Source organism: Sorex araneus, chromosome 7 (genome assembly GCF_027595985.1).
Source record: "Sorex araneus isolate mSorAra2 chromosome 7, mSorAra2.pri, whole genome shotgun sequence".
NCBI lineage: Eukaryota > Metazoa > Chordata > Mammalia > Eulipotyphla > Soricidae > Sorex > Sorex araneus.
In genome coordinates this window covers 11,701,122-11,839,375 of record NC_073308.1, presented here as the reverse complement: position 1 = coordinate 11,839,375, position 138,254 = coordinate 11,701,122, and the positions used below count along the sequence as shown (strand labels likewise).

The 138,254-nt window shown below is 54.7% G+C and overlaps 5 protein-coding genes and 1 pseudogene across 10 annotated transcripts; 1 reads left to right on the top strand and 5 right to left on the bottom strand.

Moving 5' to 3' along the window:
- Window positions 1–19,689: 19,689 nt before the first annotated feature.
- Window positions 19,690–34,560, bottom strand: MYO1G (myosin IG). Its single transcript, XM_055144659.1, has 22 exons — window positions 34,445–34,560; window positions 32,835–33,043; window positions 32,656–32,749; window positions 31,121–31,286; window positions 30,898–30,951; window positions 30,185–30,280; window positions 29,286–29,405; window positions 28,622–28,846; window positions 28,374–28,519; window positions 27,845–27,959; window positions 27,597–27,767; window positions 27,449–27,519; window positions 25,818–25,892; window positions 25,537–25,669; window positions 24,820–24,986; window positions 24,414–24,621; window positions 21,785–22,008; window positions 21,295–21,439; window positions 20,736–20,840; window positions 20,350–20,463; window positions 20,007–20,161; window positions 19,690–19,846 (listed from the first exon to the last, which is right to left on the bottom strand). The coding sequence occupies exons 1-22, from the start codon at window positions 34,537–34,539 to the stop codon at window positions 19,690–19,692; spliced, it is 3,045 nt and encodes a 1,014-aa protein (XP_055000634.1). The 5' UTR covers window positions 34,540–34,560.
- A 9,841-nt stretch (window positions 34,561–44,401) lies between these two features.
- On the top strand, window positions 44,402–85,456 carry CCM2 (CCM2 scaffold protein). 5 transcript variants are annotated; one of them, XM_012935479.2, is made up of 11 exons: window positions 44,444–44,565; window positions 67,153–67,226; window positions 72,180–72,353; window positions 78,799–78,882; window positions 79,188–79,371; window positions 81,116–81,252; window positions 81,471–81,606; window positions 82,737–82,794; window positions 82,938–83,070; window positions 83,331–83,469; window positions 84,182–85,456. In XM_012935479.2, the coding sequence occupies exons 2-11, from the start codon at window positions 67,215–67,217 to the stop codon at window positions 84,454–84,456; spliced, it is 1,332 nt and encodes a 443-aa protein (XP_012790933.1). In that variant the 5' UTR covers window positions 44,444–44,565; window positions 67,153–67,214; the 3' UTR covers window positions 84,457–85,456. The 5 variants fall into 5 exon arrangements, with proteins under 5 accessions (XP_055000797.1, XP_055000796.1, XP_055000798.1 ...); XM_055144822.1 differs by lacking the exon at window positions 67,153–67,226 and having other exon boundaries at window positions 44,402–44,565; window positions 82,983–83,070; XM_055144821.1 differs by lacking the exon at window positions 67,153–67,226 and having other exon boundaries at window positions 44,402–44,565.
- Window positions 85,457–85,869: 413 nt separating this feature from the next.
- On the bottom strand, window positions 85,870–91,872 carry NACAD (NAC alpha domain containing). Its single transcript, XM_055144819.1, has 8 exons — window positions 91,172–91,872; window positions 87,485–89,791; window positions 87,294–87,394; window positions 86,985–87,062; window positions 86,515–86,661; window positions 86,218–86,355; window positions 86,024–86,146; window positions 85,870–85,951 (listed from the first exon to the last, which is right to left on the bottom strand). The coding sequence occupies exons 1-8, from the start codon at window positions 91,236–91,238 to the stop codon at window positions 85,937–85,939; spliced, it is 2,976 nt and encodes a 991-aa protein (XP_055000794.1). The 5' UTR covers window positions 91,239–91,872; the 3' UTR covers window positions 85,870–85,936.
- An 8,112-nt stretch (window positions 91,873–99,984) lies between these two features.
- Window positions 99,985–106,996, bottom strand: TBRG4 (transforming growth factor beta regulator 4). Of its 2 annotated transcripts, none has more exons than XM_055144820.1 (11): window positions 106,836–106,996; window positions 105,231–105,747; window positions 102,992–103,315; window positions 102,330–102,501; window positions 102,004–102,161; window positions 101,744–101,854; window positions 101,314–101,458; window positions 100,957–101,202; window positions 100,678–100,789; window positions 100,483–100,597; window positions 99,985–100,214 (listed from the first exon to the last, which is right to left on the bottom strand). In XM_055144820.1, exons 2-11 carry the CDS (start codon window positions 105,642–105,644, stop codon window positions 100,113–100,115), a joined length of 1,899 nt encoding a protein of 632 aa, XP_055000795.1. In that variant the 5' UTR covers window positions 105,645–105,747; window positions 106,836–106,996; the 3' UTR covers window positions 99,985–100,112. The 2 variants fall into 2 exon arrangements, with proteins under 2 accessions (XP_055000795.1, XP_004620620.1); XM_004620563.2 differs by having other exon boundaries at window positions 105,231–105,695.
- On the bottom strand, window positions 102,239–102,337 carry LOC129406658 (small nucleolar RNA SNORA5; annotated as a pseudogene).
- Window positions 106,997–107,073: 77 nt separating the features above from the next.
- On the bottom strand, window positions 107,074–112,887 carry LOC129406576 (whey acidic protein-like). Its single transcript, XM_055144744.1, has 6 exons — window positions 112,766–112,887; window positions 111,648–111,809; window positions 111,091–111,249; window positions 110,740–110,795; window positions 109,653–109,748; window positions 107,074–107,166 (listed from the first exon to the last, which is right to left on the bottom strand). Exons 1-6 carry the CDS (start codon window positions 112,845–112,847, stop codon window positions 107,074–107,076), a joined length of 648 nt encoding a protein of 215 aa, XP_055000719.1. The 5' UTR covers window positions 112,848–112,887.
- Between the last annotated feature and the right edge of the window lie 25,367 nt (window positions 112,888–138,254).

The following is a 138,254-nucleotide window of genomic DNA, read 5'->3' as shown; positions in this document are numbered from 1 at the left end:
GTTACTTCACCAGACCTACAGGGCACTTTCTTAAATCTACAAAAACTTGTGTCCAGTCATCAACTTTAACTGATGATTTTATAAACATTTGAAAAACTTATTTTCAGCATATTAAATAAGATGGATTTCTCTTTTCAGTGCTTCTTGGTGCATTTTGTAGGTGTTTCACTCATACAGATGTAGAGTAAAATATCCTGGTTTATCACTAGTAATTTAAAAGAAACAATGAAGTAATGATCATTCATTTTGTGTTTTTTCATTGTTAGACACTCCTGCCATGATAGAATACTTTTTAATTCTGTTTTTAATAGCAATTTGGTCAGGCTCAATGGAATGCTTTATACATGGATCACTGTTATCACTGTTATACCATTGCTCATCGATTTGTTCAAGCGGGCACCAGTAACGTCTCTCATTGAGAGACTTATTGTTACTGTTTTTGGCATATCCAATATCCAATAAGCATGGGTAGCTTGCCAGCTCTGCCGTGAAGGCTGGATACTCTCAGTAGCTTGCCGGGCTCTCCGAGAGGGGCAGAGGAATCGAACTTGGGTCGGCCGCGTGAAAGGCCCAACTGCTGTGCTATCACTCCAGCATGTACATGGATGTCCCAAGTTTATTTTACATTACCAGTAATTGATACCTGAGCACTACAAGTGGAACCAGAACAGAGACAGGAAGTAAATGAGTATTTCTAGGTGTGTTCTCCAAATCAAAGAAAAACATACATTGTCCATATTTGGATAATATCATTTTAACATAATGATGAGATAGCCATCAATTTTATTCTAATTTATTCATTTGCCCTCTTGGCTGAAGGTGCTATTTCTAATAAGAAACATATATTCAGTATTTGTCTTTTGTTGACATTGAACTTTAAAACTCTGTTTCCTAAGCAAAGACCTAATTGATGATGCTTACGAGGTGGCTTTGGAAGGACACCAAAACAGGAGTGCTGCTTCAACGGGGTCACCATGCGACAGAGGGAGGAATCTAGATTCTAATTCCCAAATTTCACTGTCTCAGGAGGGGAGACTGAAGAGTGAGTTTGACCCACAGATGAATACAGTAAAATTCACACCTGCAGTGTGTCCTGAGAATTCAGGATACGAGGTTCAGTGGGCTCTGAGTTGATGACAGTGAGGAAATGAACATTAGAAGGGGTGTTCAGAACATTCCCTCAGTACGCAGAAATGTAGTTTGTGTGTGGTGTGTTAGAGTGTGTATGTGTATGTATATGTGAATGTATGTGACTGTGTGTGTATAGTGTGTGTAGGTGTGTGTGTGCAGGTTATGGACCCGGGCAATAGTTCTTGAGGGATAATAAAACCAAGATGGGACTTGCATCCCTTTCTCATGGCTGTGGTATGGACAAGGGTCCGTGTGTGAGGTGAGGGGAGCACATGGCTGCAGACAATTCCATGCCCCTCCACCCTCATGGGCTCCACTCCAAGTTCCACCTGTCAGGTATGGGGTTGAGGTGAGAAGCCTTGGGAAGCAGAGAAAGTCTTTTAAAGCTCTGTCACCTCTGCAGGTGCTATAAGGGCCCAAGACAAGATAAACAACTTAGGGACAAAGACCCCCAGGGGAGAGAGGTGGGCTTCAGGGCAGCTTTGGACCAGGAGAAGCGTTCTCCATAACAGGCACTAGCGTCCCTGCCTGTGAAGAGAGAAGTTTGGAGCAACTCGGCGTAGACCTGCACAGCTACAGGCCGTGCATCTAGAAAGAGACTTGTGGCGGTGGGCAGCTTTGGACCCAGGAGAATCATTCTCCTCTGCAGGCACCAGTGAGCAGCCCCGTGGAGAGAGGGACAGTCCGCTTCACTCCATGGTTGTGCACTTCTTTACCACTCCACAATTCATCTTACGTAGACAAAAACATAATATCATAGGCTCCTAATCACACAAAAATATGCAAGAAACAGCTCCATACTGTTAAGGATGCATTAGGAGTTCAAAGGCGCAGTGAAGATTCTCCCAGTGTCTGTGACTCTCTGTGACTCTGAGAGGCATAAAGCCACCTATGAGCACAGTCTACAGAGAACTGAGCAGTCTGAGGTTGACCCCTGGGCTGTGAGTGACTGCTGGAGACACAGTGTAAGGAACCCAGTCTGGAGACTGTCAGACTCACTGAGGAGAGGCAGCTCAAGCATATCTCTCTGTGGGTGCTGGAAACCCATGTTGGGGCTTGGTCAATAGCTGTTGGGGTAGCCACAAGATTCACCGAGGTGAATCTTCACATTTGCTAGCATGGGGTCACATGGGTCTTGCCTCTTGTCTAATTGTGAAGGGTCAGAGCACGAACCACCAGAGGGAGTAGGAGATATTAAATGTTCATCTCAAGAGTGGATGAGGTGTGGGAGGTCAACACCTCCCAGAGGGCAGAACTCCCAGGTATAGTGTGACCAGGTAGAGGCTACCTGGGTGCAGGTCAGAGGGGAGGGTAAATGGGGCAGAGTGTGTATGTCTGAGAGCAGAAGGAAGGAAACCAGCACACAGCTGAATGGACGCCAGGACTTCTCTTTGTGAAGTGAGTCCTCCCAGGGGGACGATGAAAATCCTTACAAGGTCATTTTAACTTCTACAAAAGGAGAATGTGGCCCTCTGGCCCCAGGGAAGTCACGGTCCTGTCACTGAAACTTCCATCAGGTGGCAGAGTGTGTGACACACTCTTGTCGGCCCACAGCGGGGATAGAGGACTTGAAAGCCACAAGCCACAGGACAAGGTGCCCATAGGGTCATCTGAGAGCTGAGGGGCAGGTCAGTCCCTCACCACCACAGAAAGATGATTCCTCTGGTCATGAGCAACGTTTCCTCAGGGACGAGTCCTCAGAGCCTCCTGGGGGCCTGCACCCCTGAAGTTCAGCCTGCTTCCTCCTGCAGGTGGTCTGTGTCTGGGCCCACAGGGGTTTCCCCTCACTGTGTCCCTCGCACAGCAGTAAAGGGCCGGGTCCTCCCTCCGGTTGCTCATTTGCAGAGAGAGCGTGGCCCTGCTCTTGTCTCTGGAGACCGTGAATCAGCCCTTCTCAGAGTCGGCGTGATAAATAACACCACTGCTAGTTATGCGTGACTCCCACTCTGGGCCCTTCCCTGGAGCCTGCAGGACCAAGGCCAGCCCAGACTTGCTAAAGGTAAACCAGAGGCTGCACAAGAGAGTCTCAGGGACTCCCGGCTGCACCAAATCTCCCCCAGACTCCACCAGCTCACTGGACCCCTGCAAACACAAAGACATCCTGATAAGGAAACTTCTCACACCAGCATCTGCCTCTCCCATCTCTCCCACACTCTGTGTCTCTGTCACCCATGAGTTACCTCCTAACACAGCCACTAGGAGAAGCCAGCTCAGCCCACACGCTATGCTGGTTCCGTCTGAGTAAGGATGGAGCCCCCGGGAACCCCTGCACTGACTCCTCTCCCAGAGCTGAGGCTGGGCGGGGCTGTTTTCATCACAGCAGGGAGAGGCTTATTTGCATATTCTCCTTCTGTATAAAAAGTTCTAGTTTGAACTTCCACCATGAAATTATTTGGAGATTATTTAAATGATATTCTTTCATGTTTATATTTTGAGATAAATCATGCAATTTATTTAATATCATGTGTATTAAGCAGATGAACTGTAGAATAACATAGCCTGAGGTAGTTTAGATTTATTGGGTTATTCCCATCACAGTGCTTCCTTTCCTCTGTGCTTATTTGTAATTCTTTCTTTGTGCTCAGTTGACTTATAAATATCATTTTTCTCTTCTTCCTTAAGTTGTTTGTATAGTATATTCAGAGCAATGTCCTTTTGGTATGGGCACAGGAAGACAGTAACAAATGCTATGCTTTTGTAACCTGGGAGTCATTTGACTAAATGATACTTTCCTCCTGGGCATGTTTTCTTAACCTAAGCCTCAGCTGCCCTTACTTCCTAGGACCCCCAAAAGCAGGGTCTTGATGAGGGACTGGATGGACCCAGGGCAATGGTGAGTTATGTGCTACCCTGGCATCGAGATGGGCCTGGCCAAAGTTCCTAATGCTTAACTATAAGTTAAGAACTTGGTCATGGACAAATGCTGTCATGATCCAAACAGGTGCTGAACGTGTGTGCTGCAGGTCCTGATCACTTGGGCTGCATCTGCTGATCATTTGGATGCATGTGCGAACACGTGGGCCAAAGGTGTTGATCTGGTGGGCTGCTATTTTTTTCTCTTTTTTCCCCTTTTTCTTTCTTTTTTTCTTTCCTTTTTCTATTTTTCTTTTTCTTTTTTCTTTTTTTATGTATTTTTCTTTATTTCTTTTTCTTTCCTTTTTCCTTTCTCCCATTTTTTCTTTTTTTAGTTCTTTTTTCTTTCCTTTTCTGTTTTTTCTTGTTTTTTGTTTTGTGTTCCTTTTTCTTTATTTTTTTCTATTTTTTCTTTTTCTTTGCATTTTATTTTTTCTTTTTTACTTGCTGAACACGTAATCTGCAGGTGCTGATCATGTGGGCTAAACGTGCTGATCACATGGATTTCAGGTGCTAATCACTTGGCTGTACTTGCTGAATATGGGGTTGTAGGTGTTGATCCCTTGGACTGCTTTCTTTTCCTTTTTTCTTCTTCTTTTTCCCATTTTTTCTTTTAAAAAAATATTCTTTTTTCTTTTTTTGTATTTTTCTTTTTTTGTATTTTTTCTTATTGTTCTTTTATATACTTGCTGATCACATGGGCTGCACCTGCTGATCACTTGGCTGTAGGTGCTGATCCTGTGGGCTATTTTTTTCTATTTTTCTTTTTCCCTTTTTTATTTTCTTTTTTCCTCTTTTTTCTTTTTCTTTTTTCATCTTTTTCTTTTATATATATTTTTTCTTGTTTTTTTGTTTTTTCCCTTTTTTTCCTCTTTTGGGTGGTGTCACACCCAGCAATGATCAGGAGTTACTCTTGGCTCTACGCTCAGGAATTACGCCTGGCAGTGCTTGGGGACCCATATGGGATGCTGGTGATTGAACCTGGGTCTGCCGCATATAAGGCAAATGCCCTACTCACTGTACTATTGCTCCAGCCCCCTGTTTTCTCTTTTATCCTTTTCTCTTTTTCTCTTCCCTTTTTTTCTCTTTTTTCCTTTTTTGATAGTAAACAATGATATATTTATTACCTACATGAAATAATTGACATGTAGGTATAAAATTATGGTTTTGTTTTAAGGTCAATTCAAAATTACATTAAAATTATATTAGATCTTACCAGATATTTTGATCTGAATAATACAAGTCTGAATTTCTCACAAAGTGTATTTATCTATAAGTTATAGATAAAATGATCAGGAGAAGGACTGTCCAGGATTTCTCCGCTGCCATCTCCCATGTCTCTCCTCAAAAACAGAATTCTTTTTTCTTTCAGGTTTTTAAAATTTTTTTTTGGAAGTTAACATGTGACTGGGAAATGGGAAAAAGAAGCAAAAAACAGTCACACACAATTACACATGGTTATGTCTGACATGTCTGTTGGTGTACAACATCTCACAATCTCAGGCCTAACTAGGCTTGGACGAAAAAATTGTTTTTCTGTTACTGTTACTTTAACTGACTATGCTTCCAATTATGTAACTGACTTTGATACTGTTTCCGTTGACTATGTTAATTTGCATATTCTGCCTATGTGACTGAATATCACTGGTTAGAACATCAAGCTAGTTAATAAAAAGGGCCTGAACAGGCTGCTCTGGGCACGGTACAACACAACACCAGAGACAGTTTGTGATCCTCCATAAGTATTTCACATGCATATCTCAATGTCTCAGACTGTCTAATCAAACCTTACTGCAACACATGTCCTTCTTGGTCCTGTTTTCCTACACAACTAAACATCCATTATGTTATTAAGATCATATGTTTATGTATCATGCTTCTTTATGTACTATGAATGTTTACCATTTCAAAGTCCCAAAGCTATAGAGTATTTGGTAAACAAAAATACACAACACCACTGGAAGAAAAAAAATTAATCCAGCCTTTCTTGGCAATGAAAATTTCTAAAAAGACAAAAATGGCAGCAAGCTCTCTAGATAAAGATATTGGCATAGTTACAGTTAAAATACTGCATTCCTGTAATGTTCAAGTGAAAATGAGAGAATGCAACCCAGTAACAAAGTATAAGCTTCTAAGAGAATTATCCACTCATTCTAGTAAAATGTTAGTAAGGAACCTAGTGCTAATGAAGTACCGAGACTGTGTTCCTAAACACAGCCAGAGACTCATCAAACCAACCAGCAACCTCCAATGTGACCAGAACAGCCCTTCCCCTGCAAGTCACTCTCCCCCGTGCTGCCACCCACAGAAACAAGACTTGGTGTTTTATTACCCAGAAATGGTTTAACAAGATTATGTCCCAGAAGTACCCTTTCTATCAGTTACAACAAAGATACATGCAAATAGGGTTAATTCACTAAGTTCTACTTTTTATCGTACATTGTCACCTCAGGACATCCAAAAGCTTAGATGTTGCAAAGCAATCAATGAACCTTGTCCACAATAAACACAGGTATACAAAAGTACACATCTAGACCTACAGTTATAATCTAGACTATCTTCTAGCTGAGCTATCAGAGCCCTTCACTTCACCCTTCCTCTTATTTCTTCACCATTTCAGTGACCAAGTATCACTGTCATCCCGTTGTTCATCGATTTACTCAAGCAGGCACCAGTAACGTCTCTATTCCTCCCAGCCCTGAGATTTTAGCAGCCTCTCCTTACTCATCTTTCCCAGCGATTGGAGGCTCTTTCAGGGTCAGGGGAATGAGACCTATCATTACTGTTATTGGCATATCAAATACACCATGGGTAGCTTGCCAGGCTCTGCCCACATGGACAGGATACTCTCGGTAGCTTGACAGGCTCTCTAAGAGATATATACATGTGTGTGTGCAACTACATATACATATTACTTCCTATGATTTGTTGCCTACTGTCTGAACTCCATCAAATATGGTGTGGTAATTATGGAAAATGGGTAGGAAGTGTCTTATAATGTGTCGTGCGGCCGCAAAGTGGCCTGGAGCGTGGAGGTGGTTGGGTAGTGGAGGTCGGCTGCTGGGACTGGGTCCCTTGGGGCAGGGAAGGTTCTCACCCGCCTCCCTCCTGGGCGTCCCGAGTGAAAACAGCCTGGCATGGAGTCGGTGGCATGGCTGTGGGGGCCTCATTTATACTCTTGTCTGGGAGGAGCAGCCGTTGAGATCTGGAGGGTGGTGGATGAGATTATTTGGTGAAAGCAGGGTGTGGCAGGGTGTGGCTAATGGGTGTGATCCCTGAGTCACCAGAGATTGGGGCATAGCAGGCAGAGGATCTCTGCTCCAGGTCCTGTTGAGTCCAGAGTTCAAGGTCACAAAGTTTCGCATTATCTGGGTTCCGTGGGACTTCATTCATGAGTGAGGCTCTGCTGGAGCGTCCGGAAAATGGCCTGGAGCTTGGCGGCGGTTGAGTAGTGGAGGTGGGCTGGGGAGGGGAGGGTTCTCACCCACCCCCCTCTAGGGCACCCCGAGTGAAAACAGCCTGGCGTGATTTTATATACATATATGCAATATATTACATATATTTATATATATTATATATATTACTCTAATGGAAAACCTTGCACAAAGAAGACCCTTTTATAGCCCAAATGAGACAACCTCCTAAGAGCTGCTGTGCAAATATGTGTAGCTGCTTGGCATGGAAACAGTGTGCATCCTTTCACTTTATATGGCCACATTAGTCTCATATCCTTCATTAAGCCTCAGAAGAGAAAACTTGCTTAACCCAGTTTTGCATTTGGAATCACTGACCTCCAAAGTATAGTGACCCAGACTCTATCTCTTTTCTATATGCCTTCAGAGGCAGCAGTCTTAGGGTATGTTTCTTCCAACCTGGTAGTTTAGCAGGAACAGCCTTTTTTGTTTTAATGTAGGAGTACTGCTATTTATTCAGACATTGATTAAACTGATTGAATTGAGCATGAACTCCATATTATTATTTTTTAATTTTGTAATTGAATATCCGTGAGACAGACCATTACAAAGCTGTTCATAATTGGGTTTCAGTCATACAATGATCCAGCACCCATCGCTACATCAGAGTACATTTCCCACCACCAATGTCCCTGTTTCCCTACCACCATCCCCCAACACCCCTACCCCTACCCCAGCCTCCCTATATGGGAGGCACTTAGCAGAAACAGTCTTGATCCACTGGTGCAGTAGACGTTGTTCCAAACAATGCACCTATGTGCCATCTTTATGTTTGTCCTCTAAGATGCCCTAATGCTACTGGAAATAATCCAGTGTCTCAAAATTCCTCCTGAATATTTTGGACATAGCCGAGCTTAGTTAGGGAAAGGGGAACATTTGGAAAGATGGAAAGCTTTTCTTCAAACCTCACCCGCAGTGATAAAATAAAGAGATGATAATGTGTGACAATCCTGGGTTATCAATTAGACTTGGTAATGTGACTTTCAATTACAGTTTAGTCTTAACCTGAAGGAAGATGATGGCTCTTGAATAAACAGATAAAACTATTTTGTGAGATTGAACATATTCTCAAGTAATTAAAAATTTTATGAAAGACTTAATTATTCTCAAAGGTTTAAAGAGTATTAAATATGAGCTATTCAGCCTAAAGTAAAAATGACAATTAAAATAAGTGTTGCTTGACACCAGAACCCAAAACAAAGGTGTTTATTTGGAAGCACTTGTTTATGCTATCACTTTATATTGTTTCACTCTTGCTGGAACTGATAAATGCCATGTTTGTTAACAGAATGAGTGCTAGTAATTAGCAGAGTTCTAACCACCGTTGGGTAAATAGCATTGTTTGGTATTAAAATTACCAATTAAAAGCTACCCAGTACTGCTCTTACCAGATATAAAAAGAGTCCCAATGAATTCTCTTGGGGGGCTGGCAGGGAGGGAGGTTGATTGCCTCAAAATGTAAGAACTATGAAATTATCTAAGAAAGAGTTAGAGTCCCCATTCTGTGACTACAACCTCAGTCGAATTTCAGGTAGTATATCTATAAAGCAGGATTAGTTGTAATGGCCTCATAGAATTATTGTAAGGGGTAAAGTATCATATGAAAATAATATACAGTAAAATGCCCAGTGTGATAGAGTTTTGTGTACTGTAAGCAAAAAACAACATAGTGAAAGCAGGTCCTTAACTAACATCATTTCATTTACTAACGACCATTTTCAACATTAAGCAAAATGAGGAACAGCTGTACATAGAGAAAGAAAGCTCCTACTGTTTTATGAGGGTTAATCCCTTTTATTTCCTCAATCTCTCAAGACTATCACCTGAGATTACAATTCTATTAATTTTGCAAGAGACATGTAAATCAAATGTATTGCTTATCTCTCTTTGTCTCAGACCTGTGTAGAACTGTCAAAGCTATATAAGGAAATGATTGCATTGGAAATTGCATGGTCTTTTATTCCATGGTCATTGATAAATGAGATATCTAGGGGGAAATGTTCCCAGTTGTATTAAGTACTAGATACATATTGCTCAAAGAGGTGGATTAATAGGCTCCCAAAAGACAGTCCTTCCTAAAAAAAATAAAAATAAAAAAACACCCCAGAAGTCTGCTGTTGAAATAATTAAGTCCTAAAGCACCTTTTTGGGGCTGGAGTGATAGCACAGTGGGTAAGGCGTTGGCGTTGCACTTGGCCCACCCAGGTTCAATTTCCAGCATCCCATTTTGTCCCCTGAACACTGCCAAGAGTAATCCCTGTGCATCACCAGTGTGATGCGAAAATTTTTAAAATAAAGCACTTTCTTACTTATAACTCAATGTGTGGTGGAAGTCTTTTCCAATTCTTTGCTATGTTCTCTCTCTGAATTTCTTAAAAGCATCTCCAGAAATTACCTACCCAAACCAGATCCCTCATCTGAGTTACATGTCTGTCTCTTTTTCCTTTTTTGTCTTTTTCTTTTTTTCTTTCTGTTTTTTCTTTTTCTTTGTTTTTACTTTTTTCTTTTAACTTTTTCATTTTTTAAACTTTTTTCTTTTATTCTTTATTTTCTCTTCTTTCTTTTTCATGTTTTTACTTGCTGAGCATGTGGATTGCATACTGATCAGGTGGGATGCACCTGCTGTTCCCACAAATGCTTTTTTTCCCTTATTGTCTTTATTCTTTTTTGCTTTTTGTCTTTTTTACTTTTTTCTTTTAACTCTTTTTTCTTTTTCTTTTTCTACTTTTTTCTTTTATTCTTTATTTTCTCTCTATCTCTTTTTCTTTTTTTTACTTGCTGAGGGACTGGAGTGATAGCACAGCGGGTAGGGCATTTGCCTTGCACGTGGTTGACCCAGGTTCAATTCCTCTGCCCCTCTTGGAGAGCCCGGCAAACTATCAAGAGTATCCCACCCACACGGCAGAGCCTGGCAATCTACTTGTGGCATATTTGATATGCCAAAAACAGTAACAACAGATCCTGCAGCTGCCCCGCCCAGTGTCCTGCGCGTCCCGTCTCCCAATCCGGCTGTCTAACTGCGGCCTGCCCACCCAGGTACCGTCACTGACTCTCGGCCACGCCCTCCCGTCCCCCGCTTCCCGCCAAACGGGGTCCCCAACATCCTGCAGCTGCCCCGCCCCGTGTCCTGCGTGTCCCGCCTGGCTCTCTAACAGGAAGACACTGGGGGCGTGGCCTGCATCTTAGGGGGCGTGGTCTCAAAGTGGGCGTGGCCTCCTGTTGGCCGCAGTTATTCTTTGTTACCTCAGCATAATAGTTACTGTCTATTTCTTTGAAAATCACTTTAGCCATCTCAAACACTCATGCAAAATATCCATTAGCTTAGTTTGACACTCTAAAAACTGTCAGTGAATAAGGGAAGTTTAGCATAAGCAGAGCCCCTCCTTTCCTCAGCAAGAGGGAACAAGAATAGATAACTACAAAGTTCCAACTCTATACTTCCGTAACAATATGAAGAAGCAGCGAAAATCCCCTCCACGAAGAGAGGGAGAAGAAAAGATTCCAGAAACATCAACGGGGGCTACTCACATCTACGACCTCTCAGATAAACAATTCAGAGAGGAGATCTGGAGGAGAGTCGACCTACTCCAAGCAACCATGGAACAGACATCCAATAAATTAAGGGAGGAGATGAATGAAGCACTGGAACGGTCTACCAAGAAAATCCAGGAAGAAATGAGAGCAGAAATCTCAAACCTACGAACGGAAGTCACACAAATAAAGGAATCGGTAGATGAATTAAAAATCTCACTAGATGCCCTCAACAGTAGAATGACTACAGCCAAAGACAGAATCAGTGACCTGGAAGATGAGCTGCAGAAAGCTTATAGACAACAACAAATCATGGCCAAAGACCTCAAAATGGCTATAGAGCTAAACAGAGCCCTGGGGGATGACTTCAAGAGGAACAACATAAGAATCATTGGAGAGGCAGTCTGGTGAGCAACGCGGCCGGAGAAATGCTCCGGACCGGAATCCGGGCCAACAACACCAGGGATCCAGACGGAGGAGGTACAGCTGGGACACCTTCTCCAAAAGGAGCCCTGGCGACACTGAGCAGCAACTAACACGGCTCCGGGTTGCGGGACTGGAACACATCCGAACCGCGCGGCCGACCTTTTCTAAAAACTGAAAATATACAATCTTTTAATGGAAAACCAATTATCAAATGCTTCCTTAGTAAGGCTGTCTTTCTTGGGGGGAAACTCGAACAACAATAGTGAGTTTTGTTTTGCAATATGGAACGTAATCAAGGTAAAGAGAAAATGAAGTGAAATTCATCAGTTATACAGTGGGGGGGCGGGGGGTATACTGGGGATTCTGGTGGTGGAATATGGGCACTGGTAAAGGGATGGTGTTTGAATATTGTATAACTGAGACATAAACCTGAAAACTGTGTATCTTTCCACATGGTGATATAATAAAAAAAAAAAGAATCATTGGAGTACCAGAACCACAGGGAAGTAACCCCAATGAAAAAAACAGTCAAAGACATTATTGCTAAGAAATTCCCAAAGCTGGAGAAGGCCGGCATCCAGATACAAGGAGTCCGAAGAGTACCAGCAAAAAGAGACCCGAATAAAAAGACTCCAAGGCATATCATAGTCAGAATGATGGATGCTATGGATAGAGACACAATTCTGCAAGCAGCAAGGTCAAAGAAGGAAATCACATACAAAGGAGCACCCCTCAGATTTACAGCAGACCTGTCAGAGGAAACCCTCCGAGCCCGAAGACAATGGTGGGGCATAGTGAAAAAACTCAACGAAATGAATGCCTCATCAAGAATACTTTATCCAGCTAAACTCTCACTCAAACTCTGAAGGAATCATACACTATTTCTCGGATAAACAACAGCTCAGGAACTTCATAGACTCAAAACCAAACCTGAAAGAAGGTCTAAAGGGGCTACTGTAAGACAAGGAGGAGCCCCACAAAAACAACAAATACCACAGAAATATGACACAAAATCCTATCACAATAATCTCTCTCAATGTCAACGGCCTAAATGCACCCATCAAGAGACACAGAGTGGCAAAATGGATCCGGAAATTAAACCCAACATTCTGCTGCCTGCAAGAAACACACCTGAACAAACAGAGTAAACATAGACTCAAAGTCAAAGGATGGAAAACAATCCTGCAAGCAAACAACTCCCTTAAAAAAGCTGGAGTGGCCATCCTGGTATCCGACAACATAGACTTCAGGTTGAAAAAGATTAAAAGGGACAGCTAAGGTCATTTTCTATTTATCAAGGGATATGTACAACAGGAAGAAATCACACTCTTAAACATATACGCTCCTAATGAACGACCGGCTAAATATTTAAAACAACTCCTAACAGACTTCAAAGAGGACATCACTAACAGTACAATTGTAGTCCGAGACTTCAATACGGCCTTATCGCCTCTAGATAGATCGACAAGAACAAAACTCAACAAGGAAACACTGACTCTGAAAGAAGAAATTGAAGAGAGAGGCCTAATGGGCTTATACAGGGCCTTACACCCCAAAAAGAAAGAATACACATTCTTTTCCAGTGCACATGGACCATTTTTTAAAGTAGACTATGTACTGGGCCCCAGAACATACCTCAATAGAATAGGAAAAATAGAAATTGTATCAACCATCTTTTCAGACCACGATGCGCTGAAGATAGAAGCTAACCACTTACCGACACGGAGAACCAAATCAAACACCTGGAAATTAAACAATTCAATGTTGAATAATGAGTGGGTCAGGAAGGAAATCAAGGAAGAAATCAAAAGATACTTAGAAACAAATGAGAATGAAGACACGAGCTACCAAATCCTATGGGACGCAACTAAAGCCGTGTTAAGGGGAAAATTTATAGCTCTCCAAGCATTCCTCAGGAAGGAAGAAAGGGCCCACATAGATAGCTTGACTTCATGACTCAAGACCTTAGAAAAGGACCAGAAAAAGGAACCCAAACCAGACCGAAGGAAAGAAATAATAAAAATTAGAGCATAAATTAACGACATCAAAACCAAAAAAAACAATCCGAAAGATCAATGAAACAAAGAGCTGGTTCTTCGAGAAAATAAATAAGATTGATAAACCACTAACAAGACTCACAAAGAAAGAAAGAGAGCCCTAATAAATCGAATCAGAAATGAAAAGGGGGACATCATGACAGAAACCAGTGAGATACAAAAGATCATTAGAGACTACTTTGAAGGCCTATATGCCACAAAACAGGAGAACCTAAAATAAATGGATGAATTCCTTGACTCCTACAATCTCCCAAGACTGAACAAAGAAGACTTGGAATACCTGAATAGACCATCAATGTTAAGGAAATTGAAACTGTAATCAAAAATCTCCCCAAAAACAAAAGCCCAGGCCCAGATGGTTTCACCGGTGAATTCTTCCAAACATTTCAAGAAGACCTGTTGCCAGTTCTCCTCAAACTTTTCCAGGAAATTGAAAAAAAAGGAACTCTCCCAAGCAGTTTCTATGAAGCATACATCTCCCTAATACCAAAAGCAAACAAAGACACCACTAAGAAAGAAAATTACAGACCAATATCCCTGATGAACACCGATGCGAAGATTCTCAACAAAATATTAGCAAATAGGATCCAACAACTCATCAAAAAGATCATACATCATGATCAAGTGGGATTCATTCCGGGGATGCAAGGATGGTTTAACATTCGGAAATCAATCAACATAATTCATCATATCAACAAAAGTAAAGATAAAAACCATATGATCATATCAATAGATGCAGAGAAAGCATTTGACAAGATCCAACATCCTTTCATGATGAAAACCCTCACCAAAATGGGGTTTGGAGGAACTTTCCTCAAGATAGTCGAAGCCATCTACCACAAGCCTACGGTAAGCATTATCCTCAATGGGGAAAAACTAAGGGCCTTTCCTCTAAGATCAGGTACAAGACAAGGATGCCCGCTCTCACCACTTCTCTTCAATATAGTACTGGAAGTACTTGTGATAGCTATTAGACAAGAAAAAGAGATTAAGGACATCCAGATAGGAAAGGAAGAAATCAAACTCTCACTATTTGCAGACAATATGATACTATATCTAGAGAAGCCTAAAGCCTCTACTAAGAAACTCTTAGAAACAATAGACTTATACAGTAAAGTTGCAGGCTACAAAATCAATACCCAAAAATCCATGGCCTTCCTATACACAAACAATGAGGCAGAGGAAAGGGACATGAAAAAAGCAATCCCATTCACAATCGTGCCCCAGAAAATCAAGTACCTCGGAATCAGCTTAACCAAGGAAGTAAAAGACCTCTCAAGAAAACTATAAAACGCTACTCCTTGAAATAAAAGAGGACATGAGGAAATGGAAACATATACTCTGCTCGTGGATAGGGAGAATCAATGTCGTCAAAATGGCAATACTCCCCAAAGCATTATACAGATTCAACTCGATCCCTATAAGTATACCCATGACATTTTTCAAAGAAATGGATTGAGCAATCCTAAAATTCATATGGAACAACAAATGCCCACGGATAGCTAAAACAATTCTTGGGAAAAAGACGATGGGAGGCATCACCCTCCCCAACCTCAAACTTTACTACAAAGCAGTAACAATTAAAACAGCATGGTACTGGAACAAAGGCAGAGCCATAGACCAATGGAACAGGGTGGAATATCCCTACACACAACCCCAAATGTATGATCATCTAATCTTTGATAAGGGAGCAAGAGATGTGAAGTGGAGCAAGGAAAGCCTCTTTAACAAATGGTGCTGGCACAACTGGACAACCACATGCAAAAAAACGGGCTTAGACCTTGACCTGACAACATGCACAAAAGTCAGATCAAAATGGATTAAAGACCTCAACATTAGACCACAAACCATAAGGTACATTGAAGACAAGGTCGGCAAAACCTTCCACGATATTGAAGATAAAGTTATCTTCAAAGGTGACACGGAACTAAGCAATCTAGTAAAAACAGAGATCAACAAATGGGACTACATTAAACTAAAAAGCTTCTGCACCGCAAAAGATACAGTGACCAGAATATAAAGACTATCCACAGAATGGGAAAGGATAGTTACACAATACCCATCAGATAAGGGGTTGATATCAATGGTATATAAAGCACTGGTTGAACTCTACAAGAAGAAAACATCCAACCCCATCAAAAAATGGGGCGAAGAAATGAACAGAAACTTTACCAAGGAAGAAATACGAATGGCCAAAAGGCACATGAAAAAGTGCTCTACATCACTAATCATCAGAGAGTTGCAGATCAAAACAACCACGAGATACCACCTCACACCACAGAGACTAGCAGACATCCAAAAGAACAAAAGCAACTGCTGTTGGACAGGATGTGGAGAGAAAGGGACCCTTCTACACTGCTGGTGGGAATTCCGACTGGTTCAGCCCTTCTGGAAAACAATATGGACGATTCTCAAAAAATTAGATATTGAGCTCCCATTTGACCCAGCAATACCACTGCTGGGAATATATCCCAGAGAGGCAAAAAAGTATAATCGAAATGATATCTGTACATGTATGTTCATTGCAGCACTGTTTACAATAGCCAGAATCTGGAAAAAACCCGAATGCCCTAGAACGGATGACTGGTTGAGGAAACTTTGGTACATCTATACAATGGAATACTATGCAGCTGTTAGAAAAAAGGAGGTCATGAATTTTGTATTTAAGTGGATCGGCATGAAAAGTTTCATGCTAAGTGAAATGAGTCAGAAAGAGAGAGAGACAGACATAGAAAGATTGCACTCATCTATGGCATATAGAATAACAGAGTGGGAGACTAACACCCAAGAATTGTAGAAATAAGTACCAGGAGGTTGACTCCATGGCTTGGAGGCTGACCTCACATTCTGGGGAAAGGGCAACTCAGAGAAGGGATCACCAACTATAATGTAGTCGAAGGCCATGTGGGGGAAGGGAGTTGCAGGCTGAATGAGGGCTAGAGACTGAGCACAGTGGCCACTCAACACCTTTATTGCAAACCTCAACAGCTAATTAGAGAGAGAGAGAACCGAAGGGAATGCCCTGCCACAGTGGCAGGGTGGGGTGGGGGGAGATGGGATTGGGGAGGGTGGGAGGGATGCTGGGTTTACTGGTGGTGGAGAATGGGCACTGGTGAAGGGATGGGTTCCCAAACTTTGTATGAGGGAAGCATAAGCACAAAAGTGTATAAATCTGTAACTGTACCCTCACGGTGATTCACTAATTAAAAATAAATAAAAAATAAATTTAAAAATTAAAAAAAAGAATATGCTTGCTGTGGGCTTGTGGTAGATGGTTTTGACTATATTGAGGAAAGTTCCTTTGACTCACATTTTGCTGAGAGTTTTTATCATAAATGGGTGCTGGATCTTGTCAAATGCTTTCTCTGCATCTATTGATATGGTCATATGTTTTTTATCTTTTCTTTTATTGATATGGTGTATTATGTTGATTGACTTGAAAATGTTAAATCATCCTTGCATTCCTGGGAATAATCCTTCTTGGTCATGGTGTATGATCTTTTTTATGAGTCGTTGGATTCTATTTGCTAGGATTTTGTTGAGGATCTTTGCATCTGTATTCATCAGGGATATTGACCTGTAATTCTCTTTTTTTGTGAGGTCCCTGTTTTCCATCCTTTTACTTTGAGTCTGTGTTTGCTCGACTGGTCAGATGTGTTCCTTGCAGGCAGAGGCAGGAGTAGTCCCTGAGCACTGCCAGGTATCGTTCTGTCCCCTGTCTCCCCCAGTGGTGCATTTTGTGGTATGTGAATTTTATCCAATAAATGGATAAAATTCAATATCCAACCAGGAAGGCATGCAAAGAGAATTAAGTCTAAGCTATTTTTTTTTTTGCGGGGGGTTGGGGGGAGGAGGGCACCAGCATAATGTTAAAAAAAAAAATAGGGTGGCCACAACCAGCGATGCTCAGGAATCACTCCTGGTGGCACTCAGGGGACCATACGAGGTGCCAGGGATCAATCCTGGATGTGTGTACTGCAAGCGCCCTCCCTACTGTGCTATCTCCGCAGCCCATAACAGAATTTGGAAACAAAAGATCCCTTTCTGGTTCTCTCTGCTCACCCAGCCCTTCCCACTTCCGGCTGTGGGGGTGGAGGGGCACTAGTGAGGGAGTGTTTCCTCCTCCGCCCCTTTGCCACCTCCTCTGGGTTCCACCAGCTTCCCCTATCCCATGAGTCCTGCAACAAAATTTGAGGAAGGTTCTAGCTAACTGGTGGAAGATGAGGGGTGTCTCCATGTTGGGGTCCCACGGCTCTCCTGGGGGGACCTGGAAGCTGCATAGCGGCTTCGGGCTGTGTCTGGGCCCACACCGGACCCCTGGTGGCAGCTGACCCTGTGCCACGGGACCCAGCAGGTTTGCTCTGTGACTTCAGGAGATGCTATTTCTGGGGACTTTAGGCATCAAAGCTCATTTTCTTTGACCGCTTGCCTCACAGCAAGACATCAGCAAGCCAAACCTGGTTGCAAATTGCCTCCCCCTGACCAATACCCCACGTGTAATGGCCCTTCTCCACCCTAAGCCTGTTTGTTTTCAATTTTTTCCGAGTCAGGGATTTTCCCCACCAAACCACCCCTCAGTAAACCTCCCCTCCAGCCGATGTCAGTAACAGGGTCACAAGCGAGGACCCAAAACCACAGGACCCAGCAAGTGAGGGCCACCTCTGAGGGTCTCTGTGCTCCACCAGCCCCTGCCAAGGGGGCTGAAGGCCTGGTGGGTGCCCAGGGACTGGACAGGAGAGAACCCCAGCTGGTGAGGAACACTGAGAACAGGATGGAAGGAAAAACTGTCCAGCTGTTTGGTCTGGGCCCCATCATCCTGGAACAGCTGCCCAGAGCTGCTGAGGGCAGTGAGTGGGGACGGCTCCTGGGGACATGTCCTCCACAGGGACCTCGGTGATCGTGAGGGAAGGCAGAGTCTGCCAGGGCTGCTGAGGAGGCCTGTGGGCTCCCGAATTCCTTCAAGAGAGGAAGGCACATGGCATAGTCCCTGCAAGGTCCCCTCATCACCTGGCACCACAACGATTGCCCCCACGCCTTGGGAAGTGACCTCTGCAAATGGCGGGCACCGCTCTGAGGATACGCTTGAGTAGAGCTACAGTTCTGTGACAGGGAGGGAGCAGGGCCCTCGGCCACCACTGGTGATGCTGAGACTGCAGGTGCAGGCTGTTGCCTCAGGTTGACTCGAGGCTCCGAGGCTCCGGGGCTACCCCTGCAGTGTGTGGATGGCCATGCAGAACTGGGATGAACTGGGGAGCTGAGAGACCCAGCTCTGCCCCTGAGCCCTCCCCCTGGCCCTGTTGCCTGTGAACCCCATGCCCTGGACTCCACCTGACTGCCATGACCTTTCTTCCCCAAGGCCTCTGGGCTGTGGGTGATGAGCCCAAACGGAGCAAGAATCTCTGGGACCATTCCCGAGACTCTGCCCAGCTCCGCCCTGGGTGAGAGATCTGGAGAAGCTAGGCCAAGAAGCAGGCACCACCTCAGGCCCGGCTCCCACGGGAGCTGGGGACCCTGGTCTGCTAAGCACAGGGCAGGGGCTGGGGGAGGAGTTCTCTGGGCTGGTCTTGGAGGCAGGCTTTCCCCCAACAGCTGAGGAGGCCCTGCAAGGCCAGAGTGGGCCTGCCATTCTCACAAGAGAAAAACGATTAGTCATGAGGGCTGGCGAGTCTCAGTGCCTGAGCACTGCAGAGAGGAGCCCCAGGGTGCACAGAGCTGGGTGTGGCCCCAAAGACAGAGGGGCAATAACAAACAGGAACCAGGGGAGCCCCAGGACCAACCCCCAGGCCCCACACAGCCAAGCAGGCGGGCGCTCACCTCCTCCACACCAATGGGTGATAAAGAAGGGGGAGCTGGCCAGGTGGGCTTTGCTGCCCATGGACAGGGCCCACCAGCTGTCTGCTTCCAGGGAAGCCCCGCATAGACGCCCTTCCAGGGCAGCTGGTCAGCGCCCACCACACCTGTGCCCGCTCAGCGCCTCCATGGGCCTCTGCCAGGGTGGGACCAAGTGAGGGGCGCTGTGCAGTAGGGGACAGGCCGCGGCTGCTGGGGCACGGCCACAAGCTGTGTGGACAGGCAGGCCCTAGAGAGGCCGCCCTGGCCCCTGCACGCACGGACTCCCGCGGCAGGCGCGCTGCGATACGCTGGGGAACTCTTGGGGCCGCAGGAGGCACACACCCAGCCGGGCAGAAAACCAGCGTTCTTTATTGAGCTGGGGCCGCTCAGGGGCCCGGCCAGAGCAGGGTGAAGGCCCCGCGGCCGCAGCGGAAATCAGGCTGGGCCTGCTCTGGGCCGCGCTCCACCGAGACCAGGCGCCGCGTCCCGCGCTGGCTCAGGGGGATGCAGTCGGACACGCGCACGGCCAGCGGGCGGCCCTGCCTGGGAAGAGGGCGGCGGGTCAGAATGCCGGCAGGCCAGGACAACTCGCCCCTGGGGACACGCGGGGCAGAAGGACAGCTCGCCCCTGGGGACGCGGGGACGCAGGGCAGCTTGCCCCTGGGGACGCCGGGGCACAGGGAGGGCAGGCGGGACAGCTCACCCCTGGCAGTGTGCGGCCAGCACGCCCACCAGCTCTCCCACGCGGTTGTCCTGCGGGGGCTGCGCCCGGTGCAGACACACCACCAGGTCGTCGTGGCCCCGTGTGTGCAGCACCACCAGCTGGTCCCGCCCGCTGGTTACGCTCAGTCCGGTCACCTGGGGCGAGGGAAGGGTCAGGGTGCGGGGGAAGGCTTTACAAAGGTCATCGATGCGACGCGTTTAAAGCCTCCATGTTCTTCCTTCTTTTGAGGCCCCAGGGCACCACCCTGCGTGGGGGAGGGGCTTCCTGGTGTGGGCAGGGGTCTGCGCGGGGAGCAGAGGGTAGGGGGCCGCAGGGTGCTCACCTCATCCAGGGGCAGTGCCCGCATCACTCGGTACTGCCGGCCGGGCTCCAGCTTGTACAGGTGCCGGTCGGTGAGCAGCAGCGCCCGGTCCCGGCGCTTGTTGAAGCGGTTCACCTGCAGGGAGGCCATTGGGGGCTCACTTGTCCACACTCTGTGGGAGTGGCCGGCTGTTCCCTCCCTTATCTCTGATTACAGGTGTTTCAGGAGCAGTGGACAGCCCTGAGCTGGGGCTGCCCTGTTGTCCACCGCCTGACCCTGCCAACCGTCCCTATACACCCTGTACCCCACCACCCAGCCCTGGCCTTCCTGGCCCTGACCACTGCTCACCCCTGGCACCCCGCCCTGGCCCTGCACCCCTGTTCCCTGGCCCCTCCAGCCCTCCTCACCTTCCGGACGTGGCAGGAGAAGAGAACCATGCTGAAGCCATCCTTCTCCCTCAGGCTCCGCAGCTGCTGAGCAAACAGATCTGAGGCCGCAGGATTGTCTGTGGCCTGTGGGCAGAGGGGCCAGCTGGCACAGGGTCCCCAGCACCCCTTGTGAACAAGCACAGTCACCCTCCCCTCGGGCTGACCCTGGCCAGCCTGCTGCTCCCCAGGCCTCAGATGCATGCCCACGGCCCTCCCAACCCCGGGGTCTCTGGGGGTCTTTGTTCCTGGGAGGCCCAGGCCAAGTGATCAGACATATCTCCACACAGGGCCTGGGCCTCCTCCTGCCCAGTAGGACTCCTCCTGGGAATGGGGGCTCTGCTGAGAGCAGGGTCCAGGCTAGATGAGGAACATCTGGAGTGCAGCTGTGGGTGCAGCAAGGTGAGTCAAGACCCGGAGACTTCAAAGGAAATAGCAGAACAGGGCAGGGTCCACGGACAGACAGACAGACAGATGGGGCAGAACATAGCTGGGCTGGGCAGGGCCGCGGCCCCCTGGCTCTGTAGCTGCTGACACTCACTGAAGACAAGTAGTCCTGGCTCCAGGCCCGCAGGCAGCCCCAGTCCGGCCGCAGCCCCTGCAGGGCGCCCATGGCCGCAACCTTGGCTTTGATCTGGGCCACATCAGAAGGGGGGATGTTCTTTATCAGCTGCCACGCCCGCCACCTGAGGGGTCAAAGGGTGTCACGCATCCCAGTACAGGCCCCGTGTATCCCATACAGGCATTGCTGCCCACCTGCAGGGCCTCTCAGGGCCTCTCTGCCAGAGAACTACCCAGCCCTCCAGACCCACTCCGAGGCAGTGTCCCCATTCCCGCCTGCTCCCACTCCCCTCCGCAGGCCCCTCGCCAGGAAGCCTGCACCTGAGCCCCCTGCACGCAGGGGCATCACAGGTTCAGGCACCGCTGCTTCTCCCACGAGAGTCCCTGTGTCCCAGAGGGGCGCCAGTCCTGCTCCCCTTCATCCAGCAGACGCTGGCGGGGCAGGGCAAGGCAGCCGGTCTGAGTGGTACCTGCAGAAGAGCACCTGGCAGGAGTCCTGGAAAGGCTGCAGCACGGTGGGGGGCTGGGGCCAGACCATGTCCCGCCCATACAATGGGGGCTGCCGCACGGCCTGGAACTGCTGCTGTAGCCTGGCCAGGTGGGCGCGCACCTTGTGCCTCCGGAAGCAGCGCATGATGGTGTAGATGGCCCTGAGCCGCCGGCAGCGCCACCGCGCCAGGGTGCCCCGCCATGCCTGGGGAGAGGGCAGAGGAGAGCCCTGGGTCAGGTCTCGCTGGGCTGCCCCACCACGCCCCTTCTCCGGGAAGCACCTGCTTCACCCATGCCTGAGTCTCTGGCTGCATCTGTGGCGCTGTCATAACCAGCTCCTGGAAAGAGCTGTTCTCACCACCTGCCCTTAAACTGCCCTTCCAGGGCCAGAGAGAGTGCAGTGGGGAGGGCGTTTGCCTTGCACACAGCTGACCTGGGTTCAATCCTCAGCACCCCTCATGGTCTTCTGAGTCCTCCCAGAGTTCAGAGCCAGGAGGAAGCCCTGAGCACTGCCGGTTGTGGCCCCCCCCCAAAAGAAGCTGTGATTCCCACAGCTGAGCACCCCAGTGTCCCCTGTGAGAGTGAGGGAGGGGGCATGCTTCTTCTTGCAAATGCAACTGACCTGCTTTAGGTTGACTTCTGGCTCAGAGGAGAGCTAAGACAGAAGGCCACCCCAGGGCGACCCAGAAATATACCCCTCCCAGGGACAGCAGCTCTAGCTGGAAAGTGACAGGGCATGGACAATGCAGGGTGGCCCAGCAATGAAGCACAAACTTTCGAGAAACCCTGTGTTTGAGATCATGATATTGTGACATTCAAAATGAGCCCCTGGTTGTTGGTTTGGGGGCCACACCCAGTGGTGTTTAGGGGTCACTCTAGGCTTGGAGGTTGGGGATTGCTCCCTGCAGTGCTGGGAGACCGTGTGGTGCCAGGGATAAAACCCAGGCCTCCCGCATGTAAAGACATGCATCAGCCCTTGGAGCATCTCTGCTGCCCCAAGTCACCCCTATGTGTTAAAGGAGATAAATGCAACATTTTGTCACTAATGGGTTTGGTACTTTGGGGGGTGGGGGTTTGGGCTGTATCTGTCAGTTCTGGGAGACCCTGTCACAACCCAAGATTGAACTGGGGTCAAGTCAAGAGCTTCCCTCCAACCCTCTGGACTCCAGTTTCTAAATTGTTGTTTGTGGGCTACCCTGGCAGTGCTCAGGGCTTACTCCTGGCTCTGTGCTTGAGTCACCCCCAGGGGGTTCAGGGGACCCTCTTGTTGTGGTGGTGGTAGTAGGACTCATGCAAGGCAAATGCCTTAAGCCCTGCAGTGTATCTGGTGAGGGAGGGGCCAGGGGCAGGGCTTTAGTGATAGCACTCAGGAGACCTGGTCTAATTCCTGGCCCTGAAAAAAAAAAAGAAAAATGGTAAGAAGCTGTCATGTTTGGGGCTGGAGAGCGTTTAAAGGACTGGGCACATGCCTTGTGCAAAGCAGGAGGCCTGGGTTCCCAAGCACCATCAGGAGTGAACCCTGAGCACTGCTGGTTGTGACCAAAACCAAAACAAAAAATAATAAAGTAAAAAAAAGGTGCTATGGTAACAATAGGGTACTGACCTACATATTTGATACTCAGATGTATGTTTTCTTTTATCAGTGTTAGAGTTCTTAAACTGCTGATGTGAATTTGGTTCTAAAGAATAAAACACTTGTTTTTAGTATATGCTTCCTGAAATAGGGTCCTATGATGTGATTCCCCCCACACACAAACACACACTCCTTTATGTGAATGTGGAGAGAAAGTGAGGGACAAGGTGAGGAGTACACAATCGTCACAGTATAAAATTTTCAGCATTTCTGCTAAAGTGATAAAAAAAAGTTTTGGGGAGAGGTGGATAACAGCATGATAATTTTTTGAGCACAAGTTAAGGGATTTCAGCTCCAAAATGACCAGTTCCCAGGCTGGAGCGATAGTACAGCGACCTGCCCGGGTTCCATCCTCGGCATCCCACATACTTCCCTGACGCAGAGCCCGGTGTGACCCCCAAACCAAACCAGACTAAGTGGCCATTTTCAGGAGCAGCCGCCAGGCGGCGCAGCGGGCGCGGGCAGCAGGCGGGTTCTCACCGCGCCGGCAGCCTCTCCTCTAGCCCCGCTACTGCCGAGTGGCAGGACAAAGGAAGGAAGCCAGGTGCTCCCAAGTTCTCACGCCTCCAAATCTTGTTTGGAGTCCCTCGATTCGCCGAAGCCTGAAGCTGAGCGCCGCGGAACTAAGGTGACCTGGAAGGCACCCACACTTGTTGCCTGAGTAGCGCTGGGGGGGTCCCAGGGTCCCTGTCCGCGGGGATGCTGGGTGCACAGATCTCACACCCCTCCCACCCGTTAGAGGAGCCGCCCGCCCCGCCCATGAACCACGCCCACACACCACGCCACGCCCACACGACCGCATACGTCGCTTGAACCCTCTAGGCCCCGCCCATAAAGCCCCGCCCACACGCCCGTCCCTTCTGGCACCGCCCACATGGTTCACTCCGTTGCTTGCACCGCCCTTCCGGGCCACACCCACACAAGTTACGCCCACGACATGCTCCGCCCAGGCCCCGCCCCGGCCCGCCCCCTCTCACCTTCTGCAGCAGCAGCACGATGATGGGGATGAGGCGGGCTCTGCTCTGCTCCAGCGTGACCAATGTTCGGGGCGAGCGGATGAACAGCTTGCTGTGGCCGAAGGCCACGTCGTCCTGCAGCCCGTGCTGCTCCAGGAGGGCGCTCACGGCTGCCCGGTCAGAACCCAGCAGGTGATTGGGCCACGTGTACTCACAAGTCATCTTGTACCTGTCACCGCAGGACCCGCAGAGGACGTGAGCCCCGGGGTGAGCTCCCTCCTCGCGCGCCCTCCGGACCATCCCCGGCAGCACCTGCCCTACCTGCCCCTGCCGCCCGGCCTGGCCCAACCCTGCCTCTGTGCTCTGCCTCCATGCCCTTGGCTCACTGGCCTCTGCGGCACGCAGGGACAGGAGAGGGGGTCTGTACCTGAGCAGAAAGCGGGAGTAGGGCTGGCGGGAGGCAAAGCCAGCCCTGCGGACCCTCACATTCTCCAACAGCCCCAGGTACGTGACCTGGTGGCAGCAGTGACTCTCATCCAGCCTCCGGGCCACCTTGTCTTCGTTGGGCTTGATACAGCGAACATAGAAGGGCTCCTGCCAGGGATAGGACAGTGCGGAGTGGGGCACTGGGACAGGAGAGCTGTGTGCAGTGGGGAGGCGGGGAGCAAAGGGTGGTGGTGGAGCAGGAGCCTGAGGCTGGGGGATGCTGGGCCAGCAGAAGAGGCCCCCAAGGCCAGTCGGTCTGGGCAGCTGTGCCCACCCACTCCATCTCTCACATAGGCTCCCAGACTGTCCTGGGTATTGTCCAGCCACGCTAGCTCCCTGTGGCACCATGCTTCCTAAGAAAGACAGTGCTCCTATCCCAATGCTCCCACCCAGTGCTCCTTGCTCAGTGCTCCTGCCCCAGTGTTCCTGTCCACATGCTCCTGCACCACCACAACTTATGGCTTCCCCTGTCCTCCTATGGCCCCAGGGCCATGACCCTCAAGCTCAGAGTAGGAATCCCAGACCTCACCAGAAATCCCACACCCAGATTCTGCTGTTCCCATCGTGAGAGGTGTGAGTGCAGCAGGCTGGGCGGCCACACCCTTCCTCAGGACATGCAGTTGCAGGTCAGGCAGAGACAGTGGCTCGGAGGCCTTACCTTGGAGGCCAAGTTCTCCACCAGAGCCACCATGGAGTTCTTGAAGAGCGTGCCTGCTGTCAGGGGCCTCCTGGTCACCTCAGTGATGTCCTGTTGCCCGTCCGGCCACATGGCCCGCATGATGGGGTCCGTGCTGTGGACACAGGCTGCATGCCCAGCTGCCCTGCCTTAGCCCTTGAGGCCCCATGGCCTTTGTGCAGGGCTGGGAGGTGGGCTCAGAAACTGAGCGGCCCGGACCTTCAGCCTCAAGCCACCCAGGAGTGCAGTAGGTGTCCCATTACCTGTTGTATAGGAGCCGCTTGAAGTCCTGAAAGAGGGAATCTCTGTTCTTGTCGATGAAGCCCTCCACTGAGTACCTGCAGGCACAGGCCTGTGAGGGTGTCTGCGAGCCTCTTGCCCCCACCTGCCCGGCTCTCTCCCCCATGTTTCCCTGAGTCACTCTCCACCAAGCAGCCCCCTGCTCCCAAAGGCGCACTCACGACCAGTTACTCAAGCTCTCTATGCCTGCTGCCAGGCCAGGCTCAGCAGTTTCCATGAGTCTCCATGATGGTCATCAGGCTGTACCTCCTGAGCACTGAGAACTCAGACTCCACTGCCTGTTCCTTGCTAGAAAGCTCAGTGCCAGAGTCTAGGTTCTACTTCTGGCAGGCTCAGGCCAGCTGCCTGGACACGGCTCCACTGAGCTCCCACCTCTACCCCATATGATCTGGGCAGCAACACTGGTGGTCCCCGTGCGTCCAGTGATTTCTGCATGTGCATGTGCTCAGACTATGGACTGGTGAGCAAGTGTGTGAGCACGACCACAGTGGGAATGTGACATGAGCCTGCAAGAGCACTGCAGTGAGAGCACTGTGATCCCTGAAGTACTGTGACAAGCATGGGAGCACCACAGCTCAAAAGTACAGACATCCAGGGGTGAGCCCCGCCACCGGCCACCAGGACAGCAGCAGAGGACAAGCTTAAGGGCTTGCATGTGGGTTTGGTCAACAGATCTGATCAACATCCTGCTGTTCCATTCATCCCATTCTATTCTCCCGTTCTGTTTCCCTGTTACTGCGCCACACGTGGTGGTGCTCAGGGCTCTATGCTCAGGCTCTGTGCTTAGGGCTCACTCTGGTCTCTGTGTTCAAGGAACACTGCTGGCAATATTTAGGGAACCATATGCAGTGCCAGGGATTGAAGCGGGTTGGTCATATGCAAGGCAAACCTCTTATCCACTATACTATCTCTCTAGCCCAGATAAGCATTTTTATATGTTTACTTTGGTGTATTGTTTTTTAACCATTTCTGAAGCTGCCCGGGATCAAGGCAGGCTGGCAGCATGGATACATCCACCTTATCTGCACTAGCACTCTGGTTCCAGGGGAACATTTTTATCTTATTGATCTATTTTTTATTTTTGGGTCATGCCCAGCAGTGCTCAGGGGTTCCTCCTGTCTCTGTGATGAGGAGTCACACCTGGTAATGTCATGACTATATGTGATGCCAGGGATCAAATTGGGGTTGACTGCATAAAACAGTACCTACGCGTTGTCTCTACGGGCCTGGACAGGCATTGTGTAAAGTTATCCCAAAGATACACTGGTACTGAGAACGACTGTTTTAAGGTCACTCCCTGATTTTTCACATATAAGTCCGGTGAAGGGTTTGATTTCAGTGCTTTAAGAAGGGGGGTAGAGGGGGCGGCTGTGGCCCGAGAGATAGTACAGTGGGCAGGGAGGGCACTTGCCTTACACTGGGCTCAGGCCGACTGGGGCTGGAGCCCAGACCCCCGCATTGAGCGGCCAGGCGTAATTCCTGGGGTAGAGCCAGGGCAGAAGTAAGCCTGAGCACAGCCGGGTGTGGCCCCTCAGAAAAAAGGGGGAGGCAAAGGGGCAGCCCGTCAGCCTGCCCGCCCCGCACCCGGCCTTACGTGACGTCCCCCGCGTAGTGCTTGATGCGGAAATCCCGGCCGAACTCCATGGTCTTGTCGGTGGGGCACAGCTGTGGGGCGGCACACGTGAGTGGGGGGCGGGGGGGCGGCCCGGGCACGCCCCCGTGGGGCGCACGGCGCAGCGCACCTGGCGGCTGGTGTAGTGCGGGTGGTGGCGGTGGTGCGTGTCCAGCGTCTGCAGGAAGAGGCGATCGGTGACAGTGCCCGCCGTGCAGCAGGCCTCCTCCAGAACGGCCAGGATGCCGCGGTGCGGCCGCTCCACCAGCTCCACGATGGCCGCGTTGTTGAAGTACTCCACCTGGACACAGAGCCGCCAGCGCCTCCTCGCGTGCCCGGCCCGCGCTCCGCCCCCTCCCCCCTCCCCGCCGCACTCACCGCCTGCCAGGCGATGCCCTCCCGCTCATACTCCTCCTGCTCCTGCTTCAGGATGAGCTGGATGAAAAGCTGCTGCAGCTTCTCGTTGCAGTAGTTGATGCAGAGCTGCTCGAAGCTGCCGGCAGGCCGCACTGTCACCTAGCGCTCGCCCAGCAACACTGCACTGCACTGGCTGTTGCTCTGGGCCCCTGGTCTCCCTACCCCCACCTCCGGCTCACACTCTTCAAAGCAGAGTTTTTGGGTTGGGTTAGGTGTTGGGACCACACTGACGGTGCTCAGGGCTTACTCCTGGCTTTGCACTCAGGGACAACTCCTGGCGGGGCTCAGGGGACCCTGGAGGAAGCCAGGCATCCCTCACTTAAGGGGAAGTAACCCAAGATTTTGTCTTCCTTGTCACTGCCAGGTGGACAACACAGCATGAGGCATGAGGCAGGGACCAGAGGGGACAGTCCCCAAGGAGCCTGCTCCCTTCCCAGCTGTGTTCCTGGGCCCTAATCGGGAGCGGGTGGGGGTGTGCTTGGCCACCCACCTGTTGACTGGGAGCACCTCGAAGCCGTAGATGTCCAGCACACCAATAACCGTGTCCTTCCCGTGGCGCCTGGGGTCCCGGTCCCGTGTCTCCATGACACTGTTGATGCGAGCCACAACCCACTCAAAGAGCCTCTGGTAGACGGCCTGTGAGGACGCCAGGAGCCTGCTACCAGAGCTGCGTCTGGCCCTCACCTCTTCGGGAAGGCTGCTTGGGCCCACCAACCCCACCTCCTTCTCCCAGAGAACCTTGGCACAGGCATCGCGGGCGTAGCTGGCCTCTGCCGACGTGTGGCCCTTCTCAATGAGCTCCCGGCCTCCCGAGGCCACAGTGCGGGACAGCAGACAGCGCAACAGCATGTCCCGGGGCGTGGCGGTCAGCTCAGCCACGTGATCCACCAGCTCCTCTGCCACCACCGCCACATGCCCCTGCTCTGACTCATCCTCTGCCGTCTCCACAAACTCGATGTTTCCCTGGTGAAGGGAAGTGTAAAGGGGCCAGACTTTCTGCTCCCTGCTGAGCGGGGAGGAAGGGAAGGCAGTGCGGGCGAGCAGAGCTGCCTCAGGCGGCTGAGATGGGCCCCAGAGCCTTCCCCAAGGCACCCGGACTCTTGAAGGATCCCGCTGCATGGCCCAAGCTCTGCCCCACCTGCTTCTCCAGATCCCGCAGAGAAGAGGCTCAGAAGCAGCGAGTGACCAGCCAAAGCCACACAGCTCCAGAATGACAGAAGACGCTGGCACACCAAGCACTGCCTCATCGCGGGGCCTGACATGCCTCGTCCTGAGCAGGAACGAGGCTCAGGACGGAGCCTCAGCCAAAGCCACTGCATTTTCGGCAGAGAGGAGTTGACCAAAGGCCTCCCGAGGCAGCTGTCAGTGCAGTGGGAAAGCCCCAGCCCCCTGGGCAGCTCACCAGGTGCAGTATGGCGGCCAGGACCCGGCGTACAGAGCACACCTCCTCTGTACTGAACCCAATGACCCGCATGGCCTCTTCAACCGCCTGTTGGTGGTTCCTCTCATCCGTGTCCAAGACCTGGGGGAGAAGGGACTCAGCACACCAGAGCCAGACTGAATCCCAAGCCCTCTGTCCCTGCACTGATTTCCCCCCAAGACCACCGAGCAGGGCCCCGAAAGCCCCAGTGAACAGCTGCCACTTGCCTGTGCCAAGACTGCGGGACAAGGAATGGATCAGCCAGACTCACAGAGAGCTCAGCCCCCACCTACACTGAGTCCCGCCACACTCACACTGAGCCCCGCCCCCCAAAACTGAGCCACACCTCCACGTACACTGAGCCCCGCCCCCACACTGAACCAAACCCCATCTACACTGAGCCCTGCCCCACATACACTGAGCCACACCCCCATCTACACAGAGCTCCGCCACACCTACACTGAGCCACAACCCCACCTACACTGAGCCTTGCCCCACTCACACTGAGTCCCGCCCCCACACTGAGCCACACCCCCACCTGCACTGAGCCCTGCCCCGCCCACAGTGAGCCATACCCCCACCTACACTGAGCCCTGCCCCACTCACACTGAGTCCCGCCCCCACACTGAGCCACACCCCCACGTACACTGAGCCCCGCCCCACTCATACTGAGCCACACCCCCACCTACACTGAGCCCCGCCCCTCCCACAGTGAGCCACACTTCACTTACACTGAGCCCCGCCCTGCTCATGCTGAGCCACACCCCCACCTACACTGAGCCCCGCCCTGCTCATGCTGAGCCACACCCCCACCTACACTGAGCCCCGCCCTGCTCACACTGAGCCACACCCCCACCTACACTGAGCCCTGCCCCACTCACACTGAGCCCTGCTCCCTGGCGGGTGAAGTTGTACAGCGCAGGGTTTCTCTGCAGGTGAAGCGTTCGCAGCTCCTCGTCCTCACACCCTCTCAGCATCTGTGGGATCATGGCACCCTCAGTTAGGGTCCCCGTGTGCCAGGCTGTTCCTCTACCTCTGTGACTCTCCCCTCCCAGGCATTCACAGAAGGTGTGAACACTGCCAGCGAGCTGCCGCTTCCACTTAAGCGGTCAGAGTCCACGGGAGTGAAGGGCTGGTCTGACACCCAGTGGTTCTGACCCATATTTGGCTGGTTTTGATCCGTCTCCAGGAGAAACAGGCTAAATGTCTCTCGGGAATAAACAGAAAGAGCCCCCAGTTGTACCCAGAGCTACCATCCTCCTCCGCCCCCCACATGGTCTTAGCACCCTCAAGGGGCTGGGGGTGCCCACACTGGGGAACACTGGTACTGAACCCAGTCAATAAGAACCCACATCAGGGGTGATGCAGTGCAGACACTGTCCAAGACCAGGTAGAAGCAACTTTAGCGACTGACACAGCTTCAAACAGGGGATTGGTCTCAGTGGATCTGCTAGTGTAGACTTCCAGCATCCAGAGAGCACCCACTAAGTGAGTCAGACCTGATTTAGAAACAGGTCAGTCATGGCATAGACACAGCCTCAGTGAAGCTGGGCAGGGAGGGTGGTGGACCGGCCCTGCCCCCCATGTAGCCTACCTGGTAGAAGGCGTGGAAGTTCCTCTCCCCCACGTGCTGCTTGAGGACCCGGGACTGTGAGGAGAGGGGGCGGCTGAGTGAGGCTCCCCTCTGGCCCCAAGCACAGCAGGAGGTGCGGGCTTGCTGGGGAGTCCTGGGGCCCTGAGGATGGACTGGGTGCGGCTGCCCTGCCGGTACACTTGCCAGGGACCTGGGCATGGAGGGGGCTATGCGTCGTGCCCACCTTCTCCAGCAGGTAGCTGTGAATGTGCCCGCCGATGGGGTCCCCTTTGAAGTCGAAGTTGATGTCCATGTACTTGCCGAAGCGGCTGGAGTTGTGGTTGCGGTTGGTGCGTGCATTGCCGAAGGCCTCCAGCACGCAGGTAGACTTGAGCAGCACCTCCTTGACCCTGAACAGTGGGGGCAGGGGGCCATCATAATGCAGGCCCCTTGCTGTGAGGTGCAGCCTACTCCAGCACTCTCCATGTGAGGACCTGCCGTCTGTGGTGGCCTTCACTCAGCTGCCCATGCGCACCAGGGACAAGGGGTGGGCAGATGCTTGGAAAGGTTGCTGCACACAGCTGTGTGAGGCATGAGCTGGTGTGAGCTGGTGGGAGGTGGGAGGTGGGAGCTGGTGGGAGGTGGGAGCTGGTTGAAATGTGAGCTGGTGAGAGGTATAAGGTGTGAGCTGGGGGAGGTGTGAGCTGGTGGGAGGTGTGAGCTGGTGAGAGGTGGGAGCTGGTGGGAGGTGAGAGCTGGTGGGAGGTGGGAGCTGGTGGGAGGTGGGAGCTGGTGGGAGGTGAGAGCTGGTGGGAGGTGGGAGCTGGTTGAAATGTGAGCTGGTGAGAGGTATAAGGTATGAGCTGGGGGAGGTGTGAGCTGGTGAGAGGTGTGAGCTGGTGGGAGGTGGGAGCTGGTGGGAGGTGGGAGCTGGTGTGAATGTGAGCTGGTGAGAGGTATAAGGTGTGAGCTGGGGGAGGTGTGAGCTGGTGGGAGGTGTGAACTGGTGGGAGGTGGGAGCTGGTGTGAAATGTGAGCTGGTGAGAGGTATAAGGTGTGAACTGGGGGAGGTGTGATCTGGTGGGAGGTGTGAGCTGGTAAGAGGTGGGAGCTGGTGGGAGGTGGGAGCTGGTGGGAGGTGGGAGCTGGTGAGAGGTGGGAGCTGGTGGGTGGTGGGAGCTGGTGTGAATGTGAGCTGGTGAGAGGTATAAGGTGTGATCTGGTGGGAGGTGTGATCTGGTGAGAGGTGGGAGCTGGTGGGAGGTGGGAGCTGGTGGAGGTGCTGATCCTAGGAAAGCCTCTGCTTCCCAGTACCTAGGTGCCTCATTCTTCCCTGAAGGAGACTGCCATCAACTTGCATTCCTCTCCCCGGAACCCCATCTCATCCCATCTCCACAGGAAGCACTATGTCCCCACGAGTCCCCATGTGTAGGACAGAGGGCTCCGATTTCCAGATTTGTACTCTCCACCCTAACCTCCCACCTCCTGTCCGGGGCCTTTGTAACCACTGGCCAGCGCTCCCTTCTGTCGGGCCCCCTGGGGGCTGCTGCACTGCCCTCCCCTTCAGCCTGGCAGCTCCTTGGCAGGGAGGTTTGCAGAGTCCTCGGGGGCTGCTCTGGGCTTGGAGCTCAAGGCAGTGACCAGGGAACTGTGTCGTGTGGGTCGCATGCCCCGACACGCGGGCGCTGGGCTGTGGACGCTATCCCCAGCCGAGCGGCCTGTCCTGAGCATGTGGTGCGTCCCCTGGAGCCTGTGGGCAGAGGGCGCCCTGAGCCTCACCTCTCCACCTCGTCCCTCTGGCTGGGGTTGGTGACGGCAGCGATGTACTGCATGATGTGCTTGCTGGCCTCGGTCTTCCCTGCCCCGCTCTCCCCTGGGGGAGGAAAAGCTAGATCAGCGCCCCTGCCTTGCCCACGCCTGCTCCGGTCCCCTCCCTGACACCAGGTGAGGAGGCGTACCTGAGATGACGATGCAGGTGTCCCTGGCCCGCTGCTTCATGGCACGGTAAGCAGCATTGGCCACCGCGTAGAGGTGGGGCGGCCGCTCGTACAGCTCGCGGCCCTGGTACCGGGCGATGGCTTCAGCTCCGTACAGGGGCAGCTCCTCATAGGGGTTCACGGACACCAGCACCTCACCGATGTAGGTGTAGATGTGGCCCTTCTCAAACCTGCCGGGGAGGGCCGGGCCTCAGCACTCGGGCCACAGATCAGTCAAGCCCCATGACCTGGACATAAGGATCCCCCCAGTGATGAGAGCAGAGAAGGGGCAGGGCTGACCCTAGTCTCCCAGGTGTCCACTGAGGTGTGAGCTGGTGGGAGTCTGCTGGACTATTGGGTGCCCACAGGACACCTGAGCCCTCACTCTGTGAAGGGTGCCCTGACATTACGGGACCCCTCGCTCCATGAAGAGGTGCTGAGAGCACAGGACTAAGCCCCTCACTCTGTGAAGGGTGCCCCAATCACAGGACCCCTGCTGCTCATTCCAAAGGGGGCCAATGTTACTGGACCCCTCAGTCCGTGGACCCAGACCCCTCTTCGTATGAAGGGGGCCTTGGCCTGAGGCCACGATAGGTGAGTCCGAGCCTGCAGGTGGGAGCTGATGTGAGGGGCTAAGACAAAGAGTTGGCAGGGATGTGGGGGAGAGAGAGTTGGCAGGGGTGCAGGGAGCTGAGAGGGCTGGCAGGTACGGGAGGGCTGTCACTTGTTTCCGGTGTGACTCAGGCGGGGACCCAGAGGCAGATCCACCCAGCCACACCCAAGTGCCCACGGGGTGTGGCAGCCACTGCCCCACCCCACCCCTGGCCCGCATGAGGTGACAGCGGGGGCCCTGGGTTGGTCCTCAATTGCTCTGCCTGGGTGGACATCGCCGGAAGTCCCTTCTTGTGCCCTTGTGGGCTGACTGTCAGGGGTTCCTCTTCCTGTGCCCGCCTCTGATGAGGGAAACCAGGGCTCTCTCTCCCCACACCCTGGACACTGTCATTGGGTCCTGCTCTCCCATGTTGGCTGAGCAGCCACGAGCCCCACGAAACAGGATGGTCCTGTCGTAGCTCCTTTGACAAGTGCAACGTAAAACCATGCGTCACTCCGTTACATTGCAGAAGCTTGGTTCCGGTCCGAACCTGCCCTGCACCCCACAACGTCAGTCCTGCTCGGGGAGTCCCAACCCCAAAGCCTACATGTCCCCCCGGGTTTCCCCTGGCTGTCCGGGATGGAGCCAGCTGCCCATGGCCACCCTGGTTGCTCTCCATTCAGCCCTGCCTGCTGCAACCTCAGTGGTGAGTCTGGCCCATTGTCACTTCTGCCAGTTGTAACCCCCAGAGCATCACCCCAGCTTGCCCACCCAAAGCCCTGGGGAGACTTGCCAGCTTCCTCAGACTCAGCCCCACACCTGACAGACACTCGCCCTGTCCGAGATCCTGGCACCCTCCCGGTCCTGAGGAGGAGGCAGCAGGGGCCCTGCGGGGCAGGAGGGAAAGGCTAGGGAGCCCATCCCACCCACCATGCGCTCATCTCTCAGAAAGGGTGTGCATGGTGCTGGTGACGGCCACAGGGAGGCCATGCCCCACTACCTGGCTCGGAGGTTCTTCATGAAGTCTTCCAGTGTCACCTGCTCCAGAAGCACGAAGTCTGGCTGGCCACACTCGGGCCCCTCCTCGGCCTCCATGGCGCTGGCGGGCTGCGGGCGGCAGAGCTTCTCTGCACTCACTCAGCCTCCCTGCACCTCCCTGTGCTGGGGTGAAGCAGGAAGTGGGTTCTGGCGGGAGAACCCGCCCTCCCCTTTAACCACACTCCCTCCCTGGGGGCTCTGACCCCAGCTTCCTGGGCCTGCAACCGCCCGAACACTACGGGATGCTCCAAGGCTGCTGTGTACCCAAGGGCCCCCTGCACTCCAGTCCACTGATAGCCAAGCTACCCAGCCTTGTCAGAAATCTGTGTGATCAGAAGGAAAGAGTGCCAGGGCCAGAACCATACTGCAGGGGGCGCGGCGCTGGTTTAGCTTGTGGCCGACCCTGGTTTGATCCCCGGCACCACAGAGGGTCCCTGAACCTCGCCAGGAACAATCCCTGAGCCAGGAGCTGGCTCCAATCGGGTGTGGGCATGCCACCCCACCAAAAAGCTTCCACTGCCTAGCAGCCCTCTACACGGGGCTCGGGGGGCGGTACTCTGTGCCCTGATAGAGAGCTAGAAGATGCCAGAACTGAAGCGAAGGCCTTCCTGCTAAAGTGCCTGAGAGTGGGCCTGGGGTGCCTTACACACGGCCCACTACGCATGCTTCCCAGAACCCACCAGCTGTGATCCTGAGTACCTGTGATCCTGTGGCCCCAAATCTCCCTCAACCCCCCAATAAAATAAACTCCTGAGGATGGCTCCATACCTTGAGTGGAAAGGGTGTGGTTGTCCAGTGAAGCCAGACCAGGCACTAGCACCTTGAGGGGTCACTGGACAAAAACTCCCACCAGGAGCCGGGGCTGCCACCTCCTGGGGTTCTGGGCCCAATCTGAGTCATTTCATCCACCCAGGCCTGGTGACTTCCTCTGAACCTCCAGGTTTTGGATTGGTGATTTTTTTAGGGGCCACACTAGTGATGCTCAGAAACCATATAGGGTGCCAGGGGTCAAACCCAGGTCAGCTGCATGAAAGGCAAACACAGCACCTGCTGTCCTATTGCTCCAGCTGGAACCGCCACTCTTCCTTTACGAAGAATTCTCCATACTGTTTTCCTTAGCTACTGAGCCAGACGACAGCTGTTGATTCCTTTCTCAGCACCTCCCAGCAGCGGATGGGATTCATTTTCTCACTGCAACCTGCCAACTCGCCCCAGTTTTTTTGGTATACACCATTCCCCTGATGTGAGATGCTCTCACTAGTTTTTAGGTGATCTTTGCTGGGAACAGATCGAGGGGCCCCAAAGTGAGGGGGCCCTGTGGTGCCCAGCAGCTGGCAGTGAGTGCTGTGCTCTCTCGGGCCACTCATTGTCACTTTGATTTGGATCTCCCTGACGAGGGGATCATCATATGCCTACTGGCCGTCCTCTAGGGGAAGTGTCTGTTCACCTATCTGTTGGACTGATGATTTTTGTTTTTGAAGGGATTTCCGAATCTACACAGAAAGTGGGGGAGCCCTCCCCACCCTCTCACTTCCTTCTCTAGAGGGTTCTGTCCTGCGTGTATTAAAGCAGCCCTTAATGAAACAGACTTGGAGAGGTCCCAACACCGAAAGTTGAAGCTAGAAATAATCAGATGTGTATCAGTCAGATTCTTTGGAGGGGCAGGGGGTTTCCACCTGAAATGTCAGGACCTTTCTCCTGAGGGCAGTGGGTGCAGGGAGCTGCCCCATGTCTTTGCACCTAAATGCAACTGAGACTGTGGTTTTCCCGCTCTGACGGCTTGCACAAGATTTACTGCCCACATCAGTGGCAGCGATGATGTCACACCAAGAAGTCCCATGGGCAGGACCTTGGCTTCATCTGCGCCCCCAAGTGGTTGGGCAAACAGGGCAGTAGGGGACCCCCACAGTTCTGAGACCTCCCTGGGCACCCATGTGGGCAGCTACAACCCTTGATTTGGATTTCCCTGATGATCTGTGAAAAGAAGAAAGAAAAATGAGAACACTGGAAACCTTCGAGGGCTGTTGTTAGTAGCCAGACATGATAAATTTTGTCACAGACGCTGAGCATCCCTAGGGACGCTGAGGCCTGAGATGGACGGTGGGCTATGTGACGCTGCTGGCAGGAGAGACTCCCCAGGCAAGAGGCAGTGGACCAAATCCCAAACCAAAGGCTGTGTCAAAGAACAGGGTCCCACCTGTCAGATATCAGCCAACATGCTAAGGTGCTTTTAGCTATAAAAGCCTTATGAGCTCAAAGGCCGTTAACTTTTCTGGGACCTGGTCATCTTGCTGAAGTCAGTGTTTTGAAGAACTGGGGAGATGGCACAAAGGCCTGGAAGGAACCAGGCTTTGCATGCGGGGCCCCAGGCTTGTCCCCCAGCTCCAATGGGGAGTCAGGGACAGGGACAGTGTTGGTATTGGTGACCACCTTCTTGGGTAGACTCAGCAGCTGCTGAGTGGCCAGAGCAGACCTTTTGGACACTCACTCCTGCCCAGGGTCCACAGGACTGTCTCAGCCCTCTAGCCCTGGCATCCTGGATCCTGGGATGAATGACGGCACTCTCTGCATCACGTGCAGTGGCAGGGACATGGCAGAGCCATCAGGGAGTGTCTTGAAACCTAGGAGATTGTGTGACCTGGTCAGCAGCTTTCTGGCTGGTAGAGCACATGGCCACATGCGTCTGAGAGGCAGTCCTTCCTGGCTGCTGACAGCAGCAGCCTCCAGCTCCCCCTCACGAAGGGACACACAAGGAGAAGACAGAGCTGCAGTGTGCCCAGGAAGGAGCCAGCACGCCTGCTCCTGCTCAGGGTCACTGCATGGAATGTACACCTCACCCTCACCAGACAGGCTGTGCGGACAGCATCAGGCTGGTCCAGCCTATTGGAGGCCGTGGCGTTTGCAGGATCTGCCAGGACTGCTGGTCCCACAGCTGGACGCGAAGGCCTTTCCTGGGGGCCCTGCCACTCTGGAGCAGCTGCAGGCGGGAGGAGCTGAGTGTCTAACCCGGAGCCACCAGCTCTCGCTGGGCAATCCTGAGCTCTTCAGGTCTCAGGCCTCCCATTTTCCTGGAACCTAAGATCACCGCAGGGTGCCCCTCCCCAGATTTAAAGTGAGTGAAAGGTCAAGACAGCCTGGCACTCAGTATGGCCAACCACCGCCCTCTTCCCTGTGGGAGGAACGTGCTGATCCACAGCACCGGGGGCTTTCACCCAAGTGGGATTTAATCAGGAGAAGCTCAGCACGACACAGGACATGCTTACCTTACCCTAACTCGGGCCTCGGGGCAAGTCCTGCTGTGGGATTCGGCCTGCTGTGCGAGCCTTTAAAAAAAATTGTTTTTGGGTTGCACCTGATTGTGCTCTGGGGTCACTCCTGATGGGACCTGGGGGATGAGCCAGGGTTGCTGTACTGTGCCTTCCTGCTGCACTCCTGCTCTGGCCTGTGTCAGCCTCCTAGCTGCTAGCCAAGCTGGGCTTAAGGCAGGCCTTGCTCATCCCTGCCGACGCCTGACTCCCTTCCTCCGTTCCCATGGCTGCCTCTCCGAGCTTTCCCTTCAACATTACTTAGATTTCCTATAGCCTAAAGTATATCACCCCAAATCCAAAACAACTTCCAGGAAGCCTTAAATATTATACTATATATGGACCCAAATAAGGCCACCACCCCCCAAAATGTATGAAACACGAATTTTAAGATCCAGTTCTGGGAAGACAGCATTCAGGATGAAAGCACATCATGTGCTGTGGGAGCCTAGGCACATTCTCCAGTGCCACACAGTGCCTATGCTGCAGTTTAACCTAAAGTCAGCCATATGTGGGAAACAGTTCTTGTCACCAGACAACTACAGAAGAGAGTGAGCAATTGTATGAAACTTCTAACCTTGCTCTGGAAGAAGCAGGGCAGGCTTAGATGCTCCATCTTGTTCTCACCAGCACTGTGGGAATGCACAGGGTCACTTTGGCTTGTACATGCCCCAAGCTGGAGGGAAAGGATGTCCCATCTGGGCTTCACTTCCAGGGCCCGAGAGATTCAGTGCAGGGCTCTTGTCTTCAGCTGACCTGACTCCATCCCCAGAACCACCAGGAGTGATCCCTGAGCCACCTGGGGTCACTGCAGGTGCTGTTCAAGGAACCCATAGACCCAGGGCAAGCCCCAGCCCAGCCGCCGTGTTCTCAGTCTGACGTCTCAGAAAGCACGTGCCATCCCGAAGGATAACTGTGAACAGATCTTGATTAATAGTGGTGGGAATGTAGGGCCCAGCTTGGTGAGCATCACTTACTGGACGCACATGCGCACTCCGTGGCAGGGGAGAGCCCAGATGGCCAGGCCAGCCAGCACGGAAGGCAGCCCCCAGAAGGATAGGAAGAGGGCATCAGGGGCGGCAGTGCAGCTGGCAGGGCTCTGCAGAGCACGGGAGACCATTCACCCCTCATACTTCCAGATGCCATTCTTCCCTTTTAATTTTAGTATTATGATTTTTGTGTTTTAGGCCACATCGGGCCACATCAAACTTGGGTTGGAGCATAAGGCAGGAGTCCTGCCTGCTGCACTATATTTCTGGTCCCTCCCTGCCCATTAAGAACAACAAAAAAAAATTTTATTTTTATTTTGGGGTCAGCAGTGCTCAGGGCTTATTCCTGGCTCTCTGCCCAGGAATCACACCTGTCAGGGCTTGGGGAATCGATGCTCAAATGGGACCAAGGAAAGTGTCTTCTTGGCCTTTCGGCTGCTGCACGAGCATGATCCCGGAGGCCAACTGAACTACTTTGGACTCTAGCAGCTCCCAGAGAGGCCTCTGGACTGTGAGCTGAGCCGCTGCCCCATGCGGCACCAGGCGGGTAAGGTTTCTCTCTCCAGGCTTTTCCATCTTATGAGCACCACAAAAGGGAAGTAAAAGCTTGCAGGGATGCAATTTCTGGCAGAATTTTCCCTGGGCTTTATATAGAAATCCAAAACCTTGACTTAACATCTCTTAATTGTCAGCAATGTGAAACGGTTCCTTTTTAGCAGGTCTGACTTTGGGGGGAAACTCCAAACAATAACTGAGTTTTTTGTTGAAATATTGAAGATAATCAAAGTAGCAGCCATTTCTCTAGACTGTGAACTAAGCCATAGCCCCACACCGGCCGAGGAGAGAAAATCTCCCTCTTTCCCGGTTGTTTCCCATTTTCGAGGAGAAACGCGACATGGCGTCCACCATATTATGAGGTCTATCAAGCAGATACGAATTGGGCAGCGCGGGAAGGGAGAAGAGAAAAAAAAAAGAAAAGAAAAAAAAGAGTTATGTATCTCCTCACACTTGCGTACAAAGTTCTCTGATGGTCCGAGCTAGGTCCTTAGCCTTCGTGGGGCTAAGGAGGGGACGCAACCAAACGAAGAGACGCAGAGCCAGAAGGAGGAGGAGAGAGAGAGAGTTTATTCACAGCAGTTACAATACTTATACCTCTTGGTGGGAGGGGGGTGGTATGCATGCTTGGACCCCCATAGGAACAGTAGTAGAATGTTGATCAGGCATGGCCTTTGGCTAGTGAGACAAATGGTGAAATGATAAGATCACAGGAATTCCAAGCAGCCTCCGCTTGACTAGACGATAAGAGCCAAACTCTGTAAGATGGCTCCCTACATATGTATTTGGAGCAGTGAGACTTCATATCTCTTAATTCTAAGCAATGGAAAACTAATTATCAAATGCTTCCTTGGTAGTAGGACGGTCTTTTTTGGGGGGAAACTCCAACAACAATAGTGAGTTATGTGTTGAAATATGGAATGTAATCAAGGTAAAGAGAAAATGAAGTGAAATTCATCAGTTATGCAGGTGGGGGTGGGGAGATGGGGTGGGAGGTATACTGGGGTTTTTGGTTGTGGAATATGGGCACTGATGAAGGGATGGGTGTTTGAGTATTGTATAACTGAGACATAAGCCTGAGAACTTTGAAACTTTCCACATGGTGATTCAATAAAATAAAACACACACACACACACGCACATACACACACACACACACACAAAGAAAGTGTCTTCTTGCCCACTGTATCTCCCAGGCCTCTTCCTTTTCATGTGTATGTAGACCTGGGATGGATGTGTACCCTACAGCCAGGCTCACTGCCCTGGAATATACTCCTTGGGAGCACTCACTGTGAAATGTCATTACCAAGGGGAAAAGCCTGTCTCCTGGTTCCTTAGTAGGTCAAGGCCCCAGCTGCCCACTGAGTCCCAAGTTGCCCAGCCTAATTAGTATAATGGCTTGCAATACAAGCCATTACTCTGTTTACTAAGAGTGGAGGGTTTTCTGGTTAAGGGGAAATTTTGGGAAGGAGAGATAGTACATTGAACACAGCCAACCTGGGTTCAGAATCTCATCTGGACCCCTGAGACCCTCCTGGAGTGACCCCTGAGGACAGCTAGGTGTGGCCACCTCCCAAAAAATAAAGAAAAATTAGAAAATAAGAAGGGACTGAAGTGGCAGTATAGTGGATAGAGTGTTTGCCTTGCAGGTGGCCAACCAGGGTCCAATCCCTGTCATCCCATATGGCCTCCCTGACCATCCCCAGGAGTAAGTCCTGAGTGCAGAGCCAGAAGTAACCCCTGAACATCATCAGGTGTGGCCCAAAAACAAAAAAGAAAAAAAGAAAGAAAGAAAGAAAGAAAGAAAGAAAGAAAGAAAGAAAGAAAGAAAGAAAGAAAGGGAAAAAAAGAAAAGAAAAATTTTGCTTTTGATTATATTTACTTCATACAAGTCAGGGAAAGCATGTTGTAAGGGCACCTGAGTGATAGTACAGTGGGTAGGGCAGTTTTCTGGCATGCGGCTGACCCAGGTTTGAGCCCTGGCATCCTATATGTCCCACTGAGCACTGCTAGTAGTAATTCCTGAGTGCAGAGCCAGGACTAAACCCTGAGCATCACTGGATATGACCCAAAAAGAAAAAAAAAGCAAAAAAAAAAAGCACGATGTAAGGCATTGGGACTGGAATGGGATTGGGGATATTCTTGGGGATACAACCAAGAATTCCAGGGTTCTGAGTGTTCTTGACCTCCACAAAGACTACAGACTCAAGGACCAGGAATATCAGTCTGGGAAGGCAGGATATTGATTTTATTAAGTGCAAAGCTGTTGGAGAACAGTTTTTCCCCCAATGTGCCTGGACATGTTGTGCGTGGAGCGAAGGAGAATGGTGGGCGGAGAAACACCCTTCGGGAGCAGTGATGGCTGTTCACTTTAGTGCCAAATACACACATAACTTATAGCGGTCTCGGCTTGAGGATGGTCTAAGTACAGAAAGTTTAGCATTATTGGCCTATCACCTCTCCAACTCTGCTTTGCCCCGCTCCAATCCCAATCAAGGCAGATGCTGCATAAGCATGACTTGCTAAGCACACCTGACAGTTTCTGTGTCTAAGTCTCATGTGACCAGGAGGTCGAGTGAGGCTCAAGTCCAAACACCCAGTGCTGGCTGAAATCCTATTCTTGCCAACTTGGCCCAGATACTCTCTCTTGTGAGGCTTTGCTTCTGAGCCGCTTTGCAAGGTCAGGTCTTATCTGCACCACTGTCTGTCACCCTGTTCCACACAAAGCGGTACCTGAAACTGAAGTGTAGCCCCAAGTAAATACTTGCAAGCACTTTACAGTATACACACCCCATCACTTCATTAAATTTTATGAGATGGAGCAGGATTATTGCTTCCAGATTGCTATCATGGAAACTCACATTCATTCAGAGGTTACCTTACTCGCCATCTCAAGGAATTCTCTAGCAGGTGCATGTATTCGAGGTTCACTGTCCATCCCATTCTCTCTGTTGTAAGAGAAAGAGAACTAGAATGGAAATCGTTATGTTGTAGAAGTGTATCTGTGTGACAGAGAAAGGTGGGTTCTCCCAAGATGGAGGCAGAGGCCTAAAATTTTCTTTCTAAAATTCTGTCTCCCCTACCTCCGCCTAAATTCTCTAAAGAGGGTAGATACTTCATGGAAACTTATGAAAGTAATATTAAAGAAAGGTTGCCAAGATGTTCCAAGATGTTGGAATATTGTAGGACTGAAACCCCATCAGGAACTTTGTAACCGTGTATCTCATGGTGATTCAATTAAAAAAAAAGAGAGAGAACGCCAAGATTAGAAATGAAAGTCCTCAGCACTGCCTTGCATTGTGCTCAGGTCCCCCCACACAAACACAAAAGAGAAAAATAGAGGATTACTAGGTTAAATTGGTACCAGATTACATGCTAGGTCTGCCACAAGGTTCTCACTGGCAGCTTGATTTCGTGGCAAAACACTGGGCCAACTTCTCTCGGGAGGAGGGGCGGGGGTCCTAAGTGGCGCTCCTGGCTGGCTTCTGAGCTTTTAGGGTGCTTCTCCGCAAACTGTCCGTTGGTTTTGGGCCACACCCAGTGGTGTTCACGACTTCCTCCTCGCTCTGTTCAGTGGTCACCCCATGCAGGGCTTGGGGACTGACCTAAGTCACTCTTCTGTTCAACCTCTGATTAAACTTTAGTTTTCGGTTTTGGGTAATACGCGGTGGAGCGCGGGGGTTACTCCTGGAGGGGCTTGGGGGACGGGAAGGCAGAGGAGCGCCCCACCCACTGTACTACTGCTCCGGCTCTCACCTCCTTACTTTTTAAACAGAGCCGTACTCTCTCCAACCCCCATGTACTTTTTAATTCTTTTCTCCAACTCCTATATTACACTTTTAAAATAAACATGCACGAATAGGGAGCAGCAGCAGCCTCAGGGCCTGGGCTCAGTGCGGTCACGAAGCGGAGACAGCTGCTCTCGGTAGGTGCGGCCGGTCTGACGGTGTTTCCCGAGGTGTCGAGGGACCAGAACAGAGTACGCCTTAGAAACCTCAGAGCAACAAAGTGGCTAAACGAGAGAAAAAAGGAGACACGCCGCGCCCTCCCTTCCGGCCCCGCTCCGCAGCCCCGGGGCTCGCCCCAGCCCAAGCCAACCAGGGCCCGCCAGCCCTTTGCGCAGGACGCAGGCCCCGCCCCTTCCCGGGCCCGCCAGCCCTCCGCGAACAGGCCCCGCCCCTTCCCGGGCCCGCCAGCCCTCCGCGAACAGGCCCCGCCCCTTCCCGGGCCCGCCAGCCCTCCGCGAACAGGCCCCGCCCCTTCCCGGGCCCGCCAGCCCTCCGCGAACAGGCCCCGCCCCGACGCAGGCCCCGGCGCACTCTGATCCCCGCCCCTTCCCGCCGCCCCGCGCTATGGCTCGTCTCGTCGGCCGGAACTTAGTTTCAGTAGCCTTGTGTAGGCGGGGAAGTTGGCAGCCCTAAAAATGGCGGCAAAATTGAAAATCTGGGTCCCCTTTCGAGGCCGGGAGGGGTGAAGGAGTGGGTCGTGGGCGGGGCGAGAGATGCCGCGCTCCCTAGAAGGCAAGGCGGGGCCCAGCAAGCGCTCTCCCGGCCTAGGGCGCTCTGTGTGGGCGAGGTAGGGGACGGGGCGATAGAGGCTCCGCCGTGCGGCGGGGCCCAGCCGCGTTGGGCCGAGGGCGCTCTGTAAGGGCGGGGCCAGGGCGGGGCCGGGGCGTGGGGAGAGGGACTCCGCCCCCAGGAGTGAAGCGGGGCGGGGCCAGCAGGCTCCGGGCCGGGGACGTTCTGTGAGGGCGGGACCGGGGCGGGGCCGCGGCGTGGGGAGCGGGACTCCGCCCCCAGGAGTAAAGTGGGGCGGGGCCCGCAGGCTGCGGAGCAGAGGGCGCTCCGTGCGGGCAGGGGCGGAGGCGGGGCCGGGACGGGAATCCCAGCGGGGCACCGCCCTCGGGATGGAGCGGGGCGGGGCCCGCAGGCTTCAGGCGCGAGCACTCCCTGCGGGCCGGGTTGGAGACGGGGCCGGGGCGGGGAGAGCAGGGCTCCGCCCTCGGGATGGAGCGGGGCGGGGCCAGCAGGCTTTGGGCCGCGGGCGGGGCTCCCGGCCCGGAAGTGCGGGGTGCGGGGCGCGCGCCGGCCGGGGGCGGAGACTGCGCCGGCGGGCGGTACTGGAGCGCGGCTGTGGCCGGCCGCTGGGTCCGGACGGCGAGCATGTAGCTGCCGGGGCTGGCCGGGCCGGGCCGCTCGCGGCGACATGGACGAGGAGGGCAAGAAGGGCAAGAAGGTGAGCGCGTGGGTGCGGCGTCGCGGGGAGCGGGCTTCGGGCGTACCGGGTCGGTCCGCGGGGCGGGAGTGGGCGTGGGCAGGGGCGCCCGGACAATGGGGCTCGGTGGTCCCCACAGCCGGCCGGGAGGAAGCAGCCACGCCTTTCCGCGCCTTCCGCCCGGCGGCGGCCCCCGAGACCAGGCCCGCACATGGCCTTCCTGCTGGCCCGGGGCGTCGGTGCCGGCGGAGGGGCTGCAGCCCGGGAAGGCGCCTGTAGGCGTGAGCGGTGGGCGCGCGCCCCGCATCCCTCCCGCAGCCGCGCCGCGTCCCGCAGCGGGCCCTCGGAAGAGGCCTGTTGGAATGGCAGGGTGGCTAGGTGGTCTTTGGGGATCTGTGGTGCGCTCTCACTTTTGGGGGCGCCCTCTCTCAGCGGTGCCCAGGGCTGCTCTGGCCCTGCGCCCAGGAAGCACTCCTGCCAGAGCTGGGTGACGGGAATCGAGCCCCCCGCCGCGGTGCTGTCGCTGGGACCCCTCCTCTCCTGTCCTCGCTCTGCCTTGCTTTGGACACACATGTCTAGCCGAGGACGCTGTCATCACTGTGGCCGCAGCGGAGGCTGCAGAGATGCTGCGTGGTCCAAGCAGGAGAGGGAGCTCGGGGTCGCTGCCCGAGTTGGGGGAAGGCCGAGAGAGTGAAGTCCACCCCGCCCTTTCCCGCCCTGCAGCAGCTCCGGTGGTCAGTTCCAGCGTGTGCTCAGGAGGGGACACCCGCGAGGGTCTAACTTGTCTGTGCCAAGAGGGATGGATGGACAAGTAGGGACAGTGCAGGCCCTGCTGTGGCTTCCCGAGGAGAGTAAGAGTCTGGGCTTAAGAGACTTCAATGTTGGGAAGGTTAGTGGCTGATTCCATGTCTCTGTTAGACTGTTCAGTTGTGAATAGTTGCCAAAGTTAGGAGTTTTGTGATTCAGTTCAGCCACCGCTCTCACTCATTTTCTAATCCAGGTAGAGAGGAACCAATTTTTGTTGTTGTTTTTTGTTTTCTTTTGTGCCACACTCAGTGAGGCTCAGTGGGCACTCCTGTCTCTGCACTCAGGAATTGCCTCTGGTGGTGCTCTGGGCTAGATTAAACTTGGGTGGGCACGCGCCCTGCCACTGTACCAGCTCCATAGAGGGATGAATTTTTGTGCCCAGGGATCACTCCTTGTGGGACTCAGAGGACCATAGGAGGTGCCAGGCTGGAGCCTGGGTCTGTATGAGACAAGCGCCGTAGTTGCTGTACTATCACCCTGGCCCCGAGAGGGACTGGTTTCTCTCCATGCCAGACTCAGAGCTCACCTGACTTCCTGGTCCTGCCATGGCAGGTTGGCAGAACCTTTCTGTCCTCCTTCTCTGTTCAACATACGGTCACCTCTAAATCTTCAGCTCACAAAATTTGGGGCCTAAATTGTTCTCGCTGTGGTTGATTATGAGAGAGGCCTATTTACTGACGTGGTTTTATTTTTTAGAGCAATACCTGGCAGTGCTCAGGAGCTACTCCAGGCTACTCGGTGCTGGGGCAGGGAACTGTGGTGTGCTGCTGCTGGACCCTGGGGCTCCGGCTTTTGGAGCCGTTTCCCCAGACTAGTTAGTGTTTGGGTCACAGCCATGCTGCTCAAGGCCTGCTGCTGGCTTGTAGCTTAGTGGGCTGTACTTGTCATACCCTGGGCACCATGAGGTTCTGGAGATCAGATCTGGAGCTCCTACATGCAAAGGTTGTTTCAGTCCAGCCCTTTGAGCCATCTTCCCAGCTGGAGACCTATTTTTTCCCTTTGGTTTTGGGCCACACCTAGCAGTGCTCAGGGCTTACTCCTGGCTGTGCACTCAGGTTTCACTCCGTTTGGGCAAATCATATGTGGTGTTGGGTTAGCCTGAGTTAGCCTGAGTTAGCCACATGCAATGCAAACTCCCTCCTCCATGTCCTGTCGCTCTGGCCCGTCTAGCCGGAGACCTATCTAAAAACCTCTGGTAACTTAGATGTTTTATGAAAGTACAGTTTGGACATTGACTTATTTTTGGTTTTGGGTCACTGTGTCAGTGCGTGGCTCAGGACTTCCTCTAGGCTCTGCACTCAGGCGTCACTCCTGGTGGGGCTTGAGGGACCATATGGGATCACCAGGATGGACCCTGGCACGGCTGTGTGCAGGACAAGTGCCCGCCTTCTATACTGTTGCTCTGGCCCCAATTTGGACATTTAAATCTTGAAGTTCCTTGAAAAAATGAAAATCCAAGCCTTAGAAGAAGTGAAAGGCAGGCTCTTCATAGGTCCCCCACACGAGCGTTTGGCCGAGCAGTTATTCGGCTGTTCTTGGATGGCCTATTTCCTTAGGAAGCGATCAGCAGGCCAGAGAGCCGGGCGACCAGAGGGAGTTTATGGAAGGTGGCCGAAGCACAGCCTGCCCCCTCGTCTGTCTGCCTTGGCACCTACTCAGCGGTGACTTGAAGTCTTGTCACATCCCTGAAGACCCTGTGTGATGGCACTGTCAGGAACTGAGCTGGTGGGGAGGTGGGGGATTGGTGCATCTTGGGAACCAGCATGTGGATGAAGTCATTGGCTGATAGGGGTGTGGGGTTCTGGGAGTAGAACTGGCATCCAGGGACCCCCTCCTGCCTCCATGTCTCCTGAGTCCTGATTTGGGATTTGGAGAACAAGATCACCTCCTAGGAGAATGCTCTCAGTTTCACGTGCTTTGACATATTCTGTAAAGATACAGTGGTAAGAAATGCAGGTGGGGACCAGAGTGACAGTACAGCAGGCAGGGCATTTGCCTTGTATGTGTCTGACCCGGGTTCAATCCCAAGCACCGCATATGGTCCCCCTGACCTTCCAGGTGTGCGCCCTGAGCACAGAACCAGAGTAAATTCTGAGCATGGCTGGGCATGCTCGGAAAAAAGAAAAGGAACAATAGTACAACGGGTAGATCCCTGGCACCCCATATATTCTCCGAGCACCGCCAGGAATGATTCTGGGGTTCAGAGCCAGGAGTAACCCTTGAGCATCACTGCGTGTGGACCCCCCAAAAAAAATCAGGTGTATATTTTAATAGGGCTGTATGATTTTTCTATTTGGGGTCTGCACCAGAGTGCTCAGGGCTTACTCCTGGCTCTGTGCTCACAGCTCACTCCTGGTGGAGTTTCAGGGACTCTCCTGTGAACCTGGGGTGTGCCTTTCCCACTGTGCTATCTCTCTGGGCCCTTGTGTGCATTTTGATGAGAACACTCCAGAAAGCCCGTGGGAAGGAGCCATTGCACTTCAGCCCTTTGGGGCCTGGGCTCTGCCCCACTGCTGTCAGTCTTGTTTGTTAGTTCTTGGACCAGGTTTGGTGGTATTAAGGGATCCTCCTGACCCTGCACTCGGGTCTCTCCTGGCGGTGCTCAGGGATCCTCCTGACCCTGCACTCGGGTCTCTCCTGGCGGTGCTCAGGGATCCTCCTGACCCTGCACTCGGGTCTCTCCTGGCGGTGCTCAGGGATCCTCCTGACCCTGCACTCGGGGTCTCTCCTGGCGGTGTTCAGGGATCCTCCTGACCCTGCACTCGGGTCTCTCCTGGCGGTTCTCAGGGATCCTCCTGACCCTGCACTCGGGTCTCTCCTGGCGGTTCTCAGGGATCCTCCTGACCCTGCACTCGGGGTCTCTCCTGGCGGTCCTCAGGGATCCTCCTGACCCTGCACTCGGGGTCTCTCCTGGCGGTGCTCAGGGATCCTCCTGACCCTGCACTTGGGGTCTCTCCTGGCGGTGCTCAGGGATCCTCCTGACCCTGCACTCGGGGTCTCTCCTGGCGGTGCTCAGGGATCCTCCTGACCCTGCACTCGGGTCTCTCCTGGCGGTGCTCAGGGATCCTCCTGACCCTGCACTCGGGGTCTCTCCTGGCGGTGTTCAGGGATCCTCCTGACCCTGCACTCGGGTCTCTCCTGGCGGTTCTCAGGGATCCTCCTGACCCTGCACTCGGGGTCTCTCCTGGCGGTGCTCAGGGATCCTCCTGACCCTGCACTCGGGGTCTCTCCTGGCGGTTCTCAGGGCATCCTTCTGGCGTTGCTCAGGGGATCATATGGGGTCAGTTGCATGCAAGGCAAGCACCCTCCCCGCTGTACTGTATGGCCCTCACTGCTAGTAGGTTTTAAGTCACATTGCTTATAGGGCTGTGATTTTACTCTGAACAAAGTTATTCTTTTAGGTTTCGGGTCACACCCAGTGGTTGCAGGACTTACTCCTTACTCTGTGCTCAGGAGAGATCACCTCTGGTGGGACTTGAGGGACCATATGGAGTGCCATGGGCAAAACAAGTGCCCTGCCCACTGTACTATCGCTCTGGCCCCACAAAGATATTTTTTATTAGAGAGGGCCCTACCTGGGTCCCCCTGACTGAGATCCAGAGGTGTAGGTTCACACAGGTGTGGTGCTACGTGCCCCGGGGGCACTGGGGGCTACCAGAGCTGTGTCTGGAGGTGCTGGAGAGTCACATGGTGTGTGTCAAAGCCAGTGTCTTGTGCAGGTGGGCTGCGCGTGCCCCTCTAACTGCTTCTCCTGCCCCCAGAGTTAGTGTTTCTGTGTCAGTGTGTGCCATTTCATTCCTTAAATGAAAGCAAAGATTATTTGGCCTGGATATTAAAGGAAATGAGGAATTACTATTTTTATGGGTCTTACATTTTATATTTTGTCACATTCCCATAACTGAAAGGAAAGATTAAATAAATGCTCTTTGCTGCATGGCCCTCTAATTTTAAAAATAAAATTATCATCCTTTTATTTTCTGTTAAAAAGAACCAATGGTTGTGCTGCTAAACTGTTTCTGTAACTAAGTTTCATGGCTGTAGGGGGGAAGAGAGCACAGCAGATAGGGTGTTTGTTTCTGTAACTAAGTTTCATGTTGTGGGGGGAGAGCACAGCGGGTAGGGTGCTTGTTTCTGTAACTAAGTTTCATGGCTGTAGCAGGGGAGAGAGCACAGCGGGTAGGGTGCTTGTTTCTGTAACTAAGTTTCATGGCTGTAGCAGGGGAGAGAGCACAGCGGGTAGGGTGCTTGTTTCTGTAACTAAGTTTCATGGCTGTAGCAGGGGAGAGAGCACAGCGGGTAGGGTGCTTGTTTTGACCGTCCTGGCTCATTTCGGTCTCTGGCATCCCTGGGTTCCCTGAGCACCGCCAGGAGTGATCTCTGAGTGCAGAGCATTGCCAGGTGTGGCACAAAACCAAAATAAGTTTCGTAGCTGCCACTGCCATAGCATGGTCAGCAAAGTGAATTTGGGCCCCTGTTCCCGTTTCCACTTTCCTCTCGGAGACTCCTCGCGTTGTGCCGTGTTGTGGGCGGCACGTGGCTCACAGAACAAGGAGCCAGAGAACCGGGGTAAGATGGGCAGGGCCGAGACTGCCAGTGCCACAGAGCCTGGAGTGATCGGCAGGTGTGAGACTCATGGCGCTTCCGGTTTGGGTAGGTCCATTTCCACAGTATCCTACATTCCACAGGGCTATTTTTGTTGCTGTTGGTATCCTGCATGTCATAGGACTTGTACTGCCATTGTGCTTGGGCCCTTGTCTTTGTACATAGAGATTGCTCCTGGTGGTGCTCAGGTGACCCCTGGGTGCTGGCACTGACCCTGGGAGTCCATGTGTCATTAGTTTTCAGCATCAGAAACTTTAATATTGATGATCCACCAATTGTAACGATCCAGATTCAGAAAGCACATGAGGATCTTAGAGTATTTCTCTTGGAATGCAGGACATGAGTGCCGAAGGCAGTGTGAAGTGGATGCTGCTCTCAGCAGCCGTCCCATGTGGGACCGCTCAGTATAGGCTGACTCATTCTGCCTCCTGAGGTGACAGACAGGCATCTGCTTTGTCCTCGGTGACTTCATGTAAGTCACCGTAATAATCCAACTGCCCTGTCCTCCTGGGTCGGCTACCAAAAAAGACCGGGTGTTTTGTTTGTTTGCTTGTTTTGTGTTTTGTTTTGGACCATACCCAGTGATGCCCAGGGCTTACTCCTGGCCGGGCTGAGGGGGCCCTGTGGGGTTCTGGGGACTGGACCCTGGTCAGCCACGTGCAAGGCACATACCCTGCCCGCTGGACTATCTCTCCAGCCTGAATCTGCGCAGTTTGACTGACTAGGTGGACCTCTCCTGCTACCCCTCGAGATGCCCAATGCTCTTAGAGATGGGCTCAGTGTGCTTTGTTTAGAAGTAACTACTCACACATCCGATGAAGAGAGAGGCCGGTGATGGTGTGCCGGGGCGGGGGGTGTCAGTGAGTCCGTCTGTGCGGGCATGTGGAAGCCTGGAAGCAGAGGCGGAGGGGTGCCGCTGAAGCCCCTGGACTTTTCATCTGCCCTCTAATAAGTACGGGAGTGCTGGGCCCATCATGGGGAATGAGGTGTGCTTGGCGGCAGGAGGCCCACCTGGCTCTGAGCTGTTGGGTGTGGTCTTAGAAGAGCAGCCCCCTCGCTCAGCTGAGCTCCAGGTGAGCTGTGGGCTGTCGGAGAGCAGCTTGTGATGACCTCAGGACACGCGCGGGGCTGGGTTCTGGGGCCCATAGCGATTTGCTAGCCTTTTTTTCACCCTGCTCCTGCCATGGCTGGAGCTGCCTCTACCCCGCCTGTGTCTCAGCCCTCGGCTGTATGGGAAGAGCCTTCAGACACCCCATCAGTGGCCCTCACGCCGTGTGCTGGGCCAGGGAGCTGGTGGGGGAGGGGCTTGCCCTGCATCCCGCCAACCCCAGTCAGACCCCAGGCATCACTGAGAACTGCCAGGGGTCACTGCTGAGCGAGAGCCAGAAATGCCCCCTGAGCACTGAAGGGTGAGCCCCCCGAAAGAGAGCAGCCAGACTCACAGGACTGGTGTTCTTCTAAGGAGAGAGTTTGGACACGAAACTGCCACTCAGGATGAGCATTAAAGGATAGCACCGGGGTGAGGGTCGATTTGCAGGCTGAGGGCCGCAGCACTGGAGCCTGGGTGGGCCTGGCCTGCCGCCCCTCGGTGGAGACGAGAGCGGCCGTGTGGGGTTGGCTTGGGGCCACACCCTGCGGTGCTCAGAGCTTATTCCTGGCCCTTGCACTCGGGTCACTCCTGGCGGACTTGGGGCACCCAGGGCTGGGGGTGCCCGGTCTGGCTGTGTACAAGGCCAGATTCCTGGAGGAGGTTTTGCCGCCAGCCCGGGTCGAGGACAGGGCCGGATGATTCTGCTGCAGAGGGCCACACCCCCCGCAGGGCGCCCTCGGGGCAAGGAAGGCCTGCGGCTCTGGGTCTCCGGGGACCACCCTCCCCCCTCAGTGCAGGGACAGCAGCTCTGTCAGGTGCAGGGCTCGGTTTTGGGTTTTGGGGGTGTGTATGGGTATGTGGGTGGGGAGGTGGGTGTGGGTGTGGGTGTATGTGGGTGTGTGTATATGTGTGGGGTGTGTGTGTGTGTGTGTGTGTGTGTTGGGGATTGAGATGGAGGACTTCAGACCCGCCTTTCAGAGTCATGAAAGGAGGGGGTTTCTCAGTGTTAGGTCAGCGCCTCAGGGCCAGGGTTTCTGAGTGCCTGAGCAGTGGGTCTTCCTCCGGCTGTGTGGAGAATTGGGCATTATCAGGGCATCAGGGCGCAGTGCTCAGTGCCTTTGGGGAATGACTCTCTTTATTCCTGGATTCCCAGTGTGGGGGGAGCCTGCCGTCCAGGCTTCTGTCTGCCGAGAGGTGAGCCACCACTGGACGCCAGGAAGCAGAGTTCTGAGGGTTTTTTTTTGCTTTTTTGCTTTTTGGGTCATACCCGGCGATACTCAGGGGTTACTCCTGACTCTGCACTCAGAAATTACTCCTGCTGGTGCTCGGGGAACCATATGGGATGCTGGGAATCGAACCTGGGTCGGCCGCATGCAAGGCAAACGCCCTCCCCGCTGTGCTATAGCTCCAGCCCCAGGAAGCAGAGTTCTGAAAGCAGGAGGGGGAGGCTTCGCTGGAAGTGCTCAGACTGAGCTTGGAAGTTCCCTGCTGCACTCGCCCAAAGGCTGGCTCGGGCCTGTGCTGTCCAGGTCTCAGTCCTGGCCCCCTTGGGCCTCTCCGTGCTGCTCCTGCTGTGTGCGAGGTTGCGGCGGCCCGAGTGAGTCTGCCGGAGCCTTCCCTGTGTATCTGTCCCATAGTCAAGGTTGTCCGGAGCTGTTTTTTCAGGCTTAGCACTGTCAGACTCACTGCTCCCTGCCCTCAGCCGCGGCGTCCCATGGTGTCAGTGTCCAGTGCCACCATAGTTGGGAGAGTGTCTCCAACAGTTCTCACCCACCTGCCATCGGGACTGCCATCGAGTCCTGCCCTTTTGCTTTTCTCCAGAGTCATTCCTCTACCCTCTTATTTTTCTGCTACATTTCAGAGTAAATGGCAGGGACCGAGGGACAGTGGCAGAGTCGCCTGGCTTGCAAGGGCACCTGCAAGCCTGAGTATGATCCCAGGGGCTGTTTGGTGCCCCCTCCCAAAACGGGGTGTGATCATTGTAGCCAGAGTGTGCGATGACAGCAAAAGAAGGGAAGTGCGGCCGGCCGAGATGGAGCAGGGCGGAGAGATGGGTCAGGGTGTAGGTGTAGTCTCGCTTTGGCCAGTCTATGATTGGTCTCTTGCGCATGGCCAGGAATGGCTCCTGCATATGGATCTGTATGGCCTGACACCCCCACTCATTCCCCACCCCCAAAAAAAATTAAAACAAAAATCTAGAGGACAGGGGCTGGAGAGATAGTACAGTGGGTAGGGCAGGCACTTGCCTTGCACGTGGCTCACCTTGGTCATCCCTGCCATCCCACATGGTTCCCTGAGTGTAGGATAACACTGGTTTATCCCTCCTCCCTTGCCACAAGGCGTTTAGGTTTAAGTACTCTGGAGACACTTCCATTCCTTTGTCTTATCTGTAAACTCTTCTCTGCATCCTCCTTCCCAACCAGCTAATCACCTTTTCCTAATCAGATTCTGTAAGATTAGATTCTTCTCAGGATCCTGAACTTGTATTGTAAGTTAGTACCTTTTGCATAGTTTACCTTAAAGCAATGTCCTTTCTGTATGGACACAGGAAAACAGTATTGTGCTTGTAATTTGGGAGTTGATTGACTCCAATAATATTTACTCCTGGGCATCTGCTTTCTTAACTCAGTTGCCCTCAGTTCCTAACACCCCAAAAGCAGGATCCTGACAGGGACAGGATGGATCCAGGGCAAGTGGTGAGTTATGTGCTACCCTGGCATCGAGATAGGCCAGGCCAAAGCGCCACAATACTCAACTATATGTTGAGGGCATGATCATGGACAATGCTGTCATGATCTAAAGGTAACGAGAGACTAGGACCCTGCTGGGGTTAGGAAAATTAACCTGGCCTGAGGACTGTATAGTGAGATGTCCTCAGGAAGAACCAAACTTTATATCTCTTACTGTGCTCATACAGAATGACATTGCTAGAAATATTAGAAATATTAGTAAATAAATTTACTGTAACTATTTAAGCAGATTACTAGCTCACACCCTGACACACCCTTGTTTGGAATCACTCCCTTGAGTGGATCTCCTTAGATGAGATTTCCCTAGATGAGATTTTGTTAATCTCCTCAAGAAATGGTCTTAGCCTTCTTTGCTGATTTGTTGATGTTAAACCCACCTTTGTACCACTGCCCTATGTAATTTGCTATATAAACTAAGACTGTGGGGCAGTGGGGCGCGAGACTCTGGAGAAGCAGAGAGAACGAAATAAACTGATCGAGCAACCAGTTTGGCCTTCTTCCTTCCGTCGCCTGCCCTCGACCGACAGCACACACAGCGGTTCTGGAGCACCGGACGTGGGCAGTGAGACGGAGCCACCCAGAGAACCCGAGAGTACACGCGCCCCTCTGGCGCGCTTTAGTTTTTTACACCTGAGCACAGAGTCAGAAGTAAGCTCTGAGCACTGTTGGGTGTGGCCTGAAAATTGAAACAAAAAACAGCCCAAACTAAGGGGCCAGAGAGATGGCTCAGCTCCCAGTTCACCAGCACCGCCCTGAGCACTGCAGACGTGGCCACGCCCCCTCCCAGTCGCTGGATTGGAACAGAGTATTTTAAATGCTCCGGCACATCTTTACCAGTGTTCCATATTTGAGCATATGTATTTTTAGTTTAGTCACCGTGAGATGACTGGGTTTCAGGCTCCGTGTTTCAGGAACTGTCCCTCCACCAGTGTCCCCGGCCCCCATCCCCTCCCTCCCACCAGCTGCTTCTACGAGAGGAGCTTTTTTTTTCTTTAAATAAGGTTTTTGCACTGTGATTTACAATCCTGTTGCTGATCCGGTTTCCTACACGACACTTCTCCCCCTTTCAGACCACCTCCTCCCAGCTGACCGCTTCCCCTCCACCCCTCCCGTACCCCGGCCCCCAGGAGGCCTGTTTGCTTCTGAAGACCAGCTCTCGGCCTTTGTTTCCATTGCCTCTGGGTACTCGTTATTCCCCGCTATGTTTCCTTATACCCGCTATGAGAGAGACCATTCTGTGTCCTGTCACTCTCATGTTCCTCTCCAGGGCCCTCCACGTGGCAGCAAACTGCGCGCCTTTATCTTTTCTTATGGCTGAGTAATAGTCCATGTGTAGCGTGCGAAGGTGGCGCCGAATCGGAAGGCGCCAGTGCGGGGCCCTGTCTCCAGGCCTCAGCAGCCACATTGCTTGCAGCTGGCCCTGGCTTTTTCGCCCGTCCGCCTAGGGCTGCAGAGTTGCGTCAGGGCCAGTGGACTTTAATTGGTTTTTGGTATGCAGCACTTTTGACATTTGGAAGCTTCTTGGGATATAAAGGAAAAGGGGTGTTCCGTCTCTGATTGCTGGCCTTGGCGTGGGGTTTCTAGCCACCTATGGAGTTTACCGTGTCTCCAGCGACAGGCGACACATCAGACTGTCACTGTTTACAGCTTTCTTCCTCACCACCATCATGGGCGTGAGGTTTAATCCAAGGAAATAATGCTGGCTGAACTGTTGCAGATTTAAGCCTCATGGGATTCTGAGACTTGTCTTCCTGCTGGTCTGAGAAGTTGAGAGGAACGAAAACATGTTCTTCTTATTTAGAAGCTATATTATAAAATAGAATATTTTAGTATTCTATTAGAAACGGAGAGGGAGCGATGGCACAGCAGTAGGGCACTTGCCTTGCACGTGGTCAACCCGGGTTCGATTCCTTTGCCCCTCTCGGAGAGTCCGGCAAGCTACTGAGAGTATCCTGCCTGCCGCACGGCAGAGCCTGGCAAGCTACCTATGGCGTATTGGATACGCCAAAAACGGTAACAAGTCTCACAATGGAGACATTACTGGTGCCCGCTTGAGCAAATCGATGAACAGTGGGATGACAGTGACAGCGACAGTGACATTAGAAACAGAAGAAACAGTCATCTCTAAAATAAACTGCCTTAGGGTTTTTTTAAACAAAAACTTTTAGCCAGTATATTCTGATTGTCAGGCACTATTTTTATTAAGCTATAACAAGTGTGATACCTTTGATTTGCTTTGTTTAGTTTTCTGTATATGGCATTCTTTTTATTTTATTTATTTATTTTTTCTTTTTGGGTCCCACCTGGAGATGCACAGTGGTTATTCCTGACTCTGCACTCAGGAATTACTCCTGGCGGTGCTCAGGGGATCATATGGGATGCTGGGAATCAAACCCAGGTCAGCCACGTGCAAGGTAAATATCCTTCTCACTGTGCTATCTCTCCAGCCCCATGGCATTTTTTTTAAAAGGCAGTTCCTGGTATCCATCTGAAATAAGTTTGAATTAAACTATGTATAGCCTTGCACGCGGATGACCCGGGTTCAATTTCTCCACCCCTCTTGGAGAGCCCAGCAAGCTACCTAGAGTATCCCTCCCGCATGACAGAGCCTGGCAAGCCCTCCGTGGTATATTTGATATGCCAAAAACAGTAACGAGAGGTCTCATGATGGAGACATTACTGGTGCCCACTTGAGCAGATCTATGAACAACGGGATGACAGTGACAGATGTACCACGTGGACACTTGGGTTGTTTCTACATTTGGCTATTGTGGATAGTGCTGCAGGGAACATAGATAGGGTCAAATATCTTTTCTCCATTTTGTTTCTGGGCCCTTGGGGTATATTCTAAGAAATAATGTTGCTGGGTAAAATGGAAGCTCAGCTCTTAGATTTTTAAGGAATGTCGCACGCCAGCACTGGTTGTTCCTATTCTTTTCATTGTGTGCTAGTGTTTGTGATACAAGATGATATCTCACTTTTTTTTTTTTTTTTTTTTGCTTTTTGGGTCACACCTGGTGATGCACAGGGGTTATTCCTGGCTCTGCACTCAGGAATTACTTCTGGCGGTGATCAGGGGACCAAATGGGATGCTGGGAATCGAACCCGGGTCGGCCGCATGCAAGGCAAATGCCCTACCCCCTATGCTATCGCTCCAGCCCCTCACTTTTGTTTTGATTTGTATTTCCCTGATTAGTGGCGTCGAGCATTCTTCTATATGTCTTTTGGCTATTTGTATTTCTTCTTTGAGTAAGTTTCTGTTCATTTCTTCTCGAATTTCTCATGGGGTTGGAATTTTTTTTTTTTATTGTCAAGTTCTATCAGTGCCTTGTGTATCTTTGATATATCCCTTATTAGATGAGTGTTGGATAAATAGTTTCTCCCATTCTTCACATCCTGGGCATCATTTCCTTTGAGGTGCAGAAGCTTCTTACTGTGGTCCCATTTGTTTATCTTTCCTTTCACTTGCTTGGTCAGTGGTGTTTCACCCTGAAGATACCTTCAGCTTCACTGTCATGGAGAGTTCTGCCTACATTTTCCTCTGTGCACCTTATGGCTTCCAAACTGACATTGAGGTCCTGAGTCCATTTTGTGGACTTTTTTTGCACAAAAGAGATATTAAATATTTGTGTACAATATTTAAATTTAAATATTTAAATTTACTATTTTTAGTTTAAAAATTTTAATATTAAATTTAAATTTAAAATGCACAAATATTAGACTTTTGTGCCTGGTCTTAGATGACCAGTTTTCAGCACCACTTGTTGAAGGGGCTTTCCTCACTCCACTTAATATATTTTGCTCCTTTATTGAAGGCTAAATGATCATATACATGAGAGTCTGTGTCAGGGTATTGAGCTCTATTCCACTGATCTGAAGATCTGTCTTTATTCTAGTACCATGCTATTTTAGGGCAGTTTGAAGTTGTGTTAAGTGATGCCTCCCATCTTCCTTTCCCCAAGGTTTGCTCTAGCTATTTAAGGGGGGTTTATTGTTCATATTTGTTTAAATATGAATTTCAGGAGTGTTTGATCTGTTTCTTTGAAAATGTCATGGGTATCCGATTAGGGATTGCATTGAGTCTGTACAATGCTCGGGGAGTATTGCCATTTTGATGTTAATCCTCCCAGTCCATGACCAGAGGATGTGCTTCTATTTCCTCTTGTCCTCTTTTACAACTTAAAGTAATATTTTGTTTTCTTTGTATAGGACTTTCACCTCTTAAGTTAAACTGATTCTAAAGTACTTGATTTTCTGAGGTACAGTTTTGAATGGGATTGTTTTTTAATATCTCTCTTCTTTATCATTATTTGTATATAAGAAAGCCACGGACCTTTATACATTAATTTTGTAGCATGCCTGTAATTTTATTATACAAATCTGTTGTTTTTAGGAGTTTTTTGATAGTCTTAAGATTTTCTAAATAATAGTATCATGTCATCTGCAAACAGTGAGAGCTTGACTTCTTCCTTTCCTATCTAGATGCCCTTAATATCTTTTTCTTGCCTAACTGCTTTGGCAAGTACTTCCAGTACCATATTGAACAGAAGTGGTGAGAGTGGGCAGCCTTGTCTTGTTCCTGATCATAGAGGGAAGGTGTTTAGTTTTTCCCCATTGACAGGTGGGGGGGGGCACGCCTGGCGCAGGGTGACAGGTGGGGGGGGGACCTGGCCTCCTGTTCCTGGTGCTCAGCTGGCCTTGCCTTTGCCGCTCTGGGTCTGCTGCACTTCCCACATCCCAGTGTGGTTCTGGGGTTGCTCCACCTTGCAGAGATGCAACTTGATGAGACCTTGTCGGGGGTCGCTGTGCATGGGCCCCCATGCTCCTGCCCAGCCAGGTGCCGCCTGTCTCCCTGTGGCCTCACTGGCCCTCTGTCCTCCCCGCTGTCCCTTCCCTCCTGGGTGGTTCCTGCGTGCTGCCTTCAGGGGTTGCCAGTACCTGGGGAGCGAGAGTTGCAGCCTGCGGTGACACCGCGGGGCCCTAGGGCCTGCTCCTCCTAGCCCCCAGGTATTGGAGGCCGCTCTGTGCTGGCTAGGGGTACACTCTCAGTGGCCCCAGGTGGCCTGGGGAAGTGGACACAGCTCTCATCCTGGTGTGCGTCTGTGCCCAGTGCCCCCTGCCCCGAGTGTCCCACTGCTTGCAGTGGCACTCGCCGCTGTGTACACTGTGGGCCCTAACTGGGCAAGGCCGGTGTGACACTGCCAGCTATGACATAGCAGCCGCGTCTTTGTCTTCCCAAGGTGCTTGGTTTTCTTCCAGAAGGTTCTGGAGGGGTCTGAGTGACTGCGAGGGGCAGGCTGGCTGTGCGGGCTGTGAGCAGAGGCTGGTTGGGGGTTTCTGCTAGCTAGTGACCTCTGTCCCCCCACCCCCCCGCAGCTTGGGACTGCCATCTGGCAGTGCCTGGGGTACTGGCCGCTTTCAGGAGGCCTCCCTGGATGGGTCCCCCACACCTGGTCCCTAGGCTGCAGCCTCACCTGGGGAACGGAGGCGCCTGGCCACAGCATGAGGTCTCTGACAGCTCCACTGCCCAGGAGGGACCCGAAGCCAGAGGCAGCCAGAATTGAAGGTGTTTCTTCTTCCTTCTGTTTCTGGGGCCACACCCTCCAGTGCTCAGGGCTTCCTCCTGGCTCTGTGCTTAGGAGTCAACCCCAGGGTGCTCAGGGGCCACATGGGTGCTGGGATTGAACCCATGCCCTTCCCACTGTGCTCTCGCTCTGGTCCTAGACTCAGGTGTTTCCGTCCGTGCTGCCAGGCTGCGTTCCTTGGGCATAAAGGTGGGGCGGGCACAGGTGAGACCGCCCTGCCCCTGTCCCCCTCCCAGCTCTGCAGCCCCTGGGCCTCGCATGGTGTCAGAGGAGAAGGTGGCATTCCGTGTCCTAGGCCGTGCCTCGGTCAGAACAGGAGGAATGTCCAGGCGTCCACGCAAGGCCCTGCAGCGCCGGCGGGTCAGGCCCTGGCTCAGGTCCTTTCTTCCCGAGTCTGTATTGCGACACGGAAGCAGAGGCCCTTTCTTGAACTGGGCCGCAGAGTGTTAGGAGCCACCAGGAAGACGCGGGGAGACGGCAGGGCCTGGGGCTGTCCGGCATGGACTGTCAGGAAGCCACTTCCAGCAGCTGTGGGAGAGTAGCCCTCGGCACGGGAAGTCTCGGGGGTTTGGTTTTGGCGCCGCATCCAGCAGCGCTCAGGACTGACTGCTGGCTCTGGGGTCACTCCTGGTGGGTCCAAGGGGCCCTCTGGGGTGCTGGGGATCAAGCCTGGGTCAGTTGCATGAAAGGCACGTTCCCGCATGTCCACGCTGTCCACCTGCCTGTGTTTAGAGGGAGGGTGTCCACAGGCAGCCTGGGGCCTGGGGACAGCAGAGCCGGCAGCACAGCCCTTTGTACACCCCAGCCCTGAAATGAATCTTAGCCGTCGTGGGTAGCAGGGTAGGTTGAGACAAAGAATTATCATTCAGTACATTCTTCCTGTTTTACCCCAGGGGAAACGGCTTATGACCCAGAGATTAAAATAAAGACAACAGCTAAAGACAAGTTAATTAAGCCATAAAAGACTAGGCAAACATGGTGAAATCTTCAGTAACTGGGAGATGCAGGAGTTTCCTTTTACTCAAAATTCACTAGTGAACAAGGGGAAGGGGCTGTAGTAACGTGAAAAATATTAGCAGGGATGGGAGAAGAGGAAGAGGTAGGGACAGGGACAGGGTTGGAGCAGGGACAGGTCGGGGCAGGGACAGGACGGAGGGTAGGGACAGGGGTGGCCCGGGTAGGGACAGGACAGAGGTAGGGACAGGACAGGGACAGGGCAGGGACAAGGCCAGAGCAGGGCTGGGGAGGGCGCTGGCCTGCGTGTGTCTGCCCCGGCTTGCGTGGGCCCCGGAGCACTCTGGCTGCAGGTCAGGACAGCCCCACACTGCAGGGTGCTCCCCGTACATGAACAAAACAGGGAAAATTTAAGAAGAATTTGCAGTTTAAGAGGCAAGTTCCCGTCTGTCTGTAGGAACCTGCCTTTTAAGGCCAGGGTCTCTTCAGGCTGAGCAAGCCCCTCGCACACGTGGCTGGTCAGAGCATGCGCCTTCGGAAGCCGTAACCCTTGGGAGAGCCGTGGGTAGGCAGGCGGGGGCACAGTGAGTGGACACGAGTGACTCTGGGAGCCCCAGCTTTCGCCTCCAGCTGACCGTGCAGCGGCAGGAAGGGGCTGAGCTCCACCGTGAGGTCCCCCATGCCCCCAGGCTTCCCTGAGCCCCCTGGGCCAGGCTAGCTGCCCCACAGTGACAGGGTCGGGCGGGAAGGCCCCAGGATTGGGTGCACACGCCCCAAGGCCTGAGGGTCGAGAGCAGAGCATCCACACTTTTTTTTTTTAAATGACCACCTGCCCTCTTTATTTATTTATTTATTTATTTATTTATTTATTTATTTATTTATTTTACCCTTTTTTTTGGGGGGGGGTCACACCTGGAGATGCCCAGGGGTTACTCCTGATTCTGCACTCAGGAATTACCCCTGGCTCAGGGACCACATGGGATGCTGGAAATCAAACCCGGGTCGGCTGTGTGCAAGGTAAACACACTACCCTCTGTGCTATTACTCCAGCCCCAACACACGTCTGTTCTTTCTGAGATATAGAAGATAAGTTCATGATAACGAGCAACTGTGTAATGGAAGGGCTGGGGTCAGAACACCAGGGAGAGGCTGGAGTCGAGCACTGGGGAGGTCGTTTGCCTCGCGCACAGCCGACCTGGGTTGAATCGCCTGCGTCCCGTGTGTCTCTCGGGCATCGCCAAGTGTGGCCCCAAAACAGAACAAACAGAATCATCAGACAGAAAAAACTGGGATGGCCCTGAAGCAGTAATGGTTTGGATTGTTTGTGGAAGGCCAGTATGGATGGACAGTGGAAGAAGGGAGCGAGATAAGATACAGGAGGTGGGTTCTGATTGTGTTTGGACTGAGCACAGAGCCAGGAGTAAGCTCTGTCCACCACCAGGTGTGGCCCAAATCCAGAACCCAAGAATTTAAAAGCAGACAGAAAGCAACATTCCCCCACTCCCCCCAGAGAAATGGAACAGACCCAGAGGCGCCGTGGGATCTAGGGGCACCATTCAGAGTTACTCAGCGAAAGAATTAGGACAGCCTGACTCGTTCTTCAGGGGAAATCAGTCCAGGCCAGCCTAACTGGAGCTGTGCTGGGCACCGCGTGCCCCCCAGCTCCCAGTGCAAGGCTCAGAAGCGCAGCCAGTGTGTATAGAAACGCCGTCCTCAGACGCCGAGACGGATGACGAAGAAAACGATGCCGGCTGAAATGTCACGTGGTGGTGGTGACTTCTGCCAAGTGGCGAGGGCACAGGGCTCCCAGGGGGTGCTACACACTGTCATGGCGAGCCCCCTGGGGTACCAGCCAGGCAGACCAGTCTCTTGGGAAGAGGTAACACTCCTTTCACAGGCTTAGGGCCGGCAGAGGGCTGGGACACAGGGCCTGTGGACACGGAGGCTGGGTGGGGGGACCTGAGCCTCCTGCAGACCTGGTGAGCTGAGTGTGACGCAGTTCGCAGGTGCCCTAGGGTGCTGCCTACCCCCTGCTAGGTCCCATGGTCCTCCTCGATGGCAGCTGTTATCAGTGAAATAAAACTGCAGAAAATAGTAGAGCAACGTGGGGTCCTGGGCCTGAGCGACAGTGCAGCGGGAGGCTCCTGCCTTGCACACGGCCAACCCGGGCTCAGTGCCCAGCACCCCATGTCCCCTGAGCCCCACAAGGGGTGATGCCTGAGTGCAGAGCCAGGAGAAGCCTGAGCACTGCTGTGTGGCCCCAAACCACAACTATGATAATAATAACAGCATGGTGTGCAGGACTGAGGAGGCACCAGGCAGTGCCTGGGGCCTGCAAGGGGGCTGCGGGGAGGACCCGGGCGGCAGGGGGAGGGGGGCTGCCTGGGGCACCCTGAACTCAGTGAGAGCTTGCGGAGGACTTCTCCTCCCCACCCCCCACACTTTGTATTGTGGACCCCAGTGATACTTCCTTATTGGCGATCAGGCTGGCAGGGTCCGGCTGACGAGGGGGGTAGGGGGCTGCTGTCTGCTGGGTCAGGCCCTGGCTTTGTTGGGGCCACTCTCTGGTGGTTAGGGCCCAGGTCACACCCAGCTGGGGTGGGGGGAGGCTCAGGGCTCCATCTGCTGTGCCTGACGTCTTCCCTAGCCCCGCCCCCCTGCCCTCTGACCTCTGGCCCCTTGAGGCTTGTTTTTGCCAGAGTTGGTTGGGGGCCCTGTAAGGAGAGAAGGCCGTGGGGCAGAAGCCAGCATGCACGTGATCTCTCTGTACTTTCAGTTTGGAGCCGGACTTGGCAGTGCTCAGGGCTGACTCCTGGCTCTGTGCTCAGGGGTCGCTCCTGTCAGGGCCCGGGCACCATCTGGGATGCCGGGGCTGGAACTCAGGTCAGCTGTGTTCAGGGCCAGCACCATCCCCGCTGTGCGATCTCTGTGGCCCAATTATCTGTCCTTTGTAAAACTCATCACTTAACTTTTTATTTGGGGGGGGCGGTTTGTTTGTTTTGGGGTCACCCCAGTGGTGCTCAGGCTCACTTCTGGTGGGGCCCAGGGGACCCTTCGTGGTGCCAGGGACCAAACCTGGGCCATGTGCCAGGCAAGAGTCCTTCCTGCTGTACTGCCACGCGGCTGCTTCTTTCTTAGTGTTGGGCTTCGGTGCTGCATGGGGCTTGCTGCTCGTGGAGTGCAGGGGTCCAGCCAGGCCGCCTGGTGGCTTCAGGGCAGGGGTCTCAGGCCCCGCAGTGCTGGGGTCTCCGGGGCGGTACCTGGCGCTGCGTGGGCCCTGGTGGTACTGGGGTTAGGGTCCGTGTCGGTCCCTCCAGGCCTGTGCCCCACTGCTGAACCTGCTCACCAGTTCGTTCTGTTTGCTTGTTGTTTGGGCCACACCTGGCTCCGCACTTCAGGTGGGGCTCAGGGGACCATATGGGGATGCTGGGACTCGAACACAGGTTTAGCCGCATGCATGGAAAATGCCCTCCCCACTGTGCTATCACTTCATCCCCTCCTCAGTTAATTTTCTTTAATTAAAAAAAAAGTTACTTGATGGTCAGAGGCTGACTGTGGGGATCAAGGCTCTTGCTGTGCCTGGTCTGTGTCAGCCCTGAGCTGTACCAGGTTTGTGGTCCAGATTATCCCAAGAAACAATAATGAAACCAAGATTTTTCATGTAAGGGAAAAAATGCAAGTATGCCTGATGGGAACAGCCTGTCAGATGCCTTGTAAGTTAGCGCTGTCGATTTGCGTTTCTGATCTTTTGCATCGTGAAGTGTGTTCACTGGTGCCGGGCACGCGGGTCAGCCTTGCCGAGGGCGCCACGTCTGCGGAGGGGCCTCATCAGGTGGCTGCTGTCCCCCGTGCTGGGCTCGGCTCTGCCCACTGCACTTCCTGCTGACCATGGTGCCTGGGGGTCAGCCACGTGCTCCACCCTGGGTGTTCGTTCCGGGTGCTCTGTGCTCTGTCCTGGAGCGGAGAGTGGCTGTGCTCTGCCCCAGTGCTCTGTGCTCTGTCCTGGAGCGGAGAGTGGCTGTGCTCTGCCCCAGTGCTCTGTGCTCTGTCCTGGAGCAGAGAATGGTCGTGCTCCACCCTGAGTGCTCTGTGCTCTGTCCTGCAGCAGAGAACAGTCGCGTCCCCGGGCCGGGCCCGGCCCCGCTGCCGCCCTCTGCTGGGCTGCTGTCCGCTGAGCGCTGTCTTGGCTCACTGTGCAGTTGCCATCCTGGGTTTTTATTTTATTTTTCTACACTAGATTGTTGGGTTCTAAACTCGCTTGGAGTCGGCCTTTTTACCATTGCACTTAGTCACCTCCTGGGATGAGAGAGTGGGGAGTTCGCGGCACAGGCTGAAACTCGCCTGTCCGGAGATTTTCCTCCCGTGACTTCTCGCAGGTTTCTGTGGGAAGGCTCTGATGTCCCGCGGGAGCCTGCAGTGTTGGCGGCCCTGCTCGATCTCTTCACTCGGCCACAGCTTTTGTTTGGGGGCACACCCGGTGCTGCCCAGGCTGGCTCCTGGCTCTGCACTCAGGGCTCACTCCTGTGGGCTTGGGACCAGGTGGGACGCCGGGGGTTGAACCCACGCCTGCCCCTCAGGCACATGGCGCGCTTCCCATCTGGGTTCCTCGTCCCTCCCACAGGCTCTCCCGTGCCCTCCTCCCTGTGTTCCTCTGGGGCGCTGACCCTGTCGCCTACCTCCACACTCTCGTCTTTCTCCCAGCATCCAGGGTTTTATCTTCTCCTTTGCTGTGCTAGGACAGGGTTGGCAAACTTATAAAGGACCAGATAATTTGTTTTTGTTTCTGGGGTCACACCCTGCAGTGCTCAGGGCTCACTGCTGGCTCTCTTGGGGGGCAGTGTGGGGTGCCAGGGGTCAGACTGGGGTCAAGCGTGCATGAAGGTGGCTTACCCCTGAACTAGATAAGAAGTGTTTCAGTTTCTGTGGCCCAAGAGGCAAAAGTGTAATTATGTATTACATAAAGGGAGAAAAAAATGTACATTGTATAGAGAACTGTTACAGGGCTGGTGTTAATACAAGGGGTTCGGTGCTCGCCTTGCACACCGCCAACCTGGGTGCCATCCCTACCCCCATGTGGCCCCCTGAGCTGTCAGGAGTGATCCCTGAATGCAGACAAGAGTGAGCCCTGAGCATGACTGGGTGTGGCCCCCCCCCAATTATATACGTGAATACATATTAGGGCCAGAGCAATAGTACAGCACGTAGAGCCTTGTACGCAGCCAATCTGGGTTCGATCCCCCAACATCCCATACGGGCTCCTGGGTACCACTGGGAGTAATTTCTGAGTGCAGAGCCAGGAGTAACCAGGTGTGAGCCCAAAAAAAGACAAGACAACAAATTTCTGGCCACTGCCAGCAGGGTGCTGTGGTGGAACTGTTCCTGCGGTGCCCGGGCCCAGCCTGGCAGTGCCGGGGCCACCAGCTGTCGGAGTGGCCTGTGTGTTGGGGGTGTGTGCACACAGCTCTGGCTCCGTGTGTCACTGCCCGTTTCCTTCTGACAGTCACATTTGCAGTTTCTTCCCTTTCTGTGGGGGTGAGGCCATGCTTAGGCCGGGGGTGAGTGGTGGTATCCGAGCACCCTGCGGACTGGATCCCACAGAGCAGAACACCTCAGCGCAGCTCCTTCTCTTGTTTTAGCTTTTCTGTCACAGCTGCGTCTGTGGGTGTGATTCTTTTTCTCTTCTATTTTAATTTGTTGTGGAGCTACACCCAGCTTTGCTCAGGGCTCACTCCCGGCTCTGTGCTCAGGCTCACTCCCAGCTCTGGGCTCAGTGCTCATTCCTGGCTCTGCTCAGTGCTCACTGCTGGCTGGGCTTGGGGCTCAGTCCTGGCTCTGTGCTCGGAGTTTACTCCTGGCCCTGTGCTCAGGGCTCACACCTGGCTGTGCTGCCTGCTGTACTGTCTCTATGGCCCTTCTTTCATTTCTTCTGCAGTGCTGAGGGTCAAATCCAGGGCCGCAGTCATCAGGTTGTCTGCTCCTGGGCCACACCCATGGCCGTAGGGCAGGTTTTTCAGGTGCCACTGAGTGTCCCAGCGCACCCCCCCCCCCCCCCCCCGCTGCACCTGCCCTGTGTCCAGGACCTTTCCCTGCCTCCTGGGGGCTCTGGTTTGTGGGCCACACATGCAGTGCTTACCTCATGGGGGGTGGGGGCGCACGAGCTGCCTCTGGCCTCATGCGTCTGGGATGGACAGCAGGGCTGGCTAGTGTCACAGCCTTGCTCTCCTGGCCTTAGTTTCCCCGTGGAGGCAACGGCGTGTGGAAGAATTTTCTGCTTCATGGGCACCTGGTGGAAATGGCGTCTCTGCCGCCCTTCTGGTTCCCTCCCCAATGTCCATAGTGGAGACAGGCACCCTGGTCCACTCTTCAGGTGGCTTTTAGGAAGGAAGGGCCCGAGAGGCGGAGGGTGCGCGTGGAGGGAAGGCCCCCTGTCCGTGTGGGGTGCTGCTTCCTGCGGGGGTGGCGGGGGCCTGAGTCCCTGTGTTTAACTGTCTCTTCAGCATCAGGGATGACCACGCTTTGTCCCGTGGGACTGAATCCCCCCCGAGCAGTAGCTTCATGTGCAAAAAGCGGCTGTTTTGTTCATCCTGCTGGTGGGGTCCCACCGTCCTTCCCGGCCAGTCAGGCTCCTGGGACACTCGGTGGAAGCTGTTCCCAGCCGTGCTGCTGCGTTCTGCTGGGGCGTGGGGCGGCCTCACGGGGGCTCTCTCTGCGCCTCCAGAGCAGATGTTGACGCTCCCGCACCTCAGCTCTCGCTGCAGAGCTTGTGAGAAGACGTGTGGTTTCAGGGGCCCGGCTTCCTGTTTGTTCACTTGTTCTGCAGAGGGCGTCTGCCGGCAGCCAGGTCGGGAGGAACCGCCCGGACAGACTCTCCAGGCGCCTTCCATGGAGAGCGAGGTGGGTGCGCTCGCAGGGTTCCCACATGGCGGGCCCTGGGGGAGTCTGCCCAGGTGGGTGCAGGGTGGGGCTGGTCACGGTCTCGCAGCAGGTGGTTCCTGATGGATGGTGTCAGATTGAGGCCCGTCCGTGGGTGGTTACTTGCCCATCTTAGCATGGGGTGGCTGCATGGGTGCTGGGGAAACTCATCCTCGGGGGGTTGGAGTCAGCCGGCAAACATGCAAATCTGAACGGGAAGAGGCTTCGGGCCAAGGTCAGGAAATAGCATTAGTACAGTAGCCCACCCAGGCCCAGCCCTGGCACCCTGAGTGCAGAGTCTGAGCACTGCTGGTGTGGCCCCAAAATGGGAGGGGGAGGGGAGGGTGGAGGGCGCCAGCCCTCAGCTCCCCCTGGAGAGCACCCTCATGTCTGGTTCACGCCGTGTCCAGAGTGCAAACCTGGGCCATGGTAGAGTGCCTGGAGTCCAGTGGGTACTTATGTTTTGGCCTCTGTAGCACCTAAGCAGGGTACTAATTTTTTTTTTTTGCTAGTTTGTGTTCTGGGTGTTAACTGGAATGAAGATGGGCCTGGTCCAGGGCTGCACTGGGCAACTGGGCTCCTGGCCTGGCACTCGCCCCAGCTGGCGGGAGTGTCCGGAAGGCCCCAGCTGTGGCTGCAGATGACAGGTTACAGTTGCGGCATTCCTGAGCGGGCAGCCTTGGCCGTGGCCGTGGGTGGAACAGAGGCTCCGTCTCTCCATCTGGACAGCTGTCGAGTGCCCATCAGATGCTGCTGAGTACTAGACCTTACAAAGACCAGGGAAATGTTTAGTAAAAAAATCTGCACATGGAGAAGTATTTGGTGGGGCAGTTTTATGTGATTGGTGAAATCAAACCTGTCTTGCAGTGTCCTGTAAGGTTTGGACCCCGGAGAGAGGGCAGGACACTGTCGCACCCCTTGGGCTCCCAGTGCCTGTCTCCATTCCTGATGGCACAGAGCCGTGCTGAAAGCCCGGTGTTCTGGGGAAAGTGACCTCAGTTCAGGAGCCCCGTCATGCCCCAGTGAGCTGAGTGGGCTTGAGCCTCGCCTGTTGAAGGCAGCCTGTCAGCTGGCCAGCCTGGCTGACCTGTGCAGAGCTCCTTCCAGGAGAAAGTGCTGAGTGGCAGGTGTGGGCTGTGCTGCTTTGGTGCATTTTGAACAAGTTGTTTCGATGTAAGATGGAAAATGCTGTAAGGATCTAGGGTAGCATTGCTCGGCCAGAGGCCGTGTGGGCCCCAGGGCTTGCCAAGGGGGCCACAAGGTAAAATGTGTGTGTGGCAGGCATGGCACAGGCCTGGGACCAACAGTAGGACAAGGTGCCTCCCCAAGGCATGCAGGCTGAAAGGGGACCAGGCCGGGACCAGGCCAGGAAGCGCTGTCAGGGCTGTGAGGGGCTGGCCAGCTGTGGCGCCCGCACCTGGACTGGTTCCTGGAGTCCTTGGGGCCAGGAGGGGTCCCTGTGACCTTGGCACAGCTGGCACCGGGGGCAGCACTGCCCAGCAGAGAGATGCTGCAGCTCTGCCACAGACGTGAGTCGTTGAGTGCCAGGCTGCTCCCCTGTAGACTGAGGGTCCAAGCTGACAGCAAGCGCTAGTGACTGAGAAAGTGCTGTCGAGTGAAGAGTGCGTGACTCAGGCCCTGACACCATGACTTAGAACTGCACTGGGGCCGGAGCGATAGTCGGTGGGGGGCACTCACCTGGGCTGTGGCTGAGCCCTGAGCACTGCCAGGCATGATTCCTCTGAGCTTTTTCGTGGTTCTAGAGCAGAGTCAGGAGTGACCCTGAGCATTGCCAGGTGTGTCCCAAAAGCTAACACTCCTCGCCCTTCCTGAAAGGCTGCGTATTGATCTGGAGAACTTTCCGGCATTCACTCAGTCTGTGTGCCAACATGTATTTCGTTATTTCTCCGCTTTGTTTTGTTTTGTTTTGGCTTGGGAGCCACAGCCAGCACTGCTCAGGGCTCCTGACTCTGTGCTCGGGGACCCTCCTGTGCAGCATCTTCCCTCTGCTCTGTCTCTCCCGCCCCGTCCTCCGTTTCCATGCTCAGAGACAGCACCAGGAGCATGTGGGGCCCCGGCTCCCACCCCAGCACCGCCTGGCACCCTGAGCACAAACACGCAGCATCAGTCCTCAGCTTCAAGGGGTGCTGTTAGACTGTTCTGGAAGGACTGAGAGGCTCCATAGCCGTCCTCCTATCCTCCCCCCACCCCTCCCCTGCCTTCACCCCTCTGCCCTGTGCTCTGACGCTGCTTCCAGCCTTCACCTCTGGGAAGACTTGCCGCCAGGCACCCCCGCGAGTGCCGAGCCCGTTCTGGCAAGGAGCACGAGACCAGGGCACCCCTGCGTAGGGGGATTGGCATCCCTGTGGACTCCAGTCGGACCCTGCGTGGATGGGGGCTTTGGTGCCTGGCCCTCCCGCCTGAGTCACGTGCTGGGCTCCGGGAGGCAGCTCACCGGGCTGGTGTCCTGCTGCCCTTCCTGCTTTGCTGTTATGGACTTCCTCGTCCCCTGACTGCCCTGAAGAATTGTGTCTCTCTCGCAGTTCCGAGTGCTATGGGGACCAGCTGCCCATCGACTCCTCCCCTGGCAGTGCCTGGGTCGGGCGGGGCTCCCTCCTGCAAGGCCCAGGCACCCCGTCAGGGCCGCAGGGGGTCTTGCTCTGAGCTGGGGCTGGGGCTTGGGTCAGACTTTCACTGTGTTCTGCACCCTGGCATGTTGCGTGGCTGCCCAGGGCTGATCTCCTGTGCCCCTCAGGCCATGCCAGGTGATGGGCAGGCCCGGAACCCTCCCCAGCTGGGGTCCCACTGGCTGTGCTTCAGGGATGTTCCTTTGTGGAGTTGCCAGGCAGGAAGGCCTGATGCCAACCTCTGGCTGGTCTCATGGCTTGGCCCGGCACAGTGTCCCTGTCCCCGGGTGCCGCCCCGCCCACTGCACAGCAGTGACTGCTGCTCCAGACCTGAGCTGGGCCCGAGTGCCCAGGGGCCGGGGGGTGGGGCCCATGCTGTGTCTGCAGCTGGCCCTGCCCTTTGGCCCACTGGGAGAGGATGTGGGGCAGGGTCTTCCTCCCCGTGGAGGTCACATCCAGTAGTGGCCAGGCTGGTTCCTGACTTGCCAGGTGTGTCCCAAAAGCTAACACTCCTCGCCCTTCCTGAAAGGCCGCGTATTGATCTGGAGAACTTTCCGGCATTCACTCAGTCTGTGTGCCAACATGTATTTCGTTATTTCTCCGCTTTGTTTTGTTTTGTTTTGGCTTGGGAGCCACAGCCAGCACTGCTCAGGGCTCCTGACTCTATGTTCTAGTGGGCTCGGGGTACCATATGGGATGCTGGGGATCGAACCCAGGTCAGCCATGTGTGAGGCAAGCGCCCTCCCCGCTGTGCTTGCTCCAGTCCCCAAACAATGTTCAAAGCAAAGCAGAGCACACAGAGCAGACCTCCACTCCACATCCCCACCCAAGGCCCGTGCTCTCCTGCTGGGCTGGGAAGGACCCGCCAGTGAGAGGGATGTGGCAGAGCCTGCTGGCCGGGAAGGCTGGGCTCGAAGCCGCTGGTGGCTGGGGCTGGAGCGGGTGAGCTGGGTGGGTGCCCGGCGCCACTCGCTGTCCGTTGGCAGAGAGGCCCGGAGGGAGCTGCTGCATCATCTCTGATGGCTGGTCCGTGTGTCCCACAAAAGCCTCCTCGATAGAGTTGACTTGTGTTCGCTCGCTCACGGCATCTGCAGTGTCAGGGTTCACAATGGTCTGTGGAAGGTCAAGACGGCCTTTGGGGAAATGGACCCCCTGTCCAGAGGGTGGAGCCTCAGTTGCCGTTCTGCTTTGGACATGGTGTGGCCCCCATCAGGACACAGGATACAGGAATGGGGAGAGTGAGGTGGCGGCCGAGGGTCACTTGATTTCCCGGAAGGTGGACCCTCACCCCCTGGACTCCCAGGGGTGAGCGGCGGGGATGGTGTGGTCTTTGGACAGTGTCCATCGTGAAAATCATGACTTGTTGCATGGTTTTGTTTTGTATTTTGGTATTTGGGCCACACCCAGGGTACTTAAGGCTTACTCCTGGCTCTGGGTTTGGGGGACCATGTGGGTGCCAGGGGTTGAATTGGGGTTGGGCACATATAGCAAGCACCTTCACGCATGCCTGTACTGTCTCTCCTGCTGTGTCGCTTTCACTCAGTGCATCTGTCTTGGGAGCAGTTGCAGTGGGTTGGTGGGACGAAAGGGCTCGTTTATGTCCAAGGACTCAGGCCCCGGCTGGAGGAGGTGTGGCAGGAGCAGGCGGGGACGGAGACACGCGGCTCCTAGGCATTGGGGCATGCAGGAGTCCCTGTCCTCCCCTGTGCGTGCTCGTGGGGACCGGGCGCCTGGGCGGGCTTGGCAGGTGGTGACTCGCCCGGGATCAGCAGGGCTGGGGTGTGTGGGCCTGGCGCAGGGTCACCAGTGTGGCCTGTGTCCGCAGGCCCGGAGCCACACACAGTGGCAGGTGCTGCTCTCAGTGGAGCCAGTCCCGGTAGCGGCCTGCCGCCACCTCGCCTCAGCAAGGGCTTTCGTTTGGGCTCCTGTTCTTCTTGCCAGCTTCTGGGGGCATCTCCCCTGGCACGGGGTGCACCTCCAGGCCTTCCTGGGGCTCTTCTGAGCTCCCCTGCCCCGAGCCCTTGTCCTGAGGGTCTCACCCCGCTGGGCTTGGCCCTGGCTGCTGGACACGGTCCTGCAGGAGGGAAGGAGACGTGGCTTCAGGCCGTGGTCTCTCTCCGTACCCCCGCGGTGTCTGACAGACCTGGATGCCGAACCAGGGGGTGCTGGGCTCCTGTCCCTGCCTCTCCTGGCTCCAGTGTGTCTGAGCCCCTGGCCTATGGGCCCCGCCTGTGCCCGGCGAGTGCCCGCGAGTCTGCATGAAGCCTCGCTGGCGACCAGCTCCAAGCCTTGCCCTTTCTGCCTGCAGCCTGGGATCGTGTCGCCGTTCAAACGTGTGTTCCTCAAAGGGGAGAAGAGCCGGGACAAGAAGGCGCACGAGAAGGTGACGGAGCGGCGGCCCCTGCACACGGTGGTGCTGGCCCTGCCGGAGCGCGTGGAGCCCGACCGGCTGCTGAGCGACTACATCGAGAAGGAGGTGAAGGTGAGGCCAGCCGCTGGCGGGCCCTGGCGCCTCGGCGTGTGCACGTCCCCTCTTTTCTCAGCCAGTGTGTGCTCGTCGGCTCAGAGCTGCCCTGCGTCAGGTGGGAGTGGAGGGGCATGCGCCTCCCGCTGTGCTGACTCTCCCGCCACAGTTCGCAGTGACGCTGGGGGTGGCCAGGAGGCCCAGGGCGCGGCTGAGTTGGTGCTGGTGGTCCCGGCCCTGCGTGCCTTCAGAGGACATGAGCCCATCCAGCTGGGCCCTGGAGGCCATAAGGGTCACGGGAGGGAGTTTTGCTCTTAGGTGGCTCTCAGAGGCCGAGCTCTTCAGCCAGAGACAGGAAGACTTCGGGTGAGAGGCCCCAGGTAGGGAGGCAGACAGGGAACTTGAGTGTTCTCTTTCCAGCTCGGGCCAGGAGGACCTGGGCCTCTCCCTGCCGGCCTTCTAGACTGCCTGTCCCCAGGCCACTCCCACCAGAGTCCTTGGAGACACGCTTCTCTGAAGGGCTGGGTGGGCTTGGCACTGACCTGGAGCTTGCGCCCCGCTGCCACCCCGCAGCTCTGTGACACACAGGTGCAGTTGTACGGGCTGGGGTCCCACATGTTGGCTGGTGCCACGTGGTGGCAGGACAGGCAGCCCCCGAATGCCGGAGGGTCTCGCAGGCACACGTGGCTGCCTTCTTTTTCTCCACACCCAGCTATGCTCAGCGGCTGCTTCTGGCTCACTGTCTGGGGCTTGCTTCCAGGGGTGCCTGGGGACCAGGTGGTGTCTGGGATTTTATCCAGGCCTCTCACACAAGACAGGTGCTCTGCCTCTGAGCAGCTCCCTGTCATGGCTGTATTGTCTTGGAATCTATGCTGCACCATATTTGTCTTCAACTGTCACAGCTTTTACTATTCCAGTAGGATCATGTCAGAGTCGAATAGCTGGGCTGGAGGGACAGTACAGGGTGCCTGCCTTCCAGTGCAGCCAATGCCAGTTTGGTACTTGGCATCACAGATGGTCAATACCAGGGGTCAGTCCTCAGCACCCTTGGGGGTGGCCCAAAAGCAGATGAAAGAAAAGATGAAATCCAATGACTGAATAAATAGCAGTGCTCCTACATTATAAAAAGAATGGAAAAGAGAAGAAAAGAAAAGAAAGGAAAAGAAAAGAAAAGAAAAGATGAAATCTTGCAGTTTGCTGCAGCTCGGATGGAGCTGGAGGGTGTCAGGCTGAGCAGTGAGTCGAGGGAGAAGGATAAATACCACCTCAGCTCTCTCAGACATGGGGGAGAAGCAGAGTAAGGAATAACAGAGGCCACTAATAGCAGACCCTGGTTCAGCTAAGTGTGGGGGTGATGAGAAGAGACAGTGGTGGAGGAATGCGGACACTCTGCTGGGTGTGGTGCTGTGCTCTTGTACTCCTAAAATATTAATAATACAAGTGCTAATATAAGTGATGGCATCTTAAAAGAGAAAGGAACTGACTGGGTCAGAAAGGGCACGAGAAATAACGGGAGTGTGTGAACTGAGAACAAGTCTGGTGTTAAGTTACAGAAACAGTGACTTTACTGAGGGTCTTTGTTGGAAAAGAGCAAGGTGAAGTTGGTGAAGAAGGGGGAGGGAGCACGGTGGCGTGGTGGCTGGAGAGGAGGCCATGCGGGTGGAAAGAGCAGTGTTAGAATCAGTGGGAGGGGCTGGAGCGATAGTACAGGGGGAGGGCGTTTGCCTTGCACTTGGCTGACCCGGGTTCTATTCCCAGCATCCCATATGGTCCCCTGAGCATGGCCAGAGGTAATTCCTGAGTACAGACCCAGGAGCAACCCCTGTGCATCGCCGGGTGTGACCCAAAAAGAAAAAAAAAAAAGCAGTGGGAGGCAGAGTGGTGTGACAGAAAGAGTGGCGAGACACAGGACTTGTGGTGAGAGATAGGAAGTGTGAGAAGAAGAGTGTGGGAGACGGTGCTAAGAGCAGGGAGTGTGTTGAGAGACAAGACATGGTGAGAGACAGGGAGTGTGGGAGAAACAGGAAGTGTGAGAGGAAGAGTGTTGAGAGACAGGAAGAGTGGGAGACAGGAAGCATGGGAGGCAGAAAGTGAGAAGAAGAATGCTGAGAGACAGGAAGAGTGGTGGGAGCAAGGGTGTGGTGAGAGAAGAGTGGTGGGAGCAGGGGTGTGGTGAGAGAGGAGTGGTGGGAACAGGGGTGTGGTGAGAGGAGAGTGGTGGGAGCAGGGCTGTGGTGAGAGGAGTGGTGGGAGCAGGGCTGTGGTGAGAGAGGAGTGGTGGGAGCAGGGGTGTGGTGAGAGAGGAGTGGTGGGAGCAAGGGTGTGGTGAGAGGAGAGTGGTGGGAGCAGGGGTGTGGTGAGAGAGGAGTGGTGGGAGCAAGGGTGTGGTGAGAGGAGAGTGGTGGGAGCAGGGGTGTGGTGAGAGAGGAGTGGTGGGAGCAGGGGTGGGGTGAGAGAGGAGTGGTGGGAGCAGGGCTGTGGTGAGAGAGGAGTGGTGGGAGCAGGGCTGTGGTGAGAGAGGAGTGGTGGGAGCAGGGGTGTGGTGAGAGAGGAGTGGTGGGAGCAAGGGTGTGGTGAGAGGAGAGTGGTGGGAGCAGGGGTGTGGTGAGAGAGGAGTGGTGGGAGCAGGGGTGTGGTGAGAGGAGAGTGGTGGGAGCAGGGGTGTGGTGAGAGAGGAGTGGTGGGAGCAGGGGTGTGGTGAGAGGAGAGTGGTGGGAGCAGGGCTGTGGTGAGAGAGGAGTGGTGGGAGCAGGGCTGTGGTGAGAAGAGAGTGGTGGGGTGAGAGAAGAGTGGTGGGAGCAGGGGTGTGGTGAGAGAGGAGTGGTGGGAGCAGGGGTGTGGTGAGAGAGGAGTGGTGGGAGCAGGGGTGTGGTGAGAGGAGAGTGGTGGGGTGAGAGAAGAGTGGTGGGAGCAGGGGTGTGGTGAGAGAGGAGTGGTGGGAGCAGGGGTGTGGTGAGAGGAGAGTGGTGGGGTGAGAGAAGAGTGGTGGGAGCAGGGGTGTGGTGAGAGAGGAGTGGTGGGAGCAGGGGTGTGGTGAGAGAGGAGTGGTGGGAGCAGGGGTGTGGTGAGAGGAGAGTGGTGGGGTGAGAGAGGAGTGGTGGGAGCAGGGCTGTGGTGAGAGAGGAGTGGTGGGAGCAGGGCTGTGGTGAGAGAGGAGTGGTGGGAGCAGGGGTGTGGTGAGAGAGGAGTGGTGGGAGCAGGGCTGTGGTGAGAGAGGAGTGGTGGGAGCAGGGCTGTGGTGAGAGAGGAGAGGTGGGAGCAGGGGTGTGGTGAGAGAGGAGTGGTGGGAGCAGGGGTGTGGTGAGAGGAGAGTGGTGGGGTGAGAGAGGAGTGGTGGGAGCAGGGCTGTGGTGAGAGAGGAGTGGTGGGAGCAGGGGTGTGGTGAGAGAGGAGTGGTGGGAGCAGGGGTGTGGTGAGAGAGGAGTGGTGGGAGCAGGGCTGTGGTGAGAGAGGAGTGGTGGGAGCAGGGCTGTGGTGAGAGAGGAGTGGTGGGAGCAGGGGTGTGGTGAGAGGAGAGTGGTGGGAGCAGGGCTGTGGTGATGTCAAGTGTTCACAAGCCCAAGCTCAGCCGATGACTGAGACACGCAGATACAGGATAGATTTCTCAAGGTTTTTCTCACACAACAGAACACACTTATAAAAGGGACCGTGCTGAGGGTTCACAAGCCTGAGAGACGGGACCTGGAGCGCCTGTGTAGCAGGCATTGCATGCTCCTCATTTAGGTCACAAAGCAGTGCATCCTGTCCTCCCACATGGCAGCGACATCCCCATCTTGGCGAGAGCAGAGCAGCGGGCCTAGGGGATTCGACCGTCCTGATTGAGCCAGACAGCCGCAGTCATGCGCCGGTGGCCTTGGGTCTGGGCTTGGGTCCGGCCTGTTCTTCCTCCCTGTTGGTTTGGGGGTGGTCAGAGGGGACCACCATATTTCAAGGTGGAGTTACTTGTGTCTCTCAGTGGGAGACAGGAAGCGGTGGGGGACAGACGTTTGGTCAGAGGCAGGAAGGGAAGTGTGAGAGGAAGAGTGGGAGACAGTGTGGGAGACAGGAAGTGTGTTGGGAGTGAGGAGGGGTGGTGCAGGGGCAGCCAGAGCCATGGGGCTACAGGTGCTGGGGGCACCCTTGGAGGAGTTCGCGGGGGGCAGCAGGATAGGGTGTTGTGAGGGTCAGAAGAGTTGCCGATTGCTTTCCCTGCTAAGGGGACGTGCTTCACTTTGCTCACTCAGTTTTACAGAGCCATTGGGATTCTCACTGAAAGTCCGTGGCTTTATCATCCTTGATGGCAGCACTTTTCCTCCTGGGCCAGCTCTGAGCCAGCAGAGCCTGCAGTTGGGGTGGAAGCACGTTCTCCCCAGCGGCGTCTTGGGTACAGGTGCCTGGATTCGCTGCTGCTTCTGCCCGGCCCCCAGCCCGTGTGTCCCCTAGGTGTACCTGTGCTACCACACCCATTGATGGGCTGCACGGTGGCGCTCCAGTGAAGAGGTGCCGAGCTCCACCCCTGCACATCAGCAGCTTGAGGGTCATTGACACCATGGCCTTGGTCTCCTCCTGTCCTTGTTCCTGTGCAGCCTTGTGTCAACTGTTTGAGGAGTCAGGCACTCAAAAGCCTTGGAGTGTGGGGTGACTGAGGCCCCGTAGCTCAGTGAGTCCTTGTCAAGAAGAATCATAGTAGAGGGATGGTGCTTTGTTAGGGCCACACCCTTTCCCACGAAGACCACTGGTCTCACCATGTCACATGAGGGGCCAGAGTACACTCTCCTCAGTGTGTCACACGAGGGCTGCAGGACACTGGTCTGCCAAGTGAAGGGTAGAGGACACTGTTCTCTGGCATGCCAAGGGTGTAGGACACAGGTCTGTTGTGTGAGAGCTACAGGACACTGGTCTGTGTCACGTGAGGGCTGTAGGACACTGGTCTCTGTCACGTGAGGACTGGTCTGTCCTGTGAGGGCTGTAGAACACTGGTCTCTGTCACATGAGGACTGCTCTGTGTCACGTGAGGGCTGTAGGACACTGGTGTGTCACGTGAGGGGCTCAGTGCGGTGCCTGTTTCTCTTGTCAGCTGGGCAGGGCTCTGGGGCACTGTCCCCGCCTCTCCCCGCACCCCGACTGCTCAGCTGACGTGTCCAGGGTTTTCAGGGTAGGACAGTCGTGTGTGCTTCTTCCATCCCGCATGGACATGGAGCCTTCCGCAAAGCCTGGGGACATACGCTTGCCCCATGGACTGCAGGCCTGTGCCCTCGATGCTTTTCTGTGTCCCAAGGTGCTCCCAGTTGGGGTTGTGGCAGCCCTGGACACCCTGCAATTTGCCTGGAGGTGGGTCCCGCTGACCCTCATGCCACTGGAGTCCTGGAGGGCATCATGGCTCTGCTGGGGCTCTAGGGGCACAGTTGGTGCTGGGCAGGCGATGGGGTTTCCTGGGCTATCCCAGAAAGTGGGCGGGTCTCCTCATCCACTGGGCTCCGGACTCTCCTGGCTCTGTACACTCTGACCTCACGGAGGCCCTTGTCGAACGTCTGGGATCCTGAGTACTTGCTTTGTCCCAGACGCTGTTTCCCCACCTCCCAGGCCATTTTCTTCGGGACCCCTGGGACAGTCACTGCCAGGCACTGGCCATGACAGCCCAGCTCAGTAAGGCTGTTCCTTCGGGGTGTCTGGCTTTGACTGTGGGGCAGGCGTTGGTGTTTCCTTCACTCTTAGAGGGTTGGGTGGCATCTGGTGCTGCTCAGGCGTTGCCAGGGATGGGCCTCAGCCCCAGGCCAGACCCGTGCCATCAGTCTGTGCGAGCTGTGTGGGAATGAATGGGAGTACATTGATGTGCATGGTGGGTGTGAGTGAGAGACTGGAGGTGTGAGAATGTGTTCTGAGCAGTGTGTGTGTGTGTGTGTGTGTGTGTGTGTGAGAGAGAGAGAGAGAGAGAGAGAGAGAGAGAGAGAAATCAAACCCAAGGCATATGCTCTACATCTGAGCACCAGTCCCCGTGTCTTCATTCATATCGGGGTTCCCATTCTCCTGACCATTGCTAGCGCGTGGTAGTAGCCATCCAGATGGGAAGCGTGAGAGGCTGCTTTGGTCTTCACCCTGAGTCTGGAGGGGTGCCACAGACAGACACACAAGGCGTGTCCTCAGGCGCCCTCTCTGAGCCAACCTGTGACTGCGCTGCTCCACAACCTCCTCCTGCCCTTCACCAGAAGGCTCTGAGCAGCATCTTGGTTCTGTCCTTACAGAACCTCTCTCAGGCTCCCACAAGACCAGGCCACAGACATGGGGACACACACCTGTGCGCTATTCTGGGCCCCACCTGTCAGGCCATGTTGGAAGAAGTGGCCGTGGGCATCTACTGCCTTCTTTTGCCCCCTGGACCCAGCCCAGGCTGTGTTGGGGGTCGGAGGGGACGCAGGGTTCCCAGCAGAGTCAGGGCAGCGAGGTCAGTGCAGCCGTGCCCTCTTCCTCACACACTTCCTTTCAGTACTTAGGTCAGCTGACGTCCATACCAGGATACCTGAATCCCTCGAGCAGGACGGAAATCCTGCACTTCATAGACAATGCCAAGGTACCGTCCTCCTGCCCTGCCTCTCCCCTCCTCCCACCTGTGTACCCGGCCCACCGTCGGCTCTGGTCTCCACACTTGCTGCTCCCATCTGGGCTGTGTGCAGAAGCCACGTATTCAAGCTGCTCCAAACCATGTGCCAAGCTCCACAGGCCATTCCGGAAGCGCCTGCTCGTGCAGTGACACAGCCGTGCCCGGAGCAGGTGTGACAGTGTTGGGGCTGTACTCCCCAAGCACCGAGCACCGAGCACCAAGCACTAAGCACGAGCCTGCCTGGGCCCCCATCCCTCACCTGTGCTTTCCTGCAGAGAGCCCACCTGCTTCCTGGCCACTTGACCTCGGAGCACGATGCTGTGATCAGCCTGTCTGCCTACAACGTCAAGCTGGCCTGGAGGGACGGTGAGGATACCATCCTCAGGGTCCCCATCCACGACATCGCAGCTGTGTCCTATGTGCGGGACGACGCCTCGCACCTGGTGGTCTTGAAGACAGGTACGAGCTGGGTGTGCTGGGCCGAGCCAGCACTGTGCCCCCAGCTCCGGGCCAGCTGCACTTCAGGTCTCTGACTCAGGGCCTTGGGCCTGCCACTGCCCGTGCGGGGGGTGGGCTGGACTCTGGCACCCCAGCCTGGTAGCCCTCCTCAGGGGTGAGCAGCTGCCGTGCGTTCTCCCCGCACAGTGAGGCCGCAGGTGCCATCAGTCTGTGGCCCAGCCGAGCCGGACCCAGTAGAACTGAGCCACAGCCTGGCATGGCTGTGCTGGGGACCACGTAAGGGTCCGAGGATGAACCCTCCCTGCGTGCCGTGGCTCCTGTCCATGTTTCATCCCACCTGGGGCCAACAGCGCAGTGCTCTGGCCTGGGGTCCCTGATAAGCTTCCCCCTTGTGCCGCGGCTTCACCTGAGAGCTGAGGGAGAAACCTTTGTCCTTTGACCCACGGCCCTGCCTGCCCACGAAGGCTGTGGTCAGTGTGACGCACCGCCTAGACCTGCCTGTGTGCAGGTGATGCTCTCTCCAGCCCGAGGCTCGAGTTCTCAGGGGGCTCTGTCCAGCCACATGGCCGGGGGCGGAATGGCCACTATCTCCCCTGCACACACTGAGATGCACTCACAACACACACACCACACACGTCCACGTCCACACACACGTCCATATACACAACACACATCCACACACACACTCAGTCCACACACGTACACAGTCATGCACACACATGTACTGATAATGACTGCTCACATGCTTGAATCCCCACACACCTGGCACATGTGTGCACACTCCTGCGCATGCAGACACCTATACTCGCCGTCCCAAATGCTGTCTGCAGCTCAGAGCCGCGAGGCCCCTCTGCTCTGCCTGTGTCCCCCCTTCATGGTTTCCCGAGCTCCTTGTAGGCTGCAAACGACCGTTCTTTAACCAAGGACTTAAACATGGCTGACGGCACAGAGCATTTGCTGTGGTTGTTCATGTGTCTCTACCAGGGCTGTCTTGGGGAGGCCTGTTTCGTCCCTGTGGGCGGGTGAAGGGCAGGCGGCTGGCCGACCTGCCTTGCAGGGTGCTCCCGGACAGGTGGGGACAGCAGGGTCAGAGCTGGCTGGTCAGCCCTGCGGGAGGTGTGAGTCCGGACAGGATGGAAGAGTGGCTCTGGGCCCAGCTGCTGGCCGTCCCGGCTGGCTGAGCCCCGTGTTTCTTGCTGGTGAGACATTTTATTTCTGTGTTAGAAGGAACTGCTAGAGAAAACAGCAGGTTTTTACTTTGAAATGAGAGAGCGAGCTCTGGGGGATCCTGCCAGAGTCCATGGGAGCTTGGGCCGGCACCTCGCGCTGCCCGGCGGAGCTGCTGTGCACGCGGCCTGTCCACCTCGCGATGACTCCCAGCACTCGGAAATGGCTGCATGCCTGGCCTCACGCCTCAGTTCCCACACGTGGCCCTGGGGACAGCCAGTCAGCTCAGGTGCATCTGCAGGCGGGGCAAGGCCCCTGTGTGTCGCTGGCAGGTGGAGACAAAGCGGTGGCCTGTGGGCACAGCCTGCGAGCCCCAGGCCGCCACCTCAGGTCAGAGGTGGGCTCGTGGGGACGGGCACCCTTGGGCTGGGCAAAACCCACCGCCAGTGCCCAGAACCCCGCTTCCACAGAGGAAGTTGGTGTCCACCCCGGGGGCCAGGCCACTGTCCTGAGGCACCCCACTTATGGGCTGGCCGCGCCCCATGCCTCCCTGACTTCCTGTGGTGTCTCCCCGCAGCTCAGGGCCCCGGCATCTCGCCCAGCCAGAGCCTGTGTGCAGAAGGTTCCAGAGGCCTCTCGGCCGGCTCCCTGTCGGAGAGTGGAGTGGGGCCCGTGGAGGCGTGCTGCCTGGTGATCCTAGCGACTGAGAGCAAGGTCAGGCCTTGCCCCTGAGCCCACACCCTGTGGCCGTGGTCGCTTGGGGGCTGCTCCTGCTCGTTCTGCCCAGCGTGTGCAGGGCTGGGAGGTGGGCAGGTGGCAAGCCCAGCGTCCTGCACTCCATTTCTAGGGCAGGTCAGCCCCAGCTTTCCCAGGCTGCATGTGAAGCAGCTGGTTCCTGGCGTCTCCCTGGGCACAGCACTGTCTCCCTGCAGGTGGCCGCAGAGGAGCTGTGCTCCCTGCTCGGGCAGGTCTTCCAGGTGGTCTACACGGAGTCCACCATCGACTTCCTGGACAGAGCCATATTCGACGGCGCCTCCACACCCACCCGCCACCTTTCCCTGCACAGTGGTACGTCCAGAAGGGTAGCGTGGTGGCCTCCGCTCGGCTGGGTGGGCGGCCCTGGCCTGGTGGTCTGGACCCCACTGTCCGTTGGCCCTGCCCATAGCACATGTGCCTGAGCACGGCGTCCACACTTTCCTGGGTGACTGGGTGCCGAGGGCGCCTCCGGGGACTCGCGTGCTGAAGTCACTGCACACGGCGTCGGGGGGCTGGAGAGGGCAGGGGAGGAGGCAGGTGGCCTCGGCGGGCAGACAGGCCAGGCCTACCCTCATGCCCACGCTCTGCTGATACCCCGCAGCGCCGCCGGACATGCCGCCCACTTTCACAGGCACCAAACCCCATGAATAGGTGGGGCTTCTGACCCCTGTAGTGGGCAGGGACCTCTGACCCCCCAGCTGGACAGAGAAACCACTGGACCCAGCCAGACCTCGCCCTCGTAGCTGTGCCACCAGTGCTAGGCCCAAGGCCTGTGGCTGCCGTCCAGGAGCCGCCACCCTGGGTTGCTCGTTGCCGTGTTTGGACTCCTGTGCGTTCAGAGCATCATTCAGGCCAGTCGGCACTCGGTCTCCTTGGGTCAGGCCTCGGCTCACACGTAAGGGCCTCAATCTGGCCCTGGCACAGTGCTCGTCATCATTTTTGAAACAGCAAAGACTCACTGTGCCCATGACCTCCGCGTCTGCTGAAGGAGTCTGTGCCATGGGGACTGCCCCGTCCACATGGTGTCGGCCCTGCCCCTCGGGCGCACACATGCTGCAGACTGTGCTGCTGTGGTCACCAGCGGGCTTGGTCATCTTGGTCAGGAGCAGCGGGACAGGGGGACGTGGCCTACGCAGCTGGGTCACCCCCTGTGCCTGTCTTGCCCTGCTGTCTACACTCCCCCGTGGGCCTGGCCGGGCTCATCTGTCCTGTCCTGTCCTGTCCTGTCCTGTTCTGCATCTGCTTCTATGTGGTGGCTGCATCGTCTCGGACCGGCTCCTGGCTGGGGGCTGGTGCACAGGGACCTGCCCGGCTCTGGGAGACAGAGCAGCTGCACGTGTGGCGCCAACCCTGCCCGTGCGGTGGTGACAGCAGCTGCCAGGTGCCACTCCAGCCTGGCTGCAGCCCCAGGGTGTCCTCTGTGCTCTCTGCCCTCTCCCCAGATGACTCCTCCACCAAAGTGGACATGAAGGAACCCTACGAGATGGATGCCAGCACTTTGTGAGTGGCCGCTGCGCGTGCCCCTCAGAGCGCCCGTGGAGGGTGGAGACTTGTGGGCCTTGGTCACTTTCCCTGAAGGCTGCTGCACCCTTCCCTGGGATGGGGCCCTGAGCAGCTGTCAGTGTGCCCTTGTGTCCCCGCAGTGCCTTCCCCGAATGTGTGCACCCAGGCGGCGTGTCTCCCTTCAGCATGCCGGCATCTCCCCATGCCAAGACGGCCAGCGAGAGTGAGCTGAGTGCCAGCGCAGCCGAGCTGCTGCAGGACTACATGCTGACAGTACGGCACAGCCAGGGTGCGGGCAGAGGGCGGAGGGGCAGCCAGGCGTCCCCTTCGCTGCTGGGACAGTCCCTGGGGACTGACTGGGACCACAGGCCTCTCCCTACGAGTCCTCAGTGCCGGCCGGGCAGAGGGACGGTGCTACCACAGGGCCGTCACTCGTCCTGTGCTTGGGAACGCGGGCTCCCGTGGCCGGCGCTGGTGGGCGGGAGTGGGGCAGGAGGGTACTCGGCGGTCACTGCCCTGTGCTGTGCCCACAGCTGCGCACCAAGCTCTCGTCCCAGGAGATCCAGCAGTTCGCGGCGCTGCTGCACGAGTACCGGGACGGGGCGTCCGTGCACGAGTTTTGCATCAATCTGCGGCAGCTCTACGGCGACAGCCGCAAGTTCCTGCTGCTCGGTGGGTCAGCCTCTTCCTGGGGTGCGGGTGGCCACCCTGAGGAGGGGCGAGCCAGGGGGCCGGGGCACCAGTGAGGACCCCGGGCTTGTCCCGGAAGGTGGCCTGGAGTCAGGGCAGTAGCATAGCAGGGTTCGATTCCCGGCCCCCGAGTCCTACCAGGAGCGACCCGCGTGCAGAGTCCGGAGTAAGTCCTGAGCACTGCCGGGTGTGGGCCCCAAGCAGAAAAGAAGTAAGTGGTGGCTTAGCAGGCTCTGGTGAGGAGTGGGGCTGAGGGCACCCAGCTCGGCGTGTGCGGTGTGAGCCGCTGCCCGAGGCCTCCTAGCTCCACCCCGGGGAGGGCACGGTGGGCGAAGGCAGCTGCATGGCTCTTGGTCTGGGCCTGCAGCCTTGACTGCTCGTGCAGGTGGCCTGTGGGCTGCAAGGCGGGGCAATGTCCCTTCGTCCTTTTCCCTGAGAGCACATCCCTCTTGTCAGGCAGTCAGACCCCAAGGTGGCACAGTTGGGCATGGGGTTGCATCCCTTGGGGCTCTTCTCTCTCCCTCCTCACAGTGTAACTGTTGGGGGTGCTGGCATAGGGCCAGAGTGTACATGCGTCTGAGGTCAGCATCTGCCAGGGGACGGGGGTGAGGCTCAGTTGTCCTGGCAGGCGCTGCTGCATGGCCCGGGTAGGGCGCGGGTGCCCGCCGGCCCCTGCCAGCTGCCCTGTCCACAGGTCTGCGGCCCTTCATCCCCGAGAAAGACAGCCAGCACTTTGAGAACTTCCTGGAGACCATCGGCGTCAAGGACGGCCGTGGCATCATCACCGACAGCTTCGGTCGGTACCGGCGGGCCATGAGCTCCGCCTCTGCCTCCAACGGCAGCAGGGCAGCTGGGAGTTCTGATGACCAGTCTGCACCCTCTGAGGGCGACGAGTGGGACCGCATGATCTCAGACATCAGCAACGACATCGAGGCACTGGGCTGCAGCATGGACCAGGACTCGGCGTGACATCCTGCAGCCCTGGTGGCCCTCAGCACACAGCCTCTACTGTGAAGGAGCGTCGCGGGGCACGGCGGTGGCCTGCCACCCGCAGGGTCTGGACATGGACTGGGCCATGCTCCGTTTTGCACATGACATTCCTCTTGCAGCTCTCAGAGACCGTAAATGCGTTTACAGCAATGTGAATCCATCTCCTCTCTGATGCCGGGGAGAGGCGGGTGGTGGGGCTCTTGCTCCTTGCACGTGGGGCCCTGGGACGGGCGAGCTGTGTCCCAGGCATGTGGCCAGAACCCCCAGTCCAGGCCCCGGCCCTCGTTCCAGGTTTGCCCACCGCCCAGTGGTCTCCAGAGCTGACCCTGACCCCGAGCGTCACCGGACCATCCACCTCATCACCCCAGTTTCTCAACTTAGGGTTCCCCAAGCGTGGTGCCTCTCTGGGTGGGAATGGGGGTGCAGGGCTGAGAAAGGTCAGGGGCCGGGCCAGGATCCCCGAAGTCACCCCACCCCCGGGGCAGCTGTACCCCTGACCATGACAGTGCTGTGAGGAGCAACCAAGGGCCCTGAGCGTGAGGCGGGATGCCCTTGGCTGGCCAGTCAGACTCTGCTCTGGCAACCTGGCTGCAGGAAAGCCGGTCGGGCTGGGAAAGCCAAGATACGTGCGAGGTGTGGAGGGCGAGGGTCTGAGCCAGGAGGCTCCTGATCATGCATGCTTCCTGCAGGCATCTGGGACCGCAGGGCAGCTGCAGGTCCGGGGGCTGGCCCTCTCAAACCCAACTGAGCTGGCCACAGGTGGGGGACTCTGTCCTGTGAATGGTCAGTACTGCTTTCTCCTGGGCCGGAGAGTTAGTACAGTTGGGAGGGACGGGGGCGGGCATTTGCCTTGCATGTTGCCAATAAGTGTGATCCCTGGCACCACTGGGAGTAAATCCTGAGTACAGAGCCAGGAGTGACCTCTGAGCATGGCCCAGTGTGGCCCCAAACGAAAATAAAACAAGAGCCTAGTTTTTCCTCCTGGGGTCTTCTGCCTGCGCACTCCGCCTTTCTTGTGTCCCCCAACCCCTCTCAGGCACTCGGCGCTGCCCCGTTGGATGCTGAGCTCGTGGGGAGGCCTCTCGAGCTTGGTGCGCAGGGCTGGTGCTGGGGCATCGACCATGTTCCGATTAGATGTGTTCCCAGGTCCTCTCTAGCCTGGGTGCACGTGACCCCCGTCCCCACCCCCCAAAACCATCTCCACTCTTGGCCACAGCCAGGTGACCAGATGGCCAGAGGCTCTGGACAAGTCATCTGCCCAGGGTTAGAGGGACACTGAAAGAACACCAGCCTCCCCAGAAGTGTCTACATGTCCCCTCCTGTGCCTTCTGGGACCACTGCCAGGACTGTGTGGGGCGCCCAGCACCTCCCCCTGGAGCAGCAGCCGCAGAGTCGCTAGCAGACACCCGTTTATTGAGCATCAGCCGGGGCTGGGGCGGCAGGTGGCAGAGGTCAGCGGCTACATGGTCAGCTCCTGCAAGAAACCGCTTGGTCAGGCTGCAGCCCGGCGAGGACCCCTGCGTGGCTGCAGCCCAGCCTGGCTCACCATGATGGCATTCACGATGTCGCTCCGGCTGTCCCTCAGGGCCCGCACTGCCCTGGCCCTGGACACGCTGGCCTGTGCCATCACCAGCTCGATGTCCCGCAGCTCCAGGCCTGTCTCGTCCACCTGGGGAGTGTGCGGGGTGTGGCAGTTGTCCTGGCAACTGCAGCACACCCGTCCCTCCCGCCGGCTCTCACCTCTTCCTCCTCCTCCTCCTTGCGCTCGGGCTTCACCCTCGGTCCGGGCGCAGACTCAGGTACCAGGTTGGAGGGCTCTGCGGGCATCTTGAACTTCTCGGCGGCAGCTCTGTGCGCTTGCTGGGACAGGTCCTCAATCTGCGGGCCAGCGTTTCGGTGAGCAGGCCACAACCCACCCCTGGCCCCTGGGTGGACTGTGCTCTGCCCCACCCATCCCCCCACCCCACCCCCACCCCCACTCCTATTTGGTGAGTGGACCCCACTCTCCCCAGCCTCCTTCCCCCCAGCCCGCAGCACCTTGGCCTCCCCGAAGACCACGTAAGTGTCTGAGGCTGGGCTCTTGAAGACGTCGGGCTTGGCAATGACGAACAGGATGTTCTTGGACTTCTGGATGGTGATCCTGGTGACCCCCTGGATCTGCCGCAAGCCCAGCTTGGACATCGCCTGGGGCGCAGGGGGCTCAGCTCAGACTTGGACGTTAGCCCAGGGGTCCCACTTGCTGAGAATCACCAGAGCCCCGGGAAAGTGGCCCACCGCTGGGGACAGGGTCCAGCGCCACTGCAGAGGACCCTTGCATGCTCCCAGGAGCCCCACGTGCACCACAGGACATGAGCTGAGTTTGCTGGGGCCCTCCCAGCCCACCTGGCGGCCCCAGCGTTTCACAAGAAGGGGTGCATGTCCTGCATTGCCCCAAGCTCCCCAAGGATCACTGTGGGGTGGGTGATCTGGCCAGCCCACCCTCCTGTGAGCCCCAGGCCCAAGCCCACCTTCCGGGCTTTCTTCTCACTGCGACTCTGCTTGGCTTTAGCTACTGTGTCCTCACTGCTGCTGCCGCTCTCCAGAGCCTGGCAGGGGAGGGGGCGGGGCCTGAGTGAGGGAGGGGCTTGAGCGTGGGGAGGGAGGGTTCTAGGTGTAAGGGTGGGGCCTGAGCGCGGGAGGGGGGGTTCTAGGTGCAGGGGAAGGGCTGAGGGGGGTTCTAGGTGCAGGGGAAGGGCTGAGGGGGTTCTAGGTGCAGGGGAGGGGCTGAGCGCAGTGGCAGAGGCCTGAGTGCGGGGAGGACTCCCTGAACCCAGCACCTGTGCGGGGTTTTGTGCCGTCTGAGGTCTGGGGGACTCCTGCTCCTCCGGCTCGGGCTCGGCTGACGACTCGCCGTGGCTGTCCGAGTGCTGGCCGGAGCCTGGGGACAGAGTGTGGGCGGCTCACCCCTGCTAGTTCAACACCTCCCGGGCGGGGTCCGCGCCTGCCGTCCCCTCTCCAGGCCCCTCACCTTCTTCTGGGCTGTCCTGGTCATTCTGGGGCAGCGCGGCCGGGGGTCGGCACAGGCGGGCTGGGCTCCGGGGCCCAGAACCAGGAGGCACGTGGCAGGGGGTCGAAGCCCTGGAGGCGGAGTCTTTGGCTTGGGTGTCCCCCTCGGGGGGCACCTTGAGGCTGAGGACCGGGGAGTGGGCAGGGAGACTGACCTGCTGCCTGGCCCTGGGAGTGTCCGTGGTCCCTGAGATGGTGCCCGCTGCCTGCGGGGCTGCCCAGGGCGGCCGGGGGCCCAGAGAGCGTAGGGGCCCTTTCCCTTCCACCCCGGCTTCCCAGGAGCCCTGGCGAAGAGTGTGTGCGGGGGGCAGCGCTGTCCCCGTGGTGAGGACACCTGAGAGCCTGTCCCGAGAAGTGGGGGGCTGAGGGGAGCAGGGGCCTCGGGGTGGGGCGGGTGCAGGGCGCGTCCCGGACTGAGCCTCTGAGCATGAGTCCCCCACGGCCTGTGCGCCCACCGCCGCAGCGCGCCCTAGGCCTGCCCTCCCCGCCACTGGGTTTCCCCCCGCCCCGCGGACCTGCCCAGCACCCTCCCTCGCTGGCTCTGGGGCCCCTTCACCCTGCTGCCTGGCCCTTGGGGCTTCCTCCAGGGGCAGCGGGGGCCGAACCCTGTCACCTGTATGCAAGCGTGGCCGGGGCCCAGGTGAGGCCCGGTGCGCGCGGGGGTCTGCACCGGGCGCTGGGCCTCCCGCAGGTCTGTCCATAGCCCTCTCGGGGGCTGGCCTCTGCCACAAGGCCCCGCCTGCTTCTTGCTGGGCGGTGCTGGCTCCAGCCTCGGCCCCTGGGCTGCAGGCTGCGTGGGTGTTCGGGGCCTGCGGGTTCGGTTCCGGGAGCAGGGGCCGGCCTGTCGGTCCCTGCTGGGGCTCAGGACTGACCACCTCGGGAAGGCCTGCGGCTGCTTCTTCCAAATATTCCCGAGAGTCTGGGCCGTGCACGACGCCCAGCTCTCTCTGCAACGTGGGGGACTCATGGCCCAAGGCTGCCCCGGCTCCTTGCTGCAGGGGCTGGGCTGTGGCTGCAGTCGTCGGTGCTGGTCCCGTGCTGGAGCCAGTCTCTGCACTCCTGATTCCAGGACTTGGCCCAGTGAGGCCTAGGGCTTTCTTCAGATCGTGGGGGTCATCGGCTGCAGGGGGGCCCTGGCTTTCAGGGGCGCAGGTGCTTTCGCCCTCTGGGACATGGGACCCCGGGCCCCCACTGTCGCTGTCCTGCAGCAGAGCAGAAGGCTGAGCGTGTGGCTCCCCGCTATACAGCTGCTCGTCATCCGCCCCAGCATAGGACACAGAGTCAGGGTCCGAGGAGGTCGCCGAGGCATCATCCCTGAAGGCGAAGGCCTCGTCCACGCCCTCGGTGATGGACAGATCAGACAGTGACTGCAGGGAGGAGGCAAAGGTGCTGTCATCCTCCGCATCCCCGTCCTCCGAGGTCACCTCCTGCTCCTCGGGAGGCAGTGGTGTCACCTCCATGGTGTCCACCTGGAAGATAAGGCTGCCTTGGAAGGGCAGGAGGTCAGCGGGGATCATGGGGTCGTTGGCCAGGAAGTCCAGGTCCAAGTGGCCCTCCTGGCTCCAAGAAAAGCTGCTGTCTTCGGACAGGCTGGACTCAGGGGAAGAGGAGCTGGGCTGGCCTGTGGGAGGCTGCACCCACTCACCCTCCATGGGCCCCAGAGGGGAGCGGCCCCAGCCCGAGGCAGTGTCCAGCAGGCTGAGGGAGCAGGAGGGGGATGAGGCCCAGCTGTCCCCATCTGCTGTGATGTAGGAGCCAGAGGGCGAGGTGGGTGGCGAGTCTCCAGACTCTGCTGGCATGTCCCGCTGGCCCTGGCCATGCCCCCAGGCGGTGTTGGGGGTGGACGGAGGTGTGAAGTAGGACTCGGGCTCCAAGGTGGGCAAAGGCACAGGAGAGTGGCCCTGAGAACACGGTTCAGGTGGGGGGCTCAGTCCGCAGGGCCCCCCCTCCTGCTCGCTGGGCTCTGTCAGGGCAGCACCCCACTGTGTCTCCTCGCCCATCACAATCCGAGGCTCCAGGGCGGCCGGGAGAAGGCCCTCTGCGGGCAGAATCTCAGGGGTCTTGGGGCTAGGAGCACCCTCTGTGGAGTCGGCCCAGGCCAGGGGGGCACTGCCTGGTCCCGCATCCCAGCTGGCTCCCTCAGGTGGGGGCCTGGCACCTGTCTTGCTGGGCAGGAAGCTGAGGCCCAGGGGGCTGGGCCCAGGGCTCAGGGCGCACTCCAGCGGCTCCCCTCTGGGGCTGGTGGCCACCACCACATGGCAGGACAGATCTGTGGAGAGAAAGACGTGAGAGGACAGGTCTGTCCCGGGAGTGGCCACACACAGGGATGGGGGGGTGTCCCCGGGACGAGTCGCTTGGAAAAGCAGAGGGTGGCTGGGCAGGGTGGGAGAGGGATCTCAAGCAGCTGCTTTTCTAGAGTAGGGACCAGTGGTGCCGGGAGCTGGGGGCCTCCAGGCTCTCACAACAGTGCTGAGGAGGGAGGGAGTGCCAGGGAGCAAACAGATTCTTCCAGAAAGTTCTCCCAGCTCCCGCTCAGTGCTCACATCGGGGGCCTTCACATGCTCTGCGGGCTCACCCCGCTTCATGCCCTCTGCTGCACCCTGGCTGCCTGTGCTCCCTCAGTGTCTGTGTTGGGCTGTGGCCAGAGGCAGGGCAGCCCGACAGGAGGGTGTCAGTGTTGGTGCTTCCAAAGTCCTGTCCTGCTCTGGGGCTCCTCTGGGGGTATCTGGGTGGGCCCCTTGTGGGGTCACCATCCAAGGGCTCTGCCCTGTCCTTGGGGCGGGGGTGTCCAGGTGTCCCTGCTCTGCCACACTCATAGGTGGCCACCCGAGGATATCTCAGCCTCAGTGGCTCAGGCCCAGCACACTGGCAGGGTGGGCCAGGAATCGTGGGGCTGGGCAATGCCAGGCAACTCCACACTGACACTGCAGGGGCTCGACTTACAGAGCAGGAGGGTCCCTGGGGACAGGAGAGATACTAGCCTGGGGGGGGGCAGTGGGTGTGGCTCAGCACCCAGCTGCTGGTGTTTCTAGCCCACTGGTTCTTGGGGTGGGGCAGGACTGCTGCCTGCGCTGGGAGGTTGCAGGGGGCAAAGGACCAGCGCATCAAGGTCATCGCAGTGTATGGTGCTGGCTGGAGCCTGTGTCCCCTCCCTGGAGCCCAGGCCCCGGCCTGGACAGCCCGTCCACCTCAGGTGACTTCTCCCAGAGGTGCCCTTGGTTGTGCTGGAGCCGCACAGGAGCCCCTGTCCAGCTGCCTCCTTCGTAGTCTGGCCCCAACCCCTGCTCCACACCTCACCCCCAACCCAGCCCGCTCCTCCCTCTTTCAGGAGCTGCTGTAGGCCTTTACTTCCTTCCCCAGCCTCAGCAACCCGGTCCCAGGGGGGTCCCACAGGCACCTGGGCGGGGCAGGGTCCCAAGACTGGGGTGCAAGGAGGCCCCACTCTGCACTCCAGAGCAGCCGGCCTGCAGCTTAGCTCAGACAATGGGCGCGGGATGTTGCCGCCTCGCTGGGGCTCCGGGGGCCCTGCCAGCTCCATCCCGCCCTTGAATGGGGCCGGATCCCAGGGTAGGGTCTGAGGGGCGGGGCGGGGCGGGTGCGGGGACAGGGGCGCCGAGGTGGAGGTGGTAGGGAGGGGCCGCGGCCTCACCTGTCTGGCGCCCCGGCCCCTCTGTCTCGGCCGGAGGCAGCTCAGCGCGGGCGGCCTCCCCGGGCATGGCCTGGCCGTGCGCCGAGCTCTGCTCCCGCGGAGGCGCGTCCGTCGGTCCGTCCGTGCGGTCCCGAGACTGCGCGGCCGCCGCCCCTCGGCGGGCGGGAGGGGCGCGGGGCGGCGCTGGCTGCTGTCAGCGGCCACGTCAGCGCCCAGCGAGCGTGCGCGGGGCCGGGCACTGCGGGGCTCGCCAGGGGGCTCGGGGCGGGGCCCTCCCTGACCGCGGCCCCCCGGACCCACCTATGCCGCGGCGGCATCTGCCCTTCAGCAGCAGTGTAGAACGGGGGAGGTAGCACCGCTCCTCCCTGGAGCAGGGGCCGCCAGAAAGCGGGGCGGGGGTGGGGCGGGGGCCTGGGGGCTCTGGGAGGCGGCAGCAGCGTCACCTCGCTTCGGAGACGCCGATCCCCAGCCGCCTGGGCTGGGGCGCCCTGCCCGTTCCCGGGGCTCCATCCTAGCGGTGAACCAGAGCCGCAGTCCCACTCTGATTGGCTGCTCCACGCAGTCGTCGGTCGCCTTGGCAACAGCCTCCCATCTCCCTGGCAACAGGCGCAGGCGCGCCAGGCATCCCTGCTCTTCTGACCGAGCGGTCCCCGGGCTGTGCAGGGTCCTGGCAGACTGGAGACGCAGCTGCCCTGTGCTTTCCACACCCCCCCCCCCCCCACGGCCTAGCTCTCGGATTGTAGCACCCAGTGCCAGGCGCGGGGGAGGCGGGCACAGATGAAAGCGATGGTCTAGGGCAGGAATGAGTGCAGCCATTGTTGGCGAGAAAGGGGCGGGACGCTCGTGGTGGTCCTGGGCTGGCAGCATGGGGCTGTGGGGCCGAGGTGCCCCCTGCCCCTCCAGCTTCAGTCCCCACTGAAGCTCTGCCCCTGTGTCCCTTTAGCTACTCGTAGAGCCAGTGCATTTGACCCCCAGTGACAGCCACACCACCTTGCTCCTCAACTCCTAACCATGTACCACAGCCTCGGCTGGACCCACTTTCTGCTGCTCTGTGCCAGGGCCTGAGGGCTTCCAGTGTGGCCTGGCAACAAGGTCCTTTCTGCAACTCCAACTGCAGTGAAAAGGAGCACTCAAACTCGAGCCAATGTGCGCTGGGAGCACGATCAGTTCCCAGGGGTGCTCCTGCCACAACCCCACCAACGGCTCCAGAGGAGTCTGCAGTGGCAGAAAACCTGGGCAAAAGAAGCACCCGTGATCCATCCCTTCAACATTTTACAGTGTCAGCTGAGTCCAGCACAGGACACATGAAGCTGACCGAGTGCCAGTCTCCGGATGCTGCTTTATCATTGCAGTCAGCACCTCAGGTGAGACCTAAGCAGGATGACTGGCTGCAAAATGCATCACCCTTATTTCATTCCAGGGCATCATAATGGGCATGAAAAAAATGGATTGGAGTGATAGTACGGTGGGGAGGGCATTAGCCTTGCATGTGGCTGACCCGTGTTCATTCCCTGGCACCTCATATGGTCCCCTGAGCCCTGCCAAGAGTGATCCCTGAGCACAGTCAGGTGTGAACTGAAAAAAAAAAGAAAAAAAAGGAGGAAGGAGGAAGAGGAGAAAGAGGGAGGAGGAGGAGGATTGCAGATGCTGCTGGTAAAATAAAAAAAAAAAAAAAAACGGAACTGCGCACACAGACAGTATTTTACCTTGCGCACAGCTGCAACCCTGGTTCAATGCCCAGTCACACAGCGTCATTCTGAGCTCTAGGCTGCCTCACTGCCTGGTGTGGACCAACCCCCACTGTCCTCTCTCCCTCAAAGAAACAGACAACAGAAAGAAGCAAATGAAGATTGCAGAACAATCACAGACATGGGAAACTTGCCAGATAGAGCACTTGCGTTCAGGGATGACACACACACACACTGACAGAACGCTGATGACATGCCAATTGAACAGGGGTTAAAAAGCACACTGAAGGAAAAAATTGCATCAAGAATCAGGAAGTTGGGTGACAAGAGAAGACTGACCATTCACACAGCCGGAGTCCCAGGAGAGGAGAGGCTGGAGTGAAAAAAGAAAACAATTCAAGGAAATGACGGTTGCATTGTACGACTGAAACCCAATCATGAACAAATTTGTAATTGTGTATCTCAAGGCGATTCAATAAAAAAGGGGGGGGGAGGACAAAAAACAACCGTTGATAGAAATGTCCCAAATGAAGCAAAAGAGGAAAAGCAGCTGAGCAAATCTCAAATACGAGAAATTAAGAAAATTCACATGGACACTTCATAATTCAACTGTGAATTAAAGACAGAGCAATCTCGAGAGCCAAGCCAAAGGGATGACACCAGGGGCTGGAGCCATAGCACAGCGGGGAGGGCGTTTGCCTTGCACATGGCCAACCCGGGTCCGATCCCCGGCATCCCATGTGGTCCCCCAGCACTGCCATGAGTGATTCCTGAGTGCAGAGCCAGGAGTAACCCCTGAGCATTGCTGGGTGTAACCCAAAAAGAAAAAAAAATTATTTCTGGGCTATGCTGAGCTGTGCTTAGGGCAGACTCCTAGCTCAGTTCTCAGGGGTCACTCCTGGCAGGGTCTGGGGACCATGTGATGCTGGGGATCAAACCTGGGTTGGCCACAAGCAAGGTTGTGGCCACAGCCTTGTCCGCTGTACTATAGATCTGGCCCCAAGGATTTGTTTGTTTATGGGGTGCCAGGGACTGATCCTAAGTCTGCTGTGCTCAAGGCAAGCCCCTTCCCCACTAAACCATCACTCTGGGCCCCTGAAAGACATTCTTAGTTGACAGAAAATGAAAGTGACATCTCACTAGCAAGCCCATCCGTGAAGACTTCAAAGCAAAAGGAATGAAAAAAGGAAAGCACTGAAAGTCTTCATTTCAATGGAAGAAAAAGCAGAAATGTGGGGAAACAAAACAGGTGTCCCATGGAGAAGCAAAACTTCCCCGACACACAGGAAGACAGGTCAGTGGAAGCTGAATGCCTCAGTTCAAATTCCACACAAAGCAGTCAAACCAAGTCAGCCCACAGACAGCTCTGGGCACATGCACCCGAACAGCAGACAAGGCGATGCCCTCAAGACCATGACCAAGAGTTCTTACACCACAGGAGAGTGAGGTGAAAAAGGAAAAGAAACAATCCACCAACAAATGAGATGACTGGCAATAAGGAGAGACTTTAAAACAACCTGCCCAGCACCTCCCTAAGCTACATGGACCCGAGAGAGCCGGAGGGTAAGGTGTGTGCCCTGTACATGCCGACCTGGGTTTGAACCCGAGCACAGGGGCTCCTGCGCATCCCAGGTCCAGTGCTGCAGGCCCCTGAGCAATGCTGGATGTGACTCTGGGATCCCATCATCACAGCCCTTCCAGCATCCTTTCACCCACATGCCCAGGGGCAGTCTTCAGGTCCCCTGAGCACTGGCACTGCCCCCCACCCCTAAAAAAAATCCCCAAAGTCTAGAATAGCAAATGAAGCACACTGAAATATAAATTCACAGGCTAAAAGGCCTGAGTTTGATCCCTGGTACCACCAGGAGCAGCTAAACTAGGGAACAGTCACTGAGCACTGCTGGGTAAAAAATAACCACGTGAGCCTTGGGCCATGAAGGGGAACCTGACTCTGCTCACACTCCCCAGTGCTGCTGCATCTGGTCCCCTGAACACTACCCGAAGTCATTTCTGAGCACAGAGCCACGCATGGCCGAACGCCACCAAACCAAGGGCATGGGGCTGTGCTGCTTATAAAAGCTCTGCGAGTCCAGTAACAGGCAGAACAGAACAGGACAGACAAGGATAGAGACGAGTGCTTTTTGGGGGTGGGACAGGTTGTGGGGTTACTGGGTCCAAGCCGGCTGTGTTCAGGTCTTACTCCTGTGGTGTTGGGGGGACCACAGGCTGTACCAGGGATCAAGCTTGGTCAATCGTGTGCAAGGCAAGTGCCCTCTCTGCTGTACCATCTCTGCAGCCCTGTCTGGTGACTGCTGATGTGGTCCATCCTTTTCTGTTATGCTGGAGAGAGCACATGGTTAAGGCACGGGCCTGTGTACCCTGTTTGATCCCCAGTATCCCATAGATCTCCTGAGCTAGGAGTAAACTCTGAGCACAGTTGGTGTGGTCCCCAAAACAAATAAAATTAACCAAACATAAACCAAAATGCAAAAGTAGGAGTGACTATCTTAATATTTGAGGAAACTGACTTACAGCAAAGAAAATTATGAGGCAGAGGGAGGAGTTATATAACAGATTTACCGACGAGGAAGATACATCTGTGTGTACACCAACTGCTAGGAGTGATTACTGAGTGCAGAGCTGGGAGTAAACCCTGAGCATCTCTGGGTGTGGCCCCAAATCCCCAACAATTGACATGAACCAAGGGAAAAATGGGGCAAATCCATAATTGCAGCCACAAGCTTGACCATCCATCCATCACAAAAACCAACAGATACTGAAGATCCAGGCACAGCACCACCGGCATCCAAAACAGAGAATACTCTTAACAGCAGAACACAAGAGTTTACTTAATTTTGTGTGTGATTTTTGCCACAGCCACTGACACTTGGGGGGCTCATGCAGTGCTTAGGGTCAAACATGGGCCTCCCACAGGCAAAGTGAATAGTCCAGCCCTTGAGACATCTTCCCAGCCCAAGAATATAAAGTGAGGAATATTTAATCAAGATCAAGTCCCAGGTCGTGGAACAAAGAGCACATTTAGAAGAACTGAAATCAGAGAACGTAAATCTCAGAGGACTCAAACTAGAAATCAATAGAAGATTGCAAGCGCTGGGGAGTAAGTAGAGTATTGTGAATAATTCATGGATCAAGAGGCCTGTTTTAAAGAACAACTTCCGCCATAGCAGGATCCACAGCTAAAGCAGCAGAGGCGTGGCACAGCTGCTTCGAAGAGATTTCCAAAGAGGCTGGCTGTTTCCCTGATGGCTGACAAGTGCCCCAAAGAAACCAAAAAAGAACGAACTAGTAAAAGGCACAATTAAAAACAGGAAAATAGGAATAAGAAAAACAAAAACGGTTCTTTGAGCCACAGCTCTCCTGACGCTGTTTGCAGGTGGCAGTTCCTGATCTCCAGAGTCTCTCTCTCTCTCCCTCTCTCTGTTCCTCTGAAGACTGCAAACAAAGCCTGGCAACAGATGACCTGAAGACATCATATGGCACTGAGGGAACAACTTTATACTCATGAATCCAACAACTTCAAAGAAATGAACAATTGCTTGAATATCAAACCTACCTATGGGAGCAGCCAGGTGCCGTGTTTGAGGGATAAAGTCTGAGAGAGCTACTGTGAATATGTCCCCAGAATAAAGACACATGGAATGAATAAAAGAACTGGGATAACATATCCCTTAGGAGGCTGTGAACAGGGACTGGAGCATAGTACAGGGGGGAGGGAGCTCACCTTGGACGCAGCTGACCCATGTTCAATCCCTGAATGCAGAGCCAGGAGCAAGCCCTGAGCACCGGTGGACGTGGCCTCCGTGCACCCTCCTCCCCGCCCCACATAAAACAAAAAATCTTAACTGCAACCAAAAAATTAGGACACACCTAATTTCTATAAACTTGCAATGAACAACCCAAAATTGAGATAGAAAAACACCCCAAGGGCTGGAACAATAGCATAATGGGTAGGGCATTTGCCTTGCACACGCTGATCCGGGTTCGATTCCTCTGTCCCTCTCGGGGAGCCCAGTAAGCTACCGAGAGTATCCCACCCGCACGGCAGAGCCTGGCAAGCTCCCTGTGGCGTATTTGATATGCCAAAAACAGTAACAACAAGTCTCACAATGGAGACATTACTGGTGCCCGCTTGAGCAAATCGATGAATGGGATGACAGTGCTACGACAGTGCTGCCCAGGTGTGCTCAGAGATCACTTCTGGTGGGCTCAGGAAACTCTCTGGGGTGTCATGATAAAACCTGTGTCAGCCTTCTGCAAGCTAAGCATCTTCCCCACTGTCCTCTCTCTCAGGTGCACAGAGAATTGCCTACAGCATTCTAGGGTTCTCCAAACCACGCGCCCCAGCAATTAGCCTGAACAGACAAGGAAAATAAAGACATGTTTATACAGGAATGCTTACTGCAATATTATTCCGATTAGTCAAGAGGTGCAAGGATCCACCAACATACAAATAAACAAACCAATTATGGAATTTATACAAAGAAATAACTCATGTCCATTTGAGAAAAGGGCTGGATGCCATATGCTACCACATGGAAGAACATGGGAACATAATGGAGCTTGGTCACAGAACACACTCGTGTGATCCCGTTCATACGTGACTTCCAAACAGGGAAATTGGTGGTGTGGGGGAGGGCTGAGAGGAGGCAGTTTCTTTGAGGTCGTTGAGTCAACCACAGTGACAGTCACATATTTCCGGGAATCGAGGGCATGATTATTTGGTGCCACACTGAGCAGTCCTCATAGGTCACTCTCAGTGAACTGAGCGGTGACTGTGGTACCACGTGTGGTTCTGGGGATAGAGATGGGGTTGACTGTGCAACGGCAAGCACCAGTGCCTTCTGTACCTCTGGGCCAAGGTCTTAAAGCAACGGAAAGATACAGAGTGGAAATGAAGAAATAGAAATGACATGGAAAAGCCAAGGCACTTACCAAGAAACCTCAAACAAATGTACGTAACCCTGTGCGGCTCTGTCCACAGACCAGAAGACCCCACAGTAAAGGCCTTGGTTCTTCCCAAACTGGGTCTATTGCATGATCGATTCTATTGTCTTCTTAAGGTCCTGTAAACTCTCAGTGCTTCTGTAGATATGATCACGTTAAAGCAATGGAATGAGAAAAACCAAAACAATTTTGAAAAAAGCATGGACTCACTCTTCCTAACATTAAGGCTGACTTTATAGCCGTAATAACTGTGACCATGTAATGGCGGAAGGACAGCCCACAAGGTCAGCAGCAGAGACCCCCAAACTGGGTCTCTGACTTTTTATAGAAGACCAAATATGTGATGGGAAAGCACAGCCTCTTCAGCAGATGGAGTGACGCGACAACAGCCACCCTGAGTTGCACAGAAACCAAGTCCCCTATCAGAGCAGGTCCTCAAGCAGATCACACAGAACAAGCACATCCCGACAAAGGCAGCTCCATCAACTGTCCTGCAGACACTCTCGGAGCTCAGAAAAAAGCACAACTAGGGTGTGGGCAAATACCACAGTGAAAGTACCCGTTAGGGGTCAGGAAGCATGGGCACAAAGCACCAGTGCAATGGCCAAGGCGAGGACTCGGGAAGTTCGGTGATCTGGGCCACACAAGCACCCCACTTGGGGCTGAATCACCCATGGGACGGCAACAAGGAAAGTGACCTAGGCGTAGGGTCACGGGCGAAGAGCACCCGTTCCTCAAGGCCAGAGGCGACTCCCTACAGACCTGCTCAAGTGCCAATCCAGGCTGCAGGTGGCCACCGGTCCCAGAAGGGCAGCGTGAGGGGACTGGTGCTGTGCAGTGTCCTGTCCCTCAGCTTCCACTCTTGAAGGAACACTGCCCCCTGCAGTGGGGATAGAGATGGGGTTGACTGTGCAACGGCAAGCACCAGTGCCTTCTGTACCTCTGGGCCAAGGTCTTAAAGCAACGTAGACGCCTGCAGCCTAGTAGACGCCGCAGAGGAGAAAGTGGGCAGCGGCGCATAGGCCTGGAGAGAAAACTTGCAAGTACACGCACGCGCACACGCATAGGCAGCCTGGGAGGGGAAACTGCCCTTAAAGTGGATGGGTGAGCTGAACAGAGACCTGTGAGCAGACACAGATGAGCCCACAGCATGTGAGGACAAAGCAGAGCACAGGAGTGCAGAACTGAAGTCCCATGAGAGCTGCAAGAGGGCTGAAAGGTGGGGGGTTCTGCACGGCCCTGGACCATGCAGGGCCCTGGACTCTGGGTTGGCAGTGAGGGGACACTGGTTTTGTTCCTGATACCTCTCAGGCCACTTAAAGTACAAAGAACACTCCTCCAACAGTACTTGGTGGCCAGAAAGCTGCAGAGGAAAAGCACAGAGGGAAAGCACTGCCTTTGCACCTGCTGACCTGGGTTCGAGCTCCAGCACTGTAGGTTCCCTTGAGCCCTGCTTGGAGGGGCCCTGAGCATCGCTGGGTGTGTCCCCCACAAACCAAACTAACCTATAAAGCAACATTACCTCAATTCAAGTCAAAACAAAAACCGATGTCTGGGTAGGACAATGTCCCCACTTCCTCTGTGGCATCTAAGCATACCCTCTGGCACAGGGGAACCTGGACAGCCCCTGCCCCAAGGTCAAGACCAGTGTGTCAGCACCTTGGCTCTTTTAGACTCTCAAGCCTCGAGCCACTGAGACTGGACACGTCCAGTACGAGGGCTGGGAGTTGCCCGTTTCCTCTTGATTCAGCCCCGTCCTCCTGGGTGGGCTCTTGGGGAGGCCCGAGTGAGAGGGCGATGCTGCTGCCCAGCGGGACTCCGGCGGGACTCTGGCAGGCCAGGCCCCGTGGACATCAGGGGAGCATGCAACCTGGGCAGCTCCCGGTTTGGCAAGCCCAGCCCCTAGCCCATGCCACTCCCCAAGGACAGCAGGGTAAGGCCAGTGTCCGGAGCTGGCCAGAACACCAGGCCAGGTGCGGGAACCACTGGCCACAGGAATAGAGGGCCCCTCCACGGCAACAGAGGCCGGGCAGATGGAGGGCTGGAGGGGACACATCGGCTGACCCTCGGCTTCCAGAGGCACCGGCCCCTAGTCTCTGTGTGCCAGAGCTGACGAGCTGATGGGGAGGTGGTGACAGAGCTGGGGGCAGCCTCCTGGTGTCGAAACCCAAAATGACAGATTTATTTTCACAAGAGGGCCTGGGGCTGCAGCTGTGCACCCGCCAAGGTCTGCACCACAGCTGGTCCTCAGCGCCCCCTCTTGCCTGCCCAGGGCCCCACAAGGCAAGTCACTTGGCCAGGTCCTCGGCCACAGCTTTGCGAATCTTGTCCTTGAGGTAGGCGCCTTTCTGCCATTCTGACTTCAGTTCCAGCCACTCATAGAAGGGGACCTGGGGGAGGGGAGAGGGGGTCAGACAGGGAGGGACACTGGCTATGGCTGTGCTGTGCAGGGAGGCGAGGGCAGGACTGAAACCGTGATGAACCTCTACTCGGGCACACAGGGCAGCAGGGAGCAGGGCTCAGGCTCCTAGGGAAGGACCTTAGCAGATCTGCAGGTAGGCCACATGAGGGTGCCCTGAGCATGCAGAGGTACCAACCAACACACGGGGGTGACTGACTCACACTGACCACAGCACACAGGACTGTCTCTGGACTTACGTCGACCACCAGGAAGCCAGCGGCCAGCACGTGGCGCCGGGCCAACACGAAGCGCCCCAGCAGGTCTTTGCTGCGGCTGTTGAAGTTGGGGAACTCCCAGCGCAGGAAGGCCAGCCTGGGAGGAGACAGGGCTGCTGGTCGCTCTTCTGGCCAGAAAAAGCCCGGAGCCCAGCCCTGGGAACGAATCCCACCTACCTCTTGGCCCCAGAGGGCAATGGCTGGCTCCCGGCAGGCTGGGTGAGATGTGGGGCCACGAAGTCCCGCAGGGGCAGGAAGTGACCCTCGGTGTCCAGAAGCGCCTCAGCATCTGGAGGGGGTGAGGAGGCGGTTCTGGGAGATCCCCCTACTGCAGAAGCCAGGGAGGCAGGAAGCCCAGGGGACAGATGGCAGAGGCCCCCGAGAGTGGACGGTCAGGCAGACGCGAGCCTGCACCGGGCGCCGGGAGCGGAAGGCGAGTGCAAAGGGCATCCTCACCCAGAACCCAGCCGTACTGCGTGGGCACCGTGAAGCTGCCCCGCTCGGGGCCTCCCAGCAGCCCCCGGAGGGTCTCCTGCAGCTCCTTCTGCAAAGGGGTCATCTTTGGGTCAGGGGCTGAGGGCTGGGGTGGCAGGGCGGAGGCGGGCAGCAGGGGGCCCGTGTACTCGGGCAGCTCCAGCCGGGCAGTGGCGTTGATGTGCAGCAGCTTCTGGAAGATGCTCTGGTCCTTTGGTGACCGGGCCCCTGGGGAGAGGACAGAGGAGCACTGGGGTTCCAGGCTAGCCTGAGTGCGCCACATGCCAACTAGGCCCACGGGGCCGAGGTGCTGGGCAGGAGGCCAAGGCCCAGGCTCACCTAGAAACTGGCCATGCAGTTCGGGCCGGAGCACCTGCTGCAGCTCCGTGGCCCGGACCTGCTGCAGCACACACAGTGCCCACACCACGTCCACCTGCAGGGCTGCGTCCAGCTCAGCCAGCTCTGGCCCCAGTTTCTCGTGTACCTGAGCAGGGCAGAGGAAACAGGGTCTGTTCGGGGCTGCGGCTGTGAAGTCTCCTCATGGAAGGTTCCAGAACCCCCCACTCCAAATTCAGGGCAACGAGGGCAGTAAGAAGGCTCATGGCACCAGGTCCCAGTGGCCTGCCCTTTCCTGCCCACGGCCAGAGACACTAAGCAGCAAGCACCTAAAGAGGAGGATGTGGTCACGTGAGGGCACATGCAGCACGGCTGCTCGCTCACGGGACCTCTGGGGAGCCCAGGAGCCCCCAGGGACTCTGTCCCTCCCTACCAGGCTGAAGAACTTGTCCCCCTGCTCCGGGTGGAAGTTAAGACGGGCAAAGGCCAGCAACACGTTGCACAGGTGAGGCACAGAGACGTCCTGGGCTCTGCTGAGCAGGTGCTGGAGGCAGGTAAGGCAGGATGGTGAGGGCCGCGCCGCCACAGAGCGAGAGCAGAGCAGCATGGCGCGGGAATCCTGGACTGTTCACCTGCAGCTTCCCTCCCGGGCGGTGAGAACTGTGTGCTTGCCCCCACCCGCCCTGGGCTCACCTGCGTGAAGGCCTCAAACAGGGGCAGGTTGAGCCACTTGAGGAAGGCGAAGGACTTGGTGCAACGGGCGACCTCACTGGTCGTGAGACTGGGCACGCAGGGAAGCAGGTCGGCGGCCAGACGCTGGAACACCTGAGTCTGGTGGAAGCTGAGTTTGCCTTCGGGAGAGCAGGGCGAGGATGCTCTGGTGAGGGTCAGAGGTCGCCTGTTGGTCCCCCCATCCACCCTGGCCTCTCAGTGTCTGTGACCAAACTTATCCCCAAGTTTCAAGTCCATGGGTCATTGCTGCTGTGGCAGCCTTTGGGGCCAGCTTCCCCGAGGCTCACCGTATGCATAGGCCAGGTCTAGGAGAATGTTCTTGGAGAGGGTGAAGGGCTTCTGGACCAGGTGGTAAGAGATGGCCCGCAGCAAGGGGACCGAGCGCCGGTTCTGAGTGGCCAGTGTCACCAGCACCTTTCGCAGCTCTTCGGGGCCAAATTGCTCCACCAATTCCAGGCACTGTCAACCACAGCCGGCAGCTATCAGCCGGTGGCCCAGGGCCCGGGGGTCCCTGAAGTGCGGCCCCTGCGAGACAGCAACTGGGCCTGAGCTCCCTGGGCCCAGGCTCGTCTGTGCAGGGCCTGCCCCCACCCACCCCTACCTCCTGGGCTGGATCCAGAGCCCCACAGCCAATACCCCTAGCCAGAGGAGGGCATTGGGGCCCGAGCACAAGCCATTGTGCGATGGTGGGCACAGGTGGCCCAGGGGTCATGCAGCATCTCTCAGAAGTGCTGGAGGGAAGTGGGCATGGGGCCTGTCCGCCACCCCAAGGCTGTGTGAGCAAAGCAAGGCCAGAGTCCAGAACCTGCAGCCTCCCTGCACCCGCCCTCCGGGAGCCCAGGCACAGCAGTCCCCACATGGCCACTGATGCCCACGCCACACCCCTCCACAGGGCACCCAGGCCACAGCCCAGACCAGAGCCTGGGCAGAGGGCAGCCCGCACCACTACCTTGTCCTCTAGTCGGGTCATCAGAGACTCCGACAGGTGCCCTGTCTTCATCATGATGGCGACCAGTGTGCGGCCATCCTCAATCTCCGCCCAGCGCCGCTCCAGATGCACAAGCAGCTCAGTGAGCAGCTCCTGGGAGTGTCTGCCCTGCATGTAGCCAGCACTGGACTCCACCAGGAACGCCAGGTGCTTGTACTTGAGCCTGCGCAGGCGCCAGCGCACCTCCTGCTCCACTGAGCGCAGCTCCCGGGAGGCCGCAGGCAGCGGTAGCGTGTAGAGGCTGCGGAGCAGCTTCACCAGGGTTCCATGCCAGACGGCGGTGACCTGGAGGGAGATGTGGGGTCACATGGGTGTTGCTGGAGAAGCCAGGGCCAGCTCCCGGCCACTCGAAGGCTAGAACTTTCTAAGGAGCCATGCGGTGGAGCTCCTCTCTCCCCGCCTCCATCAGTAAGCCCGAGTTATTCACTGCCACCCGCAAGCAGGCACTGGGTGACATTCCTGACTCCTGAGCACCAGCTGGACTGCAGTGGCTGCAGGCAGACACTCAGCTCTCTGTGTGAGTGATCTGACCTCAGCCAACCAGACACAACACCAACTCAAGGCCAAGGGCCAGTTAGGCCTTGATTGGGGTGTGGCAAGGGGGCACCACGAAACAGACCCAGGCCTCCTGCAAACCAAGCATGTGCTCGGCCTTCTGTAGTCTCTCCACTTCTGCCACCTGTGGCATTTTGGGGGGTGGAACCCACGCAGCTGTACTGCGCTCGGGACAATCAGCACTTCGGAGAACCCTATGCAGCACTGGGGATCGAGCCTAGGACAGTCACCTGCCAGTTAAGCTTTTTAAGGCCAGTTTCATCAATCAACATCACCTTCTTAACGTCAATACAACGTTCAGTCACTGAAATATTTCTTTCCAGGAAAGACAGTAAAGCCATAACTGCTCCAGTCCCATGTCTACCAGCAGTGCTGTTGCATCATTTTCTGGAAACATGAGGCTTCAAAGCCACGCACGTAAGCACTAATTACACCCGGGCATGGGACAGCGATGCATGTCGGGGGGAGGAATGCTGATACGTGGGTAAAAGGACATCGTGCTGCCAATAGGCCTGAGTCTCCCTAACACACAGGGAACGAGAAGCTGGCTCCCTGCTGGCACCACCAGCTCCTGTGAGGTACGGGCATTCCCACACATGTGCCAGACACCCAAGGGGTCACCACCCCATTCCACACCTGCCCCCCACCGTCTCAGCAGTGGGACCTACACCTGGCAGCTGAAGGCAACCCTGAGCTCGACGATAGGAAAGCCCTGCCCAGCCCTGGTCTCCAAGTAGGGGCAGCCCTGCAGTGCCCCCAGTGCTATCCCCTGGCCACCACTCCGGTAGTTTCTCCTTACCCAGGCCCCACCCTCATGGTGTGTCCTGAGTTCTGGGTCTGCTTTTTGTGTCACCCCTGTAGGGCTCAGAGACCACTCCTGGCAAGGCTCCAGGGAATAATGTGGTGCCGGGCATCAAACCCAGGTCAGCTGCCTGCAAGTTAAGCAACCTACCCACTATGCTATCCCTCCAGTGACTCTGGGTCTTGTTAACTGTCTGGTGAATGCTCAGGGCTTCTGCTGGTGATATGCTTGCTCCTACCAGAACCTGGGAACCACGTGTTGCCAGGGACCAAACTTGAGCCCCCCACATACAAAGCATATGCTCACCCCTCTGAACTCTCTCACTCCTGCCAAAAAGACAGAACGCTTGATTGTTCTTTATGTTGTAAATATTTTACTCCCATGCAGACCCAAGCAGGGCGATTTTTTCAAGCTATATGTCCAGAAAGACAACGTTCGGTGACCTGAGGGTGTGGGCATATGCTCAACAAAGTTCCATGGTAATACTGCCCTTCCTGTGTGTAAATTTAGTACTTTCTGTGTATTACGTGATCTTATGGAAACACTGCACTCACAATGCAATTCTAAGACACTCATGTAATGTACCCCGTGGCTCAGACTAGGACCCTTCCCCTCCTCCCTGACAGGGGCACCGAGCCGTGCCTGGCTTCTTCAGTGTCGGGGAGGGAGGGTCTTCATGGCAGAAGACCCCAGTGTGCCCTGGACCCCAAGAAGGGGATCCTTCTGTTCAAAGATCTGAACCTGCCCAACCCACTCCTAGTCCCAGAGATCCTTCTAGGCCTCCCTGGCGGCTCTCCTGACCCCAGCATGCACGCACCTGGGCAGCACTGATCTCAAACCCACCTGGTTATTGGCAAGCTGGAGAAGCTGCTGGAAGCGGGTGTCCTGCAGGAGCCTGGCTTTGTCTTCTGGCTTCTCAGACAGCAGGCGCGAGATCTGGATGAGCATGAGGGCTGCATGGTTCTGGTGCAGGTAGTGGCCAGCACCCAGCAGGGCCAGAATATCCTCCGGCCGAGTGGCCTTCTCAATGAGCTGGTCCACCTCCTGACGCTCTGGATACGGAGTAAACACTTGCTCTTTCTCCACAAGTTCTGACAAGGGTCCCGGGAAGTTGGAAGTGGCTGTTGTAGCTGAGGAAGTAAAGACTTTATGGGCCACCCCAACTAGTCTCAGTGGGCCAGCGTGAGATACAACTGGGGCTAGACGGCAGACTTCTCTCAGGAGACATGCACATCGCTTCATCAGTTGTGCCGCCATGCCAGTTCTAGGTGGCAGGGACACAAATCTCCCACGAGTGATTCAAAAGCCCTGGAGAGAAAGAGAAGGGGACAGTGCAAGGGGCAGTTCCTGACTCTCCAACCTAAGGAAAGGAATGAAATGGAATCACAGCATAAGTTCCAAAACCCTGCCCCGATGCTCCAGGCTAATAACCTACACACATGCCATTTTCTTTTTCTATTTTGCTTTTTTGGGTCATACCTGGCAATGCTCAGGGGACCATCTGGGATACCAGGGATTGAAGCTGGGTCAGTTGCAGGCAAGGCAAATGCCCTCCTCACTGTACTATCGCTTCAGCCCTGTTTTGTTTTGGCCCAGCAGCGCTCAGGGGTTAATGCTGGCTCTACACTCCTCAGGAATCACACCTAGTTGGACTCTGGGGACTATACAGGATGTCAGGTATCAAACCCGGGTCAGCAACGTGCAAGTGCCCTATCTGTTGTACTATTGCTTGGGCCCAAAAATCTTAATCTGGGTTTAAGCGGAAGCAAAGGGCTAGTTCACAGGGCTAGGGCACGTGCTTTGCATGCTGCAGCCCTGTACAGTCCTCCAAGACTGCTGGGCACCACCCCCAAACAGAGCCAAGTGTTCCCGGGTGCTGCCAGGTAAGGCCTTCACCCCCAAAAGAAATGAATGGCTAGGTCTATAAGCATGGTCTCAGTGGTGCAGCCGGCAAGGGCGACGAAGCCCTGAATTCGACCTGATTCTGGCTCGGATATTTAAAATAAGGCTGTTCCTGGTAAATCTTACACTGAATTCATATTCCACAACTTATGGGAACGTGCTTTAACACTTACAGACAGGGGTGAGGGTCCCCAAGCAAAGCCAGGTTACATCACCAGCTGACTCTAAGCGACCTGAACCGGCCCTAGCCTCGCAGGCCCGGGAGATTCACCCGCGCGCACTCGCCACGCCGCAGTCACGGCGGCCTGGGCCTGGCTCCCCGCGGGGCGCCGGGCAGGGCGCGAGGCAGGCTCTCTGCGGAGCCCGGCCCGGCCAAGCGGCCTTCCCGGCCGTGAGGACGAGCCCAGGCCCGGCTCAAGCGGGCTCCCCGGCCGTGGAGACGAGCCCAGGCCCGGGCGCGCGGGCGCGAGTGCGGGCCAGGCCCTGGACAGCTCCGCGGGGCTCCGGCGGCCGGAAGTGCGGCGTCTGGCGCCGAGAGGGACCCACCTGAACGGCGGCTCGGCCGCTCTCCCCTCCCAGCCCGGCTCCGTGCCCGCGACGCCCACGCCGAGCTGCTCCACGTCCCGCAGCAGTGTCTACGGGGCCCCACGGCCGCTGTCACGGCCGCTGACCTCCATGTGCCCCCGCGCCGTCCTGACCCACGCGGTGCGGCGCGCTCCTGACGTCATTTGGAGCGACGCCGGAAGTGGGGCAGGAACAGGCCGGAAGTTCCCGTCCGTGGCCTCTAGACGCCATCATTGGTGAGGGCGCGCTGCCGGAAGTGACGCTCGCTCACCTTCCGATGGGTTCCATTTTTGTTGAGGGCACAAGTTATGGACTAGGAAGTGGATGGGCGGCAGCGAAGCGGCAGTTCAGAAGCCGCGGCGAGGAGGAGGAGGAGGAGGAAGGGGAGGGGGAGGGGGAGGAGGAGGAGGAGGAGGAGGAGGGAGAGCCCGGGATGGAGGAGTGCGGCCCCCGGGGTGCGGGGTCTGGGCGCGGCCGAGGCAGCGGTCCTGACCCGCTGGGGCCGGCCTGGGGGCTTGTCTGCCCACCCTCCTGTGTGCCTTATCCGTAGGCTCAGTTTGTCAGCATCTCGCAGTAAGATAGGCCTGGATGTAATTATGAGATTTTGTGTAGCGTTTCCTAAGAATTGGCATTTGAGTATAAAATAACCCAGGTGCAGGATAAAACACCTCAAAAAAAACCTATCTGAGGTGTATGTGACTCTGATTAATGTTCCTTACTGTACAACTTTTTTATTTCCATGGAATTAATAATTGTCTTCTAAAACTTAGATATTTCACGTATTAGGCTGGGAGATCGCTCAATGGGTGTATGCACACGGGATTTTATCCCTGGAACCAAATTTCCCTAGCACATCATCTGGGAACAGCCCCCAAGCACAGAGCCAGGAGTAGCCCCTGAACAGGGATCACCTCGGTGTGAACACACCCCTCCCCCCACCAAGAAAGAACAGTTTCTTGTACTTATCATAAATCTGCTTCAAATTCTCTCTAGTTGTCTAAATCTACCAATATGTTTGCACATATGAGACAGGGCACCAGCTAACCTCTCTTAGAGGTCTCTCCCAACCCACCTCCAGGGTGGCTTATCCTTGGCTATACTTTGGACACAGTGTCATTCTGGAATCTCCCTTTACTGCTGCCCACGGTGTTTCTCTTATTTCTCATTTTCCCCCTTACCCCTTTGAACTATATTTAATTTCTTGGTTTATGCCCCTTTCCTAGTAACATGTTCATGACAGCAGCGACTCGGATGATGTCACAGGAAGATCTCTCACCTGTTTTGTACACCTGGAATCCCCTGCTTATTTCACCTGAATGGCTTCTTTCCAGACTTATTCTGGGAGCTATCTCTCCTTTTTCTCCTCCTCCGTCTCTGTAACCACTGCAGTCGACACAGGGTACCAAATCCAGGTATTCCAGACCTCCTTTGGTTTCTGTCTTCCCACACCTGTTGCCTTGAAGCATCTATCATCTTTAGCTCTCCTGATTCTTCCTTCCAGGCAATGCTTCACCCTGTATGATTTCTTGTACTCTTATAAGCCCACCCTTCCTTCGGAAAAGTGGCTTCTCCCTGTCACATGTCACATGGGATCTTCTCTGACTCCTCTACGAGGTGGCACAGGACTTTCAAAGGAAATCTCTTCTATCTACATTCTCAGGTGGGTTGCATCCTCCTGCTGGTCACTGTGTGTGTGTGTGTGTGTGTGTGTGTATCACAGTCATTATCGTTTGCTAAAGTCTTAGAGATGTTAATGGGTCTGGAGTACACAGCAATATGTGCTGAGTCAGGAAGTCTTGGAGTAGTGGTGAGTGAGATTTTGTAGGTCTCAAAACTAGGGAGGGGGCCCTAGCAGTGTTCTCTCTTCCAGATGGACATCAGGTCCTCTGCTCTCAAGGGCTCCCCTCTGGAATGCATCTGAAACATTGGGGAAAGTTTGGTTTTGGGCTATGTGCAGTGGTACTCAGGCTTACTCCTGGCTCTGTGGTCAGAGATCACTCCTGGTGATGCTTGGAGTACCATATGGGATGCCGGAGATTGAACCCAAGTTGGACACATGCAAGGCAAGTGCCATCCCTGCTGTAATATCTCTCTGGCCGCGCAAAGGGAAATATTTTATCCACACCCCTTAACCAGAATACCTAGGGGCTTGGACTGTTGTACAGTGGGTTGGGTATTTACCTTGCATGTGGCTGACCTGTATTTGATCCCTGGGATCCCATATGGTTCCCTGAGCACTGCCAGGAGTGATTCCTGGGTGCAGAGCTAAGCCAGAAGTAGCCCTTGAGCATCGCCGGATATGACCCAAAACAAGAAGAAGCACTTTATTTTCCTTTCCATAGTAGCCTGGCCACTGTTTACCCATAGTGATGGGGAATTTTAACCGAAGTGAGGGGATTTAAATTGAAATGCAAATTTCCAGTTGGATCTTTTTGTGGGCAAGAGAAGTGAATGAAGATTCCCAAGGTCAAGAGTTCATGGCTTTGGAGGGAGCAGCGGGCGGCGGAGGGAGGGGGAAAAAAAAAGAGTTCATGGCTTTATAGAACACCCAGAATCACACCACCTTGTTAGGTTAATTAAAGCTTCCTGGTGCTCCTGTCACCTTCCACTTTGAGAAGTCAGCCTTCTTTGGGACCCCAGGGCCTAGCAACATGGTGCAGCTGAAGCCCATGGCTCTTGCCTTTGTCACCTTCTTCCTTTCTCCTGAGCCTCACACTGCTTTGCCTCCTTCTCTGCCTCTGCCCCAGCTTCTGACTCCTGCTGCACAGCACCTGCCTCACGGGGTCCCCTCAGGCCCACTGCTGCCCCCAGAGTCAGATAGTCCAGATCCAGCCCCCTTTCTCCATGCAGGGTCTGGTCCAGGCCAAACACAACTGGGGCAGCTCGGAGTTCCACCTAGAAGGGCATGGTGGCCGCTGAGAGTGCAGCCTGGAGCTGCATCCCAGTGGACTGCAAGGTGCCACCTTCTTTCCCTACTCCCGCACAGAGCCTCTGAACTCTTGCACTCCCCTGAGCCATTGAAAAGCCTTGACTAATGGTGACAGGCCCCTTTCCCGTGTCTTGGTTTATGTTGGTGAGTGACTTTTGAGAGGGGGGACTGGAAGCCTCCCGGGGACCAGAGTAAGGAATTAATCATATGAGTTGGGGTGGAGCCTCGCTCAGTGCAGGCAGGTCTGGGGTCTCCTGCACTCCAGTGCTCACCCACGTGGGTCTCACTGGCACACTCTTGCTAACACACATAGGCAGAGCGCTCTGAGGATCCCATGGATGGTTTCAGTGAATCGTGTCTGTGGGTGTGATGGGAAGCCCATGTTTATGGCAGTCACAAGTGCAGGCAGAGCCCTGTGTGGGGGAGCTCTCTCTCCACATGTGCAGTGTGGAGAGAGCAAGCTGGGGTGCAGTCAGGGAAGTAGCTGTAGGAATCCCACTGGCTGTGGGAGTGGACGCACATGCGTGGCCAGCATAGCATTGCAGAAGGAGAAGGTGTTGTGAGAAGTGTCAGCGCTTAAGTGCTCTGTCATTGCTGTGTCCTTGGCATGTCTCCAAACTGCCGCACGGTGGTGGGAAGAGACCATGATGTCCTTGTGAGCTTTGCTCCGATTACCCCCATCCCAGCAATTCCCCTGTGAGAGGTGGACCAGATGTCACTGGCCTCTATTTCCCCCACATGCCCAACCCCTGCGGCCATCATCTGGCTCCTTGATCCCACACTCTCACCCCACAGAATTGGCCAGACAGACGTGAGCATAAACCTGACTTGGTTTTATTAGCAGCAGGCATTGCCTTCGCCGTGCTGAATCTGAGAGAAAAGGTTCTTCTGAGTCCGCTGGAGCTGGTCTCTCCCGGCAAGGGCATCCATGGGGACAGTCTCTTACTGAAGAGGCACCCTGGCAGTGGGCATGGAGGTCTCAAGGGCTTCGGGGAGCTCCTGCATGGTGGGGGCTGGGAGGACAAGGCAGTCATCCAAGGGTAGGTGAGACCATCCCCTCTCTCCCTCTGAGAGGCAGTGCCAGGTGTGTGTGTGTGTGGCGGGGTGGGGGGTGTTCGTGGGTGTCTCCAGGGCTGGGGAGTGGGCTGCCCTGAAGGCTGTGATCAGAAGCATATGTGGAGCTGAGTCTCCATGCAAATGCTCCTGGTGTCCTTGACATGGAAGCGCTCAGTAGGTTCTCATGTGTCAAGTGCCCCAGGACCTGCTAACGCTGTGTCTGGGCACCGTCACGGCAGGGGTGACTCATACCTTCCACAGGCTCCATGCACTTCATGGCACACCTGCTGAAGCAGCACTTCCTGGTGCCAGCGCAGTGCTTGTCTCTGGAGCACTCGCTGCTCTCCATGCAGGGCTGCAGCGTCTGCAGGGCCTGCACCCGTGGGCAGTGGCCAGCCTTGGGGACAGACACTAAGGGAAAGAGACAGCCTTCTGCCACCTGCTGCTCACCTCACTGGGCCACCGAGCGAGCTGCTCTGGTGGTGTGTGTGTGTGTGTGTGTGTGTGTGTGTGTGTGTGTGTGTGTGTGTGTGTGTGTGTGGTGTGGTGTGTCATTGCCTGTAGGGGGGGTTGTGTGAATGTGTGTGTGTGTGTGTGTGTGTGCGTGTGTGTGGTGTGGCATGTGTGTGGTACAAAGGCCTGGACCACTCAGCCCTGGTGGAGCTGCCGGGTGGACTCACTGAGCCCCTGACTGGGGCTTTGGTTTTCTAGAGGTGTTCAGCCATGTGGTGGGCACGGACTCGGGCAGACCTGCACAAGGGTTTCCTTCTCCCAGTCGAGGACTTGGTGTGGCCAAGGGAGCAGCGTACCTATGAGTGGGGACACGCAGGTGTTTCCGCAGACAAGGCTGGGGCAGCACTTGGCACCCTGCTGGCACTGGGCGTCAGTCTCACAGGGCGTCCTGGCAGCACAGCGAACCTCCTCTGAAGAGCTGAGGTCCGAGGTGAGGGCCGGGCACACTTCCACCAGCCCTGCACACGGAGGCAGGGCTCAGGCTGGCTCCCCCTGGCCTTCAGCGAGGAAGCCAAGGGGAGTTGGTTCCAGACCCCAGGAAATAAATCCAGCACCAGAGAGGTGCCTTTGATGATGGAGTGAATCAGCCATGCAACGGGAGCAAGGGTGTGACAGGATAGACTCAGGCTGCCGGACTGGTGGTCTTGAGTTTCCCAGGTTGGGGGCTCAGGGCAGCACTCTACTCTTTTTGGGGGGCTATTCCTGCAGCACTCAGTTACTTCGACTCTTGCTCTGGGGTCATTCCTGAAGGGTTTGGGGGACCACTACTTGGGGGTGCTAGTTATTGAACTGGTGTTAGCATGTCCAAGGCAAATGCCATACCCTTTCACTACTACTCTGGCCCCACTATTTGGGGGGCCATGCTTGGTGGTGCTCAGGGTCCACTCCTGGCTCTGCACTTAGGGATCATTCCTTGTGGGGGCTTGGGGGACTGCATGGGGTACTGGGGATCATACTTGAGTAGGCCATGTCCAAGGCAAGTGTCCTACTGCTGTGCTATCTATTGCCCTGGCTCCAGAACTCTGCTCTTAATTTTTTTGGTTTTTGGCCACACTCAGCAGTGCTCAGCGTCCACTCCTGGCTCTGCACTCAGGAGTTATTCCTGCCAGTGCTCAGGGGACTATATGGGATGGCGTTTTCGAACCTGGGTTGGTCACACACAAGGCAAATGTCCTACCCACTGGACTATCACTCCAGCCTCAGTGCTCTGTCCTTTTGCCAGCTTGATCCTGGAGTGAGTGACCCCTCCACTCAGCAGTCCCCCAATGAATGACCCCTCTGCTCTGTAGTTCCCCCCCCCTCCGCAGTGAATGACCTCTCCACTTAGCAAATCCAAGTCACAGGATTTCAAAGTGGAGGGAGGCCTGGGGGGGCTGCTGGGTGCCCTAAGGAAACGTGGGTAACCTAGGCCTACCTGGCAGTTTGAAGGCTGGAGCCAGGGCCAGGGTGGCCTCCAGGGCAAGCAGGAGCAGGGACAGGCTGGCGAGACAGCGCATGGTGGGCAGCGGCTGGCAGGTCGCAGGTGCAGCTGGTGGCTGTGTGATGCCTTTTAAAGGGGTGTGGGAGGTGGGGCGAGGGGTGTGGGGGTGTTGGTGCTGCTCCAGATGGGCCGAGTTCTTCCGTCTTGGACAGCCCCCAGACAGGCCATGACTTGGCTTATGTTTTAATCAAACACTTCTTTAAGAACAATTTCTTTTGGCCACACCTTGCAGTGCTCAGGACTTACTTCTGGCTCTGTGCTCTGGGGTCCCTCCTGCGGGGCTCTGGGGATCATATGGGATGCGGGGGTTTAACCTGGTCAGCCGTGGACAAGGCAAACACCTGCTGTATTATCATTGAAGGGGCTCCAGCCCCTTCAATGATATTTTAGTATGCACTGTAATTGACAATGCTGTCCATGATCGGGCTTCATGCCTACATTGTTCCAATCCCAATATTACCCTCACCCCCAGCCCCCTCCAACCCAGCACTCATGGTTGTGAATTGAAAATAATTTTTAATCAAGTGAACAATTTCCTCCCAGTTTTGAAATGAATGCTTGTTTCTTACGAGAATTCAGAACAGGAAGGTCCTCAGAATGTGTGCAGGACAGCACAAGCGTATTTTCCAGGGAAAGCCTCGGGGAGGAGGAAGTGACAGTTCAGTGCTCTGAGCTCCCTGGAAAAGGAGCAGGAGGGGCGGGGCAGAGGGGCATCTGTGGAGGGTGTTTAATTTTTTTTTGCTTCTTTTTTTCTTTTTTCTTTTGGCCACACCTGGTGGTGCTCAGGGCTTACTCCTGGCTCTGTGCTCAGGTTTCACTTCTGGGTGCCAGGGCCCAGTCCTGGGTATGCTGTATGCATGGCAAATGCCCAGTGCTTGCGCTATCTCTGTGGCCGTTTTTGTCTTTCCTGGAACCTTTTTCTGAGGACGACACTCCATACCTGGTGGTGCTCAGGGAATACTCTGGCTCTGCACTTAGCGATCACTCTAGTGGGCTCAGGCGACCATATGGGATGGAACCTGGCCTCTTTGTGGTCCTATCCGTTTGGCCCTATTTTCCAGAATGTTTTTCCGGAAGGGGTCCCCTAGTGCTTATGAAGTGTGCGTCCCATGCAGAGATGGGGACAGCCTCTGAGTCAGGGGTGCTGGGAAGTCCTCTCTCAGATCGCTCCTTTGACACGGTGTGTTTCCGTGTGTGTGTGTGTGTGTGTGTGTGCGCGCGCGCGCGCTCGCTCACACGTGTGTGGCCCATTCCCCGCCTCAACTACAAGCCTTTCCACGGCTGAGGCAACGTCCTTGCTCCTTTTGCCTGAGGGCCTGGGTGGACTCTGGGTTCCGCTGGTCTGACCTTCCCCGAGTGGACGCTGGGTTCCTGTTGCTCTTTTCCTTCCTCAGTCCCGCCTGCTTCACAGGGTCCAGCCTGTGGCTTCTTGGTGGGTGACAGAGCCTCCAGTGGCCCTGGGGCCCTGCTGGCGTCTCTCAGGTTCCAGTCCCGGCACCCTCACTCTGCCTGGCGGCCCCTCTCCTCCGCCCCACCTCAGAGTGTCAGCTTCTGGGACGGCAGCCCAGGCTCGCCACCTTGGCAGGGGTGGCCCCGGCTCTCAAGCCTCTGGGGCCGGTGGTTCGCAGACATTTCCTCTTTACTGTTTAAGTCCCTGTGCCTGCTAAAGTGGGCTCCAAGAAGCGACGGTCCCTTACTGGAGATACAGGTTCAGAAGGGTCTGCGACCACACTGGGGGCACACCCTCGGGCAGGCTTGGGGTGGCTGCCCCTGAACGCAGGGCCGCCTCCCGCCCCCGCCAGCATCACTCCCCCAGCCCCGCCCTGGCCCCGCCCCGTCCAGCCCCGCCCCGCCACCACCCCGTCCCGGCGCCGCCCCGGCCCTGCCGCCCGACCCCGCCCCGGCCCAGCCCCGGCCTCGTACCGGCCCTTCCCGGGGCCCCGGCCCGCCCCCCCGGCCCCGCCCCGGACTTAGCCCCGCCCCGGACCCGCCCCGGGCTCGGCCCCGCCCAGGCCCCGCCCCCGTCCCACAGGCCCCGGCCCCGCCCCGGCCCCTCCCCGGCCCGCTCCGCCTCTGCCCTACTGATTGTGGCTTCCGCACCTGCACAAACCCCGCTGCTCTCCCTAGTCCATTTGCTTTTGGGTCACTCCTGGTGGTGCTCCGGGGACCACACGAGTGCTGGGGATTGAGCAGGGCCGGCAGCGCTCAGCGCGAGGCACTTCCTTATTCCGTCGGGCGAAGGCTGGAGCCTGCTCTCGCCCGCGAGCCCCCCCCCCACCCCGAGTGCCCGTCCACAGCAGGGCCTGGCCCACGTTCCCGCTGGACAAGCCGGCGCGGGGGTGGGGGGTGGGGTGGTGGTGGTGCCAGCTCCCTGTCGCTGGGGAGAGGGGTATGGGGGAGGGGCAGCTCCCTGTGGAGGGGGAAGGGAGCGGGGGTGGGGTGGGGCAGTTTTCTGTCGCGGGGGGGGGGGGGGCGGTGCCAGCTCCCTGTCTCGCAGTGGGTACCAGCTCCCTGTCCCGCGGGGGGGTGGGTGCCAGCTCCCTGTCGCGGGAGGGGGGGGTGGTGGTGGTGGTGGTGTCAGCTCCCTGTCGCGTGGCGGGGGGGGGCGGGGGTGTGCCAGCTCCTGTTCCTCCTGCCCTGCTTCTGGGCACCGATGCTCAGTGAGAAAAGGCCTGTCCCACGAGTTTCTCGGAAGCCACTGTCTGTGTCCCCGTCCCTCGGGCGTAAGGACAGTGTGACACCCCTTGCCCCCTGCACGGCCGGGCCTCTAGGAAGCGTCTTGCTGAGTACTGAGTATGAACTCAGAAAACCCTGCCCTTGGGAGAAAGGACAGGATTCAGGGCAAGTGACTCGCCTGTGGCTGACAGACTCACAACCCCCTCCACACCCTCCGTTTTGCCAGCAGAGAAATGGCCTAGTGTCACAGCACCCAGGTAGACGGGACCAGACTGAGGACCCTGGGGCCTTCTCAGAATGGGGCCAGATTCCCCTCTGCCAGGCACAGCACCCCAGCCACACCCGGCGCCCTCCAACACAGAAACGGCCCAACTCCAGAACTGACCCTCATCAGCGTCAAGCCAGAGCTATAGCTTGACAGATAGTGTTCCAGATCTACGGCTTCTGGACACCTCCAGATTTCACAGTACTGTCAGCCCAGTGCGACCACAGCCAACCTGATGGGAAGGCGGCACAGAAGCCCACCAAGCTCAGGGAACCTAAACAATCCGCAGAGGCTCAGACAGTCCCACCAGCACAGGAGAGCCCAGAGACCTTAGTAACCTCACTGTGAGATGTAACGGTCACCACAAGTTGACTCTCCTTCATCTGAGATTTGGCAATTCATTTGCCTTTGTGCTATAAAAGTACGTTTGTGCCTGTAAGGGGACAGGCTCGGGGGTGGGAGGGACATCCGTGCTGGAACATGTCATGCCTGAAACAACTGTATTATAAACAAATTGGTAAACCACGGGGTTATAGTTTAACAAAAGTGTTCCCTGAGCCCCACCAGGACACGGAGCTCAGGCCGGGAGTAAACCCTGAGCACTGCCGGGTGTGCCCCAGACCGAATAAATCAGAAAGAGAATCGGGAGATAATCAGACAGCTTATGGGCTACATGTGGGCAGCTCTTCGCTCTGGGTGACATGGCTGACCTTTGCCATCTGAAGGCCTCAGGTCTCCACTCTGCTTCTTGCTGCCTTAGTTGCTCCCTGTCCAGTCTGGCCTCCTGTGGAAATCTGCCCCCAATGCCACCTCTGTTCCTTTTTCCACGGTCTCAGCTCCCTCTGCTCTGCCTGCCCTGCTCCTTTGGGAGGTCATGTCTGCATTTGCCCCCCATCCTGCTCCCCAGAGGAATCTGGCCTGGCTTCTCAGAACTCTTGGGTGTCAAAGCCCTTTCTCTGGAGAGCCAGCTGAGCAATGGGAGCCCTGCCCCCTGCCCTCCGTGCGGCCCGCCTTCCCCCTCCCCCAGCACCCCCAGCAGAGCTTCAAGCCCTCCAGCTTGCCCCTGCTTCTCACCTAGGCTCCTCATCATTACATACTGTCCAACTCAAAGTGATCTTGGTTCATCATTACACTTCCTGCTTTCTCCTCCTCCTCCTCCTCCTCCTCCTCCTCCTCCTGCCTCTTCCTCCTCCTCCTCTGTCCTCCTCCTTCTCCTCCTCCTCCTTCTTCTTCCTCCTTCTTCCTTCTTCTTCTTCTTCTTCCTTGCTCCAGTTTCCTGCTTCTTCTTTTATTTTGTTTTGTTTTGGGGCTACACTTAGCAGTATGCTGGGGTTACATCTAGCTCTTCACTCAGGAATTACTCTTGGCGGTGCTTGGGGGATCTGATGGAATGTCGGGATTAAACCCCAGCTAGCCCTATGCAAGGCTAGTGTCCTCCCCGCTGGACTCTTGCTCCAGCCTCGTTTTCTTTTCTTTTCTTCTTTAAAAAAATTATTTATTTATTTTATTTTATGCTTTTTAACTGAGACACCGTGAGAACAGTTACAGGGCTTTCAGGATCAAGTCTCAGTCATACAATGGTCAAACACCAATCCCTTTACCAGTGCACAGATCCACTACCAAGAACCCCAGATACCCTCCCTCCCTCTCCCCGTCTGCCTGTGTGGCAGATGATCTTCAATTAACTCTCTCATTGCTATAACATTCAATTTTTGACTGAAAACTCACTATTATTATTTGGAGTTTTCCCCCCAACAGTCAGACCTGTCAGAATGGCATCATTAGATTGTATGTTTTCTATTGTTGCATGGTTGTGAAATTGGCCGCCCAGTTTTGGGACTCTGGTATTAAGTCCAGAGGTATTTCTGCCAGCAGCTGCTGCATTCCGAGATTGGTTTGTGTGCCTCTGGGATCATGGCTGTTCAGGAGCGGGAGATCTGTTCATGGGAGGCCACTGGGGTCTCATTTGGGCAGGAAGCAGGGCTGGTTCTGCACCCCCCCATTGCGAGATTCCCCATGCGTCCCATCACTGCAAGCTCCTACCTCTCTGTTCAATTCCGCCCCGTCTTCTGCTTCTTGTCTGCACCTCCAGATCATAGGGCCTGATTCCCTCCAAGCCTGTTTATCTTTCTGATAAACGTGCCCCAGCTTCAGTGCCCACCTTCACTCTTCTTTTATTTTATTTTAGGTTATGGGCAATATTCAGTGGTGCTCAGGGCTTACTCCTTTCTCTGTTGCTGAAGAATCACTCCTGGTGGGGCTTGGGGGATCTTATTTGGTGCCAGGGATTGAACCTGGGTTGACTCCATGCAAGGTAAGTGCTCCACCTGCTGTACTATCTCTCTTGCCACACCACCATTATTCTGTGCTGGGACTGTGGGCAGATGGAGAAGAATATACAGGCACCTCTTTATCCAGTCAGCTGTCCACCCTCTGTTTATTATTTTATTTTGATTTTTTTTTTATTTTTGAGGCCATACACAGGGATTGAACCTGGGTTGGGCAAGTGCAAGGCAAATGCTCTCCCCACTAGCTCTGGTCCCTGTCCCCCTGTTTAGCTGACCATTAGCATGTAGGCATGAGTCCTTCTCTGAACATGGGCTGGATGGGATTTGCCTTGCATGGGACAAATTCTGGTTTGATCCCTGGCATCACATATTGTCCCCTGAGCACTGCCAGGGGTGGTCCCTGCATACAGAATTGGGAATGAGCCTTGAACGCTGTGGTGTGGCCCCACGTCAGAAAGTAAGCAAACAAACAGATAAAACACTAGTTCTTCTCTCTTCTTCTCTGGGTCTGTCTCTGTGCTGCCTGGCAGAGCTGTGACATGAAGACCCTTGTAGGAAGTGACTGTGAGGGTCTGAGTCCAGGCCTGTCTCTGCCTGTTTTGTTCTGGACCTACCTGCTGTTCCCTCGTCTGGTGGTGGGGTCAGGGTGTGGGGAGGTGTTGGGGTCTGCTGCATCAGTCCTGATTCCTGTCGTTGATTCTCTTATCTTTGTGTGGTCGTTGGGTCGGCAACAGTGTTGAGAAAGAGCGTTACAGTGTGTAATTCTGGGTCAGCACCGACACCTCAGTTTATAGCCTTGCTCAGATTGGATGGTCCAGGGCGGCTGGCTGAGTCCGTCTGGATCTCACTTCAGAGTGACCTCGGCAGGTCACTTCCTGTCACATGTCCTCAGTCCCCCGCATGTAAGGTGGAGGGTGATGGTGTCGCGGCAGGGGTGGTGCATATCCACTGGCTGCTCAGCACTGACGATGCCGCCAGGCTGAGAAATGCTTTTTGTAGGTGTGACATAGAATAACTGATTCTAGGTGTTCTAATTAGAAAAATAGCTTATAGATAAGAAGATGTGTGTGATTCAGAAAAGTTTAAGAAAACAAAAATAACACTTGATTTATATCCAGACATTTAGTGTCCTGGTTCACCTTCATTTTTTTTGTTTTTTTTCTTTTTGGGTCTCGCCTGGCGATGCTCAGGGGTCACTCTTGGCTCTGCACTGAAGAATCATTCCTGGAGGCGCTTGGGGAACTCTAAGGGATGCTAGGAATTAAACAGTGGTTGGCTACGTGCAAGGCAAATGCCCTCCCCACTGCGCTCTTGCTCGGTCCCATGAATCACCTGAGCACTGGCTCAGGGATCACCGGAGAGCTGCCCAGCAGTGTTCGGTCAGGGGGAGTTGACAGAAACTCTGCCAGGTTGAAGCCAGAGAAGCAGAACCTGTTCATCAGCCAATGGCCTTGGTGTTCCCGCAGCTGCTCACCAGGCCTCAGTTTCCCCACCTGCCCTGTCCTGTCCTGGGGGAGCAGCTGCATGGCTTGGACGAAGATGAGCTGGGGAGAAGACAGTGAGTGGGAAACAGCCAGGGCCCAGGCCCTGCCTCAGGCGAGCAGCCTAAAAGGACGTCTCAGTTCTGGCCTTGATTCCCAGAATGTTCTAGCTCTCCACTTAGATTCAGGGCTATGCAGGCGGCCTTGTCTTTTGAGTGCCGCAAGCAGTACCTTTGTTCTCAGCACCCCCAAAAGACAAACACACCGTCACCCTCACCCACAGACACACACTGTAACCCTCATACCCCACAGACACACACTGTCACCCTCACCCACAGATACACACCATCATCCTCATACTCAACACACATACACCATCACCCATATACCCCAAAGACACACACCGTCACCCTCACCCACAGATCACACTGTTACCCTCACACCCCACAGACACACACTGTTACCCATATCACTTGTCTTGTATCACTTGTCTCCCGTTGATCTTCGGATTTGCTCGAGCGGGTGCCAGTAACATCTTAATTTGTCCCTGTTGCGTGCTAGTGTAGCCCAATGATATCTGCTCATTCCAGGAACAAGAAGAGCCTCAAACTGTTCCGTCAGGGTTTTGACAAAAAAATCTGACCATCTCTTTGGTGGGTGGCTATGCAGTCTTTTGACATCCCGTGGAATCCAGTTGGTAACATCTCTAGTCCAGCAGTCATCTCTGAATTGCATTACATGTTCGGCCCATCTGATTTTTGATGTCTTGGCAAACAAGACAGCGTCCCTGATTCTTGACCGTCGACGGAGGTCGGAACTCTGGATTCCTTCTCTCACTTGAGTGAGATGTGATACTCCTAGCATAGCTCTTTTTTTAATTATTTAAATTTATTTTTTAATTAGTGAGTCACAGTGAGGGTACAGTTACAGATTCACACATTTTCGTGCTTGTTTTTCCCTCATGCAATGTTTGAGAGCATCCCTCCACCAGTGTCCATTCTCCACCACCAATGAACCCAGTATCCCTCCCACCCCCCCTAATCTCATCCCCGACCCCACCCCGCCTCTGTGGTGGGGCATTCCACTTTGATATCTCTCTCTCCTTTTGGGTGTTGTGGTTTGCAATAGGGGTATTGAGTGGTCATCCTGTTCAGTCTCTAGTCTACTTTCAGCACGCATCTCCCTTCCCGCGCAGGATCTCCAATCACATATTACTTGATGTTCCCTTCTCTATCTGGGATGACTTTCCCCCAGCGTGTGAGGCCAGCTTCCAAGTTATGGAGCCAACCTCCTGATATTATGTACTACTATTCTTGGGTATTAGTCTCCTACTCTGTTGTTTTATATTCCACTGATGAGTGCGATCTTTCTATGTCTATCTCTCTCTTTCTGGCTCATTTCACTTAGCATGATACTTTCCATGTTGATCCACTTATATGCAAAGTTCATGACTTCATCCTTTCTAACAGCTGCATAGTATTCCGTTGTATAGATGTACCAAAGTTTCTTTAACCAGTCATCTGTTCTTGGGCACTCGGGTTTTTTCCACATTCTGGCTATTGTAAACAGTGCTGCAAATGAACATATAAGTGCAGATGTCATTTCGACTGTACTTTTTTGTTTCTCCAAGATATATTCCCAGAAGTGGTATCCTAGCATAGCTCTTTGATTTCTCTTTGGGATACCTAAATAGTGTTTTCATCCTGTTTGCATAGGGCCCAGGTCTCTGAGGCGTATGTTAGTGCAGGAAGAATGGTGGAATCGAAAAGATGTACCCAGAGTCGGAGGTCCTTCATCCTCTTAACCACTTCTTTGACACTCTTGAAGGCATTCCATGCCTTCCATGCCTTCCTCTTCCTCCTGCGCAGTTCTGGAGCCAAGTCGTTCCTCATGTTGAGTTCTCAACCCAGGTACACATAGTTGCTGCATTCAGAGATATTCGTTCCATTGAGAGCAAATGGAATGTCAGGGACTGGTTTGTTTTTCATGAGCATCATCTTGTTGAGTTTCAGCTACAGTCCGACCTTTCCACACTCATGGTTGAAGTCGGCCAGCATTTGTGCTGCTTGGCTAATGTTTGGCATTATGAAAACGATGTCATCAGCAAAGCGGAGGTGGTGTAGTTGCCAACTGTCTATCTTCAATCCCATTCCTTCCCATTCCAGTCGTCGCATGACGTTCTTGAAGGCAGCACTGAAGAGTTTCGGTGAAATGGTATCGCCCTGCTGAACCCCTCTCTTTACATCAATGATCACTTCTTGTAGAATGGTGAGATCCTGGTGGTGAATCCACAATACAGCTTGTGGAGGATCTTGATGTACTGAGTTTGAAAACCCTGTTTGGCTAGGGCTTCGATGATCACTTCAGTCTTAACAGAATCGAAGACTTTCTTTAAGTCTATGAATGTTAGACAGAGTAGTATCTTGAACTCTCGAGAAACTTCAATGAGTTTGGTCACTGTGTGGATATGGTCGATCATGCTGAATCCTTTTCAGAACCCGGCTTGCTTGCATGGTTGTCCTTCGTCTAATGTTCTGTCTATTCTATTCAGGATGACACGAGTGAACAACTTGTAGACGACAGACAGCAGGCAGATTGGGCGATAGTTGCCGATGTCCTGTATGTCTCCCTTCTTGTACAACAGAACGGTCTTGCTGGTTTTCCACTGGGATGGAACCTTGCATTCAGACAGGTATCGTGTGAAGAGCCAAGCCAATGTATTGATGAGTACTTGGCGGCAGATTCTTCAGGTGTTTGGGTCTGACCTTGTCTGGACCAGGTGCTATACGCGTCTTTACTGATGAAATGGTGTGTCGAATTTCGGAAGGGAGGTCGTTGGGAATGACATATCCATCCTGCGGAATTTGGTATGTGGGCAGGTGGACATGGCTGTCAATGAGATCTGAGTAGAGGTCGTGAATAATCCTCTCCATTGCCTTTCTGTAAGATGTGATAGATCCATGAGGACATTGGAGAGCAGTCATCTTGGTCTTGTAGTTGGAGAAGGACAGGCGAGCATTGCAAATACTTTTCCTGGCTTCTGCTGCATCGGCCAACACTGCTGCTCTTCTCTCTTTGAGGTCTTCCTTTATCGCTTCTTTGCACAGCTTTGCAAGATCAGATGTTAGCTTGTGATTGCCTGAAGCTCGTGCCAAACCACGTTGCCGAATGAACTTGAGAGTTTCCAAAGACAGGCATCTGTTTGTGGCTTTCCCACTCTCGGCATTCTTCACTCTCGGCATTCTTCCATCATGGAGGTGCTGAACCAGTCGATCTTATTCCTTGTTGATGTTGTCAAGGACGGCATCTTTCCACGTTGCCGCAATAGTGCCAAAGAGCTCCCAGTTGGTGGTCATTCTGGGAGTTCCTTTCTTAAACTTAAACTTTGCAGACCTTTCTCCCCACTCTGTGAAGTAGAATGTTGCATGAAGGAGGCGGTGGTCTGATCCCGTTTGGAATTTTGGGACAACAGCGACATCGGTCAGGCAAAACCTTTGAATGTGATGTGGTCAATTTCATTGTGGAACTATCCACCAGGAGACTCCCATGTCCAGTGTTTAGATTTGGCACACCATCATCCTCAACCACAGACACACACTGTCACCCTCATACCCCACAGACACACACCATCACCCTCACCCACAGATACACATTATCACCCTCATTCCCCATAGACACACACTGTAAACCGGAACACTGTAAACCTGAAACTCAATCATGAATGACTTTGTAATTCATGGTGACTAAATAAAATTCACTGTATCACTGTCATCCTGTTGCTCATCAATTTCCTTGAGCGGGCACCAGTAATGTCTCCATTGGGAGACTTGTTGTTACAGTTTTTGGCATGTTGAATATGCCACGGGTAGCTTGCTAGGCTCTGCCGTGTGGGTGAGATACTCTCGGTAGCTTGCGGGGCTCTCCAAGAAGGACGAAGGAATTGAACCCGGGTTGGCCATGTGCAAGGCAAATGCCCTACCCGCAAGACCCCCACATGAACGCTAAGGAAAAAGGGAAGTTTGGGCCAGGGAGACAGGCCAGCTGTCAGGGTGGTGTCTCGAGTGCCCAGCCCTGAGTTTGAACCTGATAGCACGTGGCTCTGGAGCATCACCAGGTATGGCTTGGGGACTCTCAGCAGAGTCTCCATCACCTCCAGCCAGGCTGAGTATTGCCAGAAACCACCCCCACTGCTTGGGAGCCCTCCCCCCGAGTTAGGTAAGTGGTCAGTCATCAGAAGTTTCCTTCTAGTATTGGTGACTACTGATCACTGTCACTGTCACTGTCATCCCGTTGCTCATCAATTTGTTCGAGCGGGCACCAGTAACGACTCTCATTGAGAGACTTATTGTTACTGTTTTTGGCATATCCAATACGCACGGGTAGCTTGCCAGGCTCTGCTGCGTGGGCTCGATACTCTCCGTAGCTTGCTGGGCTCTCCAAGAGGGGCGGAGGAATCGAACTTGGGTTGGCCACGTGAAAGGCGAACACCCAACGGCTGTGCTAATATCAGTATCAGTTGTTAGAGGTCAGTAGTTGCTGGCGCTGTTGTCTGGCTTCCGGTGTCATCACAGAGATGACTGAGCAGCTTCCTGGCCTGCTGCTGTGGTCAGTCTGTATGTAAGTCCTAGACCCCTGCCAGGGGTCTTTTTTTTTTTTGAGGGGTGCATATCTGGCAGTACTTAAGACTTCTGGCTTTGCACTCAAGGATCACTCCTGGCAGGCTCAGGGGACCATACGGGGTACCAGGGATTGAACCCATGCAGGCTGCATGCAAGACAAGTGCTCTCCCTGCTGTACCATGGCTGCAGCACCGCCTACCTCCGTCTATGTTAATACATGCCTAACCATTGTCTGATTGTATATTCACTTTCTCTGTGTTTTCCTGAGTAATAAGAAGTCAGATCTTTCCCTTCTAGTATTGGTGACTACACACTCCAGAGTGTTGAAATCAATATGCAGGAATTCCGATTAAACTAGTCCAGGAAGCAAGCAGGAAGCTGTGTGGCCTGCAGTCTCCTGATGCCTTGGATATGGGCCAGGACTGGCCGGCAGAAGGAAGAGTGGCCCCTGTCCGTCTGCCCAGGGCCAGCGCCTCAGGGAGCTCTGTGTGAGGGCGTTCTGGCTTTGGTTCTGGGGTGCATGCCAGTCTCACAGTGAGGTTGCACTTCCCACTTGCTTTTGTGATTTCTGAACAAACACATTTTGTCCCAGAAGCAATTGAATGTTTTATTGTTTGTTTGCTTGTTTGTTTGAGGGCAATAAGGTCAACTTTCTTCCTGAAAGTGACTCAGAATAATTAGCAAAAATTATCAATAATGGCCAAAAATTAAAACACCCAACAAAAGCAAACCAAGCTCAACCCTAAAACTCAGGGCCAGAGCAATAGTATAATAGGTCAGGCACTTGCCTTGCATGCCTCCATCCTGGGTTTGCTCCTGGCATCCCATATGGTCCCCGATGTCCTCGAAGAATGGAGGACTGAATGAATGAACTCAGGTCCCCTGGGTGCAGAGCCAGGAGTAAGCCCTGAGCACAGCTGGATGTAACCCAAAAGAAAACAAACAAAACTCCACACAGACAGATGCATGTGTGTGCGCATGCACATGCGCACACACACACACACACACACACACACACACACACACACACACACACTAAAACAACAAACCCAATAAACAACCCCCCAAACAAAAACAAAAAACAAACCCTAAAACTCACTCGAAGTATAAGACCTCTCTGGTAAGAACAGGAAGGCAATAGCCAGGGGGAGCCCACACAGCGGCCTTTTCCGAAGGCTCGGCCCCAGATGGAGGAGGGTGACACTGAGGTGACGTGAACACGGCAGCCAGGACTTGTGGTGTCATGGCCTTCCCCACTTTGGAGAGAGCTGTGTGGCCCTGCAGGGGACACATGGGCCTCAGGCTCCCTGCTAGACATCAATCACTGCAGAGTGTCGGCATCAGGGGGCTCCCTTTGTGTCGGGGTGGATTAGGTCGGAACCAGCCCCCAGCCAGAGGCTTGTCCTAATGTAGGAAAAGCACAGTGCGAACCAAAAAGTGCCCCTAGTTTATCTGACTTATCTGAGTAACAGCTGATTTTTCTGTTTCATAGCATTTTTTCCTTCAGTTTGGTTTTAGTGATGCTCAAGGGCTACTCCTGGCAGTGCTCAGGGGACCATACGGGGTGCTTGGATCAAACTTGGGTGAACTGTGTGCCAGGCAAATGCCTTCCCTGCTGTCCTATCGCTCTGGCCTCTCAGCTTTATACATTAACTGGAGGAGACCTGCCCTCTTTCAACCTAGGAGCCATCACAGCTGCAATGATAGAATCTCTCCTGCCTCCTAGCAGCTTCCCCCAGAGCCAAGCCTGTTTCTTACACCCTCTCCGAGTATCTCCAGGCCCTAGAGGGACCCCTGTGTAAACACACAAAAAAGAAACGGGGGAGGGGGCACCACACCGGGCTCAGGGCAGTGGTGCTCTATCTCTCCCGCTGCCCACGTTCGGTAGTCTCCAGCTGCTTCCCCGACCCCAGGGAGGTTGATGGCAATGATGAGGCAGGTGAAGGAAGGAACGGAGCCAGGCTGGTTGGTCTCAGTTGCAGTTTATTTCAATCTCCTCTCTACTCCTGTCTCTCTCTCTGCTTCTTCCCCGAAAACCCTCTTACAGCCTCCTTAAATCCCCCAGCATGAAGGGTTGGGGCTTACACATAGGTGTGGTCACAATCAATAGGGGTAAAGTTCTTTCCCTCAGGGGATGCTTCTTCTAGGACAGATTCTCTTTCAGCAGGATGACCCACCCAAGAGCGGAATCCCATGGGTGTGTTTCTCCTCTCCTTGTCCAACTAACATATAAGTATTCATAATATTAATCATTTTGTATGGACATAGCAAGAGATGCATTAAGCTTATAGAATTGCACTCCTGGGGTCATCTCGATCTCAGACTACAGTGCTCAGGCCAGATTAGTTTTTCCTATCCCTAGCAGGGTCCTAGTCTCATCATTGCTTTTGGATCATGACATGACATATCCATGACCAAGCTCTTAACATATAGTTAAGCATTAGGCACTTTGGCCAGGCCCATATCGATGCCAGGGTAGCACATAACTCACTGCTTGCCCTGGGTCTGTCCCGTCCCTTGTCGGGACCCTGCTTTTGTGGGTGCTAGGAAGTAAGGGCAGCTGAGGCTTAAGTCGAGAAATAAGATGCTCGGAAGTGAATAATATTTGAAGCCAATTAAATCCCATGTTACAAAAGTATATTAACAACTGTCTTTCTTTGTCCATACAAAAAGGACATTGCTTTAAAGTAAACCATTCAAAAGACATAAGGAGAGGAGAAAGGGAATATTAACTTATAATACAAGTTCATTGTCCTAGAAAGGTTTGACCTTACAAATTAACAGAGTCTGATTAGGGGAAAAGCTGATTAACTGGTTGGGGAAGGGAGCATAGAAGTGGTTACGGATAGACAAAGGAATGGGAATGACTCAGGAGCACCTTGAAGGGCGTGACCAATATACCTAAGCTCCTAGTGGCAAGGGGAACAGGACATACCAATATTGTCTAAAAATGTTTAGAGATTATTACCAGATATGCCTAAACTCTTTGTGACAAGGGAGAAAGGACAAATCAATGATATCCTACAGACCCCCAAGTCCGTGGCTTTCACAATGTTCAAGACCCAACTGCAAGCATGTTCTGGTGGCCTCTTAGGGGCTCATGCTGTTGAGTGACTCTATCTTTTCTTTCTTCCTTTTGGGTCCACCTAGTGATGCGCAGGACTTCCTGCTGGATCTTCTCAGGGATGACTCCTGGTGGTACTCAGGGGACCTTACGTAGTGTCTGGGGATTGGACGGGGCCTGCAACATGCAAACAGCCACCTTCCTGCTGTACCTTCTCTCCAGCCCCTACTCCTTCCTTTCCAGCTGTCCTGCATCACGGGCCGGCAGCAGGCGGAGGGGCTGTGATTTTAGGAATATCTTTGTTGCGAAGTTCTGCCCAGGAAGTGTCCCTGGGCAGGTGGGCCTTCAGGATACTTCAATATGTGTGTCTGTGTGTCTCTTTGTGTCTCTGCAGACGTATGTAAGTCTGCATGGACACACAATCATTATGTGGGGGGTGGGTTACAACAATATCTACCCGACCTCATTGCCTTGGTCAATCCAATAAGATGCACTTTGGTCAGGGAAGTGGGGATCACTCGGTCACTTCTTGACCCTGATCAAGCATTTTTTCTCTCAATGCTAGTAACCTAGGCAAGACTTCTCACTTCTCACAAGTAACTACTGCAGGATATAGCAAGTGTTTTAAAGTGTTAAAGGGCTGAGCTATGGCCATCTCACCTAGACAGGCTAGCAAAACGCTCTCTCCACCAGCCCTGTGGTTGCACAGCTGTGAGCTAATGTACAACACTTTGAATCTGCAGGCCCAAAGGTCTGAGCAGATTACTGGCTTTCTCCAAGCCTGGGCTGGCAGTAGAGCCTCAATCTGCTCTGCTGTCCCTTGAAATCAGGTGCACATTTAAAAGGAAGGCTGCTCCTGCTAAGGCGGGCAAGGAAGACTAGGGGCAAAATCTCAGTGTTTCGGCATCTTCCTCTGTGGAGTCAGGGTTTGAGATGTGGGTGCAGAGGAGCAAATAATAGTAGATGTGTTGTGGCAACTGCAGAAGGCCATGGCAGTAGCCATGCCCGGGGCCATGACACCAACTCACAAGAGTGAGCCTGAGGTTCTGGAGGTGGACGGTCTCTGGCACCAACTGCTGCCTCAGGAACCACCTAGTTAGGTCAGAGGAGAGGACAGCTCTCAACCCCTTCTCCCATCTCCACTTCCTTCTGGTGTCTCTGACTCAAGAACCCCATGGGAAGCAGTTACACGGCAGTGTTAGGACAGGGCCCTCACACCATCGAATATCTGTGGCTATTTGAATTTAGCTTAACTACACTTAAGATGTAAGCTCCAGTGCTTCAGTCACAGTGCTGCGTGTGAGGACTGACCAGGACGCTGCTGTCCTGGATGACCCTCTATTGCTGCAGGGAGTTCTCGAAGGCGCCCTGCTCAGACCACCAGGACATGCGCACTCTTGACCAAGTCATGGACACAGTTTGGCTTCGTTTCCTGGAAAATTCTCCTGCTAGGTTTTACAAAAGTGAAGTCAAACGAAAGTAAATTTGCTTCATAGATTAATAATAATAATAATAATAATAATAATAATAATAATAATAATAATAATGAGAAAGACTCTCACACAAAACCTAGACTATGATGTACCCTTACACAGAAGGTCTTTCTGACTTGCAGAATGAGAGAGCTCATTCTGGATTTATCCCTGTCCTTCTGACTGGCTTCACTCAGCATGACATCCCCCAGGCCCATTCCTGTTGCTGCAGATTGCATGGCTGTTTCTCTTTTCCCTTCCTTCCTTCCTTCCTTCCTTCCTTCCTTCCTTCCTTCCTTCCTTCCTTCCTTCCTTCCTTCCTTCCTTCCTTCCTTCCTTCCTTCCTTCCTTCCTTCCTTCCTTCCTTCCTTCTTTCTTTCTTTCTTTCTTTCCCTCCCTCCCTCCCTCCCTCCCTTCCTTCCTTCCTTCCTTCCTTCCTTCCTTCCTTCCTTCCTTCCTTCCTTCCTTCCTTCCTTCCTTCTTTCTTTCTTTCTTCTTTTTTTAATTTTTATTTTTTTATTGAATCACCGTGAGACACATTGTAAAAGCTTTTCAGTCACAATGTTCCAAAACCCATCCTTCTACCAGTGTACATTTCCCACCACCAATACCTCTGTATCTCTCCTGCTATCCCCTGCCCCAGCCTGCCTCTATAGTAGGCACGCTCTCTCTCTCTCTCTCTCTCTCTCTCTCTCTCTCTCCTTTTGGGCATAATGGTTTCCAATACAGATACTGAGAGGCCATCATGTTTGACCCTTTGCTTACTTTCAGCACACATCTCCCAGGGCAACCCCTTCTAAACATCATTGTCATAATGGTCCCTTTTCTGTCCCAACTGCTCTCTCCCCAGCCCTTGAGGCAGGTTTCTTTTCTTTTTTTTTCTTTTCTTTTTTTCTTTTCTTTCCCTTCCTTCCTTCCTTCCTTCCTTCCTTCCTTCCTTCCTTCCTTCCTTCCTTCCTTCCTTCCTTCCTTCCTTCCTTCCTTCCTTCCTTCCTTCCTTCCTTCCTTTCTTTCTTTCTTTCTTTCTTTCTTTCTTTCTTTCTTTCTTTCTTTCTTTCTTTCTGTTTTTTGGGTCATGCCCATAAAAAAATAAACCCAGTGATGCTTAGGGTTTACTCAGGTTAATTCCTGGAGGTGCTTGGGAAACCATATGGGATGCTGGGGATTGAACCCAGGTCAGCTGCATGCAAGGCAAATGCCTTACCTCCTGTTGTATCACTCCGGCCCCGAGGCAGGCTTCTATGTAACCGTGGACCATTTGTCTTTACCTTGTTCTACTGTCCTTAGGTGTTAGTCTCTTACTATGTTTTTTTTTTAATGTCCCATAAATGAGTGCAGTCATTCTATGTGTGTCCTTCTCTTTCTTTCTTCTTTTATTTAAAAAATTTTTTATTAGTGAATCACCATGAGGTGCAGTTACAAACTTATGAACATTCGTGCTTGGATTTCAGTCATACAGTGATACCTATCCCTCCACCAGTGCCCATTATCCTCCACCAATGTTCCCAGTATCCCTCTCACCACCCACACCCCGTCCTCCACCACCCCACCCTGCCTCTGCAGTAGGGCATTCCCTTTTGTTCTTTTTCCTTTTGGGTATTGTATTTTGCAATAGAGGTATTGAGTAGCCATCCTGTTCGGTCTATAGTCTACTTTCCGCATGCATCTTTCAACACAAATGGGTTCTCCCAACATCCTCTACTTGGTGCTCCCTTCTCTATCTCAGCTGCCTTTCCCCCCAGCATGTGAGGCCAGTTTCCAAGCTGTGGGTCAGACCTCCTGGTCCTTATCTCTACTACTCTTGGGTGTTAGTCTCCCATTCTGTTACTTTATATTCCACAGATGAGTGCAATCTTTCTATGTCTGTCTCTCTCTTTCTGACTCATTAAACTTAACATGATACTTTCCATGTTGATCCACTATTTGCAAATAATTTCATGACTTCATCTTTTCTAACAGCTGCAAAGTATTCCATTGTGTAGATGTATCAAAGTTTCTTTAACCAGTCATCTGTTTTGGGGCACTCTGTTTTTTCCAGATTTTGGCTATTGTAAACAGTGCTGCAATGAACATACAAGTGCAGATGTCATTTCTACTGTACCTTTTTGCCTCTCCAGGATATATTCCCAGGAGTGGTATTGCTGGGTCAAATGGGAACTCAATTTCTAATTTTTTGAGAATCGTCCATACTGTTTTCCAATGTTCTCCCCTCATCAGCACCAGTGCTAGTTGTTCTTTTTTTTTTGCTTTTTGGGTCACACCCCTCGATGCACAGGGGTTACTCCTGGCGGTGCTCAGGGGACCATATGGGATGCTGGGAACCAAACCTGGGTCGGCCACGTGCAAGGCAAACGCTCTACCTGCTATGCTATTACTCCAGCCCCTAATGTGCTAGTATGAACCAGTAGGCATTCCCACCAGCAGTGAAGGATAGTCCCTTTCTCCCCACATCCGTGCCAACACTGTTTGCTTTTGTTCTTTTGGATATGGCTCCTTCTCTTTTTACTCATTTTACTTTGCCTGAAACTCTCCATGTCCATCCATTTATAAGTGAATTTCATGACTTCATTTTTTCTAACAGCTGCATAGTATTCCATTGTGTAGATGTATCATAGTTTCTTTAACCAGTCGTCTGTTCTCGTGTACTCAGATTGTTTCCAGATTCTGGCTATTGTGAACAGTGCTGCAATGAAACTACAAGGGCTGATGTCATTTCTGCTGTGTATTTTTGCAGCCAGGGGGTATATTCCCAGAAGTGGTATTGCTGGCTTGTATGGAACCTCAATTTCTATTTTTTTTTAGGAATGCTCATATTGTTTTCCAAAAAGGTTGGACCAGTCAGCATTTCCACCAACAATGAATGAGTCCCTTTTTCCCCTCATCAGCACCAGTACTAGTTGTTCTTATTCTTTTTTTTTTTTGGCTTTTTTTTTGGGTCACATGGCAATGCTCAGGGGTTACTCCTGGCTCTGCACTCAGGAATTACTCCTGGAGTTGCTCAGGGGACCATATGGGATGCTGGGAATCGAACCCAGGTTGACCGCCTGCAAGGCAAACGCCCTCCCTGCCGTGCTATCGATCCAGCCCCTGTTTTATTCTTTTTGATGTGTGCCATGACTAGTTTTCTTTCTTAAAGTTGCACAGTATTCCATTGCATATATAGCCCACAACTTATTCATTTTCCACCAAATGCGTTTGGATTGTTCCCATACCTTGGCTATAGTTCTAAGTTCTAAGTGATGAATATGGGTATGTATATATCCTTTCCAATTAATGTTTTTGTATTTCGAGGATAGATACTAAGAAGTGGCATCTCTGGGTTGATGGAATTCCTATTTCTTATTTTTTGGGGGTGGGACAGATCTCCATATTGCTTTCCATAGAGGCAGAATCAGATGACTGTCCCAACAGTGAATGTGGGCTCCTTTCTCACTAGAACCCTGCCAACACCAGCTGTTCCCAGACTTTTGGACACATGCCATTCTCACAGCCTGAGATGATCTCTCAGTGTTGTTTTGATTAGAATTTCCCTAGTCATGAATGATCATGGCACTTCTTCCTATGCCTGTTGGCCATCCCAATGTCTTCTTTGGGAAAGTGTCTATTTATCTTTTAACCCTATTTGTGGATGGGATTGTTGGATTTTTTTTTTGTTGTTAATTTTGTGAGTGCTTTATAGATCTTGGATATCAGCCCTTTATTTGATGTATTATGTACAAATAATTTACTGCATTCAGTAGGGTATTTTTTTATTATAGTTTGAGTTTCACCACTGTTCAGAAACTTTTTAATTTGATGTATTCCCATTGTTTATTATTTGATTAAATAAACTGATTTACAAGGTTATTGATAGTTAAGTTTTACGCATATAATATTCCTTAAAATTAAAAAATTATAAAACATTATTTTAATGTACAACTGTTGATACAATTCTAGAGTTGAAATTGATTAGATAATAAAAAGCTTCAATATTAAAATCAATAAGTATAAAAAATAAATTTTTTATGTGAAAGTTTTTGAATCTGATCACAGGTTGTTACTTCCTTGTCTAAGAATTTATTAAGCTATTTGTTGCTTAATAAATTCTTTTTTTTCAAAATGATTTTATTATTTACCTATTTATTTTTAAATAAAAATTTTATTTTATTAAATCACCGTGTGGAAGATTACAATGCTTTCAGGCTTAGGTCTCAGTTATACAATGCTGAAACAACCATCCCTTCACCAGTGCCCATATACGACCACCAAAAAAAAAAAAAAAACCCCACACAATACACCTCCCATCTCGCCCCCCACCCCCTACCTTGTAACTGATAAGTTTCATTTTACATTCTGTTTACTTTGGTTACATTCAATATTTCAACACAAACCTCACTATTGTTGTTAGGAGTACCCCACTAGATTCAGACCTACTGTGAAGACAAAAGAGGTCGGCCGCGCGGTTTTGAATTTCTGTACTTTAACACTAAGTCCAGGGAGATTTCTTCCAGATATTGGATCATTGCAGGCTTGAAAACCCCATCTGTGGTCGTCTTAATATGGCGGCCACCACGCCCTTCATCCCCGGAGAGAAAGAGGCGAGAGAGAGAAATACCTTTCCCCTCCTGGGCGGGCACGGGGCCGAGGCTTAGTTCTCAGGCTGGAGACATTCTGCGAGGAGTTGCCCATGCCGAAAGAGGTTTTGCTGGGTCTGGATTCACGCTTGTGCAGCTGCGGAGAGGCCGCACATGCGTGCGGCCCCCGGGATCACATCTCGGCGGTCTAAATTCTTAAGGTTTAATAGGGTTTAATAAATTTTTAATATGTTCTTAATAAATTCTTTTTTTTTCTTTTGGGCTTCTTGGGTCACACCCGGTGATGCACAGGGGTTACTCTTGGCTTTGCACTCAGGAATTACTCCTGGCGGTGCTCAGGGGACCATATGGGATGCTGGGAATCAAACCCAGATTGGCCATATGCAAGGCAAATGCCCTACCCGCTGTACTATCACTCCAGCCCATAAATTCTTAATAAATGCTTAAGAAGTTGAAGCTTCTGTATTATTGTTTTAGTTTGTTCAGTTTAGTTGACTTTTATGTTACGTTCCCATCTAATTTTTTGTGATCCTACTGGAATTTCAGTATTGAGGAATTAGGAAGTGTCCTGAGACTTCATGATCTGTGGTCTGGGTCAATGAGTTTATATGGTGGCAGATATAGGAGGTAGGTGTGGCTGCTGGGGTTTCTGGAAGAATGGGGTAGAGGGGGGAGGCTGCCCACCCCGACTCTGAGATGATCCCAGAGTTCTCAGACTAAGCACCGGGTATAGCTAAATTTATTTACAGTTTAGTGTCTCTGTAGAAAATATTCATGAAGCAGTGGAGCTGAACCCTTGGCATGGCAGCAGTGGTGGGGTGTGGGCGCAGCTGCTGGGGCTTTGCCCAGTTCCCAAGGGTGCCTCAGAGATTTTAGCCACAGGACCAGTGTTAACATAAATTTAGCTGCTTGGTATGCGTCTTCTCAGAGATTAATCAGGAACTGGTAGAGCAGGGCCAGTGGATGAGTCAACATGGCCATGGCTGAGGCACATAACATGTTAACACTGATCCCACCACTAGTGTCAGCTTCCTACCACCAGTGTCCCATCCCCCTGCTCGCCCTCTCATGCCCCCAGTGTCCCCTACTCCATTCCCTCCCCACCCCCCATTTACTTGTTTTTGTTGTGTTTACCCCGTGGGCCTGTCATTGAAGACTCATGCAGTTCACTGAGAGGAAGAGGATTCTGATGCCTGTTTCAATGTGGACGAATCTTGAGGTTACTATGCTCAAAAGCATTGAGACAGAGTAGAGTGGTGCCGGGGGTGGGAAGGGAGACTGGGGAGTTAGCGCTCTGAGAAGTGGAACGTTTCTGGAGATGGATGATGGTGAGGTTACACAGCCCACGCATGTGCTGGTGCTATGATCATGTCAATTCATGGAGAGAGAACCTGGTGTTGTATGTATTTGGTGATGGTGATGATGATGATGATGGGAGGCCACGGGGAGTGTGTTCACGGGCCCGGGGCTTTTTGGAAACAGCAGAATGTCAGAGAGCCTTGCTTGGGCTGGGGCATCTCCCCGGCACCCTCCTCCTTGGAGACTGAGTTGGGGTCATCACGGCGGCACAAGGTAAGACGCGGTGACTGCTAGCACGCGCCACCAGGGGGCGCCACATGCCCACACACCAGCCTCCCCCGGTCTGCTCTCCAGTCACAGCCAGGGACACGCTGAGCAATCCTAGAACCAGTCAACTTGCCCCTAAGTTCTACAGCCCTGGGAGCACGAAAACCTGGCAAAGGCCGAGCCACTGTGCCCGGCGTTCCTGGGGCCGGCCAGGTGGGAGCTGCCCGGGGATTCTCCCTCCCTGCAGCAGTGCCAGAGAAGAGAGGGAACACTGAGCAGAAGGCGGGCGGCTGGTGCTCGCTCTGGCTGGCGGGGCCTCGCCCCACCCGGGAGAGCTTGATGCTGGTTGCAGATGCTCTGAGGCCTGGGGGGTCTCCGGGGGTGACGGCCACCCGACAGCCCTGGGTGTGTGTGATCGCTCGCTCATGCTGTGGGCAAGGCTGAGCACTGTGGGGGGCGGGAGAGAGTGCCGTGGCTGCACTTCCTCTGTGTGCAGGTCCTGTGTTCAGAGCCGGGCTGAGGAGAGAGCTGGGCGTTTAGATCCACAGCTCCTCCGGGCGTCCCGTCTCCACCATCATCTCCATGACCACCACCTTCCTCACCACCACCGGCTCCCTTCACCTCCTCGTTCACCAGCACCACCCCCTCCATCCCCACTACCTCCCTCTTTTTACCCCGTCACCTCTTCACCTCTGCCCTCAGCATCACCGCCTCCCTCTGACAGCGGTGGGCCCCCACGAGCGGCTCTGTGAGGCAGAGAGGAGAGAGATGCCTCTGCCACTCGGGGCCTCTGGGAAGACTAGGGCTCAGGGTGGACCGAGGACTTGTTCTTTGCAGGAAGCAGAGCCAGTCCCAGGCCTCGCGCCAGGCTTAGGAATTCCTCGCAGGAAGGAATTTCAGGAGTAGATGAGTGGTGAAGTAGAATCAGATTTTGTCTGGAGGTTTTTAGGAAGGGGGGGGAGGGAGAGAAAGTGAGAGAGTAACTCGCTCTGGAGAGAGCACACCCTCCCCCAAAGTGGAGAGAGCCTCCATGCACACCTCAAGGGGGAAGATGCGGGGGGGCCACTTGTGCTCGGCCACATGGGCACAGCAGCACAGGGGCTCGGGCAGCACACCCGCGCCCCTCCTTTGTTCAAGGTGGCTCTTACAGGGCTTCTTCAACCCACCCACACATGGGGCTTTCTAGCTAGGTAAGAGTTCGTTGCTAGGGTGGCTGCCACGGGGGTTGCCTTGGTCTGGAGTTTCTCTGGCAGACTGGGGTCATTCAGGCACCAGTAGTCTCCTTCAGGTCCCTGCTTGCCCATTGTCTCTCTGAGGCTAGTGTCTCTGTGGGGTCCAGCCTCCCCAGGGTCTGTCACTGGCACCAGGAAGATCTTTTCAGGCCTAGGCCTTAGTTCTTGCAGCTTCAGTGTTTATTCCTCTCAGAAATTCCACTGCCATGGGCCTCTCCCATTACCTGCTGCCTCACCTCTTCTTCTCAGCTTCTCCACCTCCACCACCCATCTCATCACCCCCACCTCTGTCATCTCCACCCCCAGAGTCTGCTACCTCTGCCTCCGTTGCCTCCAGCATCTCTCTCTCCTTCACCTGATCGTCTCTCCTGTCGTCTTCCTGAGCCCCCCTGCCTGGGGCTGTCTGAGTTGTCCTCTCCAGCCTCGGGTTGGGAGGTTGGGGCTCCTGAAGGCTGGCCAGAGCTGAGACCAGAGCTGTGAGTCTGGGTCTGCCGCAGGGGCTGGACACCAGACGGGGCGAAGGAGGCGTAGACGCTGGTGTGTGTGGGTCGGCCTTCACCAGAGGGAAGGCCGAGGCCGTGAATGTCAGCAGAACAACCAAGCAACCTAAACAACTCGTCATTTTTTTTTTCTTTTTGGGTCATATCCGGCGATGCACAGGGGTTACTCCTGGCTCTGCACTCAGGAATTTCTCCTGGCGGTGCTCAGGGGACCACATGGGATGCTGAGAATCGAACCCGGGTCGTCGGCCGCGTGCAAGGCAAATGCCCTACCCGCTGCGCTTTCGCTCCAGCCCACAACTGGTCATTTCTGCAGTGAGGGGCAGGAGACAGGTGGAGGAGGAGGCCAGAGCAGGCCTGCGGGGTGTGTGTGTGTGTGTGTGTGTGCAGGATTGGGAGGTCTTGGGTCAGGAGAGGCATAGGGATTGGTGACCAGTGGCCCTGGCAGCAGAGCTGGTGAGCCAGATGGGGACCTGGCCCTGGCGTGCCTGGGGCAGAGGGCAGCTGCCTATCCACAAGCTTCACCAGGAACCCGGCAGTGTGGCCCAGAGCTGGCTGTGCTGGTAGTGCAGGCTGAGTTGTACTGTGTGTGCTGTGTGTTCTGTGTGTGTGCCTGTTTGTGCTTTGTGTGCTGTGTGTGTTCCTGTTTGTGCTGTGTGTGCTGTGTGTGTTGTGTGTGCTGAGTGTGTGCTGTGTGTGCTGTGTGTTCTGTGTGTGCTGTGTGTGCTGAGTGTGTGCTGAGTGTTGCTGTGTGTGCTGTGTGTGTGCTATGTATGTGTTGTGTGTGTTGTGTGTGCTGAGTGTGTGCTGTGTGTGTTCTGTGTGTGCTGTGTGCATGCTATGTGTGTGCTGTGTGCATGCTATGTGTGTGCTGTGTGTGCTGTGTGCGTGCTATGTGTGTGCTGTGTGTGTGCTGTGTACGTGCTATGTGTGTGCTGTGTGTGCTGTGTGCGTGCTATGTGTGTGCTGTGTGTGTGCTGTGTATGTGCTATGTGTGTGCTGTGTGCGTGCTATGTGTGTGCTGTGTGTGTTCTGTGTGCTAAGTATGTGCTGTGTGTGTGCTGTGTGTGCTCTGTATGTGCTGTGTGCTGAGTGTGTGCTGTGTGTGCTGAGTGTTGCTTTGTGTGCTGTGTGTGTGCTGTGTGTGTTGTGTGTGCTGAGTGTTGCTTTGTGTGCTGTGTGTGTGCTGTGTGTGTTGTGTGTGCTGAGTGTGTGCTGTGTGTGTTCTGTGTGTGCTGTGTGCGTGCTATGTATGTGCTGTGTGCTGAATGTTTCTAGTGTGTGCTGTGTGCGTGCTATGTGTGTGCTGTGTGTGCTGTGTGCATGCTATGTGTGTGCTGTGTGTGCCGTGTGTGTGCTGTGTGTGCTAAGTATGTGCTGTGTGTGTGCTGTGTGTGCTGTTTGTGCTGTGTGTGCCCTATGTGCCATGTGTGCTGAGTGTGTGCAGTGTGTGTGCTGTGTGCTGAGTGTGTGCTGTGTGTGTGCTGTGTGCTGAGTGTGTGCTGTGTGTGTGGAGTATGTGCTGTGTTTGCTGTGTGTTTTGAGTGTTGCTGTGTGTGTGCTGTGCGTGTTGTGTGTGCTGAGTGTGTGCTGTGTGTGTTCTGTGTGTGCTGTGTGTTTGCCGTGTGTTTGCCGTGTGTGTGCTGTGTGTGTTGTGTGTGTTAAGTATGTGCTGTGTGTGCTGAG

Coding starts and splice junctions, on each gene's coding strand:
- MYO1G (XM_055144659.1), bottom strand. CDS start 34,539: ATGGAGGCCGAGGAGGGGCCCGAGTGTGGCCAGCCAGACTTCGTGCTT. Junction 29,406..30,184: donor GCCAGGGAGCAGGGCTCAGT/GTGAGTGGGGCA, acceptor CTTCTCCCCCAG/GTCTTGGACACGGATGAGAG. Junction 28,847..29,285: donor TGGCCGCCATACTGCACCTG/GTGAGCTGCCCA, acceptor TCCCTTCACCAG/GGAAACATCGAGTTTGTGGA.
- CCM2 (XM_055144821.1), top strand. CDS start 44,536: ATGGACGAGGAGGGCAAGAAGGGCAAGAAG. Junction 79,372..81,115: donor CCTGGTGGTCTTGAAGACAG/GTACGAGCTGGG, acceptor GTCTCCCCGCAG/CTCAGGGCCCCGGCATCTCG. Junction 82,795..82,937: donor GAGATGGATGCCAGCACTTT/GTGAGTGGCCGC, acceptor GTGTCCCCGCAG/TGCCTTCCCCGAATGTGTGC.
- NACAD (XM_055144819.1), bottom strand. CDS start 91,238: ATGCCCGGGGAGGCCGCCCGCGCTGAGCTGCCTCCGGCCGAGACAGAG. Junction 89,792..91,171: donor GGGGCCGGGGCGCCAGACAG/GTGAGGCCGCGG, acceptor TTCTCTCCACAG/ATCTGTCCTGCCATGTGGTG. Junction 86,356..86,514: donor TGGTCTTCGGGGAGGCCAAG/GTGCTGCGGGCT, acceptor GCTGGCCCGCAG/ATTGAGGACCTGTCCCAGCA.
- TBRG4 (XM_055144820.1), bottom strand. CDS start 105,644: ATGGCGGCACAACTGATGAAGCGATGTGCATGTCTCCTGAGAGAAGTC. Junction 101,459..101,743: donor GGGACAAGTTCTTCAGCCTG/GTAGGGAGGGAC, acceptor TGCCCTGCTCAG/GTACACGAGAAACTGGGGCC. Junction 100,790..100,956: donor GCAGTACGGCTGGGTTCTGG/GTGAGGATGCCC, acceptor CACCCCCTCCAG/ATGCTGAGGCGCTTCTGGAC.
- LOC129406576 (XM_055144744.1), bottom strand. CDS start 112,847: ATGCGCTGTCTCGCCAGCCTGTCCCTGCTCCTGCTTGCCCTGGAGGCC. Junction 111,810..112,765: donor TCCAGCCTTCAAACTGCCAG/GTAGGCCTAGGT, acceptor CTCCGTGTGCAG/GGCTGGTGGAAGTGTGCCCG. Junction 110,796..111,090: donor GTGCATGGAGCCTGTGGAAG/GTATGAGTCACC, acceptor TTGTCCTCCCAG/CCCCCACCATGCAGGAGCTC.